At 41.4% G+C, this 144,179-nt stretch overlaps 1 protein-coding gene and 1 long non-coding RNA gene across 6 annotated transcripts; one reads left to right on the forward strand and one right to left on the reverse strand.

The window, feature by feature from the left end:
- Positions 1-1,265: 1,265 nt before the first annotated feature.
- On the forward strand, positions 1,266-119,701 carry map7d1a (MAP7 domain containing 1a). 5 transcript variants are annotated; one of them, XM_061915120.1, is made up of 19 exons: positions 1,291-1,541; positions 53,503-53,679; positions 65,471-65,539; positions 65,817-65,837; positions 77,346-77,509; positions 82,969-83,068; positions 83,716-83,820; positions 88,166-88,288; positions 88,349-88,485; positions 88,555-88,685; positions 94,945-95,183; positions 95,261-95,504; positions 98,161-98,341; positions 101,541-101,645; positions 109,483-109,533; positions 109,607-109,661; positions 115,525-115,606; positions 115,672-115,895; positions 119,235-119,701. In XM_061915120.1, exons 1-19 carry the CDS (start codon positions 1,511-1,513, stop codon positions 119,243-119,245), a joined length of 2,250 nt encoding a protein of 749 aa, XP_061771104.1. In that variant the 5' UTR covers positions 1,291-1,510; the 3' UTR covers positions 119,246-119,701. The 5 variants fall into 5 exon arrangements, 4 of the variants coding, with proteins under 4 accessions (XP_061771106.1, XP_061771103.1, XP_061771104.1 ...); XM_061915119.1 differs by having other exon boundaries at positions 1,288-1,541; positions 88,166-88,485; XM_061915121.1 differs by lacking the exon at positions 83,716-83,820 and having other exon boundaries at positions 1,294-1,541.
- LOC133561677 (uncharacterized) lies at positions 66,074-68,673 on the reverse strand. The gene is made up of 3 exons (XR_009808756.1): positions 68,526-68,673; positions 66,815-67,297; positions 66,074-66,150 (listed from the first exon to the last, which is right to left on the reverse strand). It is a non-coding gene; the product is annotated as an uncharacterized LOC133561677 (long non-coding RNA).
- Positions 119,702-144,179: the final 24,478 nt, after the last annotated feature.

The following is a 144,179-nucleotide window of genomic DNA, read 5'->3' on the forward strand; positions in this document are numbered from 1 at the left end:
TTATTGGGTGAAAATATTGCATATTTTGTGTTTTTTTTTCCTCAATAAAAAAGCATGGTTTTTCTTTGACAAAAAAAGCATACAACTTAATTTTTTTCAAAACGTCGTATTGACAGATGGACTTAATGTTGATCTACAGATTTAAAACTTGAATAATAATAAAAATAATAATATTTAATAATTACACGTTTAACATTTTATTTTTACCAAAACCCTTTGGGGTCCCCGGGATCTTTTTTGATCGATTGATTGAAACTTTTATTAGTAGATTGCACAGTACAGTACATATTCCGTACAATTGACCACTAAATGGTAACACCCCAATAAGTTTTTCAACTTGTCCACATTAATCAATTCATGGTAAGGGGTAATGAACCCCCCTGCATTACACAAATGGTCAGTAACTTATTGTATTTTCCAGACCATAGGGCACACCGGATTATAAAGCACATTGCTGGCCCCACTATGGACTGGACTCTCACTATTATGTTAGATCCACTATGGACTGGACTCTCACTATTATGTTAGATCCACTATGGACTGGACTCTCACTATTATGTTAGATCCACTATGGACTGGACTCTCACACTATTATGTTGGATCCACTATGGACTGGACTCTCACTATTATGTTAGATCCACTATGGACTGGATTCTCACTATTATGTTAGATCCACTATGGACTGGATTCTCACTATTATGTTAGATCCACTATGGACTGGGGTCCACGTTAATCAATTCTTGGTAAATGTTCTTGTCAGAAGTGGGATCAAGCCTGAGTGGAGGCCTAAATATATATTTTTTTATACATATATTGTATTGTTATTTTTTATAATAAATGCCCCCGCTTGCTTTGATTATTCAGTGTGCGGCCCTCAGTGGAAAAAGTTTGGACACCCCCGATCTAGAAGTTAGCATCTAAAATGAGCTACTGATGCATGTTGGAGTTCAGCGATAGGAAGAAACCAACATCAAGGGGTATACTTTTTTTTAAATGACACTATAAAAACATGTTTACATGACAACGCTTTGTAAGAGCGATATAAACAGTTGTAAAAAGGACGTTACTTAAAAAAAATTATCACAAATGTGGTCTTGATTTTGTGTATAGTGAAAAATAATGGTATAATTACATGGTTTCCCCCTGCGTGACAATGGAAGAGTCCAACATTGGCAGCGAGAAGCAGCAGCGGCGCAGCATCAGTCTGCAAAGTGCACGCAAACACACAACATTCTCTCTCTCACTCTCACATTTTAGACATTTACATCCTCTTTTATTCACCTACATCTCCCCTGTCAGCACTCTTTCAACCTTCTCTGGACATTTGCGGTCTAGGCTTGTTTGTGTTGGAGACCTCCGGAGAAGCACCGCGGGAAGTGAGTCAAAGTTCCCCCGTCCTGTGTGAGGGATGAGCGGACTGTTGGAGCGCCAGGAGTCGGTGCTCGAATAAACACGAGGACCGACCGCCAGGAAGTTTTTTTGATTTTTTTTTTTATAAATCGCCGCCGAAATGGAGCAAACGGATGTCCCAGCCCCTGCGTGTAAGTCTTTTGCTTTACTTTGTCGGGTCTTCTTCGTGAGATGGTGGCTTTTTAAAATGCTGCTGGACTTCTGCATTGTGCACCTGCTTACTGCAGGGTTGTTGCATGTAGTAGGACACACAACTTGTTGTGTTCTTTAAAATGCTGCTGGACTTCTGCACTTACTGCAGGGTTGTTGCATGTAGTAGGACACACATCTTGTTGTGTTCTTTAAAATGCTGCTGGACTTCTGCATTTTGCACCTACTTACTGCAGGGTTGTTGCATGTAGTAGGACACACAACTTGTTGTGTTCTTTAAAATGCTGCTGGACTTCTGCACTTACTGCAGGGTTGTTGCATGTAGTAGGACACACATCTTGTTGTGTTCTTTAAAATGCTGCTGGACTTCTGCATTGTGCACCTACTTACTGCAGGGTTGTTGCATGTAGTAGGACACACATCTTGTTGTGTTGTTTAAAATGCTGCTGGACTTCTGCACTTACTGGTTTGTTGCATGTAGTAGGACACACATCTTGTTGTGTTGTTTAAAATGCTGCTGGACTTCTGCACTTACTGCAGGGTTGTTGCATGTAGTAGGACACACAACTTGTTGTGTTCTTTAAAATGCTGCTGGACTTCTGCATTGTGCACCTACTTACTGCAGGGTTGTTGCATGTAGTAGGACACACATCTTGTTGTGTTCTTTAAAATGCATCTTGTTGTGTTGTTTAAAATGCTGCTGGACTTCTGCACTTACTGGCTTGTTGCATGTAGTAGGATACACATCTTGTGGTGTTCTTTAAAATGAATCTTGTTGTGTTGTTTAAAATGCTACTGGACTTCTGCATTGTGCACCTACTTACTGCAGGGTTGTTGCATGTAGTAGGACACACAACTTGTTGTGGTCTTTAAAATGCTGCTGGACTTCTGCACTTACTGGCTTGTTGCATGTAGTAGGACACACATCTTGTGGTGTTCTTTAAAATGAATCTTGTTGTGTTGTTTAAAATGCTACTGGACTTCTGCATTGTGCACCTACTTACTGCAGGGTTGTTGCATGTAGTAGGACACACATCTTGTGGTGTTCTTTAAAATGAATCTTGTTGTGTTGTTTAAAATGCTACTGGACTTCTGCATTGTGCACCTACTTACTGCAGGGTTGTTGCATGTAGTAGGACACACATCTTGTTGTGTTGTTTAAAATGCTGCTGGACTTCTGCACTTACTGGCTTGTTGCATGTAGTAGGACACACAACCTGTTGTGGTCTTTAAAATGCTGCTGGACTTCTGCACTTACTGCAGGGTTGTTGCATGTAGTAGGATACACATCTTGTTGTGTTCTTTAAAATGCTGCTGGACTTCTGCACTTACTGGCTTGTTACATGTAGTAGGACACACAACTTGTTGTGTTCTTTAAAATGCTGCTGGACTTCTGCATTGTGCACCTACTTACTGCAGGGTTGTTGCATGTAGTAGGACACACATCTTGTTGTGTTCTTTAAAATGCATCTTGTTGTGTTGTTTAAAATGCTGCTGGACTTCTGCACTTACTGGCTTGTTGCATGTAGTAGGACACACATCTTGTTGTGTTCTTTAAAATGCATCTTGTTGTGTTGTTTAAAATGCTGCTGGACTTCTGCACTTACTGGCTTGTTGCATGTAGTAGGATACACATCTTGTGGTGTTCTTTAAAATGAATCTTGTTGTGTTGTTTAAAATGCTACTGGACTTCTGCATTGTGCACCTACTTACTGCAGGGTTGTTGCATGTAGTAGGACACACATCTTGTTGTGTTGTTTAAAATGCTGCTGGACTTCTGCACTTACTGGCTTGTTGCATGTAGTAGGACACACAACCTGTTGTGGTCTTTAAAATGCTGCTGGACTTCTGCACTTACTGGCTTGTTGCATGTAGTAGGACACACAACCTGTTGTGTTCTTTAAAATGCTGCTGGACTTCTGCACTTACTCAGGGTTGTTGCATGTAGTAGGACACACAACCTGTTGTGGTCTTTAAAATGCTGCTGGACTTCTGCACTTACTGCAGGGTTGTTGCATGTAGTAGGATACACATCTTGTTGTGTTCTTTAAAATGCTGCTGGACTTCTGCACTTACTGGCTTGTTACATGTAGTAGGACACACAACTTGTTGTGTTCTTTAAAATGCTGCTGGACTTCTGCATTGTGCACCTACTTACTGCAGGGTTGTTGCATGTAGTAGGACACACATCTTGTTGTGTTCTTTAAAATGCATCTTGTTGTGTTGTTTAAAATGCTGCTGGACTTCTGCACTTACTGGCTTGTTGCATGTAGTAGGACACACATCTTGTGGTGTTCTTTAAAATGAATCTTGTTGTGTTGTTTAAAATGCTACTGGACTTCTGCATTGTGCACCTACTTACTGCAGGGTTGTTGCATGTAGTAGGACACACATCTTGTTGTGTTGTTTAAAATGCTGCTGGACTTCTGCACTTACTGGCTTGTTGCATGTAGTAGGACACACAACTTGTTGTGGTCTTTAAAATGCTGCTGGACTTCTGCACTTACTGCAGGGTTGTTGCATGTAGTAGGACACACAACTTGTTGTGGTCTTTAAAATGCTGCTGGACTTCTGCACTTACTGCAGGGTTGTTGCATGAAGTAGGACACACATCTTGTTGTGTTCTTTAAAATGCTGCTGGACTTCTGCACTTACTGCAGGGTTGTTGCATGAAGTAGGACACACATCTTGTTGTGTTGGAGAACTTTTAACATTCCACCTTCAAATTTCTCTCCAAATCAATTTGCACTATGAGGTCTAATCTGTCTGTCCCATCCCCCTTCCTTATATTGTGTTGGGCTCCCAACTCCCAGTCTGCTCAAACACATCTTGGCTCCTTGTGCTACCAGAGGACATTTTTGCCCAAATGTGCATAGATTGGAAGCCAACGATGCATCTTATCAGCAGCCAGTGTAGGAGATGCACAGTAAAAAAAAAAATCCCATTTATGCCATCTTTAATGTTGCAAATACAAATTGGACATCTGCTACTAGTAAATATGTATGGAAAGACTCATTTGATTGATTGATTGAAACTTGTATTATTAGATTGCACAGTACAGTACATATTCTGTACAATTGACCACTAAATGGTAACACCCCAATAAGTTTTCAACTTGTTTAAGTCGGGGTCCACGTTAATCAATTCATAAAAAAATAATTTACCATGAATTGTTTAATATGGACCCCAACTTAAACAAGTTGAAAAACTTATTGGGGTGTTACCATTTAGTGGTCAATTGTAGGGAATATGTACTGTACTGTGCAATGTACTAATAAAAGTCTCAATCAATCAATGGTGATCAGAGGTGGGTAGTAACGCGCTACATTTACTCTGTTACATTTACTTGAGTAACTTTTGGGATAAATTGTACTTCTACGAGTAGTTTTTATGCAACATACTTTTACTTGAGTATATTTATAGAGAAGAAACGCTACTTTTACTCCGTTCCATTTATCTACAATCAGCTCGCTACTCGCTACTTTTTTTTTTTTATCGATCTATTAATGTTTGTTTTGGTTTATGACGGAGATTCAAAGTAGAATCTACGCATGCCTGCTTTTCACCAATCACGTGCAGTCACTGGTGACGTTGGACCAATCAAACGGAGCCAGGCGGTCACATGACCCGACTTAAACAAGTTGGAAAACTTATTGGGGTGTTACCATTTAGTGGTCAATTGTACGGAATATGTACTGTACTGTGCAATCTAATAATAAAAGTTTCAATCAATCAATCAAAAGTGTAAAGAAAAAAAGACAGTTTTTATTTCAAACGTACTTCCCGTCAAAAGCCTAAAGACTGATCGCACAGTTCCTGTCTTCACAATAAAAGCGCTGCTCCATCGCGCCTGCGCTAACAAAATAAGAGTCTCCGAAAGCCAGCGCAAACAAGCTAGCAAGCTACGGAGTTTGCCGCCAATTGTATTTCTTGTAAAGTGTATGAAAACGAATATGGAAGCTGGACAAATAAGATGCCAAAAACCAACGACTTTCATGAAGAACTTTTTTTTTCCTTCCATTTGAGAACGTGGACGTTATCAGCACTATACTGTCTGATTCCAATCAATGCAAGTCATCAGAATCAGGTAATACACCAACTTATATTCTTGTCTTCATGAAAGATAGGAATTTATGTGTTAAAAATGCATGTATATTCATTAAAACACCTTTAACATGTCAACAAAAACGGCAAAATAAATAAATATACATTATATACTGTATATATAAATGTATGTATATATATATATATATATATATATATATATATATATGATATGTGTGTGAATATATGATATGTGTGTGTATATATATGTATGTATGAGGTAGATCACCTCGACTTGGTCATTTATTAAGTAATTGATAAACAATGAAAAACTTATTGGGGTGTTACCATTTAGTGGGCAATTGTACAGAATATGTACTGTACTGTACAATCTACTAATACAAGTTTCAATCAATCAATCAATCAATCAATCAATCAAATCAATGAATGCCTACTGAGGTTATGGTGCTGTTAAGTTATTGTGACTCAATGTGCCATTTTTTTATTTTATTTTAATGTACTATTATTTAATATATATTATTGTTTTAGTTGCTTAAGAGATATTCCTGGCTTTGAATTTGCTCATTGCTATTTTTATGTTTTTGTGCATTATTTGTTGCCGTAATAATTAAACAAACAGTTTACTCATCAGTTACTCAGTACTTGAGTAGTTTTTTCACAACATACTTTTTACTTTTACTCAACTAAATATTTGGGTGACTACTCCTTACTTTTACTTGAGTAATAAATCTCTAAAGTAACAGTACTCTTACTTGAGTACAATTTCTGGCTACTCTACCCACCTCTGATGGTGACTCATGATGTGCTTCTCAATTATTGTTCGCCACGCTCCCCTCTTGGATAAAACAAATCATGCTCCACCTAAACTGAAGTACAATGGACACCCTGATATGTATTTATTTAGTTATTAACCAGCGAATTTTCAAACTTTTTATACCAAGTTCCACCTCAGAAAACGTTTGGCTCTCCATGTTAAGTTAAAGTTGAAGTACAAAATGATTGTCACACACACACACGAGGTGTGGCGAAATTATTCTCTGCATTTGACCCCTTGGTGGTGAGGGGAGCAGTGAGCAGCAGCGGCGACCGCGCCCGGGAATCATTTTTGATGATTTAACCCCCAATTCCAACCCTTGATGCTGAGTGCCAAGCAGGGAGGTAACGGGTGATTTGGTATGACTCGGCCGGGGTTTGAACTAACAACCTACCGATCTCAGGGCAGACATTCTAACCACAAGGTCACTGAGTAGCAACATAATGACAAACATTTCAATACCGTAGGGCAGGGGTCGGGAACCTTTTTGGCTGAGAGAGCCAAGAAGCCAAATATTTTCAAATGTATTTCCGTAAGAGCCGTAAAATATTTTTTTTAACCCTGAACACAACTAAACGCGTGCATTTATAAGTAAAACTAACATTTTTAGAGTATAATAGGTCTCTTATTCTTTGTAATAACATTGTTATTCTGAAGCTAACTGTGGAGGGGGCGTGGTGTTGCCAGGACCGGCCTCGAAATCAGCGACAGGTGCGTAGACGGCCCACCTGGGCCTTTTTACCTACTCACCTGTCGCTATGTTATAAGCAGCAGCCAGGAAGAGAGACGGGGTTGGTGCTGGAGCCAGAGCGCGAGCCAGAACGAAAGAGAAAAAGACAATTGCTGGAAAGCAACTGAGAGACTTATTGAAAAATGAAACAATACTGTAACCCTGAAACAGGGTCTCATGTCGGTTCTTGGTGGTCTGAAGAACCCCCAGGAGGGCAAGCCCCACACTAACCAATAATAAATAAATAACTTCTTACCATCAACGCACGATGATGTTTTATATTTTGAACATCATTTTTAACACTGATTACAAGTGGAATCATTCATTATTTATCGTGTTAAGCAAACTCAGCTCAAATTTACCTGAGAGCCGGATGCAGTCATCAAAAGAGCCACATCTGGCTCCTGAGCCATAGGTTCCCTACCCCTGCCGTAGCGTAATAGGCCTAAGTACTCACAAAACACGGGGGAGGTTTTATTTCACTGGTACAGTATGTTTCCGACTATAAGGCGTACTTAAAATCCTTTCATTTTCTCAAAAATCGACATTGAAATAATAACACGTATCTTTAATGTGTGACTGCCATCTACTGTTCACACGTATCATTTCACCATGTGCGAAAATAAAATAGCTCCGAGGTCGGCAAGCGCACCCAAAATGATTCCGCACATTAGGCGCACCGGGTTCTAAGGCCGACTGTCGAGTTTTGTAGTCTTGTCGGCCATGTTTTTAACCATCAATCAATCAATGTTTATTTATATAGCCCCAAATCACAAATGTCTCAAAGGACTGCACAAACCATTACGACTACAACATCCTCGGAAGAACCCACAAAAGGGCAAGGAAAACTCACACCCAGTGGGCAGGGAGAATTCACATCCAGTGGGACGCCAGTGATAATGCGGACTATGAAAAACCTTGGAGAGGACCTCAGATCTTGCCCCAAATTTCACAGGTGTTTGTCAGTCCCTTAAGGCTGCATAACAACATGTGGTGATTCGGCAAAAACAACTAAAAGTTACAGTAGGTTGTTGGTAGAAAGTGTGAGAAATGTTGGGAGATAATATTTGTTTGGAAAAATGTTGACTATTCAGGGTGTTTTTTTTTCCCAGTTCATGACTATGTCTTGACGATGTGCATGTCATTAAAAACTCAGAAAAAACAAACATGGACTGTGGCTTCATTGATCGCCTCTTCTGGGCTAACAAACAGGTTTGCACGGTCCGAGATGAGAACTGCTTGATGGGAAGGTTTTGTGCTGCCCGAAAACCTGCACAGAAAAACCAAAGTTCTGTTTCCTGTGTCCTTTATCGTCGGTTTATGTACAATATATCCGGCGGGTATTTTTTCCCAGGCTATTTTGTCAAGAATTACACATTTTATTAATAAAAAAACTGCCCCGTTATGTAAAAAACTAATTTCTATTGCATTCCATGTCAGGTGGTTCTAATGTAGAGACGTTGATGTTTTGGTGCTGGTGGAGGAACCAAATGTGCAGGAAAAGTTGGCACAAACTGGCTTTTGATAAGAAACATTGTTCTCAGCCTCAAAGATTCTCACCATCAGGGTGGAGTCCGACGCTTCTCTCGCTTGATCTAACGCCAAAACACGCTGACTAAACCCTCCCTTTCCAAACAGGAAGGACGTTTTCCGTTGTCACAGAGCAGTGCTTCTCGGGTCCCCTGGGGATGGGGGCCTGAGAATTTAGGGATGTCCAGTATTAGAGTCTCAGTGTTTAGGGACAGGTGGACGGAGAGGGAAAGGGGCTAGGTGGGTGTAAGGAACGGTGCAATTTGGCCTGTCGCCAATCATCACGACTCCCATCTCACCACAGCCTGGGGGGGGCAATAGACTACAGACTGTGGTGAAGTAGGCCGGCTTCGTCGCGTGAAGAAGCCTACAATTTTTGGTTGTGTTTCCCGGTCCGTATGCAGAGTGGCAATGTCTAATATGTATCTCAATATTGTTTCCGTAAAGTAAAAACACAACAGTCGTAGTTACCTGAGATACTAGGTAAGTCATTATTTTGTCTTAGTAAGTCAATATTTACTTAGTATATATATATATACTATATAATATTTACTTAGTATATATATATATTAGGGCTGGGCAACGATTAAAAATTTTAATCAAAGTTAATCGCACTATTTGTCCGATTAATCGCGATTAACTGCATTGTATACGCAAAGCCCAATAATGAATTCAAAAGTAGTGTGTAGTGCACCTTTATTGGAATATTCTCCCACATGAACAAAAGCGCCAAAACATTTGTTGTGCAAACACAATTTAAATCAGTCCTTGTTAAACAGTAGCAGTTAAATAGCATATTTTATGAAAATCAACTCAAAAAATGTAAATACAAACATTTAAGCTTATTGCCACTGCCAGGGTATTTAAGTTATCCTGTTTTTTATGGAAAATAAATATAATCTACATACAAATCTCTGAGCCACAATCATAACATCTGAACAGGCAATTTCTGAGGTAACAGCAGAATTTTTTTTTTATCAAGGATTTTATGTTTAAAAAAACTATATTATAGGTAGTGGGCTGTTTTAGGGAATTTTTGATCAAATGATCCGTAGTAGCAATATTAATAATGTTGTGTTTATTCTGCGTAGTGCACTTAAAATAATTATGACCATATCTAGGAATTGATATGATGGGAATTTTCCGATTGTTTGCTTGGTGCTGTGATAAACTGAACACATCATATACATGGTACTATATTGTGATGTTATGAGCCAGGGAAAAAAAGAACTACCCTACCCAGCATGCAACAGGAGTGACGAGCATGCGCGGTAGCCCGGTATAGGTTGTGTCGCCATGACGGCATCTTGTATGTTGTGATATGTACGCTCTGAAAGTAAACGTTAAGAACTCAGCCAACACTCCTCGTCTGCATTATTCATAAATAGACAGACAACACATATACTCCGCTGCTTCACAGGCCGCTGGATGTAGCCGGCAAAGTATTCCCATGCTAGCTAGCCGGTCTAGCAAGCACGCGTCATTCAGTCCAAAACGGCCTGATCGATCCACATTCAGAATTGTCTGGCGGTCGTAAGTGATCCCGGAGTGACCACGCTGTAAGCCAGCCATGAAAGTTGCAGAATTGTCCGGTATTTTTTGCCAAATCTTGCATCTTTACCAAGAGCCCCTCGACGCCGGGCGACGCCATCTTGTTAAGAAAAGGCGTTAACAAAATAAAAGCATGTAAACAACATACGCAAATGTGCGATAAAATAATTGTCGGCGTTAATAGATTGATGAGTTAACTCATAATTAATGCATTAATTTGCCCACCCCTAATATATATATATATATATATTTTAGTGTGTGAATGTGAGTGTGAATGTTGTCTGTCTATCTGTGTTGGCCCTGCGATGAGGTGGCGACTTGTCCAGGGTGTACCCTGCCTTCCGCCCGATTGTAGCTGAGATAGGCGCCAGCGCCCTCCGCGACCCCAAAAGGGAATAAGCGGCAGAAAATGGATGGATGTTAAGCATGATGAGTTGAGCATATGTCAGCATGTGGCCCCAATTTTAACTCTTTTTCAAACGCTTATTGCAAACACCTATTTACAGTAAGTCACTAATTTGACTTAGTAAATATTGACTTACTAAGACAAAATAAAGACTAAGGCCCCTCCCACCTCCAAAGACATGCACCTGGGGATAGGCCCCTCCCACCTCCAAAAACATGCACCTGGGGATAGGCCCCTCCCACCTCCAAAGACATGCACCTGGGGATAGGCCCCTCCCACCTCCAAAGACATGCACCTGGGGATAGGTTGATTGGCAACACTAAATGGTCCCTAGTGTGTGAATGTGAGTGTGAATGTTGTCTGTCTATCTGTGTTGGCCCTGTGATGAGGTGGCGACTTGTCCAGGGTGTACCCCGCCTTCCGCCCGATTGTAGGTGGGATAGGCACCAGCGCCCCCCGCCACCCCAAAGGGAATACGCGGTAGAAAAATGGATGGATGGATGGACATGGTGAAATGATAAGTCTGACCAGAAGATGGCAGTCAAACATAAGAGATATGTGTAGACTGCAATACGACTCATGTGAACAACACAAAAATGGTCATGTAGAACATTACACACGGCGCTCAAAAATATATCAAAAGGTTTTAGTACATCTTTGGTAAACTTTGAAGCCACACCGCTTGATGGATTGTACCGCGCTTCAACATAGGAATATTATTATGGTGTGTGTATAAGGTAAGACTTATTACCTGGCGTTTTGTTTTGCAATGTTATGCAAAAGCAACTTTTCTTACATTCTTGTACCTGCTGATCTGTATTTGGGATCTGCATAAGTCCTGAAAATTTGCAGGAATCCGCCTTTGTAGTCCCTGCCTAAGCTTTTTCTTTTTCTCTATCTTCTTGTTATGAGACATTCATCCTCCACTGTTGCCATTTCTAATATAAAGTAGTGTAAAGTTCAAACTTATATATGTCAGTAAACTCGCCATGAAAGCGCTAAAACAAACCGCTGTAGTGAGTTTACATTATTCACCCAAGGAACTTTTGATATTAGAGAGTTCCGGTCGGAAGGTTTTTCACGGGACACATTTGTTGTTGTTTCTGGATGCTGCGCCGTTATTTATTGAAGTAAAGTCTGAATGTTATTAAAACAGTTAGTGCCATCTTTTGACACTTCTTCCACTCCCGTCCTTGCATGCTACACCGCTACAACCAAGATGACGGGGACAAGGTGAGCCACGTAAATAAGACCGCCCACAAAACCGCGCATCCTGAAAAGACTGTCAGAAAGCGACTTAAAGATGATGTGTAAAACATCATCTATGCAACATTTTGACCAAAGAACCACCGTTACATGTTATGTAGGACAGTGTTTTTCAACCTTTTTGAGCCAAGGCACATTTTTTTCATTGAAAAAACGCAGAGGCTCACTACCAGCAGATATTAAAAATTAAACTCAGTTGACAGTAAAAAGTTGTTGTCGCAATTGTTAAATATGACTTTAAAGCATAAGCAAGCGTGCATCACTATAGCTCTTGTCTCAAAGTAGGTGTACTGTCATCACCTGTCACATCACACCCTGACTTATTTGGACTTTTTTGCTGTTTTCTTGTGTGTAGTGTTTTACTTCTTATGTTGCGCTCTCATTTTGGTGGCTTTTCCTGTTTTGTCGGTAATTTCCTGGAGCAATTTCATGTCTTCCTTACACGCTATTCCGCAAATCTGCTTTGTTTTAGCAATCAAGACTATTTAAGTTGTTTTAATCCTTCTTTGTGTGGACATTGTTGATTGTCATGTCATGTTCGGATGTACATTGTCTTTGCTCCACAGTAAGTCTTTGCTGTCGTCCAGCATTCTGATTTTGTTTACTTTGTAGCCAGTTCAGTTTTGGTATCGTTCTGCATAGCCTTCCCCTTTTCTTAAGGGCACTCACCTTTTGTTTATTTTTGGTTTAAGCATTAGATACCTTTTTACCTGCACTTTGCCTCCTGCTGTCGTCTGCATATTGTGATCAGGACAAACCATCGTCACCTTACGAGACGGGTTCCCAACATCTACAAAGCGATAAGCTACCGCCTGCCACCTACTGACATGGAAGAGTATTACACGGTTACACTGCCGAGCTCTAGACAGCACCGACACTCAACAACAACACATCATTTGCAGACTATAATTACTGGTTTGCAAAAAATATTTTTTACCCTAAAAGGTGAAACTACATAATCTTCCACGACACACCAGACTGTATCTCACGGCACAGTGGTTGTAAAACACTGATGTGGACCACATGGAAGTGTTTTACATTTAGAAGAAAAATAAAATATAAACTCCTTAAATGCGCCCTATACTCCGGTGGCAATCAATCAATGTTTATTCATACAACCCTAAATCACAAGTGTCTCAAAGGGCTGCACAAGCCCCAACGACATTCTCGGTTCAGAGCCCACATAAGGTCTCCCCCTCTAGGGGACACCAGATGCAATGGACATTAAGTGGGTCTAACATAACATTGTGAAGGTCCAGTCCATAGTGGATCTAACATAAAAGTGAGAGTCCAGTCCATAGTGGATCTAACATAATAGTGTGCGAGTCGAGTCCATAATGGATCTAACATAATAGTGAGAGTCCAGTCCATAGTGGATCTAACATAATAGTGTGAGTCCAGTCCATAGTGGATCTAACATAATAGTGAGAGTCCAGTCCATAGTGGATCTAACATAATAGTGTGAGTCCAGTCCATAGTGGATCTAACATAATAGTGTGAGAGTCGAGTCCATAGTGGATCTAACATAATAGTGTGAGAGTCCAGTCCATAGTGGATCTAACATAATAGTGAGAGTCCAGTCCATAGTGGATCTAACATAAAAGTGAGAGTCCAGTCCATAGTGGATCTAACATAATAGTGAGAGTCCAGTCCATAGTGGAGCTAACATAATAGTGTGAGAGTCCAGTCCATAGTGGATCAAACATAATAGTGATAGTCCAGTCCATAGTGGATCTAACATAATAGTGTGAGAGTCGAGTCCATAGTGGATCTAACATAATAGTGAGAGTCCAGTCAATCGTGGATCTAACATAATAGTGTGAGTCCAGTCCATAGTGGATCTAACATAATAGTGAGAGTCCAGTCCATAGTGGATCTAACCTAATAGTGAGAGTCCAGTCCATAGTGGATCTAACATAATAGTGTGAGTCCAGTCCATAGTGGATCTGACATAATAGTGTGAGAGTCGAGTCCATAGTGGATCTAACATAATAGTGTGAGAGTCCAGTCCATAGTGGATTTAACATAATAGTGTGAGTCCAGTCCATAGTGGATCTAACATACTAGTGTGAGTCCAGTCCATAGTGGATCTAACATAATAGTGAGAGTCCAGTCCATAGTGGATCTAGCATAATAGTGAGGGTTCAGTCCATAGTGGATCCAACATAATAGTGAGAATCCAATCCATAGTGGATCTAACATAATAGTGAGAGTCCAGTCCATAGTGGATCTAACATAATAGTGTGAGAGTCCAGTCCATAGTGGATTTAACATAATAGTGTGAGAGTCCAGTCCATAGTGGATCCAACATAATAGTGAGAGTCCAGTCCATAGTGGATCTAACATACTAGTGAGAGTCCAGTCCATAGTGGATCTAACATAATATTGTGAAGGTCCAGTGCATAGTGGATCTAACATAATAGTGTGAGAGTCCAGTCCATAGTGGATCTAACATAAGAGTGAGAGTCCAGTCCATAGTGGATCTAACATAATAGTGTGAGAGTCCAGTCCATAGTGGATCTAACATAATAGTGAGAGTCCAGTCCATAGTGGATCTAACATAATAGTGTGAGAGTCCTTTCCATAGTGGATTTAACATAATAGTGTGAGAGTCCAGTCCATAGTGGATCTAACATAATAGTGAGAGTCCAGTCCATAGTGGATCTAGCATAATAGTGTGAGAGTCCAGTCCATAGTGGATCTAACATAAGAGTGAGAGTCCAGTCCATAGTGGATCTAACATAATAGTGTGAGAGTCCAGTCCATAGTGGATCTAACATAATAGTGAGAATCCAGCCCATAGTGGATCTAACATAATAGTGAGAGTCCAGTCCATAGTGGATCTAACATAATAGTGAGAGTCCAGTCCATAGTGGGGCCAGCAATGTGCTTTATAATCCAGTGTGCCCTATGGTCTGGAAAATACAATAAGTTACTGACCATTTGTGTAATGCAGGGGGGTTCATTACCCCTTACCATGAATTGATTAATGTGGACCCCGACTTAAACAAGTTGAAAAACTTATTGGGTTGTTACCATTTAGTGGTCAATTGTACAGAATATGTACTGTACTGTGCAATCTACTAATACAAGTTTCAATCAATCAATCAATTGCTGCTCTAGCTCCCTGGGTAGCTGATATTAAATATCACATTACAGCACAACTAACACACATTTGGCAACACAAAAATAGCAACTTCCCTTAAGCAAGCAGAATGTTTCTGACCTTCTTCTGAAGAACTCAACAGTTTGAAAGCATACAATTCGGACATTCAATTGTACAATCATGACGACGCAGTCACGACTACACCTGCTGGTAGAAGTACAAACCCCGGTTCCATATGAGTTGGGAAATTGTGTTAGATGTAAATATAAACAGAATACAATGATTTGCAAATCCTTTTCAACCCATATTCAGTTGAATATGCTACAAAGACAACATATTTGATGTTCAAACTCATAAACATTTTTTGTTGTTGCAAATAATCATTAACTTTAGATTTTGATGCCAGCAACACGTGACAAAGAAGTTGGGAAAGGTGGCAATTAATACTGATAAAGTTGAGGAATGCTCATCAAACACTTATTTGGAACATCCCACAGGTGTGCAGGCTAATTGGGAACAGGTGGGTGCCATGATTGGGTATAAAAACAGCTTCTCAAAAAATGCTTAGTCTTTCACAAGAAAGGATGGGGCGAGGTACACCCCTTTGTCCACAACTGCGTGAGCAAATAGTCAAAAACAGTTTAAGAACAACGTTTCTCAAAGTACAATTGCAAGAAATTTAGGGATTTCAACATCTACGCTTCATAATATCATCAAAAGGTTGAGAGAATCTTGAGAAATCACTCCACGTAAGCGGCATGGCCGGAAACCAACATTGAATGACCGGGACCTTCTATCCCTCAGACGCCACTGTATCAAAAACCGACATCAATCTCTAAATGATATCACCACACGGGCTCAGAAACACTTCAGAAAACCACTGTCACTAAATACAGTTGGTCGCTACATCTGTAAGTGCAAGTTAAAGCTCTACTAAGCAAAGTGAAAGCCATTTATCAACAACATCCAGAAACGTCGCCGGCTTCTCTGGGCCCGAAATCATCTAAGATGGACTGATGCAAAGTGGAAAAGTGTTCTGTGGTCTGATGAGTCCACATTTCAAATTGTTTTTGGAAATATTCGACATCGTGTCATCCGGACCAAAGGGGAAGCGAACCATCCAGACTGTTATCGACGTGAAGTTGAAAAGCCAGCATGTGTGATGGTATGGGGGTGCATTAGTGCCCAAGGCATGGGTAACTTACACATCTGTGAAGGCACCATTAATGCTGAAAGGTACATACAGGTTTTGGAACAACATATGCTGCCATCTAAGCGTCATCTTTTTCATGTACGCCCCTGCTTATTACAGCAAGACAATGCCAAGCCACATTCAGCACGTGTTACAACAGCGTGGCTTCGTAGTAGAAGAGTGCCGGTACTTTCCTGGCCCGCCTGCAGTCCAGACCTGTCTCCCATGGAAAATGTGTGGCGCATTATGAAGCGTAAAATACGACAGCGGAGACCCCGGACTGTTGAACGACTGAAGCTCTACATAAAACAAGAATGGGAAAGAATTCCACTTTCAAAGCTTCAACAATTAGTTTCCTCAGTTCCCAAACGTTTAATGAGTGTTGTTAAAAGAAAAGATGATGTAACACAGTGGTGAACATGCCCTTTCCCAACTACTTTGGCACGTTTTGCAGCCATGAAATTCTAAGTTAATTATTATTTGCAAAAAAAATAAATAAAGTTTATGAGTTTGAACATCAAATATGTTGTCTTTGTAGCATATTCAACTGAATATGGGTTGAAGATTATTTGCAAATCATTGTATTCTGTTTATATTTACATCTAACACAATTTTCCAACTCATATGGAAACGGGGTTTGTAGTTGACAGATTCAATTTGAAGCTACATTGAGACTACCTCCCATATGAAGTGAGTTTGAGATCCCTGGTGTGACGTTAAGAAACATTGTAGAACAGGGGTGCCCACACTTTTTCTGCAGGCGAGCTACTTTTCAATTGACCAACTCGAGGGGATCTACCTCATTTATATATATCATTTATATTTATTTATTTATGAAAGAGACATTTTTGTAAACAAGTTAAATGTGTTTAATGATAATACAAGCATGTGTAACACATATAGATGTCTTTCTTTCACAAAGACAATAATATAAGTTGGTGTATTACCTGATTCTGATGACTTGCATTGATTGGAATCAGACAGTAATGATGATAACGCCCACATTTTCAAATGGAGGAGAAAAAAAGTTGTCCTTTCTGTACAATACCACATGAAAGTGCTTGGTTTTTGGCATCTAATTCATCCAGCTTCCATACACTTTACAAGAAAAACATTGGCGGCAAATTCCGTAGCTTGCTTGATTGACATTCACGGCACCCGAGGGTCTTGTGAGATGACGCTGGCTGCTGCCAGTTCATTATTATGAAAAAATGACAGAGAGGAGGGCGAGAAACACTTTTTATTTCAACAGACTTTCGCGCCGTCCCTTCCGTCAAAACTCTACAGGCCGACTGCACATTTCCTATCTTCACAATAAAAGCCCTGCTTCATGCTGCCTGCGCTAACAAAATAAGAGTCTCGGAAAGCTGGCGTGCACAAGTGATGTGCACGCCAGCTTTCTGAGGGATCGCTTGTGCACGCCAGTTTTCCGAGACTCTGTATTTAGTTAGCGCAGGCAGCATGAAGCAGGGCTTTTATTGTGAAGATAGGAAATGTGCAGTCGGCCTTTAGAGTTTTGACGGAAGGTACGGCGCGAGAGTCTGTTGAAATTAAAAAGTGTTTCTCGCCTTCCTCTCGGTCATATTTTAATAATAATGATCTTGCAGCAGCCAGCGTCATCTCACAAGACCCTCCGGTACCGTGAATGTCATTTAAGTGACGTCTTGGTGAAGATTGATGATCACTAATTTTTAGGTCTATTTTTTTTAAAAGCCTGGCTGGAGATCGACTGACACACCCCCCGCGGTCGACTGGTAGCTCGCGATCGACGTAATGGGCACCCCTGTTCTAGAAGATATGTACTTTGAATTGTTAATGAGACCTCATAAGCAAGTCCAACATCTACTTTGCCATGCCTCCGGGCGCACATCCCATGAGTTATTAGTCACACTTATTAAACATGTTTGGGAGATAGTCTTCATAATAGTAGCCTGGATGTGAATTAGAACACCACATTAAACAAATGATCTTCTCCTGAGCACTTTTAGTCTTGTTTTCTCTGATAGCTTACAGCAGGGGTGTCAAATCAAATACAGAGTGGGCCAAAATTTAAAAACTGAACAAAGCCGCGGGCCAAAGTTGAAAAAATTAACCTTTGAATATTGAACAAGCAAGGCTTATATAACTTTATAGTGACATGCAAAATCGAGTTTCAAATAATGATAATAATAATAATAATTCAAAAAATAGCAATGGCATATCAAATAAAATATAAATACAAATGTAATGCCTCTTTTCTATTTGCCGCCTTCTGAGGTAAATATCAAAATAAACTTTTTCCACATAATACATTTAAAAATAAAATCACAATAATGAATGCATCAAACGCCTTGTGATGAGGTGGCGACTTGTCCAGTGTGTACAAGCTGAGACGGGCTCCAGCGACCCCGAATGGGACAAGCGGTAGGAAAAACGGATGGATGGATGGAATGAATCGAACATGCTGGCCTTGAAGTAGCCAGAGAAAGTGCATGAATAAAAACGTTAATTATTGCTCAGTTTGCTACACCGAATATGGAACAAGCAACGCTTTTATAACTTAATAGTGCAAAATCAACTTTCAAAAAACAAACGAAAAAACATCAACGGCATATTAAATAAAATGAAAACAAAAACATTTGGTGGTAATGGGGGGATGTATAGTATAGCGTCCCAGAAGAGTTAGTGCTGCAAGGGGTTCTGGGTATTTCTTCTGTTGCGTTTATGTTGCGAATGTTCTCCCGAAATGTGTTTGCCATTCTTGTTTGGTGTGGGTCCACAGTGTGGCGCGTATTTGTAACAGTGTTAAAGTTGTTTATACGGCCACCTTCAGTATGGGTGTTGACCAAGTATGCCTTGCATTCATTTCTGGGCGTAAAAGCCGCATATATTATGTTTGTAGCCGCATATATTATGTAGTACGATAAAGGCAGGGTCCTCAATATTGTAGTCTGGGTGGAAATCAGGAGAAAGGGCTTCACGGTGGCAGAGGGGTTAGTGCGTCTGCCTCACAATACGAAGGTCCTGCAGTCCTGGGTTCAAATCCAGGCTCGGGATCTTTCTGTGTGGAGTTTGCATGTTCTCCCCGTGAATGCGTGGGTTCCCTCCGGGTACTCCGGCTTCCTCCCACTTCCAAAGACATGCACCTGGGGATAGGTTGATTGTCAACACTAAATGGTCCCTAGTGTGTGAATGTTGTCTGTCTATCTGTGTTGGCCCTGCGATGAGGTGGCGACTTGTCCAGGGTGTACCCCGCCTTCCGCCCGATTGTAGCTGAGATAGGCGCCAGCGCCCGCCGCGACCCCGAAAGGGAATAAGCGGTAGGAAATGGATGGATGGATGGAAATCAGGAGAAATTCGGGAGAATGGTTGCCCCTGGGAGATTTTCAGCAGGGGCACTGAAATTCGGGAGTCTTCTGGGAAAATCGGTTCTAATGTTAATTTGATATTGCCTCAAGGGCCAAATTAAATTACACGGCGGGCCAAATTTGGCCCACGGGCCAGAGTTTGACACCCTTGGCTCACAGGCTATGTAATTCTGACCTTTCAATGGCCAACATCTTCTGATTGAACAGATATGAAAGAGGACCCAGAAGGATCTCGGTCATGGATCCATTATGGATTGAACTTTCACAGTATCATGTTAGACCCGCTCGACATCCATTGCTTTCCTCCTCTCCAAGGTTCTCATAGTCATCATTGTCACCGACGTCCCACTGGGTGTGAGTTTTCCTTGCCCTTATGTGGGCCTACCGAGGATGTCGTAGTGGTTTGTGCAGCCCTTTGAGACACTAGTGATTTAGGGCTATATAAGTAAACATTGATTGATTGATTGATGTCGCAGCAACATCTGGTTGGCAGTGCTCTGCTGTCATGATGGAACAACTCTCACGTTGCGACTATGGAATCTTTTTGGAGCAGAATTATACAAATCGCTTGGCGGGTTCAAGTTAAAACAAGATTCCCTCATTTAGTGATTCTTTTGTCAACGTAAACAACACTCAGAACCATCCATCCATCCAAGGTTTTACTTAAATGCACATTTATCCGCACAAAACTTGGCAACCATCTTATTTAAAGTTCTTTAAACCCCCCCACTTGACAGGGTCGCGGGTGGTGCTGGAACCTATCCCAGCTGCACTTACTTCTTTACTGATAATTTACCAAAACAAAGCATATTCAAGTGTTGTTTACATCTAGAGCTGGGCGATGTATTGAATATACTCAATAGACCGTAATATGTCAAGTATGCGGCAAAAGCATTGCTACAAAAAGTAGCAGCACTGTGATGTGAATTATATTTATATAGCACTTTTCTCTAGTGACTCAAAGCGCTTTACATAGTGAAACCCAATATCTAATTTACATATGAGTTGGGAAATTGTGTTAGATGTAAATATAAACAGAATACATCCATCCATCCATCCATCATCTTCCGCTTATCCGAGGTCGGGTCGCGGGGGCAACAGCCTAAGCAGGGAAACCCAGACTTCCTTCTCCCCAGCCACTTCGTCTAGCTCTTCCCGGGGGATCCCGAGGCGTTCCCAGGCCAGCCGGGAGACATAGTCTTCCCAACGTGTCCTGGGTCTTCCCCGTGGCCTCCTACCGGTTGGACGTGCCCTAAACACCTCCCTAGGGAGGCGTTCGGGTGGCATCCTGACCAGATGCCCGAACCACCTTATCTGGCTCCTCTCGATGTGGAGGAGCAGCGGCTTTACTTTGAGTCCCTCCCGGATGGCAGAGCTTCTCACCCTATCTCTAAGGGAGAGACCCACCACACGGCGGAGGAAACTCATTTCGGCCGCTTGTACCCGTGATCTTATCCTTTCGGTCATGACCCAAAGCTCATGACCATAGGTGAGGATGGGAACGTAGATCGACCGGTAAATTGAGAGCCTTGCCTTCCGGCTCAGCTCCTTCTTCACCACAACGGATCGGTACAACGTCCGCATTACTGAAGACGCCGCACCGATCCGCCTGTCGATCTCACGATCCACTCTTCCCCCACTCGTGAACAAGACTCCTAGGTACTTGAACTCCTCCACTTGGGGCAGGGTCTCCTCCCCAACCCGGAGATGGCACTCCACCCTTTTCCGGGCGAGAACCATGGACTCGGACTTGGAGGTGCTGATTCTCATTCCGGTCGCTTCACACTCGGCTGTGAACCGATCCAACGAGAGCTGAAGATCCCGGCCAGATGAAGCCATCAGGACCACATCATCTGCAAAAAGCAGACACCTAATCCTGCGGTTACCAAATCGGATCCCCTCAACGCCTTGACTGCGCCTAGAAATTCTGTCCATAAAAGTTATGAACAGAATCGGTGACAAAGGACAGCCTTGGCGGAGTCAAACCCTCACTGGAAATGTGTTCGACTTACTGCCGGCAATGCGGACCAAGCTCTGGCACTGATCGTACAGAATACAATGATTTGCAAATCCTTTTTCAACCCATATTCAGTTGAATATGCCACAAAGACAACATATTTGATGTTCAAGATGATTAAAAAAATATTAACTTTAGAATTTGATACCAGCAACACGTGACAAAGAAGTTGGGAAAGGTGGCAATAAATACTGATAAAGTTGAGGATGGCTCAACCTCGCCCCATCCTTGGGGCGGCATGGCGTAGTGGGTAGAGCTTTGCCTGAGGGTTGCAGGTTCGCTTCCCACCTATTGACATCCAAAATCGCTGCCGTTGTGTCCTTGGGCAGGACACTTCACCCTTTGCCCCCCGGTGCCGCTCACACTGGTGAATGAATGATTGGTGGTGGTCGGAGGGGCCGTAGGCGCAAACTGGCAGCCACGCTTCCCGTCAGTCTACCCCAGGGCAGCTGTGGCTACTAATGTAGCTTACCACCACCAGGTGTGAATCAATCAATCAATCAATCAATGTTTATTTATATCACCCCAAATCACAAATGTCTCAAAGGACTGCACAAATCATTACGACTACGACATCCTCGGAAGAACCCACAAAAGGGCAAGGAAAACTCACACCCAGTGGGCAGGGAGAATTCACATCCAGTGGGACGCCAGTGACAATGCTGACTATGAGAAACCTTGGAGAGGACCTCAGATGTGGGCAACCCCTCCCCCCCCTCTAGGGGAGCAAAAGCAATGGATGTCGAGCGGGTCCAACATGATACTATGAAAGTTCAATCCATAGTGGCTCCAACACAGCCGCGAGAGTTCAGTTCAAAGCGGATCCAAGACAGCAGCAAGCGTCCCGTCCACAGGAAACCATCCCAAGCGGAGGCGGATCAGCAGCGTAGAGATGTCCCCAATCGATACACAGGCGAGCGGTCCATCCTGGGTCCCGACGAGCGGTCCATCCTGGGTTTCGACTCTGGAAAGCCAGGAGTTCATCCATGGTCATCGGACCGGACCCCCTCCACAAGGGAGGGGGGGACAGAGGAGAAAAAGAAAAGAAGCGGCAGATCAACTGGTCTAAAAAGGAGGTCTATTTAAAGGCTAGAGTATACAGATGAGTTTTAAGGTGAGACTTAAAAGGTAAATATCAAAATAAACTTTTCCCACAGGCTAATAATACATTATTATATTGTAGCGTCCAGGAAGCGTTAGTGCCGCAAGGGGTTCTGTGTATTTGTTCTGTTGTGTTTATGTTGTGTTACAGTGTGGATGTTCTCCCGAAAGGTGCTTGTCATTCTCGTTTAGTGTTGGTTCACAGTGTGGCGCATTTGTAACAGTCTTAAAGTTGTTTATACGGCCACCCTCAGTGTGACCTGTATGGCTGTTGACCAAGCTTGCATTGCATCTCGACTCTGGAAAGCCAGGAGTTCATCCATGGTCATCGGAACAGAGGAGAAGAAGAAAAGACGCGGCAGATCAACTGGTCTAAAAAGGAGGTCTATTTAAAGGCTAGAGTATACAGATGAGTTTTAAGGTGAGATAAATATCAAAATAAACTTTTCCCACAGGCTAATAATACATTATTATATTGTAGCGTCCAGGAAGAGTTAGTGCCGCAAGGGGTTCTGTGTATTTGTTCTGTTGTGTTTATGTTGTGTTACAGTGTGGATGTTCTCCCGAAAGGTGCTTGTCATTCTCGTTTAGTGTTGGTTCACAGTGTGGCGCATATTTGTAACAGTCTTAAAGTTGTTTATATGGCCACCCTCAGTGTGACCTGTATGGCTGTTGACCAAGCTTGCATTGCATCTCGACTCCGGAAAGCCAGGAGTTCATCCATGGTCATCGGACCGGATCCCCCTCCACAAGGGAGGGGGGGACAGAGGAGAAAAAGAAAAGAAGCGGCAGATCAACTGGTCTAAAAAGGAGGTCTATTTAAAGGCTAGAGCATACAGATGGGTTCCCACTTCTCTGTGAGCGCTTTGAGTATCCAACAATAGAAAAGCGCGATTTAAATCTAATCCATTATTATTATTATTATTATTATCCTTTCTTGTGAAAGACTGAACATTTTTTGGGAAGCTGCTTTTATACCCAATCATGGCACCCACCTGTTCCCAATTAGCCTGCACACCTGTGGGATGTTCCAAATAAGTGTTTGATGAGCATTCCTCAACTATATCAGTAGTTATTGCCACCTTTCCCAACTTCTTTGTCATCTGTTGCTGGCATCAAATTCTAAAGTTAATGATTATTTGCAACAACAAAAAATGTTTATGAGTTTGAACATCAAATATGTTGTCTTTGTAGCATATTCAACTGAATATGGGTTGAAAATCATTTTCATTGTATTCTGTTTATATTTACATCTAACACAATTTCCCAACTCATATGGAAACGGAAGTGAAGTGAATTTTATTTATATAGTGCCTTTTTCGAGTGACTCAAAGCGCTTTACATAGTGTCGTGGAAATTTCTTAAAGACGATCCTTTAGTGACAAATAGCTTTAAAATGGTCACTCAGGAAAGGGGAACAATTTACCTCTGTTGGGGGTCAGGAATAGATGACACATATGCCCAGGATTGTAAAAGTGCTTTGAGTCACTAGAGAAATGCGCTATATAAATATAAATCACTTCACTACATGTTTATGTTAAGGTTTAAAATAGATAATTTTGTTGGTTTGGTCCCCATTGATGCCCCAACTGGGTTAGTCTTTCCGGAACTGCAACATCATTTCTGCTTCCCTCAGTCAAAGTGGTAACTCATGCAGGGATTGTGCAGCTTTCACACGGCCATGTGGCGTCTGCACCTATTGAACACTCAGCTACTCTGGACCTTTAAACAAACCAGCAGGCCCCCGGTCTGGCGCGGAGTCAATGCCTGCTGTTTACTCTGTGCTTCCTTCGTGTCTAGGCCCCTTTGTGGCCCTTACGTCACCCTTTTGGGGGCCAGAGGGACATGGCAGGGGAGAGACGTGTTAGGAAGTTCATTAGTCTTGCCGGGTTTCATCCCAAATGAGATCTTTCCACCTTTCTTTCCTTTATTTGCAGTTTTTATGTCTACTTTATCTACTGCTATTACCATATTTCCTTGAATTGCCGCCGGGGGCGCTAATTATTTTAAAACCTCTTCTCACTCCGGCGCTTACCAAAGGCATGCGGTAAATTTAGGCCTGCACTTATAAATTTGAGTGTGATGTAAGGATACCATCATGAAAAGCACATTTAGTAAAAAAAAAAACGTTATTATGGTCTTACTTTTACTTATAAATGAAGTCCATGCGCAGCTCCTTCTGATCAAAAGTTTGTAGAAGTCTTCCTTATCTTTCTTCAGTTTTAAAAGTCTCTCCGTCTCGATGGAGATTTTCCTTTATTACCTCCTGCTTCGATTGAAAGTCCAGTTTAGAAAACGGTTTTATTTTAGATATGTAATCCTCCATGTTAAAAGTGCAAGCGAGAGAAAAAAATTAACTCTTGCTGCTTGTTGTCACTTCTTCTGCAGCCGAGTAGTCTCAAGAAGGACCACTAGCGCCCTCTACCACCAGGAGGCGGGAGTCATTTAATGACTCATATTTGACACACGCAGCTACGGTATATTAATAAAACATAGCTGCTTACTGTTCTTTTTAGCATATTCAATAGCTTGGACCTTAAATCCTACTGAATAGCTCTTAATCTTCTTCCCTTTATGCAATTTCAAATGATTGAAATCAGCCTCCTCCATTTTGAAAATGATGACAGGTGAAGTGTCACTCGTGACGTGACGAATTTGACCCGGTGGAAATTCTAGGCATTTGCTAATTATTTTGCAAAAACGAGTTTGACCCGGCGGAATTTCTACACGCGCTAATGAAAATAATATTTTGCGAAACCAGTTTGACTCGGAGTTAATCCTGAGCCGGCGGTAATGCTAAGCATGCGCTAATTATTTAGCGAAACAAGTTTGACCCGGCAATTCAAAGAAATACGGTATATATTTCCTAAAATGTAATATTGTTGGTAGTCTTTTCTGTTATCTTCTCTTGGCTTTGTGAATATGACTTGTCCACTAGCTACAATGCTAACGTGGGATGGGTACCATTGACATACATAAGCTCAGGGGTAGGGAACCTATGGCTCGATGGCTTGATGACTGCATCTGGCTCTCGGCTAAATCTGACCGGATTTTGCTTAAAACGATAAGTAATTAATAAATTCACTTGTAATCACAGTGTTAAAAATAATGTTCAAAATATAAAACATTCTCATGCTAATCCATCCATCCATTCAAGAAGTTATGTTAATGGTAAGAAGTTATTTAGTTATTATTGGTTAGTGTGGGGCTTGCCCTCCTGGGGGTTCTTCAGACCCCCAAGCACCGACATTCAGGGTTACAATATTGTTTTATTTTTCAATACGTCTCTCATTTGTTTTCCAGCAATTGTACTTCCAGCCCCAAACTCTCCTCCTGGCTGCTGCTTATAACAGAGCAACAGGTGATTAGATAACAAGGCCCAGGTGTGCCTTCTACGCACCTGTCGATGCAGGCCTGCAGGCCACGCCCCCCTCCACAGTTAGCTTCAGAATAACAATGTTATTACAAAGAATAAGAGACCTATTATACTCTAGAAATGTTGGTCTTACTTAAAAAATGCACGCGTTTAGTTGTGTTCAGTGTTAAAAAAAAATATTATATGGCTCTTACGGAAATACATTTTAAAATATTTGGCTTTTCAGCTCTCTCAGCTGTTTGGCCACAATACCCAGCGATATCTTTTGAGGAGAAAAGGTTAGGCCTTTAATCCCAGGAACACCATGACTACCGTCAAGCATGGTGGTGGTAGTATTATGCTGCGGGCCTGTTTTGCGGCCATGGAACTGATGCTTTACAGAGAGTAAATGGGATGATGAAAAAGGAGAATTAAATGGTAACTGGGTTGTACTCTGTATAGCGCTTTTCTACCTTTTTGAGGAACTCAAAGCCATTCCTTTACCACTTGTGACACGTGTTTGGAGTCATTGTCCTGTTGGAACACCCAACTGTGCCCACGACCCAACCTCTGGGCTGATGATTTTAGCTTGTCCTGAAGAATTTGGAGGCGTATGAGGTGACAGTATGTGACGTATGAGGTGACAGTATGTGACGTATGAGGTGACAGTATGTGACGTATGAGGTGACAGTATGTGACGTATGAGGTGACAGTATGTGATGTATGAGGTGACAGTATGTGACGTATGAAGTGACAGTATGTGACGTATGAGGTGACAGTATGCGGCGTATGAGGTGACAGTATGTGGCGTATGAGGTGACAGTATGTGACGTATGAGGTGACGGTATGTGATGTATGAGGTGACAGTATGTGACGTATGAAGTGACAGTATGTGACGTATGAGGTGACAGTATGCGGCGTATGAGGTGACAGTATGTGACGTATGAGGTGACAAAATGTGGCGTATGAGGTGACAGTATGTGAGGTATGAGGTGACAGTATGTGACTTATGAGGTGACAGTATGTGGCGTATGAGGTGACAGTATGTGACGTATGAGGTGACAGTATGTGACGTATGAGGTGACAGTATGTGGCGTATGAGGTGACAGTATGTGACGTATGAGGTGACAGTATGCGGCGTATGAGGTGACAGTATGTGGCGTATGAGGTGACAGTATGTGACGTATGAGGTGACGGTATGTGATGTATGAGGTGACAGTATGTGACGTATGAAGTGACAGTATGTGACGTATGAGGTGACAGTATGCGGCGTATGAGGTGACAGTATGTGACGTATGAGGTGACAAAATGTGGCGTATGAGGTGACAGTATGTGAGGTATGAGGTGACAGTATGTGACTTATGAGGTGACAGTATGTGGCGTATGAGGTGACAGTATGTGACGTATGAGGTGACAGTATGTGACGTATGAGGTGACAGTATGTGGCGTATGAGGTGACAGTATGTGGCGTATGAGGTGACAGTATGTGACGCATGAGGTGACAGTATGTGGCGTATGAGGTGACAGTATGTGACGTATGAGGTGACAGTATGTGACGTATGAGGTGACAGTATGTGACGTATGAGGTGACAGTATGTGACGTATGAGGTGACAGTATGTGAGGTCTGAGGTGACAGTATGTGAGGTATGAGGTGACAGCATGTGGCGTATGAGGTGACAGTATGTGAGGTATGAGGTGACAGTATGTGGCGTATGAGGTGACAGTGGTGTATGAGGTGACAGTATGTGACGTATGAGGTGACAGTATGTGACGTATGAGGTGACAGTATGTGGCGTATGAGGTGACAGTATGTGACGTATGAAGTGACAGTATGTGGCGTATGAGGTGACAGTATGTGGCGTATGAGGCGACAGTATGTGACGTATGAGGTGACAGTATGTGAGGTATGAGGCGACAGTATGTGGCGTATGAGGTGACAGTATGTGACGTATGAGGTGACAGTATGCGACGTATGAGGTGACAGTATGCGACGTATGAGGTGACAGTATGCGACGTATGAGGTGACAGTATGCGACGTATGAGGTGACAGTATGTGGCGTATGAGGTGACAGTATGTGAGGTATGAGGTGACAGTATGTGACTTATGAGGTGACAGTATGTGGCGTATGAGGTGACAGTATGTGACGTATAAGGTGACAGTATGTGACGTATGAGGTGACAGTATGTGGCGTATGAGGTGACAGTATGTGGCGTATGAGGTGACAGTATGTGACGCATGAGGTGACAGTATGTGGCGTATGAGGTGACAGTATGTGACGTATGAGGTGACAGTATGTGACGTATGAGGTGACAGTATGTGACGTATGAGGTGACAGTATGTGACGTATGAGGTGACAGTATGTGACGTATGAGGTGACAGTATGTGAGGTCTGAGGTGACAGTATGTGAGGTATGAGGTGACAGTATGTGGCGTATGAGGTGACAGTATGTGAGGTATGAGGTGACAGTATGTGGCGTATGAGGTGACAGTGGTGTATGAGGTGACAGTATGTGACGTATGAGGTGACAGTATGTGACGTATGAGGTGACAGTATGTGGCGTATGAGGTGACAGTATGTGACGTATGAGGTGACAGTATGTGGCGTATGAGGTGACAGTATGTGGCGTATGAGGCGACAGTATGTGACGTATGAGGCGACAGTATGTGGCGTATGAGGCGACAGTATGTGACGTATGAGGTGACAGTATGCGACGTATGAGGTGACAGTATGCGACGTATGAGGTGACAGTATGCGACGTATGAGGTGACAGTATGCGACGTATGAGGTGACAGTATGCGACGTATGAGGTGACAGTATGTGACGTATGAGGTGACAGTATGTGACGTATGAGGTGACAGTATGTGACGTATGAGGTGACAGTATGTGGCGTATCAGGTGACAGTATGTGACGTGTGAGGTGACAGTATGTGACGTATGAGGTGACAGTATGTGACGTGTGAGGTGACAGTATGTGACGTATGAGGTGACAGTATGTGGCGTATGAGGTGACAGTATGTGACGTATGAGGTGACAGTATGTGACGTATGAGGTGACAGTATGTGACGTATGAGGGGACAGTATGTGACGTATGAGGTGACAGTATGTGACGTATGAGGTGACAGTATGTGACGTATGAGGTGACAGTATGTGGCGTATGAGGTGAAAGTATGTGGCGTATGAGGTGACAGTATGTGACGTATGAGGTGACAGTATGTGACATATAAGGTGACAGTCTGTGGCGTATGAGGTGACAGTATGTGGCGTATGAGGTGACAGTATGTGACGTATGAGGTGACAGTATGTGACGTATGAGGTGACAGTATGTGACGTATGAGGTGACAGTATGTGGCGTAGGAGGTGACAGTATGTGACGTATGACGTGACAGTATGTGACGTATGAGGTGACAGTATGTGACGTATGAGGTGACAGTATGTGACGTATGAGGTGACACTATGTGACGTATGAAGTGACAGTATGTGAGGTATGAGGTGACAGTATGTGAGGTCTGAGGTGACAGTATGTGAGGTATGAGGTGACAGTATGTGGCGTATGAGGTGACAGTATGTGAGGTATGAGGTGACAGTATGTGGCGTATGAGGTGACAGTGGTGTATGAGGTGACAGTATGTGACGTATGAGGTGACAGTATGTGGCGTATGAGGTGACAGTATGTGACGTATGAGGTGACAGTATGTGACGTATGAGGTGACAGTATGTGAGGTATGAGGTGACAGCATGTGACGTATGAGGTGACAGTATGTGACGTATGAGGTGACAGTATGTGACGTATGAGGTGACAGTATGTGACGTATGAGGTGACAGTATGTGGCGTATGAGGTGACAGTATGTGACGTATGAGGTGACAGAATGTGACATATGAGGTGACAGTATGTGACGTATGAGGTGACAGTATGTGACATATGAGGTGACAGTATGTGACATATGAGGTGACAGTATGTGACGTATGAGGTGACAGTATGTGACGTATGAGGTGACAGTATGCGACGTATGAGGTGACAGTATGTGACGTATGAGGTGACAGTATGTGACGTATGAGGTGACAGTATGTGACGTATGAGGTGACAGTATGTGACGTATGAGGTGACAGTATGTGACGTATGAGGTGACAGTATGTGACGTGTGGAAACACTGATCATCTTAGTGATTTCTCAAAATAAATATATATAGAAACAGATAAAAATCCATACGCAACATTTTCTCTAAGTGCACATTTTTCAAATTGAACATTTTGAAACACACGCAGGATTCCTTTCACAGTTGTTAAAAACGCCACCTCCCCTTCATCTTGAAAATGATATGTTTTCTTTCTTTTTTTCTGACATTTTTTCGGGTAACTCTTCTCCTCGTATTCGCTGCGTCCGCTAACGTTAGCTTTTTTTTGTAAGAGCGCAACAAATGCTACATTTTGGTCATGTGCACAATACTGACCTTTGAACTATACCGAGTTCATTTTTATTATACACAAAAAACACTTTACATTTTAAGTGTTTATATGTATATGTATATATATATATATATATATACATATATATATATATTGTCAATTGTAAGTTACATGTAAGTGTGATTTAAACAAGAATAGCTAAATGAATATATATATATATATATATATATATATATATATATATATATATATATATATATATAAAAATGGGTATTTCTATCTTCATTCCGTCGTACATTTTCTTTCCTTTTACGGAAGTTTTTTTTTGTAGAGAATAAATGAAGAAAAAACAGTTAATTGAACGGTTTAAAAGAGGAGAAAACACGAAAGAGAAGACAATTAAATTTTGAAACATAGTTCATCTTCAATTTCGACTCATTAAAATTCAAACTTCAACCGAAAAAAAGAAGAGAAAAACTAGACCATTCAAATCTTTTTGAGAAAATTTTAACAAAGAATTTATGGAACATCATTAGTAATTTTTCCTGATTTAGATTAACTTTTGAATTTTGATGACATGTTTTAAATAGGTTAAAATCAAACCTGCACTTTGTTAGAATATATAACAAATTGGACCAAGCTATATTTCTAACAAAGACAAATACTATATCTTCTAGATTTTCCAGAACCAAAATTTTAAAAGAAATTCAAAAGACTTTGAAGTCAGATATACATTTTATTTTCTGGATTTTTTTAAAAATTGTAATCATAATAAGCTTGAAGAAATACAATTTCACAAATATTCTTCGTCAAAAAAACTGAAGCTAAAATGAAGAATTCAATCAAAATGTATTTATTATTCTTTACAAAACAAATACATTTACTTTAACATTAAATCGTCAGGAAAGAAGAGGAAGGAATTTTAAAGGTAAAAATGTGTTTAAAAATCCTAAAATCATTTTTAAGGTTGTATTTTTTTCTCTAAAATTGTCTTTCTTAAAGTTATAAGAAGCAAAGTAAAAAAATAAATGAATTTATTTAAACAAGTGAAGACCAAGTCTTTCAAATATTTTCTTGGATTTTCTAATTCTATTTGAGTTTTGTCTCTCTTAGAATTAGTGAAGTGAAGTGAAGTGAATTATATTTATATAGCGCTTTTTCTCTAGTGACTCAAAGCGCTTTACATAGTGAAACCCAATATCTAAGTTACATTTAAACCAGTGTGGGTGGCACTGGGAGCAGGTGGGTAAAGTATCTTGCCCAAGGACACAACGGCAGTGACTAGGATGGCGGAAGCAGGGAAAATAAAAAATGTCGAGCAAAGCGAGACCAGCTTGCTAGTAAATAAATACAATTAAAAAAAATAGAGGCAGCTCACTGGTAAGTGCTGCTATTCGAGCTATTTTTTAGAACAGGCCAGCGGGCGACTCATCTGGTCCTTATGGGCGACCTGGTGTTGGTGACCCCTGCTTTAGATGATACTTCTTATACTCTTGGACTCCCTTTTAACTAGTTTGCAGGGACATTTCTATTGCTTATTCATTAATTTGCTGCTTGTACTGAGTTTTGGAGGAGTGAGACGTGGCTGTGAGAGAACGACATGACACAGTTGGTATTTATAGCCCACCCAGGGAAAATAATAGGCTGTGAAATTGGATTTGAGCAAAAAATCACAGCCCGTGTGGCAGTGTTAGTTCCAGTTTTAACATTCACTCCTAATAACGTGCACTTTGTGTTGCCCAAACCAAGGTGACCTTCAGAAATGCTTTCTGGGTTTTTTTCCCACTGATGAACCTGCTGGTGTGCAGACTGGGTGCATGCATGCAAGTGCACATCCTCTACATTCTGTCTCTGCACTCTGAAACCTGAAACAAGTGCATCAGAGAGTGTACACATAGGGCTGGGCCTTGTTTTAATATCTCCATCTTTTTAGGCCATGTGACGATACACCATATATATCTCCATATGTTGCCTTAGTCTTGAATGAACACTTGACACATATAATCACAGCAGTATGATGATTCTATGTGTCTACATTCAAACATTCTTCTTCATACTGCATTCATATATGCTACTTTTAAACTTTCACGCAGAGAGGGAAATCACAACTAAAAGTGTATTTATTAAACAGTTATTAAGCAGTGGCACAAACATTCATGTCATTTCCAAAACAGAACGTGCAAGATTGTCAGAGACATTTTAAAACAAGCTATGAGTGCACTTTTGTGCATGATGTCACTAAGATGACATATCAAAACAACACTAAATTAAAGTGCACTTTTTGTACAGAACGCCACTACAACGGTTTAAAACAAATAAAGTGCACTTTTGTGCATGATGTCACTAAGATGACGTATCAAAACAACACTAAATTGAAGTGCACTTTTTGTACAGAACGCCACTACAACGGTTTAAAACAAATAAAGTGCACTTTTGTGCATGATGTCACTAAGATGACATATCAAAACAACACTAAATTAAAGTGCACTTTTTGTACAGAACGCCACTACAACGGTTTAAAACAAATAGTGCACTTTTGTGCATGATGTCACTAAGATGACGTATCAAAACAACACTAAATTAAAGTGCACTTTTTGTACAGAACGCCACTACAACAGTTTAAAACAAATAAAGTGCACTTTTGTGCATGATGTCACTAAGATGACATATCAAAACAACACTAAATTAAAGTGCACTTTTTGTACAGAACGCCACTACAACGGTTTAAAACAAATAAAGTGCACTTTTGTGCATAATGTCACTAAGGTGACATATCAAAACAACACTAAATTAAAGTGCACTTTTTGTACAGAACGCCATTACAACGGTTTAAAACAAATAAAGTGCACTACTGTGCATGATGTCACTAAGATGACGTATCAAACCAACACTAAATTAAAGTGCACTTTTTGTACAGAACGCCACTACAACGGTTTAAAACAAATAAAGTGCACTTTTGTGCATGATGTCACTAAGATGACATATCAAAACAACACTAAATTAAAGTGCACTTTTTGTACAGAACGCCACTACAACGGTTTAAAACAAATAAAGTGCACTTTTGTGCATGATGTCACTAAGATGACATATCAAAACAACACTAAATTAAAGTGCACTTTTTGTACAGAACGCCACTACAACGGGTTAAAACAAATAAAGTGCACTTTTGTGCATGATGTCACTAAGATGACATATCAAAACAACACTAAATTAAAGTTCACTTTTTGTACAGAACGCCACTACAACGGTTTAAAACAAATAAAGTGCATTTTTGTGCATGATGTCACTAAGATGACATATCAAAACAACACTAAATTAAAGTGCACTTTTTGTACAGAACGCCACTACAACGGTTTAAAACAAATAAAGTGCACTTTTGTGCATGATGTCACTAAGATGACGTATCAAAACAACACTAAATTGAAGTGCACTTTTTGTACAGAACGCCACTACAACGGTTTAAAACAAATAAAGTGCACTTTTGTGCATGATGTCACTAAGATGACATATCAAAACAACACTAAATTAAAGTGCACTTTTTGTACAGAACGCCACTACAACGGTTTAAAACAAATAGTGCACTTTTGTGCATGATGTCACTAAGATGACGTATCAAAACAACACTAAATTAAAGTGCACTTTTTGTACAGAACGCCACTACAACAGTTTAAAACAAATAAAGTGCACTTTTGTGCATGATGTCACTAAGATGACATATCAAAACAACACTAAATTAAAGTGCACTTTTTGTACAGAACGCCACTGCAACGGTTTAAAACAAATAAAGTGCACTTTTGTGCATAATGTCACTAAGGTGACATATCAAAACAACACTAAATTAAAGTGCACTTTTTGTACAGAACGCCATTACAACGGTTTAAAACAAATAAAGTGCACTACTGTGCATGATGTCACTAAGATGACGTATCAAACCAACACTAAATTAAAGTGCACTTTTTGTACAGAACGCCACTACAACGGTTTAAAACAAATAAAGTGCACTTTTGTGCATGATGTCACTAAGATGACATATCAAAACAACACTAAATTAAAGTGCACTTTTTGTACAGAACGCCACTACAACGGTTTAAAACAAATAAAGTGCACTTTTGTGCATGATGTCACTAAGATGACATATCAAAACAACACTAAATTAAAGTGCACTTTTTGTACAGAACGCCACTACAACGGGTTAAAACAAATAAAGTGCACTTTTGTGCATGATGTCACTAAGATGACATATCAAAACAACACTAAATTAAAGTTCACTTTTTGTACAGAACGCCACTACAACGGTTTAAAACAAATAAAGTGCATTTTTGTGCATGATGTCACTAAGATGACATATCAAAACAACACTAAATTAAAGTGCACTTTTTGTACAGAACGCCACTACAATAGTTTAAAACAAATAAAGTGCACTTTTGTGCATGATGTCACTAAGATGACATATCAAAACAACACTAAATTAAAGTGCACTTTTTGTACAGAACGCCACTACAACGGTTTGAAACAAATAAAGTGCACTTTTGTGCATGATGTCACTAAGATGACATATCAAAACAACACTAAATTAAAGTGCACTTTTTGTACAGAACGCCACTGCAACGGTTTAAAACAAATAAAGTGCACTTTTGTGCATGATGTCACTAAGATGACATATCAAAACAACACTAAATTAAAGTGCACTTTTTGTACAGAACGCCACTACAACGGTTTAAAACAAATAAAGTGCACTTTTGTGCATGATGTCACTAAGATGACATATCAAAACAACACTAAATTAAAGTGCACTTTTTGTACAGAACGCCACTACAACGGTTTAAAACAAATAAAGTTCACTTTTGTGCATGATGTCACTAAGATGACATATCAAAACAACACTAAATTAAAGTGCACTTTTTGTACAGAACGCCACTACAACGGTTTAAAACAAATAAAGTGCACTTTTGTGCATGATGTCACTAAGATGACATATCAAAACAACACTAAATTAAAGTGCACTTTTTGTACAGAACGCCACTACAACGGTTTAAAACAAATAAAGTGCACTTTTGTGCATGATGTCACTAAGATGACGTATCAAAACAACACTAAATTAAAGTTCACTTTGCGTACAGAACGCCACTACAACGGTTTAAAACAAATAAAGTGCACTTTTGTGCATGATGTCACTAAGATGACGTATCAAAACAACACTAAATTAAAGTGCACTTTTTGTACAGAACGCCACTACAACGGTTTAAAACAAATAAAGTGCACTTTTGTGCATGATGTCACTAAGATGACATATCAAAACAACACTAAATTAAAGTGCACTTTTTGTACAGAACGCCACTGCAACGGTTTAAAACAAATAAAGTGCACTTTTGTGCATGATGTCACTAAGATGACATATCAAAACAACACTAAATTAAAGTGCACTTTTTGTACAGAACGCCACTACAACGGTTTAAAACAAATAAAGTGCACTTTTGTGCATGATGTCACTAAGATGACATATCAAAACAACACTAAATTAAAGTGCACTTTTTGTACAGAACGCCACTACAACGGTTTAAAACAAATAAAGTGCACTTTTGTGCATGATGTCACTAAGATGACATATGTGGGGCGGAATAGCTCGGTTGGTAGAGCGGCCGTGCCAGCAACTTGAGGGTTGCAGGTTCGATTCCCGCTTCCGCCATCCTGGTCACTGCCGTTGTGTCCTTGGGCAAGACACTTTACCCACCTGCTCCCAGTGCCACCCACACTGGTTTAAATGTAACTTAGATATTGGGTTTCACGATGTAAAGCGCTTTGAGTCACTAGAGAAAAGCGCTATATAAATATAATTCACTTCACATCAAAACAACACTAAATTAAAGTGCACTTTTTGTACAGAACGCCACTACAACGGTTTAAAACAAATAAAGTGCACTTTTGTGCATGTCACTAAGATGACGTATCAAAACAACACTAAATTAAAGTGCACTTTGCGTACAGAACGCCACTACAACGGTTTAAAACAAATAAAGTGCACTTTTGTGCATGATGTCACTAAGATGACATATCAAAACAACACTAAATTAAAGTTCACTTTTTGTACAGAACGCCACTACAACGGTTTAAAACAAATAAAGTGCACTTTTGTGCATGATGTCACTAAGGTGACGTATCAAAACAACACTAAATTAAAGTGCACTTTTTGTACAGAACGCCACTACAACGGTTTAAAACAAATAAAGTGCACTTTTGTGCATGATGTCACTAAGATGACGTATCAAAACAACACTAAATTAAAGTGCACTTTGCGTACAGAACGCCACTACAACGGTTTAAAACAAAGTGCACTTTTGTGCATGATGTCACTAAGATGACATATCAAAACAACACTAAATTAAAGTGCACTTTTTGTACAGAACGCCACTACAACGGTTTAAAACAAATAAAGTGCACTTTTGTGCATGATGTCACTAAGATGACGTATCAAAACAACACTAAATTAAAGTGCACTTTGCGTACAGAACGCCACTACAACGGTTTAAAACAAATAAAGTGCACTTTTGTGCATGATGTCACTAAGATGACGTATCAAAACAACACTAAATTAAAGTGCACTTTTTGTACAGAACGCCACTACAACGGTTTAAAACAAATAAAGTGCACTTTTGTGCATGATGTCACTAAGATGACGTATCAAAACAACACTAAATTAAAGTGCACTTTGCGTACAGAACGCCACTACAATAGTTTAAAACAAATAAAGTGCACTTTTGTGCATGATGTCACTAAGATGACATATCAAAACAACACTAAATTAAAGTGCACTTTTTGTACAGAATGCCACTACAACGGTTTAAAACAAATAAAGTGCACTTTTGTGCATGATGTCACTAAGATGACATATCAAAACAACACTAAATTAAAGTGCACTTTTTGTACAGAACGCCACTACAACGGTTTAAAACAAAAAGTGCACTTTTGTGCATGATGTCACTAAGATGACGTATCAAAACAACACTAAATTAAAGTGCACCTTTTGTACAGAACGCCACTACAATAGTTTAAAACAAATAAAGTGCACTTTTGTGCATGATGTCACACAAGATATTTAATAAGAGTGTCAAATAAAAATGAGCTGCATAATAATGTCCTTCGCTATGTGGTAGGTTCCTGCGGACGTGATCTCCTTCTGTTGTTGACTATTTTTTTCATACGGTGTTGATGTGGAAATGGCTGCCTCGGCATTTTGTTGGTGTGGCACTGAACAGAGACGTTGACATGCGGAGTTTCAAGCACTCCCAATTCTGTAGCCGGTGACTTTTCAAAAGATGCTACATATTAGCAGTAATGCTACTTTTTGTAGCAACGCTTTTGCCGTACACTTGACAAATTACGGTTGTCTGTTCGACATCTTCCCGCTTGAAGCCAAACCACCGCCAGACTGCTGTTTTTCTTGGGAATTAATTCTTCTTTCATTTGTTACCAGATTCGCACCTTCTTTCTCTCGCACCACAGCTAACGTTACCCATGCTGCTACCTCTCTGCTCCGCGAGGGCGTATACGTATGAGACGTATGTATGAAGGTGCGCTTGTTTTACGTCTCTGTGAGAAACAGAGACAAGAAAGAGTGAGAAACGCATGCAGTGTAATGCCTGCAGCTAAAAGCAACTGCGTGAGAAGGTATACTGCGATATCACCATATAGTCATTTTCTATATCGCACCCGCGATATATCGATATATTGCTCAGCCCTAGTACAAAGTATAAGGTCCTTTGTGAGGTACCTTCAGGGATCCTGGGGTGCAGGTACCTCACCCCAGCAGACACAAACGCAGGGCTTTTTGCTTTCAGTGCACCAAAGGTTTTTTTTTGCATGTCCAGCGTTCTGGACTGAGGAAATGTGCAAGTATTTGTGAGGATGCGTCATGAGAAAGTCAGCATCACAGGAGGTGGAATGGCTGCCGGCTGTGGTGGTTTCCCCCAGGAGTGAAGTCCGTCTGCACGCTGGAGTGTAAATAAGGCGGGCGTGCGACTAAACAGGACATGCAGTTCATGGGCTGTTGACTTCATCGTCCCGTGTAGTACACCTGAGCACATGATAGTAGTCTTGTCTTCAAAGCACCGCTCGCATTTGTGCCAGCCTCTTAAATAATTTTTAGCTTATGGAAATATACTGGAAATATACTGGAATGTACTGGAAATATATTGGAATATACTGGAATATACTGGAAATATACTGGAATATACTGGAAATATACTGGAATATACTGAAATATACTGGAAATATACTGGAATATACTGGAAAATACTGGAATATACTGGAAATATACTGGAATACACTGGAATATACTGAAATATACTGGAAATATACTAGAATATACTGGAAATATACTGGAAATATACTGGAATACACTGGAATATACTGAAATATACTGGAAATATACTGGAATACACTGGAATATACTGGAAATATACTGGAAATATACTGGAATGTACTGGAAATATACTAGAGTATACTGGAAATATACTGGAATATACTGGAAATATACTGGAATATACTGGAAATATACTGGAATACACTGGAATATACTGAAATATACTGGAAATATACTGGAATATACTGGAATGTACTGGAAATATACTGGAATATACTGGAATGTACTGGAAATATACTGGAATGTACTGGAAATATACTGGAATGTACTGGAAATATACTAGAATATACTGGAAATATACTGGAATATACTGGAAATATACTGGAAATATACTGGAATATACTGGAAATATACTGGAATATACTGAAATATACTGGAATGTACTGGAAATATACTAGAATATACTGGAAATATACTGGAATATACTGGAAATATACTGGAATATACTGAAATATACTGGAAATATACTGGAATACACTGGAATATACTGAAATATACTGGAATGTACTGGAAATATACTAGAATATACTGGAAATATACTGGAATATACTGGAATATACTGAAATATACTGGAAATATACTGGAATGTACTGGAAATATACTAGAATATACCGGAAATATACTGGAATGTACTGGAAATATACTAGAATATACTGGAAATATACTGGAAATATACTGGAATGTACTGGAAATATACTAGAATATACTGGAAATATACTGGAATATACTGGAAATATACTGGAATACACTGGAATATACTGAAATATACTGGAAATATACTGGAATATACTGGAATGTACTGGAAATATACTAGAATATACTGGAAATATACTGGAATATACTGGAAAATACTGGAAATATACTGGAATATACTGGAAATATACTGGAATACACTGGAATATACTGAAATATACTGGAAATATACTGGAATACACTGGAATATACTGAAATATACTGGAATACACTGGAATGTACTGAAATATACTGGAAATATACTGGAATGTACTGGAAATATACTAGAATATACTGGAAATATACTGGAATGTACTGGAAATATACTAGAATGTACTGGAAATATACTGGAATGTACTGGAAGTATACTAGAATATACTGGAAATATACTGGAATATACTGGAAATATACTGGAATATACTGGAAATATACTAGAATATACTGGAAATATACTGGAATATACTGGAAATATACTGGAATATACTGGAAATATACTGGAATATACTGGAAATATACTGGAATATACTGGAAATATACTGGAATATACTGGAAATATACTGGAATACACTGGAATATACTGGAAATACACTGGAATATACTGGGATGGCCACACAGTTTCTGCAGGCGAGCTACTTTTCTATTGACCAAGTGGAGGGGATCTACCTCATCATTTTTCAGAACTTATGCAGATCACAAATACAGATCAGCAGGTACGACAAGTTGACGTTGCATAATATTGCGAAACAAACACGCTTGTGCGGTCCTTTGAGACACTCCTGGTTTAGGACTATATAATTAAACATTGAAGCGACTGGGATGAGAATCAGCACCGCCCGGGAAAGGGTGGAGTGCCATCTCCGGGTTGGGGAGGAGACCCTGCCCCAAGGGGAGGAGTTCAGGTACCTGGGAGTCTTGTTCACCAGTGAGGGAAGAGTGGATGGTGAGATCGGTGCGGCGTCTTCAGTAATGCGGACGCTGTACCGATCTGTTGTGGTGAAGAAGGAGCTGAGCCGGAAGGCAAAGCTCTCAATTTACCGGTCGAGCTACGTTCCCATCCTCACCTATGGTCATGAGCTTTGGGTTATGACCGAAAGGACAAGATCACGGGTACAAGCAGGCAATATGAGTTTCGACCGCCGGGTGGCGGGTCTCTCCCTTAGAGGTAGGGTGAGAACCTCTGTCATCCGGGAGGAACTCAAAGTAAAGCTGCTGCTCCTCCACATGGAGAGGAGCCAGATGAGGTGGTTCGGGCATCTGGTCAGGATGTCACCTTAGGGCATGTCCGACCGGTAGACCCAGGACACGTTGGGAAGACCCAGGACACAATGGGGAAGACTATGTCTCCCAGCTGGCCTGGGAACGCCTCGGGATCCCTCAGGAAGAGCTGGACGAAGTGGCTGGGGAGAGGGGAAGTCTGGGCTTCCCTGCTTAGGCTGCTGCCCCCGCAACCCGACCTCGGATAAGCGGAAGAGAATGGATGGACAAACGATTGATTGATATGTCTTACACACACCATAACAATACTCCTATATTGAAGCACAGTACAATCCATCAAGCGGTGCGGCCTCATAGTTTACCAAAGTCATACTAAAAAAATTTTAAGAGATTTTTGAGCGCCCTGCGTAATGTTCTATATTTTCAATGGAACATGTAAAATGTTGGTGTTGTTTACTTGAGTCATATTGCCATCATATTGCAGTCTACACATATCTCTTATGTGTGACTGCCATCTACTGGTTACACTTATCATTACACCATGTTGGTGTACCAAATAAAATTGCTTCGAGGTCGGTAAGCAAAACCAGAAATTATTCCATACATTATGTGCACTTTCGAGTTTTGAGGGAAAAAAAATGACTTTAAGAGCGCCTTATAGTCCGGAACATACGTATTTCAAAGCTTTTATGGGCCATAAAAAAAATAATGTGGCAGGCCAGGTCGCGAGTCTTGAGTTTGACACCTTTGTCTTATACAGACACTTGTTCAGCACTATCAGTACTTGGCACATAAAAGTTTATGTAAAGTGTATTTTATGCTCTTTGTATTGCTTTTTAAAATCTGAACTTGGGCTGGGCGATATGTCGATATACTCGATATATCGCGGGTTTGTCGATATAGAAAATGACTATATGGTGATATTGGAGTATACCTTCTCACGCAGTTGCTTTTAGCTGCGGGCATTACATTACAGGCTCTTCCCACTCTTTCTTGTCTCTCCTTCTCACAGAGACGTAAAACAAGCGCACCTTCTTACATACGTCACATACGTATACGCCCTCGCGGAGCAGAGAGGTAGCAGCATAGGTAACATTAGCTGTTGTGCGAGTGGTAATACGAGAGAAAGAAGGTGCCAATCTGGTAACAAATGAAGGATAAATTAATTCCCAAGAAAAACAGCAGGGGGTCCATCGTCTGGCGGTGGTTTGGCTTCAAGTGGGAATGTCGAACAGACAACCGTGATTTGTCAAGTGCGGGGCAAAAGTGGTGCTACAAAAAGTAGCACCACTGCTAATTTGTAGCATCATTTGAAAAGGGTCCCGCTAGGGAAGGAAGAGTGCTTGAAACTCCGCATGTCAACATCTTCATTCGGTGCCACACCAACAAGTGATGCTGACTTTCTCATGACGCATCCTCACAAATCCTTCCTCAGTCCAGAACGCTGGACATGCAAAAAAACCTTTGGTGCACTGAAAGCAAAAAGCCCTGCGTTTGTGTCTGCTGGTGTGAGGTACCTGCACCCCAGGATCCCTGAAGGTACCTCACAAAGGACCTTATACTTTGTACTAGGGCTGAGCAATATATCGATATATCGCGGGTGCGATATAGACAATGACTATATGGTGATATTGCAGTATACCTTCTCACGCAGTTGCTTTTAGCTGCGGGCATTACACTACAGGCTCTTCTCACTCTTTCTTGTCTCTCCTTCTCACAGAGACATAAAACAAGCGCACCTTCTTAGAAACGTCACATACGTATACGCCCTCGCGGAGCGGAGAGGTAGCAGCATGGGTAACGTTAGCTGTGATGCAAGTGGTAATACAAGAGAAAGAAGGTGCCAATCTGGTCACAAATGAAGGATAAATAAATTCCCAAGAAAAACAGCATGGGGTCCATCGTCTGGCGGTGGTTTGGCTTCAAGTTGGAATGTCGAACAGACAACCGTGATTTGTCAAGTATGCGGCAAAAGTGGTGCTACAATGTGTAGCACCACTGCTAATTTGTAGCATCATTTGAAAAGTATCCCGCTAGGGAAGGAAGAGTGCTTGAAACTCTGCATGTCAACGTCTCTGTTCGGTGCCACACTAACAAAATGTCGAAGCAACCATTTCCACATCAACACTGTATGAAAAAAATAGTCAACAACAGAAGGAGATAACGTCCGCAGGAACCTACCACATAGCGAAGGACATACACTATTTGATTTCCTATTATGTAGCTCATTTTTATTTGACACTTACTGAAATATCTTGTGTGACATCATGCACAAAAGTGCACTTTATTTGTTTTAAACTTGTTGCGATCTGCTGCTCAGATCTACACTATTTATCTTTCTATTTTGTATATTTCTCCGACTCCTTATTTCCTGTTTGCTTTGTCACCATGGTCACTCATCAGTTCACCTGCTGCTCACGCCCCGCACACCTGCTACAGATAATCACCGTCACTTTATAAGCCGTCCTCTTTTGTTTGTTCAGCCTGGGTTCATAATTTGCTTTCACGCAACAAGTTACGCCTGCACTCTACATCGTATGTATATTCTCGCTAGCTTTTCACGCTCAGCCATTTGTTTATTTCAGCTCTCATGCTGTATGTTTTGTTTTTCTCTTTAATGTGTCTATGTGCCAGTTTAGTTCTCATTTTTGTATATCCTAGCTTTTATGCTGGCGTCTTTGGTTTGCCTTTTTGTTTCATAGATCATTTTCCTTAAATAAATTGTTTATATTCTTACCTTTGCTGTGTTCACTTGACGCATCCTCGAGGGAATCGAACCCGGCATCACAATGCCGAACAGACGTAACAAAACTATTGTAGTGGCATTCTGTACAAAAAGTGCACTTTAATTTAGTGTTGTTTTGATATGTCATCTTAGTGACATCATGCACAAAAGTGCACTTTTAAAATGTATCTGGCAATCTTGCACTTTCTGTTTTGGAAATGACATGAATGTTTGTGCCACTGCTTAATAACTGTTTAATAAATACACTTTTAGTTGTGCTTTCCCTCTCTGCATGAAAGTTTAAAAGTAGCATATATTAATGCAGTATGAAGAAGAATGTTTGAATGTAGACACATAGAATCATCATACTGCTGTGATTATATGCATCAAGTGTTCATTCAAGGCTAAGGCAACATATGGAGATATATATGGTGTATCGTGACATGGCCTAAAAAGATGGAGATATTAAATAAAGATCATGTCGTCCAGCCCTAGTCTGAACTTGAAATGCATTGCACATTGTTTTACTGTCACCATGTTGTAGTTTGAAAATAATCAGGCCTTCTTTCAGTGTCCTCTGCCTGCCTCGTCTTCTTCTGAGTTTCATTGGTAGTCCTAGCAGGACCCGACTCAGCAGCAGCAGGAAGTGCTGCTCCAAACCTGACATTCTCTCCATGTAAATCAGCCTCCATTATTCATTGCTTACACTCTCTGTGTCTCTGCGGTGTTTAAGCTGTGTGATGTCGCCAAGCGGAGACCACACAACACAACACCACACAACACTACACCACACCCCTCAACACTACAGAACACCACACCACTACACAACACTACACCACACAACTTAACACCACACGACACCACAGTAAACCACACACCACACAACACTTCCCCACACTACACCACACCACACAACACAACACAACACCACACTTCCCCACACTACACTACACCACACTACATTACACAACACTACACCACACCCCTCAACACTACAGAACACCACACAACACCACACCACTACACAACAGCACACTACACCACACAACACTACACCACACAACACAACTCAACACCACACAACACCCCACAACACTTCCCCACACTACACCACACCACACCACACCACACAACACAACACCACACCACTACAGTAAACCACACAACACAACACCCCACAACACTACACAACACCACACCACACTTCCCCACACCACACCACACAACACACCACACAACACCACACCACACCACACCACACAACACAACACCACACCACACTACACCACACCACACAACACAACACCACACAGGCCAGCCTGAGTAATGCTTGCTTAGTATCATCTCATCTCCCAGCTGATGTCTCTGATGCAGCATCTGCCTGATGAAGAACAAGCGATGACATCACTTTCACTCTCGCCTCAATGAGCTCAGACGACGTTTTTCTCTTCAGGCCTTTGGAACCTCTCAGTAAATTGCTGTAATCACACGGCATTAAAAGATGCTGTGATGTTTATTTCTGTGCTTCTACAATCTGAGGGAGTCTGGTTGGTCCCAAGATAACACTTTGGAAGTAGACTATCTGGCCAAAAGTATTTGGCCACCTGTCCAAATGATGAAAAGCAGGTGTTTTAATGACTTCTACCAACCTCTTCTGACACTTTCATGTAATCAATCAATCAATCAATGTTTACTTATATAGCCCTAAATCACAAGTGTCTCAAAGGGCTGCACAAGCCAAAACCACATCCGCCGATCAGTGCCCAAATAAGGGCAAGGAATGAGAATGACTAGGAGAAACCTTGGAGAGGACTGCAAATGGGGTTGTCCATCCCCCCTCTCCCACGGGAGACCGGAAGCAATGGACGTCAAGTGGGTCTAACATAATAGTGTGAGAGTCCAATCCAAAGTGGGTCTAACACAATAGTGTGAGAGTCCAGTCCATAGTGGATTTAACATAGTAGTGAGAGTCCAGTCCATAGTGGATCTAACATAATAGTGAGAGTCCAGTCCCTAGTGGATCTAACATAATAGTGTGAGAGACCAGTCCCTAGTGGGTCTAACATAATAGTGTGAAAGTCCAATCCATAGTGGATCTAACATAATAGTGAGAGTCCAGTCCATAGTGGATCTAACATAATAGTGAGAGTCCAGTCCATAGTGGATCTAACATAATAGTGAGAGTCCAGTCCATAGTGGATCTAACATAATAGTGTGAGACTCCAGTCCCTAGTGGGTCTAACATAATAGTGTGAGAGTCCAATCCATAGTGGATCTAACATAATATCAATCAATCAATCAATGTTTATTTATATAGCCCCAAATCACAAATGTCTCAAAGGACTGCACAAATCATTACGACTACAACATCCTCGGAAGAACCCACAAAAGGGCAAGGAAAACTCACACCCAGTGGGCAGGGAGAATTCACATTCAGTGGGACGCCAGCGACAATGCTGACTATGAGAAACCTTGGAGAGGACCTCAGATGTGGGCAACCCCCCCCCTCTAGGGGACCGAAAGCAATGGATGTCGAGCGGGTCTAACATGATACTGTGAAAGTTCAATCCATAGTGGCTCCAAGACAGCAGTGAGAGTCCCGTCCACAGGAAACCATCTCAAGCGGATCAGCAGCGTAGAGATGTCCCCAACCGATACAGGCGAGCGGTCCATCCTGGGTCCCGACGAGCGGTTCATCCTGGGTCTCGACTCTGGACAGTCAGTACTTCATCCATGGTCATCGGACCGGACCCCCTCCACAAGGGAGGGGGGGACATAGGAGAAAGAAAAGAAGCGGCAGATCAACTGGTCTAAAAAGGAGGTCTATTTAAAGGCTAGAGTATACAGATGAGTTTTAAGATGAGACTTAAATGCTTCTACTGAGGTAGCATCTCGAACTGTTACCGGGAGGGCATTCCAGAGTACTGGAGCCCGAACGGAAAACGCTCTATAGCCCGCAGACTTTTTTTGAGCTCTAGGAATCACTAATAAGTCGGAGTCTTTTGAACGCAGATTTCTTGCCGGGACATATGGTACAATACAATCGGCAAGATAGGCTGGAGCTAGACCGTGTAGTATTTTATACGTAAGTAGTAAAACCTTAAAGTCACATCTTAAGTGCACAGGAAGCCAGTGCAGGTGAGCCAGTACAGGCGTAATGTGATCAAACTTTCTTGTTCTTGTCAAAAGTCTAGCAGCCGCATTTTGTACCAACTGTAATCTTTTAATGCTAGACATTGGGAGACCCGAAAATAATACGTTACAGTAATCGAGACGAGACGTAACAAACGCATGGATAATGATCTCGGCGTCTTTAGTGGACAAAATGGAGCGAATTTTAGCGATATTACGGAGATGGAAGAAGGCCGTTTTAGTAACGCTTTTAATGTGTGACTCAAAGGAGAGAGTTGGGTCGAAGATAATACCCAGATTTTTTACAGAGTCACCTTGTTTTATTATTTGGTTGTCAAATGTTAAAGTTGTATTATTAAATAGAGTTCGGTGTCTAGCAGGACCGATAATCAGCATTTCCGTTTTTTTGGCATTAAGTTGCAAAAAGTTAGCGGACATCCATTGTTTAATTTCATTAAGACACGCTTCCAACTGACTACAGTCCGGCGTGTTGGTCAGCTTTAGGGGCATGTAGAGTTGGGTGTCATCAGCATAACAGTGAAAGCTAATACCGTATTTGCGTATGACGTCACCTAGCGGCAGCATGTAGATGCTGAAGAGTACAGGGCCAAGGACCGAACCCTGGGGAACTCCACACGTTACCTTAACATAGTCCGAGGTCACACTGTTATAGGAGACGCACTGCATCCTATCAGTAAGATAAGAGTTAAACCATGACAGGGCTGAGTCTGAAATACCAATTGCTCTAATAAAATATTATGATCGACGGTATCGAAAGCAGCGCTAAGATCGAGGAGCAGCAACATAGATGACGCATCAGAGTCCATCGTTAGCAATAGATCATTAGTCAGTTTTGCGAGGGCTGTCTCAGTCGAGTGATTTGCCCTGAAACCGGATTGAAAGGTTTCACATAGATTGTTAAACGCTAAGTGCTCATTTAGCTGCTCTGCAACAATTTTTTCGAGGATTTTCGAAATAAAGGGAAGGTGAGACACCGGTCGGTAGTTTACCATGAGGTCTGGATCAAGGTTAGGTCTTTTAAGGAGAGGATGAATAACCGCTTTTTTGAATGCAACGGGAACAGTGCCCGAGGAAAGTGATAAGTTTATAATATTTAGCACTGATGGACCTAATAATACAAAAAGCTCCTTGATAAGTTTCCCAGGAAGTGGGTAAAGTAAACATGTTGTTTGTTTTATTCCATTTACACGTTGTAACAATCCTTCTAATGTTATTTCATCAAAACGAGAGAAACTATTTTGGAGGGCAGTATCCGCCGTATATACAATCGTATCTGTGTTACTATAACCCCGTTGTAGCTGGGACGCATTGTCTTTAATCTCCTTTCTAATAAGTTCAATTTTCTTATTAAAGAACTTCATAAAGTCATCTGCCGAATGGGTGGAGCTACTGGAAGGAGTCCCTTGTTGGGTTAGCGATGCTACTGTACTAAACAAAAATTTTGGATCGTTTTTATTAATGCGGATGAGATTTGAGTAATAATTAGTTTTAGCTAAGGTAAGCATGCGTTTATAAGTTATTAAACTATCACTCCATGCTTGATGGTGCACCTCAAGTTTAGTGAGAGTCCAGTCCATAGTGGATCTAACATGATAGTGAGAGTCCAGTCCATAGTGGATCCAACATAACAGTGAGAGTCCAGTCCATAGTAGATCTAACATAATAGTGAGAGTCCAGTCCATAGTGGATCTAACATAATAGTGTGAGAGTCCAGTCCATAGTGGATCTAACATAATAGTGTGAGAGTCCAGTCCATAGTGGATCCAACATAATAGTGTGAGAGTCCAGTCCATAGTGGATCTAACATAATAGTGAAAGTCCAGTCCATAGTGGATCTAACATACTAGTAAGAGTCCAAGCCATAGTGGATCTAACATAATAGTGAAAGTCCAGTCCATAGTGGATCTAACATAATAGTAAGAGTCCAGTCCATAGTGGATCTAACATAATAGTGAGAGAGTCCAGTCCATAGTGGATCTAACATAATAGTGTGAGAGTCCAGACCATAGTAGATCTAACATAATAGTGAGAGTCCAGTCCATAGTGGATCTAACATAATAGTGTGAGAGTCCAGTCCATAGTGGATCTAACATAATAGTGAGAGTCCAGTCCATAGTGGAGCTAACATAATAGTGAGAGTCGAGTCCATAGTGGATCTAACATAATAGTGTGAGAGTCCAGACCATAGTAGATCTAACATAATAGTGAGAGTCCAGTCCATAGTGGATCTAACATAATAGTGTGAGAGTCCAGTCCATAGTGGATCCAACATAATAGTGAGAGTCCAGTCCATAGTGGATCTAACATAATAGTGAGAGTCCAGTCCATAGTGGATCTAACATAATAGTGAAAGTCCAGTCCATAGTGGATCTAACATACTAGTAAGAGTCCAGGCCATAGTGGATCTAACATAATAGTGAAAGTCCAGTCCATAGTGGATCTAACATAATAGTAAGAGTCCAGTCCATAGTGGATCTAACATAATAGTGAGAGAGTCCAGTCCATAGTGGATCTAACATAATAGTGTGAGAGTCCAGACCATAGTGGATCTAACATAATAGTGAGAGAGTCCAGTCCATAGTGGATCTAACATAATAGTGAGGGAGTCCAGTCCATAGCGGATCTAACATAATAGTGAGAGTCCAGTCCATAGTGGATCTAACATAATAGTGAGAGAGTCCAGTCCATAGTGGATCTATCATAATAGTGTGAGAGTCCAGACCATAGTGCAGGGGTGGCCAACTAGTCAGAGACTAAGAGCCATTTTTTTTTCGGTGTTACTGCAAAGAGCCACATCATACACATGGGTACACATGAACATCATATTTTAATCATGTATGCACGCATACACAGACCTGTGCTCAGCCAGATCTAATGAAAATAACCACACCAACATGATAATATCAGTAATTTTCAACAGTTAACATTGTGTGTCTCACACACACATACTCTCAGTTCAAGCAAGTCCACAAACAATAATAGAATAATTTTCAACAACATCTTTCTCTTACTATGCTGCTTAGTGAGACTTCTGGCATTCCTTATCTTGAACAATCCTCTTCAAATCTGGCTTGTATTTTGTTGTTGCCACTCTAAGCAATTCTTTCAAATGAGTGTCAGTCAGAACAGATCAATGCTTTGATTTCACATGTTTCAGGGTAGAAAACACAGACTCGCAGACGTACGTTGACCCAAACATGGACAGTATCTTAAGCGCAGCTCGTTTGATGTTGGGGTATTTTTCAATTGGCACACTTTTCCAGAACTCAACGGTCCCTTCCCTTAAAACAGCTTTCAATTGATCTTCCTCACAAAGGTCGATCATCTCCAACTCAGCCGCAGCCTCATCTGTGACGAGCGGGGCTTTCAAACAGTCTGTCTCCGCATTAAATGGGTCGACGAGGAACGTAATCTGTGGTCTTTTCAGTTGTAGATCACAGAACCCGGTCACAAAGATTTCGTGCAGGTTTGCAAGCAGTGTTGCATATCTGTCTCTTTTCTTTTTCAGGGCGGCGCTGGTGACTTGCTCACTGGCTTTTAGCAGAGTATGAAAATGTGTTAAATCTCCCTTTTGAATATGCGCCTCGAACAGCTTTAGTTTGTTGACAAACGCAAACACACTTTGCACCATGTCAGGCAGCATTTTTAACTGACCCTGCAGGGTCAGGTTCAGTCTGTCCAAGTGACACAGCATGTCGACTGAAAATGCCACATCCATAATCCACTCGAGGTCTGAGAGCTCAGGATAGACCTTGTCCTTCTCTTCCATGAACAGTTTCACAGCATCCAAAAGCTCAAAGAAGCGAGAGAATACCTTGCTTTTTGACAGCCACCTCACAGTGCAGTGCAGCGGCAGGTCACCTGGAAGCCCGTGGTCCAGCTCAGCACTGAGATTCCCGAATTGCCTGTGGTTAAGCGCATGTGTGCGGATGTAGTTGACGATTTCCATCACTGGCTTCATGACGTTGTTTAAATTCAATGATTTAGACACGAGTTGCTCCCTGTGGATGATGCAGTGGAAATTCCAAAAGTCGGGAAATGTTTGATCAGCTTTGCACAGCCCCACAAGCCCGTTCACGGATCCGATCATGGCTGGCGCTCCATCCGTGGCTATTGCAGTTAGTTTTGGTATGGGCAGATTTGCTTTTGCAAACACAGCCATCATTGCTTCTTTCACATCTATGCCACGGGTTCTGTCTTTTAATGTCACAATATCAAGGAGTTCTTCTTTGATCATACATTCATTTGACACAGACCGTGCAAATATTGCCAACTGAGTCTTGTCTTGTATGTCACAACTCTCATCCAATGCCACACTAAAATACTCATATGCTTGAAGGTCAGAGTGCAACTGTGATTCAACAGCTGTATTAATATCCGATATTCTGTGTTTAACACTGGCGGGAAAGTTAAACGTCTGATACGCTCCGTTTTAGTTTGTCGTCTCCAGGAGCCAAGATTTCAAAGGCGTCATCAATGAGGCTTTTTTTAATGAAGTCCCCTTCGTTGTATGGCTTTTTAGCCCGTGCTATGTTCCAAGCCAGCTGATATGATGCAAGCGTTACGGTCTTCGAGTGTTTTGTAAATTTTTGGAAAAACTGCACCTGCTTTTCTGCCTGGCTTTTCAAAGCGACAAACTTGTTCTGGGTGGAGTGAGCTGAAGTGACGCTGAAGATTTGAAGCTTTGAAATGCGCTAATGCTCCGTGACATATAAGGCATATCGGCTTGCCATTACGTTTAACAAAAAAATATAAACCCTCCCACTCTGGCAAAAACGTCCTTTGTTCTTCACATTTTCGTTTGACTGGTCTTTTTTTCCCTGCCATTTCAAGAGGTAACTTGACGGGAATTGTTTACAACACAAATGATGTCACACCAAAGATTCTCTCGGCGCTCGTTTGACGTCACTCAAACAGGCTTACATGGTCAGTGTGCCATCTAGCTGTAGGAGGAGTTAATGACAGCGCCAGCCAAAAATTTTTGACGCATGTCATGTGACAGCTCATGAAGAGCCGCATGGAACTAGTTAAAGAGCCGCATGAGGCTCGCGAGCCGCGGGTTGGCCAGGCCTGCCATAGTGGATCTAACATAATAGTGAGAGAGTCCAGTCCATAGTGGATCTAACATAAAAGTGAGGGAGTCCAGTCCATAGCGGATCTAACATAATATTGAGAGTCCAGTCCATAGTGGATCTAACATAATAGTGAGAGAGTCCAGTCCATAGTGGATCTAACATAATAGTGAGAGAGTCCAGTCGTAAGTAGATCTAACATAATAGTGAGAGAGTCCAGTCCATAGTGGATCTAACATAATATTGTGACAGTCCAGTCCATAGTGGATCTAACATAATAGTGTGAAAGTCCAGTCCATAGTGGATCTAACATAATAGTGAGAGTCCAGCCCATAGTGGATCTAACATAATAGTGAGAGTCCAGTTCATAGTGGATCTAACATAATAGTAATTTGTCCAGGTCTGCACTAGGCCATTATAGGAGTTATGATGAGTATTTGACATGAAAACTGATCTTTTATCACATTTCCTATAGTGGGAAGTCACAAGGTCCACTATGAACACTCACAGCTCCTTGAGTGTGTGTTGCAAAAGTGTGTAGTCGGCACAAAACCACAACAGAGTTGCACAGCGGCCTCCTTGCAAGTTGCTGAATAGCACAGTGACGGAGTAGTAAATCTCCCGTGTGCCTGACTGTCAGCCTCCTACTGTCCGTGCCCGCAATAATTTACAGCACGTTGCCGCAGTGTTGATCCTGCAAGACTATGCGGGCCCCAGAATGAGAGCGCGGGGGCCAGACAGTGCAGAGGGAACAAAGCCCAGTGTCCCTTCCCCCCAGGGGACTTTGTCGGGGCCGTCAGAATCGGGCCAAACTAATGTTGGAGTTGGACATTGAAGTGTGAGCAGCCTGCCCAGCAGAGAGTCCAGTCCATAGTGGATCTAACATAATAGTGAGAGTCAAGTCCATAGTGGATCTAACATAATAGTGAGAGTCCAGTCCATAGTGGATCTAACATAATAGTGAGAGTCCAGTCCATAGTGGATCTAACATAATAGTGAGAGTCCAGTCCATAGTGGATCTAACATAATAGTGAGAGTCCAGTCCATAGTGGATCTAACATAATAGTGAAAGTCCAGTCCATAGTGGATCTAACATAATAGTGAAAGTCCAGTCCATAGTGGATCTAACATACTAGTAAGAGTCCAGTCCATAGTGGATCTAACATAATAGTGAGAGTCCAGTCCATAGTGGATCTAACATAATAGTGTGAGAGTCCAGTCCATAGTGGATCTAACATAATAGTGAGAGTCCAGTCCATAGTGGATCTAACATAATAGTGAAAGTCCAGTCCATTGTGGATCTAACATACTAGTAAGAGTCCAGTCCATAGTGGATCTAACATACTAGTAAGAGTCCAGTCCATAGTGGATCTAACATAATAGTGAGAGTCCAGTCCATAGTGGATCTAACATAATAGTGAAAGTCCAGTCCATAGTGGATCTAACATAATAGTGAAAGTCCAGTCCATAGTGGATCTAACATAATAGTGTGAGAGTCCAGTCCATAGTGGATCTAACATGCTGGTCCTGACTGACAAGCGAGCCCCGTGAAGTCTGGTGTTAAAAATGTGATGACACAAAGATAGCCAGCATTCTTCTCCTCACGCTCGTCGCACGGAGTTTCTCCCGGAGCTGATGTCATCCTCAGCTGGAGTGGAATGAGGCCTGACTGGTTGACTTTTCTGTCCGCGCTTTCGTTTACTTGATGTTTTTCTTCCGTGCCGTTCTGTCCGACCAGCTCCCCAGGAAGTGCTGAAGCGGGAGAGGAGCAGGCCGGAGCCGGAGGGGGCCAGCAGTCCCCAGGAGAGCCTCCGGAGGATGGAGTCGCCGGCCAGGAAAGAGGCGGAGCGGAGACTGACCAGAGCTGACGTGATCCCGGGATCGCCGGCCTCGCCCGGCTTGAGATCGAAAAGAGGTAAAGTTCATCCGGTTCTCTGAAACTCGTAATGGGACTGTGCCGAGGTTTAATGATGCAGGCTATTAACTCTGCACTTTGCTGGACTCCAGGCTAAGGTAGTCCTCTGGTCGGGGAATAGATAAGTGACCGCATGGGCTTTCAGACCTGCAGCCAAAACTGAGAGCTGGAACAGAAAGCATCTTGACATAAGAGATGCCTGGCAAATACACAAAACCCCAAAAGCGGTGAAGTTGTCACGTTGTGTAAATGGTAAATAAAAACAGAATACAAGGATTTGCAAATATATTCAATTGAATGGACTGCAAAGACAAGATATTTAATGTTGGAACTGGAAAACGTTGTTATTTTTTGCAATTATTAGCTCATTTGGAATTTGATGCCTGCAACATGTTATAAAAAAGCTGACGTAAGTGGCAAAAAAGACAGAGAAAGTCGAGGAATGCTCATCCATCCATCCATCCATCATCTTCCGCTTATCCGAGGTCGGGTCGCGGGGGCAACAGCCTAAGCAGGGAAACCCAGACTTCCCTCTCCCCAGCCACTTCATTTGGAATTTGATGCCTGCAACATGTTATAAAAAAGCTGACGTAAGTGGCAAAAAAGACAGAGAAAGCTGAGGAATGCTCATCCATCCATCCATCATCTTCCGCTTATCCGAGGTCGGGTCGCGGGGGCAGCAGCCTAAGCAGGGAAACCCAGACTTCCCTCTCCCCAGCCACTTCATTTGGAATTTGATGCCTGCAACATGTTATAAAAAAAAGCTGACTTAAGTGGCAAAAAAGACAGAGAAAGTTGAGGAATGCTCATCCATCCATCCATCCATCATTTTCCGCTTATCCGAGGTCGGGTCGCGGGGGCAACAGCCTAAGCAGGGAAACCCAGACTTCCCTCTCCCCAGCCACTTCGTGTAGCTCTTCCCGGGGGATCCCAAGGCGTTCCCAGGCCAGCCGGGAGACATAGTCTTCCCAACGTGTCCTGGGTCTTCCCCGTGGCCTCCTACCGGTTGGACGTGCCCTAAACACCTCCCTAGGGAGGCGTTCGGGTGGCATCCTGACCAGATGCCCGAACCACCTCATCTGGCTCCTCTCGATGTGGAGGAGCAGCGGCTTTACTTTGAGTTCCTCCCGGATGGCAGAGCTTCTCACCCTATCTGTCCAGAGTCGAGACCCATGATGGACTGCTCGTCGGGACCCAGGATGGACCGCTCGCCTGTGTATCGATTGGGGACATCTCTACGCTGCTGACCCGCCTCCGCTTGAGATGGTCTCCTGTGGACGGGACTCTCGCTGCTGTCTTGGATCCGCTTTGAACTGAACTCTCGCGGCTGTGTTGGAGCCACTATGGATTGAACTTTCACAGCATCATGTTAGACCCGCTCGACATCCATTGCTTTCGGTCCCCTAGAGGGGGGGGGGTTGCCCACATCTGAGGTCCTCTCCAAGGTTTCTCATAGTCAGCATTGTCAGTGGCGTCCCACTGGATGTGAATTCTCCCTGCCCACTGGGTGTGAGTTTTCCTTGCCCTTTTGTGGGTTCTTCCGAGGATGTTGTAGTCGTAATGATTTGTGCAGTCCTTTGAGACATTTGTGATTTGGGGCTATATAATTAAACATTGATTGATTGATTGATCTCTAAGGGAGAGACCCACCACCCGGCGGAGGAAACTAATTTCGGCCGCTTGTACCCGGGATCTTATCCTTTCGGTCATGACCCAAAGCTCATGACCATAGGTGAGGATGGGAACGTAGATCGACCGGTAAATTGAGAGCTTTGCCTTCCGGCTCAGCTCCTTCTTCACCACAACGGATCGTTACAACGTCCGCATTACTGAAGACGCCGCACCGATCTCACCATCCACTCTTCCCTCACTCGTGAACAAGACTCTCCGGGTTGGGGAGGAGACCCTGCCCCAAGTGGAGGAGTTCAAGTACCTAGGAGTCTTGTTCACGAGTGAGGAATGCTCATCAGACACTTATTTGGAACATCCCACAGGTGAACAGGCTGATTGGGAACAGGTGGGTGCCATGATTGGCTATAAAAGCATCACAAACAAGGAGATGGCGAGGTTCACCACTTTGTCAACAAATGTGGGAGCAAATTGTGAAGTTAATTATATTTATATAGCGCTTTTTCTCCAGTGACTCAATGCACTTTACATAGCGAAACCCAATATCTAATTTTTACATTTAAATCAGTGTGGGTGGCACTGGGAGCAGGTGGGTAAAGTGTCTGGCCCAAGGAAACAACGGCAGTGACTAGGATGGCGGAAGCGGGGATCGAACCTGGAACCCTCAAGTTGCTGGCACCGCCGCTCTACCAACCTCCCCCGAAAAACTGTTTAAGAACATTTCTCACCAGACTGTTGAACAACTTAAGCGGCACATCAACCAAGAATTGGAATGACATCCACCAGAAAAGCTTCAAAAATGTTTCTTCCTCAGTTCTCAAACCTTTACTGAGTGTTGTTAAAAGGAAAGGTCATGTAACACGCTGGTAAAAATGCAAACTTTTTTGCAATGTGTTGCTGCCGTTAAATTCTAAGTTAATGATTATTTGGAAAAAACAAAACAAAACATTAAGTATCTTGTCTTTGCAGTCCATTCAACTGAATATAAGTTGAAAAGGATTTGCAAATCATTGTATTCTGTTTTTATTTACAAATTATGCCTCCAACACGTTTCAAAAAAGCTGGCACAAGTGGCAAAAAAGACAGAGAAAGTTGAGGAATGCTCATCAAACACTTATTTGGAACATCCCACAGGTGTGCAGGCTAATTGGGAACAGGTGGGTGCCATGATTGGGTATAAAAAGCACCTTCCATGAAATGCTCAATCATTCACAAACAAGGATGGGGCGAGAATCACCACTTTGTCAACAAATACCAGAGCAAATTCTCCAACAGTTTTAGAACAACATTTCTCAACCAATTTAGGGATTTCAACATCTACGCTCCATAACATCAACAAAACGTTCATAGAATCTTAAGAAATCACTGCATGTAAGCCATGATATTACAGACCTTCCATCCTTCAGGCGGTACAGGGGCGGTATAGCAACTTGAGGGTTCGGGGTTCGATCCACGCTTCCGCCATCCTAGTCACTGCCGTTGTTTCCTTGGGCAAGACACTTTACCCACCTGCTCCCGGTGCCACCCACACTGCTTTAAATGTAACTTAGATATTGTGTTTCACTATGTAAAAGTGCTTCGAGTCACTAGAGAAACGTGTTAAATAAATATAATTCACTTCACTACTGCATCAAAAAGCGACACCAGTGTGTAAAGGATATCACCACATAACTTCAGAAAACCACTGTCAGTAACTACAGTTGGTCGCTACATCTGTAAGTGCAAGTTAAAACTATACTATGCAAAGCCAATGCTATTTATCAACAACACCCAGAAACGCTGCTGGCTTCGCTGGCCCCGACCTCATCTACGATGGACTGATGCAAAGTGGAAAAGTGTTCTGTGGTCTGACGAGTCCACATTTCAAATTGCTTTTGGAAACTGTGGACGTTGTGTCCTCCGGAACAAAGAGGAAAAGAACCATCCGGATTGTTGTAGGAGCAAAGTTGAAAAAACCAGCATGTGTGATGGTATGGAGGTGTATTAGTGCCCAAGGCATGTGTAACTTACACATCTGTGAAGGCACCATTAATGCTGAAAGGTACTTAAAGGTTTTGGAGCAACATTTTCTGTTATCCAAGCAACGTTATCAGGGAGGTGTTTCGGGCACGGGGAAGACCCAAGGCACGGTGGGAAGACTAGATTAGATTAGATTAGATAGTACTTTATTCATTCCGTCAGGAAAATTACAATTTTCAGCACAATCCCATTCAAGATCAGACAAACATTACAGGGAGACAGAACAGGATCGCTGACGGGTCTGCCGGCTTCCAGCGCCCCTTACAAAAAGATGAGATACAGGTAAACGGGGGGGGGAATAGAAGATTAAAATAAAATAAAAAAATCGGTTTTAGCCTGGGGCCTGGAGAGGGGGTGCAGACTGAGGCCAAGGGGAAAAAAACCCAAAAACAACAACAACTATGAGACTATGTCTCCCGGCTGGCCTGGGAACGCCTCGGGATTCCCCGGGAGGAGCTGGACGAAGTAGCTGGGGAGGGGGAAGTCTGGGCTTTCCTGCTTAGGCTGCTGCCCCCGCGACCCAACCTCGGGATAGATGTTGTTCATCAGTACATCTACTTTGAGACGGGTGCATGCATGTCCGTGCCAGTGCAACACAAGTCAGGCAACTTCAAGAATAGGCCTTGCAGTCTGGGAGATTGCCTGTGCTTTTTTAGCTCAGTAGTTAGGACGCTGGCATCCCACGCCAAGGACCAAGGTTTGCGCCCTACTCGAAGCAGAAGGAAAAAAAGGAGAGGGAGAGAGAGTACAACCGCTGTCTAGCGTTGTCTGTGATTGACAGCTATGGACATCAATGATTGCATTCTGCCTGCAAAAGGGGGGAGTCCAGGTAAAGAACCAGGACCTGGAACCCCTTTAGGAACTACTAGACTTGAATAATCATGTATGAGAGTTTGGGGAATGTCAGTTGCTTTTCTTCTCTGCAGCCTTGTTGTCCTCTAATCCATTTGTCCTGGTCTTGGACTGCCTCCAGGTGCTTTCTCGCCCTTTTTTGGGAGAAATAAACTAGTGGAATTCTCCTAATGCATCCTAAAATGACCTCCTTGTCCCGGTTAATTGTGGGCTTTTGCGGTCTCCAGAGGAGTTTGGAGGGGGAGCACTCTGTAGCCCCCTTAATTAGGCCCAGTGAATAGTCCGACTATTAGCAGGAAGAGATTGTTTTTGTGGTCTGATTACTCGTCGTGCTCGGTCATTCTGCTCCTCTCTATGGAAAACATTACTGAGGGGAAGTAATTATTCTATTCACATAACCTCTCATTGTTTTCTCAAGATTTAAGACTCTTTTTTGTCCAATAGAATGTCTCGATTTTTTTTTGCCTTAGCCTTGAATGAACACTTGACACATATAATGACAGCAGTATGATGATTCTATGTGTCTACATTCAAACATTCTTCTTCATACTGCATTAATATATGCTACTTTTAAACTTTCACGCAGAGAGGGAAATCACAACTAAAAGTGTATTTATTAAACAGTTATTAAGCAGTGGCACAAACATTCGTGTCATTTCCAAACAGAAAGTGCAAGATTGTCAGAGACATTTTAAAACAAGCTATTAGTGCACTTTTGTGCATGATGTCACTAAGATGACATATCAAAACAACACTAAATTAAAGTGCACTTTTTGTACAGAACGCCACTACAACAGTTTAAAACAAATAAAGTGCACTTTTGTGCATGATGTCACTAAGATGACATATCAAAACAACACTAAATTAAAGTGCACTTTTTGTACAAAACGCCACTACAACAGTTTAAAACAAATAAAGTGCACTTTTGTGCATGATGTCACTAAGATGACGTATCAAAACAACACTAAATTAAAGTGCACTTTGCGTACAGAACGCCACTACAACAGTTTAAAACAAATAAAGTGCACTTTTGTGCATGATGTCACTAAGATGACGTATCAAAACAACACTAAATTAAAGTGCACTTTGCGTACAGAACGCCACTACAACAGTTTAAAACAAATAAAGTGCACTTTTGTGCATGATGTCACTAAGATGACATATCAAAACAACACTAAATTAAAGTGCACTTTTTGTACAGAACGCCACTACAACAGTTTAAAACAAATAAAGTGCACTTTTGTGCATGATGTCACTAAGATGACGTATCAAAACAACACTAAATTAAAGTGCACTTTTTGTACAGAACGCCACTACAACAGTTTCAAACAAATAAAGTGCACTTTCGTGCATGATGTCACTAAGATGACGTATCAAAACAACACTAAATTAAAGTGCACTTTTTGTACAGAACGCCACTACAACTGTTTAAAACAAATAAAGTGCACTTTTGTGCATGATGTCACTAAGATGACATATCAAAACAACACTAAATTAAAGTGCACTTTTTGTACAGAACGCCACTACAACAGTGTAAAACAAAGTGCACTTTTGTGCATGATGTCACTAAGATGACGTATCAAAACAACACTAAATTAAAGTGCACTTTTTGTACAGAACGCCACTACAACAGTTTAAAACAAATAAAGTGCACTTTTGTGCATGATGTCACTAAGATGACGTATCAAAACAACACTAAATTAAAGTGCACTTTTTGTACAGAACGCCACTACAACAGTTTCAAACAAATAAAGTGCACTTTTGTGCATGATGTCACTAAGATGACGTATCAAAACAACACTAAATTAAAGTGCACTTTTTGTACAGAACGCCACTACAACTGTTTAAAACAAATAAAGTGCACTTTTGTGCATGATGTCACTAAGATGACATATCAAAACAACACTAAATTAAAGTGCACTTTTTGTACAGAACGCCACTACAACAGTGTAAAACAAAGTGCACTTTTGTGCATGATGTCACTAAGATGACGTATCAAAACAACACTAAATTAAAGTGCACTTTTTGTACAGAACGCCACTACAACAGTTTAAAACAAATAAAGTGCACTTTTGTGCATGATGTCACTAAGATGACGTATCAAAACAACAATAAATTAAAGTGCACTTTTTGTACAGAACGCCACTACAACAGTTTCAAACAAATAAAGTGCACTTTTGTGCATGATGTCACACAAGATATTTCAACAACCGTCAAATAAAAATGAGCTGCATAATAGGAAACCAAATAGTGTATGTCCTTCGCTATGTGGTAGGTTCCTACGGACGTTATCTCCTTTTGTTGTTGACTATTTTTTGCATACGGTGTTGATCTGGAAATGTTTGCCTCGGCATTTTGTTTGTGTGGCACCGAATGGAGATGTTGATATGCAGAGTTATCACTCTTCATTCTCTAGCAGGTGACTTTTCCAATAATGCTACATATTAGCAGTAATGCTACTGTGACAGTCTCGTCATGTCGTGCGGGTTCCACGGACCGTCAAGGAAGGACATTGTTAAATGATAAATGGGTTGTACTTGTATAGCGCTTTTCTACCTTCAAGGTACTCAAAGCGGTTTGACACTACTTCCACATTCACCCATTCACACACACATTCACACACTGATGGAGGGAGCTGCCATGCAAGGCGCCAACCAGCACCCATCAGGAGCAAGGGTGAAGTGTCTTGCTCAGGACACAACGGACGTGACGAGGTTGGTACTAGGTGGGATTTGAACCAGGGACCCTCGGGTTGCGCACGGCCACTCTCCCACTGCGCCACGCCGTGTTGCGAGCGGGTTAAACTTCTTTCATTTTTGCAAATAAATAAAAGTCTCTACCGGGTTGCTTTTCAGCCTTGCCGTGTCCTGCTTTCCTCGCTCCTCCGCTCCAGCTTTCCAGCTACGTGCACCGTCGTCTTCCGGGTGCTCTTTTCTGCTCTCGCTCGGCATCCACCTCTCTCCGCCTCGCTCCCTGACGTTTCTGGCTGCCGGCCTTTTTACCCAGTTGGAGATGATTATTAAATTGTGCCCAGCTGGGCGCTCTGCGCACCTGATGATAATTGCGGCGTTGATCTCTGCCTCTCTCCTTGCTCGCAATCCGCACCTACTCGCCGCCATCTTGGGGCGGGCTCCGGTGTACCCTGCCTCGCCGTCGGACTGCCGGCCTCCCCTCTCCACAACTACTTTTTGTAGCAACGCTTTTGCCCCACACTTGACAAATTACGGTTGTCTGTTCGACATATTTCCGCTTGAAACCAAACCAGGGCCAGACGATGGACCCCCTGCTGTTTTTCTTGGGAATTAATTCTTCCTTCTTTTGTTACCAGATCCGCACCTTCTTTCTCTCGTATTACCACTCGCACGGCTCCGCTCGCATCGCAGCTAACGTTACCCTTGCTGCTACCTCTCTGTTGGGCGAGGGCGTATACGTATGTGACCTATGAGGTGACAGTATGTGACGTATGTAAGAAGGTGCGCTTGTTGGGCAGGGGTGCCCATTACGTCGATCGCGAGCTACCAGTCGACCGCGGGGGGTGTGTCAGTCGATCTCCAGCCAGGCTTTTAAAAAAAATAGACCTAAAAATTAGTGTTCATCAATCTTCACCAAGACGTCACTTAAATGACATTCACGGTACCGGAGGGTCTTGTGAGATGACGCTGGCTGCTGCAAGATCATTATTATGAAAATATGACCGAGAGGAAGGCGAGAAACACTTTTTATTTCAACAGACTCTCGCGCCGTACCTTCCGTCAAAACTCTAAAGGCAGACTGCACATTTCCTATCTTCACAATAAAAGCCCTGCTTCATGCTGCCTGCGCTAACTAAATACAGAGTCTCGGAAAACTGGCGTGCACAAGCGATCCCTCAGAAAACTGGCGTGCACATCACTTGTGCACGCCAGTTTTCCGAGACTCTGTATTTAGTTAACGCAGGCAGCATGAAGCAGGGCTTTTATTGTGAAGATAGGAAATGTGCAGTCGGCCTTTAGAGTTTTGACGGAAGGGACGGCGCGAAAGTCTGTTGAAATAAAAAGTGTTTCTCGCCTTCCTCTCGGTCATTTTTTCATAATAATGAACTGGCAGCAGCCAGCGTCATCTCACAAGACCCTCGGGTGCCGTGAATGTCAATCAAGCAAGCTACGGAATTTGCCGCCAATGTTTTTCTTGTAAAGTGTATGGAAGCTGGATGAATTAGATGCCAAAAACCAACCACTTTCATGTGGTATTGTACAGAAAGGACAACTTTTTTTCCTCCTCCATTTGAAAATGCGGGCGTTATCATCATTACTGTCTGATTCCAATCAATGCAAGTCATCAGAATCAGGTAATACACCAACTTATATTCTTGTCTTCGTGAAAGAAAGACATCTATATGTGTTACACATGCTTGTATTATCATTAAACACATTTAACTTGTTTACAAAAATGTCTCTTTCATAAATAAATAAATATAAATGATATATATAAATGAGGTAGATCCCCTCGAGTTGGTCAATTGAAAAGTAGCTCGCCTGCAGAAAAAGTGTGGGCACCCCTGCTGTAGTGTAATGCCCGCAGCCAAAAACAACTGTGTGAGAAGGTATACTCCAATATCACCATATAGTCATTTTCTATATCGCACAGAGACAAACCTGTGGTATATCGATACATCACCTAGCCCTATGTTAAATAACCCCAAACAAAGCACAAAGTCGTCCTACTTCCTAACAGAGAAGTGCTCCAACAAAACTATGACATGAACCAGACTGATACCTCCAGAGTGTTGTGCACGTGAGGTCATGATGTCGCTGGGAACAAGATGGCGCACGTGCAGTTTTCCACAGTCCTATAAATATCAAAGTGGGTCAGGGCTATTTTTTTTTTTTTCTTTTCTTATCTCAGGACGGCTGCGTGGCATATTGCTTACAGTTCACACCTCCCCCTGGTAGATCGAGGGTGCAGATGTTTTTAGATGTGAAGCATCTGGCCAAAGACGACTGAGATATGGGCGGGGCTAATCCCAGCAAGGGAGAAACAGCCCCGGGTATTCTAATAAAGCACTAAACTGCACGTGAATCATGCTGGCTTGGGTATAGTTTATATTTTATTATGTCGTCAACTGATAGAGAATAAGCACATTACAGGAGCACCCTTTGAGGAAAAAAATGTAAAAATTGGGAAAAAGAGGAACATTATGTATATTAGATTTGATATTTATCAGTAAAGCTGAAAAACACACGTTGAGGCGCGCGTTACTTAATTAGTCATCATGCTTCACACCAGTGTTTTTCAACCAATGTGCCGTGAGATACAGTCTGGTGTGCCGTTGGATGTGATCTAATTTGACCTATTTGTGTTGAAAATATTTTTTGCAAACTAGTAATTATAGTCTGCAAATGATGTGTTGTTGTTGCGTGTCGGTGCCGTCTAGAGCTCAGCAGAGTAACCGTGTAATACTCCTCCATATCAGTAGGTGGCAGCCAGTAGCTTATTGCTTTATAGATGTCGGAAACAGCGGGAGGCAGTGTGCAGGTAAAAAGGTGTCTGATGCTTAAACCAAAAATAAACAAAAGGTGAGTGCCCCTAAGAAAAGGCATTGAAGCTTAGGGAAGGCTAGGCAGAACAAAACCAGAACTGAACTGGCTACAAAGTAAACAAAAACAGAATGCTGGACGACAGCAAAGACTTACTGTGGAGCAAAGACAATGTACATCCCAACATGACATGACAATCAACAATGTCCACACAAAGAAGGATAAAAAACAACTGAAATATTCTTGATGGCTAAAACAAAGTAGATGTGGAAAATATCGCTCAAAGGAAGACATGCCTCGATTACTGTAACGTATTATTTTCGGGTCTCCCCATGTCTAGCATTAAAAGATTACAGTTGGTACAAAATGCGGCTGCTAGACTTTTGACAAGAACAAGGAAGTTTGATCACATTACGCCTGTACTGGCTCACCAGCACTGGCTTCCTGTGCACTTAAGATGTGACTTTAAGGTTTTACTACTTACGTATAAAATACTACACGGTCTAGCTCCAGCCTATCTTGCCGGTTGTATTGTACCATATGTCCCGGCAAGAAATCTGCGTTCAAAGGACTCCGGCTTATTAGTGATTCCCAAAGCCCAAAAAAAGTCTGCGGGCTATAGAGCGTTTTCATTTCGGACTCCAGTACTCTGGAATGCCCTCCCGGTAACAGTTCGAGATGCCACCTCAGTAGAAGCATTTAAGTCTCACCTTAAAACTCATTTGTATACTCTAGCCTTTAAATAGACTCCCTTTTTAGACCAGTTGATCTGCCGTTTCTTTTCTTTTTCTCCTATGTCCCACTCTCCCTTGTGGAGGGGGTCCGGTCCGATCCGGTGGCCATGTACTGCTTGCCTGTGTGTCGGCTGGGGACATCTCTGCGCTGCTGATCCGCCTCCGCTTGGGATGGTTTCCAGCTGGCTCCGCTGTGAACGGGACTCTTGCTGCTGTGTTGGATCAGCTTTGGACTGGACTCTCGCGACTGTGTTGGATCCATTATGGATTGAACTTTCACAGTATCATGTTAGACCCGCTCGACATCCATTGCTTTCCTCCTCTCCAAGGTTCTCATAGTCATCATTGTCACCGACGTCCCACTGGGTGTGAGTTTTCCTTGCCCTTATGTGGGCCTACCGAGGATGTCGTAGTGGTCTGTGCAGCCCTTTGAGACACTAGTGATTTAGGGCTATATAAGTAAACATTGATTGATTGATTGATTGATTGATGAAACTGCTACAGGAAAATACCAAAAAAAGAGAAAAAGCCACCAAAATAAGAGCGCAACATAAAAACTAAAACATGACACACAAGAAAACAGCAAAAAAGTCCAAATAAGTCAGGGTGTGATGTGACAGGGGGTGACAGTACACCTACTTTGAGACAAGAGCTATAGTCCTGCATGCTTGCTTATGCTTTAAAGTCATATCCAACAATAGCGACAACAACTTTTTACTGTCAACTGAGTTTAATTTTCTAATGATTTCTGCATTTTTTCAATGCAATAAATGTGCCTTGGCTCAAAAAAAGGTTGCAAAACACTGCTTTAGACAACACCAGTTGTAGATTTAAACAGTTATGTCATCAAATTATTCAGACAAATGTAATACTTACAAATAAAGTGTACCTTACGAATATTGTAAGCATGCAAATAAAGTAAATAGTCCCGTTTTGGCTGAATAAACATCAAGCACCTCCCATAGAATGTAAATGAACTTCAACAAGATTTGGGCTCCTACTCCAGTGCTTCATTAAGATGTCCTGTGCTTGTCATGGCAGACATGGGCAAGTCAGAGGAGAGGCAGCAGCTGGCGAAGGAGCGCAGAGAGGAGAAAGCCAAATATCTGGGTGAGTGGAAGGAGGAGCGTTGAAGAGATAAGTGGGGATGGAAGTGGCAAACTACTTGATATCATACACACCAGTATTCAATGTCTGCAGGCATGCTCACATTATTTGGTGCTTCTTTGCACGTATTCTCATTTTGTGTCCTTAAAAAGATCAGCCTATATCATTTCGGGCAAGTGTTGTTGTTATTTTTTTTACACGCTGCAACATCCCGCTGCACTGCTTTGCATGATTGACACTTGCCTGTCTTCTCTCTCGCCTCCCCCTGCACCAACTGCAGAAGAGCTCAGCAAGCTACAAGGTAAGCCACTCACCTTGTGTTCATTTGTACGTGCTGGTGGTGCTGGTCCTGAGTCGTCCTTGGTCATCCCGTTCATTTGGGTCCAGTTCCGTAGATAACACGGAGGCTTGCTGGGCAACAACCCAACACTGAGAATGGAACTCTAGGAAACGAAGAAAGAAAAAGTCATAGCATTTTTACACTATTTAAAAACTGTGAGACATCTCCCCTTAATTCTAACATGTTTACACTCTCGCCAGATCGCTAGTACAGAGTTCCCTCCATTATCGCGAGAGTTAGGTTCCACAGTGTCAGGTTCAAACACTGATGACATCTATTAATCAGACAAGAAGCAAGGAATCATGCAGAGACAGAGCTCAGTTGAAATAAGTTGAAAAACTTATTCGGGTGTCACCATTTAGTGGTCAATTGTACGGAATATGTACTGAACTGTGCAATCTACTAATAAAAGTATCAATCAATCAATCAATTCAATTTAGCTCATGAGACGACGTGTTTTGGCTGTACTCTAGTTACAGATCCAAACTACGTTCTAAAAAATGGAGCCCGCGTGCCTCCTCTATTTATCAGGAAAGTCCCTATTACATCCCTGTCGTTGAGGGAAGGGTGTAGACTCGAGAACTCCACTTAGACACAATATATGATGATACAAAAATGCAAATATTTTGACACTAAGTGCTATCCCCCAGTCTCTGCTTTGTCTGGTCCCAGAACTCAACTTTCGGCCTTGGTAGTCAGCAGGCAGAGTATTGGTGCCATCACCCGGTCTCGGTTTTGTCTGGTCCCGGTACCCAATGTTCGGCCTTGGCAGTCAGCAGGCCGAATCTAAACAAAACACTGATAAAAAGAGGCTAGCAATCGCTCGGATTGCTAGCTCAGCACAAATACAGAAATACCTATTCAGCCCAAATTGACAATACTTTATAGTAATGGCCCTTAAGCATAAAGTTATGATGATAATATATACTACAACCAACCTCGTCATGTCCGTTGTGTCCTGAGCAAGACACTTCACCCTTGCTCCTGATGGGTGCTGGTTAGCGCTTTGCATGGCAGCTCCCTCCATCAGTGTGTGAATGGGTAAATGTGGAAGTAGTGTCAAAGCGCTTTGAGTACCTTGAAGGTAGAAAAGCGCTATACAAGTACAACCCATTTATTATTTATTATAGTTATTAGAACATTTCCCTCCTGTTTATCACATAACTTCCCCAGACTCTCTTTATCCCCAATAACTTCTTCTTGCGATTTTCAGTGAATAGTTCATTTCTTTAGGGCCAAGTTATGTTTACACTCAGAGTTCAACATCATCATATTTTTATATATTTTTTCTATACATATAGTCACCAGGGTCTGAAAACAGATCAGGAACACCGTCCAGGCAGGTATCCTCGTCATCAGATTCATCTTCTTTGATAACACGGAGTCTTGCTGGGCAACACACCAACACTGAGAAAGGAACTCTAGGAAATGAAGAAGAAAAATGGACCTCATCTTAAAAACACAACATTTTTACACTATTTAAAACTTTAAAGACATCTCCCTTAATTCTAACATGGTTACACTCTCACCAGATTGCTACTACAGTGTTCCCTCCATTATCGCGGGAGTTAGCTTCCACAGTGTCAAGTTCAAACACTGATGACATCTATTAATCAGACAAGAAGCAAGGAATCATGCAGAGACAGAGTTCAGTTGAAATAAGTTGAAAAACTTATTGGAGTATTACCATTTAGTGGTCAATTGTACGGAATATGTACTGAACTGTGCAATCTACTAATAAAAGTATCAATCAATCAATCAATTCAATTTAGCTCATGAGACGACGTGTTTTGGCTGTAGTCTAGTTACAGATCCAAACTACGTTCTAAAAAATGAAGCCCGCGTGCCTCCTCTATTTATCAGGAAAGTCCCTATTACATCCCTGTAGTTGAGGGAAGGGTGTAGACTTGAGAACTCCACTTAGACACAATATATGATGATACAAAAATGCAAATATGTTGACACTAAGTGCTATCCCCCAGTCTCTGCTTTGTCTGGTCCCGGAACCCAACTTTCGGCCTTGGTAGTCAGCAGGCCGAGTATTGGTGCCATCACCCGGTCTCGGTTTTGTCTGGTCCCGGTACCCAATGTTCGGCCTTGGTAGTCAGCAGGCCGAGTCTAAACAAAACACTGATAAAAAGAGGCTAGCAATCACTTGGATTGCTAGCTCAGCACAAATACAGAAATACCTCTTCAGCCCAAATTGACAATACTTTATAGTAATGGCCCTTGAGCATAAAGTTATGATGATAATATATACTAGAATCAACCTCGTCATGTCCGTTGTGTCCTGAGCAAGACACTTCACCCTTGCTCCTGATGGGTGCTGGTTAGCGCCTTGCATGGCAGCTCCCTCCATAAGTGTGTGAATGTGTGTGTGAATGGGTAAATGTGGAAGTAGTGTCAAAGCGCTTTGAGTACCTTGAAGGTAGAAAAGCGCTATACAAGTACAACCCATTTATTATTTATTATAATTATTAGAACATTTCCCTCCTGTTTATCACATAACTTCCCCAGACTCTCTTTATCCCCAATAACTTCTTCTTGCGATTTTCAGTGAATAGTTAATTTCTTTAGGGCCAAGTTATGTTTACACTCAGAGTTCAACATCATCATATTTTTATATATTTTTTCTATACATATAGTCACCAGGGTCTGAAAACAGATCAGGAACACCGTCCAGGCAGGTATCCTCGTCATCAGATTCATCTTCTTTGATAACACGGAGGCTTGCTGGGCAACACACCAACACTGAGAAAGGAACTCTAGGAAATGAAGAAGAAAAATGGACCTCATCTTAAAAACACAACATTTTTACACTATTTAAAACTTTAAAGATGGTTACACTCTCACCAGATCGCTAGTAGTGTTCCCTCCATTATCGCGGGAGTTAGCTTCCACAGACCCCTTGGTAAATGAGTATCCGCAAGGTAGAGAGGCCATTATGACAATAAAGTTCCTTGAACCATTGATTGCATGATTTCTATAAATATTTTATGCATTTTATGTCTTTATAAACCCTCCAAACGCTGTTATTAACCTTTCAAACACACCCATGAACACTTAGTAGGCTCTTTTCTGCACTCTCATGTAATTGCAATATATACAATATTGCTCCTCATGACGGTGCATGTGAAACACAAAGTGATGGACAGTTGTTGTCTTTTTAAGAGACTCCATATATCTTTTCCCTTCTTTATGTCTGAACCAAAGATGAATTGATCGTCTAATGGCATCTAATAATAGTTTGTAGCTTAGCTAATTTCATTTCGGGTTCAGCTTCTCGTAAGCAGCTTCCTCTGTGGCTTTTCCGAAGCCTTAGAAGGCACAAAAGCTTTAAAACAAATGTTCTGTGAAAAAGCAGCAGAGACAACATGGAGGTCGACTCCATCAGATGCTGTAATAGACAGGTGTCAAACTCAAGGCCCGGCGGTCCAAGTCTGGCCCACCACGTTATTTTAAGTGGCCCGCAAAAGCCTGGAAATAATATGCGCTAATAAAATACTTCATCCTTTCTTACTTAATATATTTGTTCCTTCCCTTTTGACACAAAAAAATCATGCACTGCATGCAATTGCATTTCTTTAAAAATTCAGTATTATCAAAATCTAAATATTATATTATCATTAGGGATGTCCGTTAATATCGGACTGCCGATATTATCGGCCGATAAATGCTTTAAAATGTAACACCGGAAATTATCGGTTTCAAAAAGTACAATTCATGAGTTTTTAAAACGCCGCTGTGTACACGGACGTAGGGAGAAGTACAGAGCGCCAATAAACCTTAAAGGCACCGCCTTCGCATGCCGACCCAGTCACACAATATCTACGGCTTTTCACAGACACACACAAGTGAATGCAAGGCATACTTGGTCAACAGCCATACAGGTCACACTGAGGGTGGCCGAATAAACCACTTAAACACTGTTACAAATATGTGAACCCACACCAAACAAGAATGACGAACACATTTCGGGAGAACATCCGCACCGTAACACAATATAAACACAGCAAAACAAACACCCAGAACCCCTTGCAGCACTAACTCTTCCGGGACGCTACAATATACAGGGCTGCACAAGCCACAACGACATCCTCAGTTCAGAGCCCCACATAAGGGCAAGGAAAAACTCAAAACCCAGTGGGATGTCAATTTGAATGTCTATGAGAAACCTTGGAGAGGACCGCAGATGTGGGAAGAGGTGGGCAGGGCAGAAAATAAAATACATTGCAGATCAACTGGTCTAAAAAGGGGGTCTATTTAAAGGCCAGAGTATACAAATGAGTTTTAAGATGGGACTTAAATGCTTTTCCTAAAGTAAAATCCCAATCCTGGGATTGAACCCAGGACTACTCAGGACTTTCATATTGTGAAGCACTTGCACTAACCCCTGGTCCACAGTGCTGACCAAATGTGAAATTGCATTCCCTTTTTTAAGGTGGTCTGTCATAACATTTTTAGTATTGGATCTGACACTATTTCGAGGTTTTGTATCAGTGTTCCTATAAATAGATATACTGGCCCCCAGAGACATTTTTTTCTGTAAATTTGGCCCCCGAATCAAAATAATTGCCCCGGCCTGCTGTAAATAGTTGTCTACATGTGCCCTGTATTCGACTGAAATAGGCTACAGACACAGTGTGACGACCGGGTCGCATCGTGGTGCGGGGTTTGTTCTCCCAGGAACAAACCCCAGGAACAAATGATTTATTTATAAATAAATCGGACGGTAACAAAGAAAAACGTGCTCATAGCACTTAGGGCAAGAACAAAAGGAGCTAGCGTGGGAGCTAGAATGTATAATAAAGCAGGGGCCACCAACCTTTTTGAAACCAAGAGCTACTTCTTGGGTACTGATTAATGCGAAGGGCTACCAGTTTGATACATACTTAAATAAATTGTATTTCTGTCTGTCATTCCGTTGTACATTTTTTTTTCCTTTTACGGAAGGTTTTTTGTAGAGAATGAATGATGGAAAAAAAACACTTAATTGAACTTTTAAAAGAGGAGAAATCACGGAAAAAAATGAAAATTCAATTTTGAAACATAGTTTATCTTTAATTTCAACTCTTTTGAATTCAAAATTCAACCGAACAAAAGAAGAGAAAAAACTAGCTAATTCGAATCTTTATGAAAAAATAAAAAAAATATTTTATGGAACATCATTAGTCATTTTTCCTGATTAAGATTCCATTCCATTTTCTACCGCTTATTCCCTTTTGGGGTCACGGGGGGCGCTGGCGCCTATCTCAGCTACAATCGGGCGGAAGGCGGGGTACACCCTGGACAAGTTGCCACCTCATCGCAGCCTGATTAAGATTAATTTTAGAATTTTGATGACATGTTTTAAATAGGTTAAAATCCAATATGCAATTTGTTAGAATATATAACAAATTGGACCAAGTTATATTTCTAACAAAGACAAATCATTATTTCTTCTAGATTTTCCAGAAACAAAAATTTTAAAAGAAATCCAAAACAATTTGAAATAAGATTTAAATTGGATTCTACTAATTTTTTAGATTTGCCAAAATATTTTTTGGGAATTTTAATCATAAATTTGAAGAAATATTTCACAAATATTATTCGTTTAAAAAAACAGAAGCTAAAATGAAGAATTAAATTTAAATGTGTTTATTATTCTTTACAATAAAAAAAAAAAATACCTGAACGTTGATTTAAATTGTCAGGAAAGAATAGGAAAGAATTTAAAAGGTAAAAAGGTATATGTGTTTAAAAATCCTAAAATCATTTTTAAGGTTGTATTTTTTCTCTAAAATTGTCTTTCTGAAAGTTATAAGAAGCAAAGTAAAAAAATGAATGAAATGATTTAAACAAGTGAAGACCAAGTCTTAAAAATATTTTCTTGGATTTTCAAATTCTATTTGAGTTTTGTCTCTCTTAGAATTAAAAATGTCGAGCAAAGCGGGACCAGCTTGCTAGTAAATAAATAAAATGTAAAAAAATAGAGGCAGCTCACTGGTAAGTGCTGCTATTTGAGCTATTTTTAGAACAGGCCAGCGGGTGACACATCTGGTCCTTACGGGCGACCTGGTGTTGGTGACCCCTGGTATAAAAACCCTAGCGTGGAAGCTAACAGGTACAGAGCAGGAAATAAACGTCGTCATATGTTGTACGAAACAAACTAGGAAGCCAGATAGTCCTCTGATTAAGTGCCCGGGCAACAGGTGCGTGTCCTGAACACTAACCAGAGGCAGGTGAATGTAATTTGCCGTCATGGCAACCGAGACACACAAACTCAAAAGGTGCTGAAAACACAAGTCAACTATGATCCGGGCGGCGGATCATAAGACAGTCCAGAAAACCAATGGTCTTAAAATAAGTAATAAAGTCAGTATGTTTCAGAGCATCGTTAGGATTCCGTGCTTTGTCGTGCAATCCAGCTGTGTTGTTGTGGAGATAACGCCACGTGGATGGATGTCATCGAGCAGACATGGTGCGCCAGATGGGACAATTCTAATACCCTCGGTCAAGACTCGGATGAAAGAAGCTTGTGTTTACGATATCAGCTTAAAGGAAGACTTATCTGACCCAGTCGACATAAGAATCGGGCATAGAAAGTACTTCACTAGTCTTATCTGGCTTTTGTGCATCACTCATTCATGTTGGACACTTACAGTCGCCTGCTGTTTATGACTATTACAAAACACAAAAGCAGTGAAGTTGTCACCTTGTCCATCCATCCATCCATCTTCTTCCGCTTATCCGAGGTCGGGTCGCGGGGGCAACAGCCTAAGCAGGGAAACCCAGACTTCCCTCTCCCCAGCCACTTCGTCTAGCTCTTCCCGGGGGATCCCGAGGCGTTTCCAGGCCAGCCGGGAGACATAGTCTTCCCAACGTGTCCTGGGTCTTCCCCGTGGCCTCCTACCGGTTGGACGTGCCCTAAACACCTCCCTAGGGAGGCGTTCGGGTGGCATCCTGACCAGATGCCCGAACCACCTCATCTGGCTCCTCTCGATGTGAAGGAGCAGCGGCTTTACTTTGAGTTCCTCCCGGATGGCAGAGCTTCTCACCCTATCTCTAAGGGAGAACCCCGCCACACGGCGGAGGAAACTCATTTCGGCATCTAGTACCCATGATCTTGTCCTTTCGATCATAACCCACAGCTCATGACCATAGGTGAGGATGGGAACGTAGATCGACCGGTAAATTGAGAGCTTTGCCTTCCGGCTCAGCTCCTTCTTCACCACAACGGATCGGTACAACGTCCGCATTACTGAAGACGCCGCACCGATCCGCCTGTCGATCTCACGATCCACTCTTCCCCCACTCGTGAACAAGACTCCTCGGTACTTGAACTCCTCCACTTGGGGCAGGGTCTCCTCCCCAACCCGGAGATGACACCCCACCCTTTTCCGGGCGAGAACCATGGACTCGGACTTGGAGGTGCTGATTCTCATTCCGGTCGCTTCACACTCGGCTGCAAACCGATCCAGTGAGAGCTGAAGATCCCGGTCAGATGAAGCCATCAGGACCACATCATCTGCAAAAAGCAGAGACCTAATCCTGCAGCCACCAAACCGGAACCCCTCAACGCCTTGACTACGCCTAGAAATTCTGTCCATAAAAGTTCTGAACAGAATCGGTGACAAAGGACAGCCTTGGCGGAGTCCAACCCTCACTGGAAATGTGTTCGACTTACCGCCGGCAACGCGGACCAAGCTCTGGCACTGATCGTACAGGGAACGGACCGCCACAATAAGACAGTCCGATACCCCATACTCTCTGAGCACTCCCCACAGGACTTCCCGAGGGACACGGTCGAATGCCTTCTCCAAGTCCACAAAGCACATGTAGACTGGTTGGGCAAACTCCCATGCACCCTCAAGAACCCTGCGGAGAGTATAGAGCTGGTCCACAGTTCCACGACCAGGATGAAAACCACACTGTTCCTCCTGAATCTGAGGTTCGACTATCCAGAGTAGCCTCCTCTCCAGTACACCTGAATAAACCTTACCGGGAAGGCTGAGGAGTGTGATCCCAGGATAGTTGGAACACACCCTCCGGTCCCCCTTCTTAAAGAGAGGAACCACCACCCCGGTCTGCCAATCCAGAGGTAGCCGCCCCCGATGTCCACGCGATGCTGCACCTTGTGTAAATGGTAAATAAAAACAGAATATTTGCAAATCCTTTTTAACCTATATTCAATTGAATGGACTGCAAAGAAAAAAATATTTAATTGTGGAGGGGGGCGTGGCCTGTGGGTTTTCCTCGGAACAGGGTTTGTTAGGACCGGCTTTATTGGGAGCAGCCGTGATAAAACGAGTACCGTATTTTTCGGTTTATAAGTCGCACCGGCCGAAAATGCGTAATAAAGAAGGAAAAAAAACATATAAGTCGCATTTTGGGGGGAAATTTATTTGATAAAACCCAACCACCAAGAATAGACATTTGAAAGGCAATTTAAAATAAATAAAGAATAGTGAACAACAGTCTGAATAAGTGTAGGTTATATGAGGCATAAATAACCAACTGCTATGTTAACCTAACATATTATGGTAAGTCATTCAAATAACTATAACATATCGAACATGCTATACCTTTACCAAACTATCTCTCACTCCTAATCCATAAATCCCATGAAATCTTCTTCCTTGATGTTGCTTCTAAACAACTCTGCCAACTCCAAAGGTATGCGTTGTTTCCTCTTGTCCTTTTCTGCTGCATATTTCACTACGTCCAGCTTGTAATCTGCACTACATGATTTCCTTTTCAACGCCATTTTTGTTCAGCCCTTCACAGTTTTTATAAGTTACCGCCGACGAAAAAAATGATCACTTTTAATAGCTATGGCAGTAGCATATAGCATATAGCATTTATAAACTTCATCTTTTTATTCTGTAGAAACTGCATGAATGTTTTATTCTTCATTAACTGCATGAATGTTCGTATTCTTCATAAACTGTACGAATGTCTTTATTCTTCATTAACTGCATGAATGTATTTATTCTTCATTAACTGCATGAATGTATTTATTCTTCATTAACTGCATGAATGTATTTATTCTTCATTAACTGCATGAATGTATTTATTCTTCATTAACTGCATGAATGTATTTATTCTTTATAAACTGCATGAATGTATTTATTCTTCATTAACTGCATGAATGTATTTATTCTTAACTGCATGAATGTATTTATTCTTTATAAACTGCATGAATGTATTTATTCTTTATGAACTGCATGAATGTATTTATTCTTAACTCCATGAATGTATTTATTCTTCATAAACTGCGTGAATGTATTTATTCTTCAATATGTGGACGTAGTGTCAAAGCGCTTTGAGTACCTTGAAGGTAGAAAAGCGCTATACAAGTACAACCCATTTATCATTTATCATTTATAGCAGTTAGCATCCCATGACCCACAATGCACTTCTGCCATGACCCTCCTCCGCCGAATTCTTATTGGTTGATGTGAGTGTGACGATTGCTGACATTTTCTTCGTCTTTTCCGCGAATGAGACAAATAATAATATTTGATATTTTACGGTAATGTGTTAATAATTTCACACATAAGTCGCTCCTGAGTATAAGTCGCACTATGAAAAAAACTGCGACTTATAGTCCGAAAAATACAGAGGTGCTGCTGAGAGACACCGGGCCAAAAAGCAAAAGACTTTGGACCATTGGAACAATAAAACAGTGTTATTACCCGAATTCCGGGCAGACTGAGAATCTACCTTTTTTTTTTTTTGCAAATAATCATTCATTTAGAATTTAATGGCAGCAAAAATGTTGGCATTTTTACCAGTGTGTTACATGGCCTTTCCTTTTAACAACACTCAGTTGTTTTCTACCCATATTCAGTTGAATGCACTACAAAGACAACATATTTGATGTTCAAACTCATAAACTTTATTTTTTATTGCAAATAATAATTAACTTAGAATTTCCTGGCTGCAACACGTACCAAAGTAGTTGGGAAAGGGCATGTTCACCACTGTGTTACATCACCTTTTTCCTTTAACTCAATAAACGTTTGGGAACTGAGGAGACACATTTTTGAAGCTTTTCAGGTGGAACTCTTTCCCATTCTTGCTTGATGTACAGCTTAAGTTGTTCAACAGCCCGGGGTCTCCGTTGTGGTATTTTAGGCTTCATAATGCACCACACATTTTCAGTGGGAGACAGGTCTGGATTACAGGCAGGCCAGTCTAGTACCTGCACTATTTTTTTTTAAGAAAAAAAAGAGTGCAGGCTTCTTTTTCTAAGAAGCCACGCTGTTGTAACACGTGGCTTAGCGTTGTCTTGCTGAAATAAGCACTTAACAGCACAGAGCAGCTGGCATTTATTAGACACAAAAAAAAAAACTAAACAAAGTTTCTCAGTTCCAATAGTGAATTATATTTATATAGCGCTTTTCTCAAGTGACTCAAAGCGCTTTACATAGTGAAACCCATCCATTTTCTACCGCGTATTCCCTTTTGGGGCCGCAGGGGGGGCTGGCGCCTATCTCAGCTACAATCGGGCGGAAGACGGGGTACACCCTGGACAAGTCGCAGGACCAACACAGATAGACAAACAACATTCACATAGTGAAACCCAATATCTAATTTACATTTTCTTTTTAAACCAGTGTGGGTGGCACTGGGAGCAGGTGGGTAAAGTGTCTTGCCCAAGGACACAACGGCAGTGACCAGGATGGCTGAAGCGGGAATCGAACCTGCAACCCTCAAGTTGCTGGCACGGCCACTCTACCAACCGAGCTATACCGCCCGGTTGAAAATCGGTTGAAAAGGATTTGCAAATCATTGTATTCTGTTTTTATACTGGGAGCAGGTGGGTAAAGTGTCTTGCCCAAGGACACAACGGCAGTGACTAGGATGGCTGAAGCGGGAATCGAACCTGCAACCCTCAAGTTGCTGGCACGGCCGCTCTACCAACCGAGCTATACCGCCTGGTTGAAAATCGGTTGAAAAGGATTTGCAAATCATTGTATTCTGTTTTTATTTAGCATTTACACAACCTGCCAACTTCACTGGTTTTTGGGTTTGTATTTCAGCAAAAAATTTGGACTAATCACTGTCAGGAAAACCACAGAAAAGCATGATTTTGAAAAAAAAGTTTCCCATTGAAGGATGCATTCATCCTGGACCAGTTGCTGTGGTTTCATCAAGTGTTTGAGAGCGGGACTTAAGTCTCTTTGGACTTTGTAGCGGCAAAGAAAACCACCGGGTTGCCTTAGAATGGCTCAGCGGTCCAGGAGATGATTTCCATATCAAAGCAAGAGTAGTTTTATTGCCTAATGCGATTATGTCGGAAATGTTTTAAGTGAGCCTTTTTTAGATGTGAGAAACCGAGAGGCTTGACTTCTAACGGTCTTACACTGGAGTTTTAAGGGAGCCCCGCTGGTGCTTCAAAACAGATTTCATGTCTCTATGCAGTTTAAAAAAAAAAAAAAAAAAAAGAGGATCTCACCTGGCTTCCCTTTTCTGTGGTCCTAGCGGCGAAGAAGAGTCAGTGGGTGGAGAAGGAGGAGAAGGCCCGGCAGCAGAGGGAGAAGCAGCTGGAGGAGCGGCGCAGGAGGTTGGAGGAGCAGCGAGTCATGGCCGAGAAGCGCCGGGCCGCCTTGGAGGAGAGACAGAAGCAGAAGCTTGAGAAGAACAAAGTATGTACTGCAACTACAAACAGGGGTGTCCAAACTTTTTCCACGGAAAAATGTAAACATGCGGGGGCCGTTTTGATATTTTTCATTTTCAAACCGTAACAAAATATATGCGTAGAGGGTCTTAGTCACTAAAATGTTAAAAATAAGTCAAATTATTATTATTGCATTTTATGTAATGCTTACAGTAAATCTCTATATCAGGGGCAGAGGTGGGTAGAGTAGCCAGAAATTGTACTCAAGTAAGAGTACTGTTACTTTAGAGAGTAAAAGTAGGGAGTAGTCACTCAAATATTTACTTGAGTCAAAGTAAAAAGTATGTTGGGAAAAAAACTACTCAAGTACTGAGTAACTGATGAGTAACCTGTTTGTTTAACGATTACGGCAACAAATAATGCACAAAAACATTAAAATAGCAACGAGCAAATTCATAGCCGGGAATATCTCTTAAGCAACTAAAACAATAATATATATTAAATAATAATACATGAAAATAAAAAAAATGAAGGCAAATTGAGCCACAATAACTTAACAGCACCATAGGCTCAGTAGGCATTCATCGATTGATTGATTGATTGATTGAAACTTGTATTAGTAGATTGCACAGTACAGTACATATTCCCTACAATTGACCACTAAATGGTAACACCCCAATAAGTTTTTCAACGTTAATCAATTACTTAATAAATGACCAAGTCGAGGTGATCTACCTTATATATATATATATATATATATATATATATATATATATATATATATATATATATATATATATATATATACACAGTATATAATTTATAGTTATTTATTTTGCCGTTGTTGTTGACATGTTAAAGGTGTTTTAATGAATATGCATGCATGTTTAACACATAGATTCCTATCTTTCATGAAGACAAGAATATAAGTTGGTGTATTACCTGATTCTGATGACTTGCATTGATTGGAATCAGACAGTATTGCTGATAATGTCCACGTTTTCAAATGGAGGAGAAAAAAAGTTCCTCCTTCCTGTCTAATACCACATGAAAGTCGTTGGTTTTTGGCATCTTATCCGTCCAGCTTACGTATTCGTTTTTATACACTTTACAAGAAATACAATTGGCGGCAAACTCCGTAGCTTGCTAGCTTTTATGCTCTGGCTTTCGGAGACTCTTATTTTGTTAGCGCAGGCGCGATGGAGCAGCGCTTTTATTGTGAAGACAGGAACTGTGCGATCAGTCTTTAGGCTTTTGACGGGAAGTACGGTTGAAATAAAGTGTCTTTTTTCCTTGACACTTTTGATTAATTGATTGAAACTTGTATTAGTAGATTGCACAGTACAGTACATATTCCGTACAATTGACCACTAAATGGTAACACCCCAATAAGTTTTTTGGTCTGATTCGACCTGTGACTTTCACGTGACCGCCTGGTTTTGTTTGATTGGTCCAACGTCACCAGTGACTGCATGTGATTGGTGAAACAAGGCATGCGTAGATTCTACTTTGAAGCTCTGTCATTAACCAAAACAAACATTAATAGATCGATTAAAAAAAAGTAGCGAGTAGCGAGCTAAATGTAGATAAATGGAATGGAGTAAAAGTAGCGTTTCTTCTCTATAAATATACTCAAGTAAAAGTAAAAGTATGTTGCATAAAAACTACTCTTAGAAGTGCAATTTATCCCAAAAATTACTCAAGTAAATGTAACGGAGTAAATGTAGCGCGTTACTACCCACCTCTGATCAAGGGGTAGGGAACCTATGGCTCTAGAGCCAGATGTGGTTCTTATGATGACTGCATCTGGCTCTCAGAATAATCTTATCTTACATGGTTTAACACAATAAGTAATGAATAATTCCACAGGTAATCAGTGCTAGAAATAACGTTCAAAATGTAAAAAAAATTCTCATGCATTTTCATCCCTTCATCCGTTTTCTACCGCAGTGTTTTTCAACCTTTTTTGAGCCGAGGCACATTTTTTTGCTTTTAAAAAAATCCGGAGGCACACCACCAGCAGAAATGCATTAAAAACGTAACTCGGTTGACGGTAAAAAGTCGTTGTCACAATTGTTGGATACGACTTTAAAGCATAACCAAGCATGCATCAATATAGCTCTTGTCTCAAAGTAGGTGTACTGTCACCACCTGTCACATCACACCCTGACTTATTTTGAGTTGTTTGCTGTTTTCCTGTGTGTAGTGTTTTAGTTCTTGTGTTGTGCTCCTATTTTGGTTGCTTTTTCTCTTTTTTTGGTATTTTCCTGTAGCAGCCTTCCCGCATCTACTTTGTTTTAGCAATCAAAAATATTTCCATCGTTTTCATCCTTCTTTGTGGGGACATTGTCGATTGTCATGTCATGTTCGGATGTACATTGTCTTTGCACCACAGTAAGTCTTTGCTGTCGTCCAGCATTCTGGTTTTTTTGTTTACTTTGTAGCCAGTAAATTTTAAGTTTTGCTCTGCATAGCCTTCCCTAAGCTTTAATGCCTTTTCTTAGAGAAATTAACCTTTTGTTTATTTATGTTTTAAGCATTAGACATCTTTTTTTTTTTACCTGCACCCTGCCTCCCGCTGTTTCCGACATCTACAATGCAATTAGCTCTAGACAGCAGCGACCACTCAACAACACCACATCATTTTCAGACTGTAATTACTGGTTTGCAAAAAATATTTTTAACCCATATAGGTGAAATTAGATCATCTCCCACGGCACACCAGACTGTATCTCACGGCACAGTGGTTGAAAAAGACTGTTCTACCGCACCTGTTTTACATAAAATGCGCACATTTAGTTGTATTCAATATGTAAAAAACATTTTATGGCTCTCACGGAAATACATTTTAAAATATTTGGCTTCTATGGCTCTCTCAGCCAAAAAGGTTCCCGACATCTGCTCTATATCAACTTGAGGTTGATATAAAGTAAAACAAATAAGGTTTTATGCCTTTTCTGTCAAAGACAACTTTGTTTTTTTATAGTAAAACCGAAATATGCAGTATTTAGATAGATAGTTAGTACTTTATTGAATCCTTCAGGAGAGTTCCTTTATTTAGCAAGTAAAGCCCTCAAAGATCAATAATGCAGGACACCATTGATTTAAATTATTTAATATTTTTGAGTAATCAAAGTGAAAAGTTAAATAAAATCCTACTAAATATATTTGAGATCCAAAAGGTTCCCCACTCATAAAGTGATGCATTTTTATTAGTTTTTTTGTACCACTTAAATTTCAAGATCAACTTCCGATATATCTGTCGATTTTAAGTGTGAACTATTATTTTGTTTGCTTTATGCTCTTTTGTCAAAATGTTGATGTTTTTATATGGCAACCACACAACATGTGCAATATTTTTTCCACATAACACATTTTAAAGTGATAATTTTTAAGTAATAATTCATTATAACATAGATTTTTGTTGTCCTTTTTTTTTGAGCAATGGAAAAAAAAGAAATAAATACAAAAGGAAAAAAACATTGCCACGTTTTCTCATTAGATTTCACCTCATTCCACTTTTTTTAAATGTTTTTTTTTAATTTTTTGCAATACGATCAATTTTTCAATTTTTGCAGAATGTGTGGCGGGCCGCAAATGGCCCCCGGGGCCGCACTTTGGACACCCCTGAACTACAACATCTATTCAAATATATTCCCTGCTTGGGACTCAGCGGCAAGGGTGGGAATTGGGGGTTAAATCACCGAAAATTATCCCCGGGCGCGGCCAGTGCTGCTGCTCACTGCTCCCCTCACCTCCCAGGGAGTGACCAAGGGTGATGGGTCAAATGCAGAGAATAATTTCGCCACACCTAGTGTGTGTGTGACTATCATTGGCACTTTAACTTTATGCAGTATATAGTAGGGGTGTAACGGTACATATTGAACTGTTTTGGTCCGGTTTGGAGGTGTATCGAACGAGTTACCACACGGACATATTAAGTAGCGTACCGCACGCTGTGTAAACAATGCACACCAAGGCACAACACACGGCATGCTAACAGAGACCGGGCTAGGATAGACTGACCCTACCTCCTCTTTTCACCGTATATGTCCTCCTTTGCGGGGCTGTCCGGGTGGAGTTTCTTAAAAGCCTCAAATGTCCGGCATTTTAAGTTTGGGTTGCGTGTATTTTCAATGTACGTTCGGGGTTAAAAACAAAAATTGTGCACGCAGCAGCATTCATGAGGGAGGGGCAGAGGCAGAGATCGAGAGAGTTATGATAAACGCGCATGCGTCGCCAGGCTCTGCTTTTTATGCATAGATTTATCATATTATTAGCTATAGCAGGGGTGTCAAAAGTGTGACTCGGAGGCCATTTGCGGCCCACAGCTAATGTTTGAAAGGCCCACGGCACATTCTAAAAATACTATAAGTATATATATTTAATTTCCCAGCTGAGCACAAGTGGCTATAAATATATATATATATATATATATATATATATCAATATATATATATATATATACATATATACGTATATACATACATATATACATATATACGTATATACATATATACATATATATGTATATACATATATGTATATACATATACGTATATATATATACGTATATGTATATATGTATATACATACACGTATATATATATATACGTATATATGTATATACATATATATGTATGTATACGTATATATATATATATATATATGTATGTATATATGTATATATATATATATATATATATATATATATATATGTATGTATATATGTATATATATATATATATATACGTATATATATATATATACAATGGACCCCTATGGCCATTACACAACTTTAACACTGTTACAAATATGCGCCACACTGTGAACCCACACCAAACAAGAATGACAAACACATTTCGGGAGAACATCCGCACCGTAACACAACATAAACACAACAGAACAAATGCCCAGAATCCCTTGCAGCACAATATGTTACTGCATACGTCAGCAGACTTATTAGGAGCCTTTGTTTGTTTACTTAATACTAAAAGACAAGTTGTCTAATATGTTCACTATTTTATTTAAGGACAACATTGCAATAATAAACATATGTTTAAAGTACCATAACATTTTTTTTGTTAAAATAAAGCCAACAATGCTATTTTTGTGGTCCCCTTTATCTAGAAAAGTATCGAAATACATTTTGGTACCGGTACCAAAACATTGGTATTGGGACAACACACACACACACACACACACACACACACACACACACACACACACACACACACACACACACACACACACACACACACACACATTTCAATACATTCCTTCTAACACTATCACAATACTGAAAATAAAACAAATATAAAGTACATTTTAAGGCTTCCTCTTGAGTTAATCCTCTACAGTACCTTGAATGACTACCACTTACTCTCTGCAGCTGAATAAACGCCGTTTTACGAGCTGGGGAAATTGTTGTTTTTTTCCCAGTACGCAAGTCATCTGCTAGTTAAAATTTGCGACCGTGCCTTCCAGGAACGCTACGAGGCCGCCATCCACCGCTCCACCAAGAAGACGTGGGCTGAGATCCGCCAGCAGAGATGGTCCTGGGCTGGGAATCAGAACCAGAAGGAAAGTGAGTATCCAACATGCAGAACCTGTGCCTTTGTAGACGAGGATGTCCTGATTTTGTGGAAGGAAGAGGACTGTTGAAGGACTGAAGCTCTACATAAAACAAGAATGGGAAAGAATTCCACTTTCATAGCTTCAACAATTAGTTTCCTCAGTTCCCAAACGTTTATTGAGAGTTGTTAAAAGAAAAGGTGATGTAACACAGTGGTGAACATGCCCTTTCCCAACTACTTTGGCACATGTTGTAGCCATGACATTCTAAGTTAATTATTATTACAAATAAGAGTTTGAACATCAAATATGTTGTCTTTGTAGCATATTCAACTGAATATGGGTTGAAAAGGATTTGCAAAATCGTTGTATTCTGTTTATATTTACATCTAACACAATTTTCCAACTCATATGGAAACGGGGTTTGTAATTCCCCGGGCCATAAGCCAGGGGAATTTAACACGACCAATCTCGCCCTTTCGTGCTTGCTCAACGACGACGACTGTAAACGACCTTGAAGCGGCCATGTTGGGTTCGCCGAGAGCCATCAAGGTGGACGCAGAGGACCGCTTAGTCGCGTCTTCACCACTTCTTTGCTTCCCTCGCCCTCGCCAAGTGTGTGCGTGTGTCAACGTGTGTGGCGCTCTCTCGGCTTCTCAGGCAGAGGCTGCGTCTCCACCGTCAACCTGCCCAAACACGTGGACTCGGTCATAAACAAGCGGCTCTCCAAGTCCTCCGCCACGCTCTGGAACTCCCCCGGCAGAAGTAAGACTCCAAAGTGGAATGACCAACCCCATCCTCCCGTTTAATTGAAGATGTGTCCATGACCCCCCTCCAACACCTCAACCATCATTGTCCTTGTTTCCTTGTCCTTCCACCGTGCTTCTGAGACCCTTTTTTCTTTGACCAGGTTCTTGGTGCACGGCTTCTGCATTTTGAGTTTTGTATTGTGCTCATTTGTTGTTGTGCCGTCTCGTGGTCGCTTCATATCCCCGTGGAGATTTCATTCCTGGTGTTTTCTTGCTTTGAGTTTGTGGAGAGGCGGAGCCGAGGGTCCGACGGCGGGGCAGGGCACGCTGGAACCCTGCCCAAGATGGTGTCAAGGAGGCGGAGAACGCGGCTGAGCGGAGAGGCGGGGCGTGCCGGGAGCAACACTACGAGCAAGAAGGAGTAGGAGAGCCGGCAGCAGCGACTAAGAAGCAAGAGCGGCCAAAAAGCAGACGACGACGGCAGCTGAAAAGCAGACCGGGAACGAGCAGTGGAGGAAGGAGCTGAAAAGCGATCCGAACTGCAGCCAAGCTTTATTTTAAAAAAAATAAGAGTCAAACCTGCTCAAAAGCATGTCCTTCCTGGGTGGTCAATTGAACCCGCACACTGACGGCAAGAGTCTGTCACATTTGGCACCCAACGGGGCTGGACCACCAGAGGCGGGAGAGGACGACAGAATTGCCGACTCCTGCAAGCGCTAGCGGCTGCTTGCTGCCAGCTGCGTGAGCGCGCCGACCCGGGCCCACAGTGGATCGTCCTCCCCCCGCCTCCGATGATCCAGCCACATTGGGTGCCAAATGTGACATACACTCTCTGTCGTTATGCGGGTTCAATGGACCACCCAGAAAGGGCATGCTTTTGAGCAGGTTTGAGTGTTTTATTTTTTCGAATAAAGCTTGGCTGCAGTTCAGATCGCTTTCCAACTCCTTCTTCCACTGCTCGTTCCCGGTCTGCTTTTCAGCTGCCGTTGTTGTCGTCCTCGTCTGCCTTTTGGCTGCTCTTGCTTACTAGTCGCTGCTGCCGGCTCTCTTACTCTTTCTGCCCCGATCTCTCCTCCTTCTCCCCTTTTACACAGCGTGAGGAGATGAGTTAATTGTGTGCTGGTGTGCGACCCACGCACCTGACCTTGCTCGTAGCCTCGCCTCTCCGCTCAGCCGCATTCTCCGCCTCCTTGCCGCCATCTTGGGCAGGGTTCCAGCGTGCCCTGCCCCGCCGTCGGACCGTTGGTTCTGCCTCTCCACAGAGTTGTTGCAACATTTTTGAGTTCTTCACGCTTCAGTTGAAAACATCCTTTTTCTTATCAAGGCTCGTCCGGAAGAACGGTCGAAGCCTCAGGAAAGTGAAGTTAGAGAGTGAGTCAGCACTTTGGAGCAGGTAGATAATGTATTCCGAGGGGGAAGAAGAGTAAAAATAGACGTGACCTGTCACAGCGGAGCACGAGTGCTGCTTACTTCACAGAAAGTTGTTTTTTTAATCAAAATAAATGTCCATCCTTAGAGTAAGCCCAAAGCCACGGCCCAAAGTGTGCTGACTCACAGTCTATACCAGGGGTGTCCAAAGTGAGGCCTACAGCCAGATTTAAAAAAAAGACTATTACAAAACATTATAACTGGACTTAAATAGCAAACAAGTGTAAAGTAATGAAAAAAAATGTTGCAATATTGACACTAATAACACAAAGATGTCATGCAGGCAGTTTTTTGTTTTAACTTTTTAACTCTCACTGCTGAAAAAAATAATAAGAACTTCCATACATCCATTTACTACCGCTTGTCCCATTTAGGGTCGCTGGAGCCTATCTCAGCTGCATTCAGGTCGAAGGCAGCGTACACCCTGGACAAGTCGCCGCCTCATCGCAGGGCCAACACAGATAGACGGACAACATTCACACTCACATTCACACACTAGGGACCATTTAGTGTTGCCAATCAACCTATCCCCAGGTGCATGTCTTTGCACGTGGGGATAGGCCCCTCCCACCTCCAAAAACATGCACCTGGGGATAGGCCCCTCCCACCTCCAAAGTCATACACCTGGGGATAGGCCCCTCCCACCTCCAAAGACATGCACCTGGGGATAAGCCCCTCCCACCTCCAAAGACATGCACCTGGGGATAAGCCCCTCCCACCTCCAAAGACATGCACCTGGGGATAGGTTGATTGGCAACACTAAATGGTCCCTAGTGTGTGAATGTGAGTGTGAATGTTGTCTGTCTATCTGTGTTGGCCCTGCGATGAGGTGGCGACTTGTCCAGGATGTACGCCGCCTTCCGCCTGATTGTAGCTGAGATAGGCACCAGCGCCACCCGCCACCCCAAAGGGAATAAGCGGTAGAAAATGGATGGATGGGATGGATGTGTGTATACATATATATATATATGTATATACATATATGTACATATATACGTATATATGTATATATACATATATGACGGAGTGGGGCAGTGGGAGAGTGTCCGTGCGCAACCCGAGGGTCCCTGGTTCAATCCCCACCTAGTACCAACCTCGTCACGTCCGTTGTGTCCTGAGCAAGACACTTCACCCTTGCTCCTGATGGGTGCTGGTTAGCGCCTTGCATGGCAGCTCCCTCCATCAGTGTGTGAATGTGGAAATAGTGTCAAAGCAGTTTGAGTACCTTGAAGGTAGAAAAGCGCTATACAAGTACAACCCATTTATTTATCTATTTATGTAAATAAATTATTTATTCATTTTTTACTTTCAACTAGGGCTGGGGAACGATTAAAATTTTTAATCGAAGTTAATCGCACAATTTCTCCGATTAATCGCGATTAACTGCATTGTATACGCAAAGCCCAATAATGAATTCAAAAGTAGTGTGTAGTGCACCTTTATTGGAATATTCTCCCACATGAACAAAAGCGCCAAAACATTTGTTGTGCAAACACAATTTAAATCAGTCCTTGTTAAACAGTAGCAGTTAAATAGCATATTTTATGAAAATCAACTCCAAAAATGTAAATACAAACATTTAAGCTTATTGCCACTGCCAGGGTATTTAAGTTATCCTGTTTGTTATGGAAAATAAATATAATCTACATACAAATCTCTGAGCCACAATCATAACATCTGAACAGGCAATTTCTGAGGTAACAGCAGAAACATTTTTTTTATCAGGGATCTTATGTTTAAAAAACCTATATTATAGGTAGTGGGCTGTTTTAGTGAATTTTTGATCAAATTATCCGTAGTAGCAATATTAATAATGTTGTGTTTATTCTGCGTAGTGCACTTAAAATAATTATGACCATATCTAGGAATTGATGTGATGGGAATTTTCCGATTGTTTGCTTGGTGCTTTGATAAACTGAACGCATCATATACATGGTATTATATTGTGATGTTATGAGCCAGGGAAAAAAAGAACTACCCTACCCAGCATGCAACAGGAGTGACGAGCATGCGCGGTAGCCCGGTATAGGTTGTGTCGCCATGACAGCATCTTGTATGTTGTGATATGCACGCTCTGAAAGTAAACGTTAAGAACTCAGCCAACACTCCTGGTCTGCATTATTCATAAATAGACAGACAACACATATACTCCGCTGCTTCACAGGCCGCTGGATGTAGCCGGCAAAGTATTCCCATGCTAGCTAGCCGGTCTAGCAAGCACGCGTCATTCAGTCCAAAACGGCCCGATCTATCCACATTCAGAATTGTCTGGCGGTCGTAAGTGATCCCGGAGTGACCACGCTGTAAGCCAGCCATGAAATTTGCAGAATTGTCCGGTATTTTTGCCAAATGTTCCATTTTTACCAAGAGCCCCTCGACGCCGAAGTACATCCGGGAGATGCCATCTTGTTAAGAAAAGGCGTTAACAAAATAAAAGCATACGCAAATGTGCGATAAAATAATTGTCGGCGTTAACAGATTGACGATTTAACGCGTAATTAACGCATTAATTTGCCCACCCCTACTTTCAACACTTAAATATCTATAGATCAATAATTCTATAGATCTATTTGTTGCCACAAAGGTTTTTTTTGTTTGTTTATTTTATGCTCTTCTCCCCCCCACAGAAAACCCAGTTTTTTTCCCCCCAACTAGATTTTTTGATGTGAACTAATTAAAGCCGTTAGTGACTGAGACCCTTTTGGGTCCCTGAGAACTTTAATTGAACATTCACCAAATTGAAGAGGAGCTCCAATGGTTTTGAAAATGACCCCCCCGTGCTGTCATTGGAAGAAGTTGGACACTCCTGGTCTAGACAGACTTTTTCCATTTCGCCTGACAAACACCATCAGTGTGTTTTTGCTACTCCAGTTCCTTATAAGTTAAAGCCACAGTTGTTTATTTTCTCGTTTTTTTTCCCTCCAACCTGGCAGCCCGCAACCTGACACTGAGCCCCTGGGAAAGCAGCATCGTGGACCGCCTGATGACGCCCACCTTGTCCTTCCTGGCCCGCAGCCGCAGCGCCGCCAGCGTGCTTCCCAACGGAAAAGACGGCCGTGAGTCTTCGTCATGGTCCGGAAGCGCATTACCTCTTTGTAACGAAAGACCCTCCTCAGAGTCTCCGCTGTGCCCCCGCTCGTCCTCCGCCAGCCCGCTGACACTGTGCACCCACCAGCCCCGCCACCGCTGCTCCGAGCGCTGGAGGGTGACGTCCAGCACGCCCGACATCACTCACCGACGCAGCTCCACACCCGTAAGTTGCCGCCGAGTCGCCTCCCGTCACTGCGTCGTCCTCCTGATGTCTGACGCCGTGTCGCACCAGATGGACAGGACCAAAAAAGAGAAGCGAGACAAGGAGCGGGAGAATGAAAAGGAGAAAAATGCACTGGCAAAAGAGAAGTTTCTCAAGAAGAAGCAGTCTCTTCCCGGCATGAGACACAGATCAGAGCTCAGGTAAACACACACCTGTCCAGTACGACTCTGCATCTTTGGCCAACTGATGATTCGAACTAGAGATGTCCGATAATATCGGCTTTAAAACGTAATGTCAGAAATGATCGGGTTGAAAAAGTAAAATGTGTGTCTTTTTAAAACGCCGCTGTACGGAGCGATACACGGACGTAGGAGCAGTTGCGTCGCCCCTCCCCTCTCCCTCTCCCACACAAAACATTGGAGTTGCAGCACCACTGCAGCATGAGAGGTTTACTGGCGACTTGGGGTGTAACGCTACACAAAAATGTTGCTTCTGTACGTACCTCGGTTTCTTGCCATGCCACGAAAGATTATTTTTTTTCGTGTCACAGTTAACGAGTTTTGCTTCACGGTCATATTTTCTGCCTTGTGCAAGTTTTTGTTTCATTAGCCAAGTTTTTGTACTTCCGCCTTGTGCGCGCCTTTTGTTACTTTATTATAGTACCATATTTTTTGACTATAAGGCGTACCTTCAATGAATGGCCTATTTTAAAACTTTGTTCATATATAAGGTGCAGCGCATTATAAGGCGCATAGAATAGATGCTACAGTAGAGGCTGGGGTTACGTTATGCATTCTTTAGATGGCGCTGCGCTAAAGGAAATGTTAACAAAACAATCAGGTCAGTCAAACTTTATTAATCAATCAATCAATGTTTATTTATATAGCCCCAAATCACAAATGTCTCAAAGGACTGCACAGATCATTACGACTACAACATCCTCGGAAGAACCCACAAAAGGGCAAGGAAAACTCACACCCAGTGGGCAGGGCGAATTCACATCCAGTGGGACGCCAGTGACAATGCTGACTATGAGAAACCTTGGAGAGGACCTCAGATGTGGGCAACCCCCCCCTCTAGGGGACCGAAAGCAATGGATGTCGAGCGGGTCTAACATGATACTGTGAAAGTTCAATCCATAGTGGCTCCAACACAGCCGCGAGAGTTCAGTTCAAGCGGATCCAAGACAGCAGCGAGAGTCCCGTCCACAGGAAACCATCTCAAGCGGAGGCGGATCAGCAGCGTAGGGATGTCCCCAACCGATACACAGGCGAGCGGTCCATCCTGGGTCTCTACTCTGGACAGCCAGTACTTCATGCATAGTCATCGGACCGGACCCCCTCCACAAGGGAGGGGGGGGACATTGGAGAAAAAAGAAAAGAAGCGGCAGATCAACTGGTCTAAAAAGGAGGTCTATTTAAAGGCCAGAGTATACAAATGAGTTTTAAGGTGAGACTTAAATGCTTCTTAAAAGCGCATTTCTTTGTCTACGGGGGAAAATGAAGTCGGCGGCTGCTTTCCGTAGTTGTGGCTCAAGATTGGTCCATATATAAGGCACACTGTCACATTTTGAGAAAATTTGAGGTTTTTAGGTGCGCCTTATGGTGCGGAAAATTCGGCAATAAATAAATATGTCCTCGCCTTCATGCCTAGCCCGCTCCAACTTTCCTTTGCATTCCGGGAAAACAAACCCCAAAGTCCACGTATTGACAATTGGGGTGTTAGCATTTAGTGCTCAATTGTACAGAATATGTACTGTACTGTGCAATCTACTAAGACAAGTCTCAATCAATCAATCAAACAACTCTGAGGGCAGCCGTAACTGAGGTGGCCCTCAGTAAAAAGTAGTTTGACACCCCCGTGCTAAAACAAAGAAAATAGTGCCATCTGGTGGCGAACTTGCCCTTTCACAGCCACACTGGAGAGAGTAGTCACTGGGCTGCATTATAACCAGTTTGACTCAACATGAGCATATTATTCATATTGTTGACCTCATATTCCCTCTTATTCCACTTGTGTGCCCGGGTTGTGAAGTGGAGGCAACGAGAGGAAAGCCCTTCAATGGAGGGCCACACAATAGATCAGGGGTGCCCACACTTTTTCTGCAGGCGAGCTACTTTTCAATTGACCAACTCGAGGGGATCTACCTCATTTATATATATCATTTATATTTATTTATTTATGAAAGAGACATTTTTGTAAACAAGTTAAATGTGTTTAATGATAATACAAGCATGTGTAACACATATAGATGTCTTTCTTTCACAAAGACAAGAATATAAGTTGGTGTATTACCTGATTCTGATGACTTGCATTGATTGGAATCAGACAGTAATGATGATAACGCCCACATTTTCAAATGGAGGAGAAAAAAGTTGTCCTTTCTGTACAATACCACATGAAAGTGGTTGGTTTTTGGCATCTAATTCATCCAGCTTCCATACACTTTACAAGAAAAACACTGGCGGCAAATTCCGTAGCTTGCTTGATTGACATTCACGGCACCCGAGGGTCTTGTGAGATGACGCTGGCTGCTGCCAGTTCATTATTATGAAAAAATGACAGAGAGGAAGGCGAGAAACACTTTTTATTTCAACAGACTCTCGCGCCGTCCCTTCCGTCAAAACTCTAAAGGCCGACTGCACATTTCCTATCTTCACAATAAAAGCCCTGCTTCATGCTGCCTGCGCTAACGAAATAAGAGTCTCGGAAAGCTGGCGTGCACAAGTGATGTGCACGCCAGCTTTCTGAGGGATCGCTTGTGCACTCCAGTTTTCTGAGACTCTGTATTTAGTTAGCGCAGGCAGCATGGAGCAGGGCTTTTATTGTGAAGATAGGAAATGTGCAGTCGGCCTTTAGAGTTTTGACGGAAGGTACGGCGCGAGAGTCTGTTGAAATAAAAAGTGTTTCTCGCCTTCCTCTCGGTCATATTTTAATAATAATGATCTTGCAGCAGCCAGCGTCATCTCACAAGACCCTCCGGTACCGTGAATGTCATTTAAGTGACGTCTTGGTGAAGATTGATGATCACTAATTTTTAGGTCTATTTTTTTTAAAAGCCTGGCTGGAGATCGACTGACACACCCCCCGCGGTCGACTGGTAGCTCGCGATCGACGTAATGGGCACCCCTGCAATAGATGGACAGGAGTAGAGAACCTATGGCTCTAGAACCAGATGTGGCTCTTATGTCGACTGCATCTGGCTCTCATAAATCTTAGCTGACATTGCTTAACACGATAAGTAGTGAATAATCACAGTGTTAAAAATAACGTTCAAAATATAAAACATTTTCATACATCCGTCTGTTATCTACCGCACCTGTTCAAGAAGTCGCATTAATGGCAGGAAGTATTTTATTTATCATCGGTGAGCTTTCGAATAAAAATGTTATTAAAAAGAATAAGAGACTTATTATGTGAAGATCTGTCACTTCATTTCTGTTTGTGCTTCTTTGTTTTGTATTCACTTCCCATCAGTGCTCTTATTTTTGTTTCCATTTCCTGCTTGTCCCGCTGAGCGGTGTGTTTTTTTCCCCTCGCCTGCTGTTGATTGGCAGCCGGTCCACACCTGCTGCCAATCAGCATGTTTCTATTTATGCTTGTCTTGCGCGTTCCACAGGGCTCAAAGATTGACTATTGTTTAGAATTGTACATGCAAGACTGCTTCATTCTCTTCTGTTGGTGATATTACAAACCCCGTTTCCATATGAGTCGGGAAATTGTGTTAGATGTAAATATAAACAGAATACAATGATTTGCAAATCATTTTCAACCCATATTCAATCAATCAATCAATGTTTACTTATATAGCCCTAAATCACTAGTGTCTCAAAGGGCTGCACAAACCACCACGACATCCTCGGTAGGCCCACATAAGGGCAAGGAAAACTCACACCCAGTGGGACGTCGGTGACAATAATGACTATGAGAACCTTGGAGAGGAGGAAAGCAATGGATGTCGAGCGGGTCTAACATGATACTGTGAAAGTTCAATCCACAATGGATCCAACACAGTCGTGAGAGTCCAGTCCAAAGCGGATCCAACACAGCAGCGAGAGTCCCGTCCACAGCGGAGCCAGCAGGAAACCATCCCAAGCGGAGGCGGATCAGCATCGCAGGGATGTCCCCAGCCGATACACAGGCAAGCAGTACATGGCCACCGGATCGGACCGGACCCCCTCCACAAGGGAGAGTGGGACATAGAAGAAAAAGAAAAGAAACGGCAGATCAACTGGTCTAAAAAGGGAGTCTATTTAAAGGCTAGAGTATACAAATGAGTTTTAAGGTGAGACTTAAATGCTTCTACTGAGGTGGCATCTCGAACTGTTACCGGGAGGGCATTCCAGAGTACTGGAGCCCGAACGGAAAACGCTCTATAGCCCGCAGACTTTTTTTGGGCTTTGGGAATCAATCAATCAATCAATGTTTACTTATATAGCCCTAAATCACTAGTGTCTCAAAGGGCTGCACAAACCACCACGACATCCTCGGTAGGCCCACATAAGGGCAAGGAAAACTCACACCCAGTGGGACATCGGTGACGATAATGATCCAGTGGGACGTCTGTGACAATAATGATTATGAGAACCTTAGAGAGGAGGAAAGCAATGGATGTCGAGCGGGTCTAACATGATACTGTGAAAGTTCAATCCACAATGGATCCAACACAGTCGCGAGAGTCCAGTCCAAAGCGGTTCCAACTCAGTTGAATATGCTACAAAGACGAATAATCATTAACTTTAGAATTTGATGCCAGCAACACGTGACAAAGAAGTTGGGAAAGGTGGCAATAAATACTGATAAAGTTGAGGAATGCTCATCAAACACTTATTTGGTACATCCCACGGGTGTGCAGGATAATTGGGAACAGGTGGGTGCCATGATTGGGTATAAAAGCAGCTTCCATGAAATGCTAAGTAATTCACAAACAAGGACGGGGCGAGGGTCACCACTTTGTAAGCAAATTGTCGAACAGTTTTAGAACATTTCTCAACGAGAAGGAATTTAGGGATTTTACCATCTATGGTCCGTAAAATTATCAAAAGGTTCAGGGAATCTGGAGAAATCACTGCACGTAAGCAGTAAGCGATAATATTACGCCCCTTTGATCCGTCATGCGATACTGTATCAAAAACCGACATCAGTGTGTAAATGATATCACCGCATGGGTTCAGGAACACTTCATAAAACCACTGTCAGTAACTACAGTTGGCTGCTACATCTGTAAGTGCAAGGTAAAACTGTAATACGCAAAGCAAAACCCATTTATCAACAACATCCAGAAACGCCGCCGGCTTCTCTGGGCCCGAGATCATCTAAGATGGACTGATGCAAAGTGGAAAAGTGTTCTGTGGTCTGACGAGTCCACATTCTAAATTATATTTGGAAACTGTGGACGTGGTGTCCGGCGGAACAAAGAGGAAAATAACCATCTGGATTGTTATAGGCGCGACGTTCAAAAGCCAGCATCTGTGATGGTATGGGGGTGTATTAGTGCCCAAGGCACGGGTAACTTACACAAATGTGAAGGCACCATTAGTGCTGAATGGTCCATACAGGTTTTGGAGCAACATATGTTGTCATCCAAGCAACGTTACCAGCTTATTTCAGCAAGACAATGCCAAGCCACGTGTTACAACAGCGTGGCTTCGTAGTAAAAGAGTGCCGGTACTTTCCTGGCCCGCCTGCAGTCCAGACCTGTCTCCCATGGAAAATGTGTGGCAGATTATGAAGCGTAAAATACGACAGCGGAGACCCCGGACTGTTGAACGACTGAAGCTCTACATAAAACAAGAATGAGAAAGAATTCCACTTTCAAGGCTTCAACAATTAGTTTCCTCAGTTCCCGAACGTTTATTGAGTGTTGTTAAAAGAAAAGGTGATGTAACACAGTGGTGAACATGCCCTTTCCCAACTACTTTGGCACGTGTTGCAGCCATGAAATTCTAAGTTAATTATTATTTGCAATAAAAAATAAAGTGTATGAGTTTGAACATCAAATACGTTGTCTTTGTAGTGCATTCAACTGAATATGGGTAGAAAAGGATTTGCAAATCATTGTATTCTGTTTATATTTACATCTAACACAATTTCCAAACTCAAATGGAAACGGGGTTTGTAGTTAAAAATACAGACATTTAGTTGGATATAGTGTTAAAAAAATGATATGGCTCTCACGGAAATACATTTTTAAAATATTTGGCTTCAATGGTTCTCTCTCAGCTAAAAAGGTTCCCGACCCTTGCAATAGGAGGACGCAAAAATGCACTTTCTTTGAGTCTGCAAACAGAACAAAGTGCATGAGTGCCGCAGGCCGAGAGAGAGAGAGCGAGTAATGATGTAATCGGAATGGTGCATGTGAGGGATAATGCACTTCCATGGATGATGTAATGACAAAGTGCTTTGGCTCACTTCATTCAGGACTAGTCTACCAAAACAATGTCCACTTGTGTCCTTCAGCCCCAGCCCGCTATCGAGGCCCCGGACGTCCTCGCCTGCCACGGCGAAGGTCAGGCCCGCCTCCCCTAGCCCCGCCTCCTCACCGAAGCCTCTGTCGGCGCGCGGCAGCCCGTCGACCCCAAAAGGGCGGCCCAGGAGGGCGAGGACCCCCGCCAGGGTGGACCACCGCACCTCCTCGCCCGTCCCCCTGGAGAGAGTGAGGGAGCCCCGCAGGCCGCTCACGCCGGACAACAGTCGCCGTCAGTCCAACATTTCCTTTTTAAACCCAAAAAAAAAAAAAGGTTCCTAAAGAGCGTCAACCTTTGTGGTGTCCCAGGTTCTCCTGTGGTTCCTGCAGGCCGAGCGGCGTCCAACATCTCCGGCTCTCTGGCCGCCTCCCCGTCACCCGAGCTGCTCAGGAGAGACGGCGGTCCGGTGCAGGCGGCGTCCCCGTCCAAGCCCACGGCGGGCACCAACGACCCCGAGGAGGCGGCACGCATCCTGGCCGAGAAGCGGCGGCAGGCTCGCGAGCAAAGAGAGCGGGAGGAGCAGGGGCGACGCCAGCAGGAGGAGACAGAGAGGTCAGCTTTCTCACTCCCTGTAGAACCTTCTAGTTTCTAGTGGTGTGAGCTGCACCACTGAAGGTCTCGTGTTGGACTCTTTTCAACACAATCTGTTTTCCTTTGGAAACTCAGGTAATATGTCCGTGGACACGAGGACTTCAATTATGACCAATGTATGATCCTGTAACTACTTGGTATCGGATCGATACCTAAATGTGTGGAATCATCCAAAACTAATGCCAAGTATCAAAGAAGAGAATAATAAGTGATTATTACTTTTTAACAGAGGTGTAGATAGAAAATGTTAAAACAGAATATAAACAGATTAGATTAATAATACATTTTTACAGTTTGTCCTTTATAATGTTGACAAAATAATAGGTGTATAAATGACACAATATCTTACTGCAGACTAATTAGTAGCCTTTGTTTGTTCACTTACTACTAAAAGGCAAGTTGTCTTGTATGTTCAGTATTTTATTTAAGGACAAACTTGGTTTTTAAATACAACAACAAACATATGTACCTGTGGAGGGGGGGGGGTGGGGGGGTGGCCTGCTGGCCTCGAAGTCAGCGGCAGTTGAGTAGATTGCCCAGCTGGGACCTGTTATCTAGTTAGGAGTCTTTGTTTGTTTAATTACTACTAAAAGAAAAGTTGTCTAGTATGTTCACAATTTTAATTAAGGTCTAAATTACTATAATAAACATATGTTTAATGCACCTTAAGATTTTTTTGTTAAAATAAAGCCAATAATGCACATTTTTGTGGTCCTCCTTATTTAGAAACGTATCAAATTACATTTTGGTACCGGTACCTAGATATTGGGATCGAGACAACCCAAGTTGGAACCTTCCAGATTTTCTGAAGAATATTTTTGGGGTGTTTTCTATTCATTCCAGATTCTGTTTATAAGCATTTTAGGTTGCTTTTCAGGTTTGTAATATGTTTTTTTCCCTTTATTTTTCTCAAGCTGATGCACTTCTCACGAGGTCTTCTGGTATTACGAATGTTTTTATTTTTGCTGACATCTCGCCCGAACAACCCCTCGACAGGAATGTCTTCCTTGGGACATCTTGGACTTTTGCTGCCGACCTTTCTTAGTCTGCTACATTCTTGTAGAGGGGGAGACTTGAGAACTTAAATTTTGACCAATGTATGATCCTGTAACTACTTGGTATCAGATCAATGTGCGGTATCATCCACAACTAATGTAAAGTATCAAAAAAGAGAAGAATAAGTGATTATTACATTTGAACAGAAGTGTAGATAGAACATGTTAAAACAGAAAATAAGCAGATATCATTGGTAAATGAACAATTAAATAAGTAATGCATTTTTACAGTTTGTCCTTTAAAATGTTGACTAAATAATAGGTGTATAAATGACACAATATGTTACTGCATACATCAGCAGACTAATTAGGAGTCTTTATTTGTTTACTTACTACTAAAAGACAAGTTGTCTCCTATGTTCACTATTTTTTAGTGTATGTTTGAGGTCCTAGAGCAGGGGTGCCCATTACGTCGATCGCGAGCTAGCAGTCGACCGCGGGGGGTGTGTCAGTCGATTTCCAGCCAGGCTTTTAAAAAAAATAGACCTAAAAATTAGTGATCATCAATCTTCACCAAGACGTCACTTAAATGACATTCACGGTACCGGAGGGTCTTGTGAGATGACGCTGGCTGCTGCAAGATCATTATTATGAAAATATGACCGAGAGGAAGGCGAGAAACACTTTTTATTTCAACAGACTCTCGCGCCGTACCTTCCGTCAAAACTCTAAAGGCCGACTGAACATTTCCTATCTTCACGATAAAAGCCCTGCTTCATGCTGCCTGCGCTAACTAAATACAGAGTCTCGGAAAACTGGCGTGCACAAGCGATCCCTCAGAAAGCTGGCGTGCACATCACTTATGCACGCCAGCTTTCTGAGACTCTTATTTTGTTAGCGCAGGCAGCACGAAGCAGGGCTTTTATTGTGAAGATAGGAAATGTGCAGTCGGCCTTTAGAGTTTTGACGGAAGGGGCGGCGCGAAAGTCTGTTGAAATAAAAAGTGTTTCTCGCCTTCCTCTCTGTCATTTTTTCATAATAATGAACTGGCAGCAGCCAGCGTCATCTCACAAGACCCTCGGGTGCCGTGAATGTCAATCAAGCAAGCTACGGAATTTGCCGCCAATGTTTTTCTTGTAAAGTGTATGGAAGCTGGATGAATTAGATGCCAAAAACCAACCACTTTCATGTGGTATTGTACAGAAAGGACAACTTTTTTTCTCCTCCATTTGAAAATGTGGGCGTTATCATCATTACTGTCTGATTCCAATCAATGCAAGTCATCAGAATCAGGTAATACACCAACTTCTATTCTTGTCTTTGTGAAAGAAAGACATCTATATGTGTTACACATGCTTGTATTATCATTAAACACATTTAACTTGTTTACAAAAATGTCTCTTTCATAAATAAATAAATATAAATGATATATAAATGAGGTAGATCCCCTCGAGTTGGTCAATTGAAAAGTAGCTCGCCTGCAGAAAAAGTGTGGCCACCCCTGTCCTAGAGACATACGGCACTGTTAAAACATCATTAAAAAAACATTTTAAGAATGCTAAGTCACAGCTTTGCCGGTCGCATCCATCACGTTTTGTTCCTAATTCCCGTGACTCCTCCAGGATCCTGAGAGAGGAGCGACTGGCGAGGGAGGCGGAGGACCAGCGTCGCCGCGAGGAGGAGGCCCTCGCCATGGCCCAGGAGCAGCAGAGGAGGGACCAAGCCCGGCGGCTGCAGGAGGAAAAGGAGGCCGAGGAGCGAGCCAGGGCCGAGCACCAGGAGAACCTTCGCTTGCAGAAACAGGTACGGCCACCACGAATAGATTCTTTTTTTCTTCCCGGCTTCCATCGCCAAAGTGCCGGCTCATGTGAGTTTCAGTTGAGTTTTCTTCACTATGTGAGGACTTGCTCCGTGTGTTGGACTTCTACACTCATACTTGCCAACCCTCCCGAATTTTCCGGGAGACTCCCGAATTTCTGTCTGATTCCGATCAATGCAAGTCCTCACAATCAGGTCATACACCAACTTATATTCTTGTCTTCATGAAAGAAAGGAGTGTTAAACATGCTTGTATTATTGTTAAAAACATTTAAGTTGTTGACAAAAATGATTCTTTCATAAATAAATAAATACAAATGAGGTAGATCCCCTCCACTTGGTCATTTAAAAAGTAGCTCGCCTGCAGAAAAAATGTGGCCACCCCTCACCTACATTAATAAAGCCGACTCACTTCAGTGAGGGCAGCGCGGTGGTACAGGGGTTAGAGCATGTGCTTCCCAATAGGATAGAGTGTCCGCCCTGAGATCAGGTAGGTTGTGAGTTCAAACCCCGGCCGAGTCATACCAAAGTATGTAAAAATGGGAGCCATTCCCCCACTGCTTGGCACTCAGCATCAAAGGTTGGAATTGGGGGTTAAATCACCAAAAATGATTCCTGGGCGCGGCCACCGCTGCTGCCCACTGCTCCCCTCACCTCCCAGGGGGTGATCAAGGGTGATGGGTCAAATGCAGAGGACAAATTTCACCACACCTAGTGTGTGTGTGTGACAATCATTGGTACTTTTACTTTAACTTTTAACTAAACACAAAGGTCCTGAGTTCAATACCGGGCTCGGGGTCTTTCTGTGTGGAGTTTGCATGTTCTCCCGGTGTCTGCGTGGGTAACTACTCCGGCTTCCTCCCACCTCCAAAGACATGCACCTGGGGATAGGTTGATTGGCAACACTAAATGGTCCCTAGTGTGTGAATGTGGTCTGTTTATCTGTGTTGAGGTGGCGACTTGTCCAGGGTGTACCACGCCTTCCGCCCGAATGCGGCTGAGATAGGCTCCAGCACCCCCCGCCACCTTGAAAGGGACAGGCGGTAGAAAATGGATGGATCACCAGCCTTGGCGTCACTATAGACAGCCATTTTAAACTAGACAAACAAGTCAATGGCGTTTTAAAATCGTGTTTTTATCACCTTCGTCTTTTAGTAAAGGTTAAACCGTTTTTATCTTTTAACCTTTTTGAACAAGTCGTGCATGCTTTTATTTCAAGTGGCCTGGACTACTGCAATGCACTTTATGCTGGCATTAGCCAAAAAGCTCTCTCCCGGTTGCAGTTAGTCCAGAACGCGGCAGCAGGACTTTTAACCGGGGCCAGGAAAGGCCAGCATATAACCCCAATTCTTCAGAGTTTGCACTGGCTCCCTGTTCATTTTAGAATTGATTTGAAAACATTGCTGTTTGTTTTTAAATCTTTACATGGACTGGCACCTCAATATATCTTGGACCTCATCCAAATTTACATTCCTGCGCGCGCTCTGAGGTCCGAGAGCCAGTTCCAGCTCGTGGTGCCCAAGACCAGGGGAGACAGGGCCTTCTAGTGGATCTAACATAATAGTGAGAGTCCAGTCCATAGTGGATCTAACATAATAGTGCGAGTCCAGTCCATAGTGGATCTAACATAATAGTAAGAGTCCAGTCCATAGTGGATCTAACATAATAGTGAGAGTCCAGTCCATAGTGGATCTAACATAATAGTAAGAGTCCAGTCCATAGTGGATCTAACATAATAGTGAGAGTCCAGTCCATAGTGGATCTAACATAATAGTAAGAGTCCAGTCCATAGTGGATCTAACATAATAGTGAGATTCCAGTCCATAGTGGATCTAACATAATAGTGAGAGTCCAGTCCATAGTGGATCTAACATAATAGTGTGAGAGTCCAGTCCATAGTGGATCTAACATAATAGTGCGAGTCCAGTCCATAGTGGATCTAACATAATAGTGAGAGTCCAGTCCATAGTGGATCTAACATAATAGTGAGAGTCCAGTCCATATTGGATCTAACATAATAGTGAGAGTCCAGTCCATAGTGGATCTAACATAATAGTGAGAGTCCAGTCCATAGTGGATCTAACATAATAGTGAGAGTCCAGTCCATAGTGGATCTAATATCCACTTCTCTGTGGTCGGCCCTAAGCTCTGGAACACTCTGCCCCTCCATGTTCAAACTGCTTCCACAGTGGAGTGTTTTAAGTCTCGTCTTAAGACCCACTTTTATTCTTTGGCTTTTAACACTATGTGAGTTGTGAAGTGAAGTGAAGTGAATTATATTTATATAGCGCTTTTTCTCTAGTGACTCAAAGCGCTTTACATAGTGAAACCCAATATCTAAGTTACACTTAAAACAGTGTGGGTGGCACTGGGAGCAGGTGGGTAAAGTGTCTTGCCCAAGGACACAACGGCAGTGACTAGGATGGCACAAGTGGGAATCGAACCTGCAACCCTCAAGTTGCTGGCACGGCCACTCTACCAACCGAGCTATGCCGCCCCAGTTGTGTGGTCCTCTGTCATCTGTTGTCCTGTGTTTTTTATACACTTTGATTTCTATTTTACTGTTTTAATTGATTTTACCCTTTAAAATAGTTTCAATCATATTTGTTTTTATATTGTATTTATTGGTTTTATATTTATTTATTTTTTTGTTTTTATTCAGTCATTGGTGGAGCATAATATATATATATATATATATATATATACTTTTTTAAATTTAATTTAATTTATTTTTTTACAATTGTTTTTAACATGGCTGTGCAGCACTTTGGAAACGTTATTGTTGTTTAAATGTGCTACATAAATAAAGTGGATTGGATTGGATTGGATCAATTTAGTGACTGTTAACTGAAGAATCCAGCCATGGACTCTATTCCTTGAATGCAGAACTTTGCCTCCCTCTTGTGGCCACTTGCAGCAGTGACATTTCTGCTTTATTCTATGTGGATCCAGAATGTTGTGTTGCATGGCCATGAGACTTCAAATGAGTTGTTTTTCCGCACAAAAATATCGTCTCTGTGGTCGGCTGGAGAGCGATAATTGCAGGGAGCAGCCACACCCGCCGTGCAGTGGCCCCACTTGGCCCCGGTTTGAAGAAGCGTTGGCTCCTTTTTTTTTGCTGCCGTTTCTGACTAACAAAAAAACAACAACAACAAAAAAAAGCTGTGGTCGTGATTTTTTTCAGAAGGAAGAAGCCGAGGCCAAAGCTCGTGAGGAGGCGGAGAAGCAGCGAGTGGAGAGGGACAGACACTTCCAGAAGGAGGAGCAGGAGAGGCTGGAGAGGAAGAAGGTAGGATGTCTTCGTTAACCCTCGCACTGCTGAAGCTGACGCTGCAGATCTTTTCCAAAAACGTGTACTGGGTTCGAAACAACTCTCGGTGGTGGGTTTTACATTCCTGCGATCCCTCTGCCGAGTCCGTGGAACTTTGATGAATGATGTCCCGGGTTTATCTGGCATGGGCTTTCTGCATGCCATGATTGAATAGACCTTCATTTGAGTGTGTGGAGTTAAATATAAAACACAGTAGCAGGGGCAAGTGTGGTCATATAAGGTTGTTTACTCGCAGTTTTCTCACTTCGTGCTAAAAGCAGCGATGCATGCAACAATGCCAGATTGACAGTCTGTCAACAGAATCATGGCTCTGGACTAACATGAGCTTAAACTACATATCACTGCCTGATGGTCATGTTTTGAGCAGGGATTCTTAAGCTTTTTACTCAAATATTAACACACAAAATAGTCATCTTAGTATACATCTAATCTACTGACAGTTTAAATGGAAAACTTTGTCAAATGATCACAAAGATTAAAATCCAGGCTTAGGTCAGACTGATTACACAAGTAAGTGCTAATCAAAAGAATGCCATTTTGAAATAAACACATTTTAATGAAATGTAAAATAAAATAGAATTAAAAATAAAAAATATAGCTTGACCACGTCAGTCATAATTATTGCGTTCAAGAAATTTCTCTATGACTTTAGCTCCAGATTAGAGTATTTTCCTCTTCGTCACCAGACGTTGTTGACATCGCCATCTTGGATCCGTGCGACTACCTGATTGGTCGAATGTAAAGCCTGTGACTAAAAACGCCTTCTCTTGGGACAAAAATATCGTTACGCCGAGCAAAAAAATAGTCCCGACTTAAAACACTAATTAAAAAAAATACTCCTGGATGTCAAGTGGAGAACTTATATATATATATATATATATATATATATATATATATATATGTAGGTGTGGGAAAAATCACAAGACTACTTCATCTCAGAAACGTGCGAACTCGTTGGGAGTTTCCTCCTCTCCCAGCTTGCTAGCCTCAACCTGAACCTTGGTATTTACCGTGATGACGGACTGGCAGTGTGCCGCGCCTCGCCAAGGAGCAGCGAGAACACCAAGAAGCGCATATCCCAAATCTTCACAGAAAACGGCCTACGGATCACGATTGAAGCCAACAAGCAAACCGTCAACTTCCTCGACGTCACTTTCAACCTGAGAAATAACAGCTACCAACCATTCACGAAACCCAACACAACACTCCAATACGTGCACCATGACAGCAACCACCCACCCACCACCACGAAAAGAATACCTACCGGAATTAATAAAAGGCTATCGATGCTGTCATCTAGCAAAGCTGAATTCGACCAAGCAACCCCCCCGTACCAGAAAGCACTTGATGAAAGCGGATACAACTTCACCCTCACCTATGAACTCACTCCAGGAAACCAACCAAAAAAGAACAGAAAACGAAACATCATCATCTGGTACAATCCGCCATTCAGTAAAAACGTCTCAACCAACATCGGCCGCAAGTTCCTCACTCTGATCGACAAACACTTCCCCAAAGGCAACACCCTAAGAAAAATATTCAACAAGAACAACATTAAATTGAGCTACAGCTGTATGAATAACATACAACAAATCATTTCAAACCACAACAAAGCAATTGCAAAAGGACTGCCTACCCCCAGACTAAACGACTCTGAAACCAATAAGGAATGTAACTGTCGCAAGAAACCTGATTGCCCTCTCAACGGAGGGTGCTTACAGGCATCAGTCGTTTACCAAGCAAAGGTAACACGCAAGGACATTAACACATCCGACACGTACGTAGGATTAACCGAAGGAGCGTTCAAAACAAAATGGAATAATCACAACGCCTCCTTTAGAAACCAGACTTTGCGGAATTCTACAGAACTCAGCAAACACATTTGGAACCTCAAAGACAATAATGTTGAATATTCAATAACATGGCAAATTCTTGCATCCAGCAGACCTTACAACAGTGGTAATAAAAGATGCAACCTATGCTTAAAAGAGAAACTGTTTATTATATATCATCCAGATCTATCATCCCTCAACAAGCGCAGTGAAATCATTTCAACATGCCGCCACAGACGGAAACACCTCCTAGGTAACACATGAGCCAATCACCACACCCTACGCCTGCCTGTACCCACCCACTCTGTGCCCTATATAAACCATTGTATGTGAATGCTTCCATTAAAATCTCCTGATGATTGAGGGAACCCCTCATGAAACAGTTCTGTAGAGATGAAGTAGTCTTGTGATTTTTTCCCACACCTACACATTGCGCTCTACCACGGTATCGAGCACTATTCTCTGGATAATCCAATCAAGACATATATATATATATATATATTTATATATATATATATATATATATATATACATACACACTAGGGGTGTAACGGTACACAAAAATTTTGGTTCGGTATGTACCTCGGTTTAGAGGTCACGGTTCGGTTCATTTTCGGTACAGTAAGAAAACAACAAAATATAATTTTTGGGGTTGTTTATTTACCAAATTTGTAAACAATGGCTTTATCCTTTTAACATTGGAAACACTATAAAAATTCTGCCCAAGCTAATCCACATTAAACTGCCTCAAGTTGTTGCTTTGATTAAATAAAATTACAAAACCTTTCTTCTACATAAAAAAAGTGCAATATTAAACAGTTTCAAGTCAACTCATCATACTTAATTTATTACAGCATTTGGGAAGCCTGTAGTTATATATGTTATATGTTTGTCAACATGTGATAACAGGGACCCTGCCATTCAAAACTAGGCCTCTACATTACTAATGATTAATAGAACTATAGCTGAAAAAATAGTACAATAGCAATAGGACAGACAATTCATCCCTGAACACCATGGAGTTCATGTGAAATAACAGACAGACAGGGCTTTGCTGCCCCTAACACACGCACACAGCAAAATGAGCTAACGTTATGCTAAAAGCTATTTAGCCTTCACCTCAAGCCAGAACTGCGAGCAAGCTGAGCTGCAGTTTAAGTTTCTAAAAGGTCAACGGGCTCATCGTGATGTTAGTAGTAGTTGTGACTGGGAGGTGTTTTTTTATAATTTAGGGAGAGTACGCTGTCCGCTGCTCACATGCTAAACACATATCTGCTCGACGTTGAAGCATTGACTACATGCGCTCTGAATACGCACTGCTGACTGGCTTGGTATGTAACCAATCAGATGGTTGTGTGGGTGGGACAATGCTGGGTGCTCAGACAGAGGCAGAAAGCAGAGCAGCTTGTTAAGACTTCAGCTTACAAACTTGTTCGGTACACCTCCGAACTGGACCGAAAACCCCCGTACCAAACCGTTTAATACAAATACACGTACCGTTACACCCCTAATGTACACACATATATGCATATACACATACTGTATACATAATGCACATTTTTACACATATATATGTATGTGTGTGTGTGTTTATATAGATATATAAACACACACACATATATATATATGTATGTATATATATATATATGTGTGGGAAAAATCACAAGACTACTTCATCTCTATAGAACTGTTTCATGAGGGGTTCCCTCAATTGTCAGATTTTCATTCCTTTATATATATATATATATATATATGTAGGTGTGGGAAAAATCACACAAATCAAATCAATCTTTGAGGGAACCCCTCATGAAACAGTTCTGTAGAGATGAAGTAGTCTTGTGATTTTTCCCACACCTACATATTGCGCTCTACCACGGTATCGAGCACTATTCTCTGGATAATCCAATAAAGATATATATATATATATATATATATATATATATATATATATATATATATATATATATATATATATATGTATATATATATATAAATATATATGTATATATATATATATATATGTATATATATATGTATATATATATATATATATATATATATATATATATATATATATATATATATATGTATATATATAGCACACACACACACACACACACACACACACACATACACACACACACACACACACACACACACACACACACACACACACACACACACACACAGTTACTTGGCCCGGCCAAATGTTCCAAGCCCAAAGTGGCCACCCAGTCAAAAAGTTTGGACAACGCTGACAAATAGGCAGCGAATTATTTGGATTGGCAGACTAAGCATCGAACATAGAAATCAATGTTTAAAAATGAGGATCATTCCATTCGAATCAGAATGGAAGACCTGGATCCCATCATGCTGAATGATAGATGAGAGTTACAACTACTGCTCTATATGTTGGACCAAGTGTTGGGGGAAAGGAAACATTAAAAGTTTTTGTAAGAGGTCACCCTAAAAAAGATATGAAAATCTAATATATATATATATATATATATATATATATATATATATATATATATATATATATATATATATATATATATATATATATATATATAAAAGAACGCACAAAATGTGGGGTTTGATACTAAATTACAGTAAAGAGGAGACAAAATGACAAGAAAAAATAACAACCCAAATTAACCATTTGAGGCTTGCTGAGTCGACATCTTCTCATGTAATAAAAAGCATGTAAGTGTTGTGTGGCAGGCAGGACTTCTCTTAAATGTTGCATAACACAGCCGCCACAGAACTAATATTGTAAAAGCTGCAAAAGGCAAACTGCCGAGTCAGCATGAAGGCGCACCGCTGAGTTCATTGTAGACCTTGTGGCAACTTTTTAACACGCACTACTTTCACACTAAACCACTTGCAGACCTTCTTGGCCTTTGGAGGTTCCACTCAAGCATTAAAGCCGAGGAAGTCATGTGACCACTCATTCTGACAGTCCCTTCTGCTGCGGCCAGAGCGGAATCATAATAACAAAGGTGTTTTATTAAGCGTAATAATAATAAAGGTGTTTTATTAAGCGTAATAATAATAATTAAAGCTGCAAGCAGCGATGGACGGGACCGAGTATATAAGGAAATGGCCGAGGAAAGGGAAGTCTGGGCTTCCCAGATATAAGTTAGAACAACACACTACTTTGTATTATATTGTAGTTTTTACCTCCCATAACGTGCCTACTGACAGATGTAAGTTAGAACTATACACTACTAAAACCCGATGCTAACCGCCCGTTGAAAATACATGGGTACGGCTAGTAGCTACTATTAGCAAACAGATAGACTTAGCAACTCGGAGTAATATCTTAACATCGACACACTCTCTCGTCGCAACTCGGACCTGATGGTCGGCGCCTATAAGTTTACGATTAGTTGTAAAATGTTGGGACGGTTGTTTTTACGAAATGCAGGCAAACGACAACGTTAAAACATACCGGCTCGGCTACGGCACCTGGCAGCCATCTTGGTATAGACGATCACAGCCCCTCCCTCACAAATGTTGGTGCGTGTGCACCAGCAGCAGACGGTACGGGGGAAAAAAAAAAAAAAGTCTCCCTCACTGTGTCTGCGCACGGCGGCCATCTTTGAAATGGTTTTCAGCGCAGCGGTTCTTTGAAGGCTGATACAATCAAAACCATAGCAGTAATTAAAACTCTTTCATCAATTTTTAATCAAAAGGGTTCAATCTCTCTCCTGTGGTAGTTTGAAGCCGACACGACAAACGCACTCAGAGGAGATAATGTTTGAAAAAAGGTGACCGGTTTTTACAAAACTTTTGTTTTGAAGGGGGAATTGCAAACTTCCTGTTGGTTTTTGCTGTGAGTTGTCTATATATGAAATGTAGGTCTAAGTGAGACCTACATAGAGGTTTTTGTTTCATGTCTCTACGACACTCCTACCATAAGTTACAGGAAGTTTTGTCTGTTTTCTTCCTAGGAGCAGTTTTGGCTGTGTTTTATTCCTAGGGGACGCTAGAGCGCAATTTTTAGTTTTGGGGTTAGGTTTTTTGATTAAATCGCAATTTTCGCCAGTCCTAATGTGTGTGTTCAGTTTGGTGAGTTTTGAAGCATGTTAAAGGGATCAAATTACAGCTTCAAGAGGCAAAGTTGAATGTTTATACAAAACTTTTGCTTTGAATGGGGAATTGCAAACTTCCTGTTGATTTTTGCTGAAGGATGTCATTGTATGAAATCTAGGTCTAAGTGAGACCTACATAGAGATTTTTGTTTCATGTCGCTACAACATTCCTACTGGAAGTTACAGGCAGTTGTGTCTCTGTTTTCTTCCTAGGGGGCGCCAGAGTGCAATTTTTAGTTTTGGAGTTAGGTTTTTTTGATTAAATCGCAATGTTCGCCAGTCACTATGTGTGTGTCACATTTGGTGAGTTTCAGAGTATGTCAAGGGGGTCGAATTACAGCTCAAAGCTGCGGAATAATAATAAAGAAAAAATAAAACGCTGAAAATTCAACAGGGTCCTCTGTCTCAAAGGGACATTCGGTCCCTAATAATAATGTTTTATTAAGCGGATCCCAGTCCATGTATTCCATCAACAAGCAGAGAGCCCTGCACGCTCTTGCATGATGTCATATGTATTACTTTTGCATGATGTCATATGCATTACTTTTGCATGATGTCATATGTATTACTTTTGCATGATGTCATATGTATTACTTATGCATGATGTCATATGTATTACTTTTGCATGATGTCATATGTATTACTTATGCATGATGTCATATGTATTAGTTTCGCATGATGTCATATGTATTACTTTTGCATGATGTCATATGTATTACTTTTGCATGATGTCATATGTATTACTTTTGCATGATGTCATATGTATTACTTTCACATGATGTCATATGTATTACTTATGCATGATGTCATATGTATTACTTTTGCATGATGTCATATGTATTACTTTCACATGATGTCATATGTATTACTTATGCATGATGTCATATGTATTACTTTTGCATGATGTCATATGTATTACTTTCACATGATGTCATATGTATTACTTATGCATGATGTCATATGTATTACTTTTGCATGATGTCATATGTATTACTTTCGCATGATGTCATATGTATTACTTTTGCATGATGTCGTATGTATTACTTTTGCATGATGTCATATGTATTACTTTTGCATGATGTCATATGTAATACTTTTGCATGATGTCATATGTATTACTTTAGCATTATGTCATATGTAATACTTTTGCATGATGTCATATGTAATACTTTTGCATGATGTCATATGTAATACTTTTGCATGATGTCATATGTAATACTTTTGCATGATGTCATATGTATTACTTTTGCATGATGTCATATGTAGTGTGTATTACTTTCGCCCGATTGTAGCTGAGATAGGCGCCAGCGCCCCCCGCGACCCCGAAAGGGAATAAGCGGTAGAAACTGGATGGATGTCATATGTATTACTTTTGCATGATGTCATATGTATTACTTTCGCATGTCATATGTATTACTTTCGCATGATGTCATATGTATTACTTTTGCATGATGTCATATGTAGTGTGTGAAGTGAATTATATTTATATAGCGCTTTTCTCTAGTGACTCAAAGCGCTTTACATAGTGAAACCCAATATCTAAGTTACATTTAAACTTGGGTGGCACTGGGAGCAGGTGGGTAAAGTGTCTTGCTCAAGGACACAACGGCAGTGACTAGGATGGCGGAAGCAGGAATTGAACCTGCAACCCTCAAGTTGCTGGCACGGCCGCTCTACCAACCGAGCTATGCAATGACATCATGCAAAAGTAATACATATGAGATCATGTATTACTTTTACATGATGTCATATGTATTACTTTTGCATGATGTCATATGTATTACTTTTGCATGATGTCATATGTATTACTTTTGCATGATGTCATATGTATTACTTTTGCATGATATATGTATAACTTTTCTGCAGCGCCTGGAGGAGATCATGAAGAGGACGCGCAAGACGGACGCAGGCGAAAAGGTACCTTTGGATTTTTCTGAAATATTGACCGACTGCAGTATTTGCAATACAAACTTCACAATTTACTCCACAGAAAGAGACTAAATCCCCATCGCCCCCTCCTGTCAGCAAGGCAGAATGCAGCCAAGGTGAGTCTGGAAGTAAACAATGATTTATAATGCAAATCAGTGAAGTTGGCGCGTTGTGTAAATAGTAAAATAAAAACAGAATACAATGATCTGCTAATCCTTTTCAACTTATATTCAATTGAATAGACTGCAAAGACAATATATTTATTGTTCGAACTGAGAAACTTTTTTTTGTTGTTGTTGCAAATAATCATTAACTTAGAATTTAATGGCAGCAACACATTGCAAACAAGTTGTCACAGGGGCATTTTTACCAGTGTGTTACATGGCCTTTCCTTTTAACAAAACTCAGAAAACGTTTGGGAACTAAGGAGACACATTTTTGAAGCTTTTCAGGTGGAATTCTTTCCCATTTTTGCTTGATGTACAGCTTAAGTTGTTCAACAGCCCCATGTGGTATTTTATGTTTCATAATGCACCACACATTTTTAACGGGAGACAGGTCTGGATTGCAGGCAGGCCAGTCTAGTTCCTGCACTCTTTTACTACAAAGCCACGCTGTTTTAACACGTGGCTTGGCATTGTCTTGCTGAAATAAGCAGGGGCGTCAATGAAAAAGACGTTGCTTTGATGACAACATATGTTGCTCCAAAACCTGTATGTACCTTTCAGCATTAATGGTGCCTTCACAGATGTGTAAGTTACCCATGCTTTGAGCACTAATGCACCGCCATATCATCACAGATGCTGGCTTTTGAACTTCGTGCCTATAACCGTCCGGATGGTTCTTTTCTTCTTTGGTCCGGAGAAAACCACATCCACAGTTTCCAAAAACAAATTGAAATGATGACTGGTCAGACCACAGAATACTTTTCCATTTTGCATCAGTTCATTTTTGATGAGCTTGGGCCCAGCAAAGCCGGCGGCGTTTCTGGGTGTTGTTGATAAATGGCTTTCGCTTTGCATAGTAGAGTTTTAACTTGCACTTACAGATGTAGCGACCGACTGTAGTTACTGACAGTGGTTTTATGACGTGTTCCTGAGCCCAGGTGGTGATTTCCTTTAAACACTGATGTCGCTTTTTGATGCAATACCGCCTGAGGGATCGAAGGTCGCGGGCATTCAATGTTGGTTTTTGCCCATGCCGCTTACATTCAGTGATTTCTCCAGATTCTTTGAACTTTTTGATGATATTACGGAGCGTAGATGGTGAAATCCCTAAATTCCTTGCGATAGCCGGTTGAGAAATGTTGTTCTTTAACACTTGGATCACGCATTTGTTGACAAAGTGGTGACATGGTGTTTGTGAAAGACTGAGCATTTCATGGAAGCTGCTTTCATACCCAATCATGGCACACACCTGTTCCAAATAAGTGTTTGATGAGCATTCCTCAACTTCCTCAGTCTTTTTTGCCACTTGTGCCAGCTTTTTTGAAACATGTTGCAGGCATCAAATTCCAAATGAGCTAACATTTCCAAAAAATAACAAAGTTGCCCAGTTCCAACGTTAAGTATCTTGTCTTTGCAGTCTATTCAATTGAATATAAGTAGAAAAGGATCAGCAAATCATTGTGTTCTGTTTTTATTTACACAATGTGCCAACTTTACTGCTTTTTGAGGTTTGTGAATGATTTTTATCCAGGAAGCTACTTAACCGTACACTCTTACCCCGTCCATCATGTAGAACACAGGACATAGAACATAATGAGCTGCAATGCGATTAAAAACATTCTTATTTTGCGTGTAAATCATATCCCCTCCATCATCTGATGTTTGTCAAGCTTGCAGTTTTTCTTCTCGCTTTCATGAATTCACATCAGAGTGAGCGCTTTTTAAAAAATATTATTATATGTGTGCCTCCCATATCCTGCACAGCTGTGCTTTGTGTTCTTCTCCTCCGCACAATGGGACCCATGTGTGCGCTTTTGTTGTCCGCACTGCAGGGACTGTGGGCCGACCTTAGGAAACATTCAATGAGGAGGACACACCAAATGTTGTGTTGCTTTTATAAATCGCACACATTACACAGCTGCCGGCAATTACACGGAACATCACTTGTGGAAGCAAAATAGCAGCATTCAGCCCATCGATAAAAAGCTACTTTTTAAATATATACTTCATATTTATGCTTTACACCCTCCTTACATGAATGTCTATGTGCTTGTCTCTTTAAGAAATGCCTTACCTCAAATTTAGACTTAGACTTCCTTTTATTGCAGGGTTTCTTGCAGCGCTTTGTTGCTATGGCCGCCTTAACAACAAAGAGCCGCCGCCGAAGTTAAAGTCTTAACAAGCTGATCCGCTTTGTTCTGCCTCTGCCTCTGTCAGTATGTCTCTGCAGCACCCAGCATTGTCCCACCCACACAACCATCTGATTGGTTACACGCAGAGCGGTAACAGCCAATCAGCAGCGTGTATTCAGAGCGCATTTAACAGCCAATCAGCAGTGTGTATTCAGAGCGCATGTAACAGCCAATCAGCAGTGCGCATTCAGAGCGGTAACAGCCAATCAGCAGTGCGCATTCAGAGCGGTAACAGCCAATCAGCAGTGCGCATTCAGAGCAGTAACAGCCAATCAGGAGTGCGCATTCAGAGCAGTAACAGCCAATCAGGAGTGCGCATTCAGAGCAGTAACAGCCAATCAGGAGTGCGCATTCAGAGCAGTAACAGCCAATCAGGAGTGCGCATTCAGAGCGGTAACAGCCAATCAGCAGTGCGCATTCAGAGCGGTAACAGCCAATCAGCAGTGCGCATTCAGAGCAGTAACAGCCAATCAGCAGTGAGTATTCAGAGCGCATGTAGTCTGTGCGCCAGCATCTTGACGAGCAGATATGGGTTTAGCAGGTAAGAATAAGGCAGCGGACTCTCCCCGAATAATAATAAACACTTCCCAGTCAGCTACTAGTAACATCAATGTGAGCCCATTTACGTTCTAGAAACATAAGCGGCAGCTCAGCTCGCTCACAGTCCTTGAGGTGACGGCTAATTAGCTTTTGGCGTAATGTTAGCTCATTTTGCGGTGTGTGTGACGGACATCAAAGCTATGTCTGTCTGAGAGAAAGACAAGCAATATTGACTTACAGCTAAAAACTAAGTTATTTCACTTTACCTTTTTCTGTGTTGATTGAGCTGTGTTGAAGCAGCAAAAAAGGAGATTACGTTAAATGAAGAGTTTCTGTCTGTGATAGTGTATATAACAATGTAAGTGCATCATTAAGCCTACATGAACTCCATGGATGCATAGTCTCTACTATTGCTATTGTACTCTTTTTTTCAGCCATAGTTACATGAATCATTAGTAATGTAGCATCTTAGTTTTGAATGGCAGGGTCCCTGCTATCACATGTTTATACAAATATAACATTTACATAATAAAAATCAACTACAGGCTTCCCAAATGTTGTAATAAATTAAGCATGATGAGTTGAACATATGTCAGCATGTGGCATAATAATGACATACTTAGGGTCTCAGGTAACTAGGACTGTTTTTTTTTTTTTACTTTATGGAAAAAATATCGAGATATATATCGTATATTGCCATACAGTAAATGGAGCGTAAAACACAACCAAAAATTTTAGGCTTCTTCACGCGACGAAGCCGGCCTACTTCACCACAGCCTGTAGTCCATTGCCCCCCAGGCTGTGGTGGCAGCGACGAGGTGGAGACGTAATGGCGAAAGGCTGAGTTACACCGATCCTTACACCCACCCACCCCCTTCCCCGGTCAGAGAGACAACACCTTAACCAACACATTTTCTGGCGGAAACACTGTATTGTCAATCAAATTTGAACTTTGCAGCACAAATAAGAACACAATTTTGTTGCATTAGCTCATGGAAGTGCAGGATAAAATGTATTATAAATTCATTATTTAAAAAAATATACCTTTAAACCAGAGGTCACCAACCTTTTTGAAACCAAGAGCTACTTATTGGGTACTAATTAATGCGGAGGGCTACCAACCAGTTTGATACACACTTAAATAAATTGCCAGAAATAGCCAAAACATACTTGGTCAACAGCCATACAGGTCACACTGAGGGTGGCCGCATAAACAACTTTAACACTGTTACAAATGTGCGCCACACTTTGAACCCACACCAAACAAGAATGACAAACATTTCGGGAAAACATCCGCACCGTAACACAACAGAACAAATACCCAGAACCCCCTTGCAGCACTAACTCTTCCTGGACACTACAATATACACCCCCTGCTGCCCCCCAACCCCGCCCACCTCAACCTCCTCATGCTCTGTCAGGGAGAGGGTGTCCCAAATTCCAAGCTGCTGTTTTGAGGCATGTTAAAAAAAAAATAATGCACTTTGGGACTTCAATAATAAATATGGCAGTGCCATGTTGGCATTTTTTTCCATAACTTGAGTCGATTTATTTTTGGAAAACCTTCTTACATTGTTTAATGCAGGGATGCCCACACTTTTTCTGCAGGCGAGCTACTTTTCAATTGACCAACTCGAGGGGATCTACCTCATTTATATATATCATTTATATTTATTTATTTATGAAAGAGACATTTTTGTAAACAAGTTAAATGTGTTTAATGATAATACAAGCATGTGTAACACATATAGATGTCTTTCTTTCATGAAGACAAGAATATAAGTTGGTGTATTACCTGATTCTGATGACTTGCATTGATTGGAATCAGACAGTAATGATGATAACGCCCACATTTTCAAATGGAGGAGAAAAAAAGTTGTCCTTTCTGTACAATACCACATGAAAGTGCTTGGTTTTTGGCATCTAATTCATCCAGCTTCCATACACTTTACAAGAAAAACATTGGCGGCAAATTCCGTAGCTTGCTTGATTGACATTCACGGCACCCGAGGGTCTTGTGAGATGACGCTGGCTGCTGCCAGTTCATTATTATGAAAAAATTACCGAGAGGAAGGCGAGAAACACTTTTATTGTGAAGATAGGAAATGTGCAGTCGGCCTTTAGAGTTTTGACGGAAGGTACGGCGCGAGAGTCTGTTGAAATAAAAAGTGTTTCTCGCCTTCCTCTCGGTCATATTTTAATAATAATGATCTTGCAGCAGCCAGCGTCATCTCACAAGACCCTCCGGTACCGTGAATGTCATTTAAGTGACGTCTTGGTGAAGATTGATGATCACTAATTTTTAGGTCTATTTTTTTTAAAAGCCTGGCTCGAGATCGACTGACACACCCCCCGCGGTCGACTGGTAGCTCGCGATCGACGTAATGGGCACCCCTGGTTTAATGCATCCAGCGGGGCATCACAACAAAATTAGGCATAATAATGTCTTCATTCCACCACTGTATATATATATCGATATCGGTTGATATCAGAATCGGTAATTAAGAGTTGGACAATATCGAATAATCGGCAAAAAACCCATTATCGGACATCTCTACTCAAAATAGGTCATCAAATCTGAGCAACAAGCTGTAATATCTTACTGAGATCATTTAGGACCAAAACCCCTTAAAACAAGTAAAAGACTAACATAAAATATGATTAGTTAGAAGAATGATCTTATCAGACAGAAAATAAGCAAATATCAGCCTTATTTGAGATATTTCATCTTAGATTTCAGTTTTTGCAGTGCATGTATAGAGGTTATTTTGTGCCTTTATTATGAAAGATTTTCATTGTATTGCACATCTGGCGCCCTGCGATGAGATGGCGACTTGTCCAGGGTGTACCCCGCCTTCCGCCCGATTGTAGCTGAGATAGGCACCAGCGCCCCCCGCGACCCCAAAAGGGAATAAGCGGTAGAAAATGGATGGATGCATATCTGGCTCTTAATAACATGTTGGTGAAAGTGCTCAAGTAAAATCAATGTCAATCTGCATCTATTTTCAAGCGTAAAAAGAAGTTAACCGGAGGAAGTGGCCAATTGATTCTATGCATTGTGGGTCTTCTTCTTGTTCCAGAATCTGCCCAACAACAACAACAACAACAACCCGCCAACAACAACAACAAAACGGAGCATGGCCAGAGCGGCGTGAGACAAAGGTGAAAGTCAAAGACTTAAGTCCTACAGTAAAACTCCAAGTGAAGTTCTAATACCTTCCTCCCAGCCCCCAGACCCAGACCCTGAACGGGGTCCAGCTGGGCGTGAGACACGAGAACGGCCTGTCCGGCAAAGGAGAGGCCGCCAGCTTTGAGGAGATCATCATTAACGCCGCCAACGGGGCGAAGGGCAGGTCCGAGACCGGCATGGCCCCTGAGGACATCCTGGGTTTTGAGAGCGAGGACAGCTTCGTGAAGAAGGCGGGGCCATTGAAACCGCAACATGTTGCAGGTAATGGCACTCGCTGATACACCACGGGGTTCAAGTCTGGGCCAGTTTTGATGGACAGCATCTAGAAGCTTGAGAAAAGCTGATAATCACCCAAAAAGATTCCCGGGCGTATGTTGGAGTTCGGGTTTTGATGGAGGGAACACTTTATCTCAAATAATTAGTGTTAACTCTAAAGGCCTTAGTGGCCACATGCGTGGACAGCACCTTTTAGCTCTTATTTCCAAAATTGTGTACACTCCTGAATTGGGGTCTTATGGCCACTTATGTGGACACTTATACTGCTATCTGGTGGTGTCAGAAGAGCATAACATACAATGGAATTTCAGGAAAAAAAAAGTGTAAAAATAAGAAATAGCATGTCACTAAACATGAAGTACACATTTGTGTACTTATGGACTAAGTACATCATCAAAAGATGATTCTTAGTTCTTATTCTAATTAGGGTCCAATAAGCCCAAATAGCAAAGATTGTCAAGACTTGGACTATGGATGAGCTTCATGCGAGGATTTTACAGCTCGCTGCGATGAATGTTCTCCCGGGGTGCAAATCGACTTGACTGAACACGACGTGAAGTACCAAAAAGTACCAAACAAAAGGCACGCACAAGGCGGAGGCAGAAGCAACTTAGGACATGAATTATGAACTAAAAAAAAAATTAACTAAACTGTGGCTTGAATAAACAAAAACGTACGTGGCAAGGCCTGGAACGAGCACGGAATGAGCACAAACAGAGTATCATAAAGAGTAGAGCATGAATAATGTCAGGGGTATCAGGAGTGATGTCGCCAGGCTGACTACCTGGCAACTACAGGCTTAAATAATGGTGACATGATTAATACAGATGCGTGAGTCCTAAACAAATCAGGTGTGATGTTTATTGGGATAAAGTAAACATCTGTTCAGTAATTTAACATAAAAGTGTTTGATTGTGAGGCATTAAAAGCCACAAAATGCAAGGGGTCCATCAGACCCACAAACGCTGGCTGAATAACAACAATATGAACTTTGCACAAGGGTTCAAAAGACTTACAAAATGAGACAACTGGAATTATATCAAATTGAGTTTTGATTTGGATTGGACGTGTCGTTGTGAAAATGCTTAAACGAAAATTAAAAAGTATGTTGGAGTTCGGGTTTTGATGGAGGGACCACTTTATCTAAAATAATTAGTGTTAACTCTAAAGGCCTTAGTGGCCACATGCGTGGACAGCACTTTTTAGCTCTTATTTCCAAAATTGTGTACACTCCTGAATTGGGGTCTTATGGCCACTTATGTGGACACTATATCAAATTGAGTTTTGATTTGGATTGGACGTGTCATTGGGAAAATGCTTAACCTTCGTCTTGTGTTAGGGTCGGCACCGACCCGTTTTAGTTTTTAAATGCATAAAAACACTACATACATTTATTTTTTTGCATCAAAGCTTTTTGACTTTGTCAGGAACCTCTTTGTCAACAAAATAAAACATTTTTATTTTTTTTCACTAAATTATAAAATGCTCTGGTAGAAATTATGCCCTTGGTGTTGTTAGGGTCGGTTTCGACCCGGTTATAAAAATAAGATGGTAAAGCAATGATAAGAGCCAAAACTGAACACACTGACAGCCAGGTCCTCTCCCAATCATGTGAGATTTAGTGGATTCTCATTTTACCTTGTTATCCTGTACAAAAACAAACAAAAGACGGACACTAAAAGTGTCACTTTTTGCCACTCTGATTTTGTTTTTTTATTAGTTTTGGTACTAGTAATCTATTTCTCTTGGTTTCATTTGCTTGATTGGTTGTTTGTTTGATGTTGGATTTCTGTTGCTGAAGAAAATACTTTTTAGCCTTTTTCTTGAAGTAAATATATGTGGGTCGAAATTGACCCGTAACACCATATATGTTACTATAGTTAAAATTCTTAAAATGAAAAAATAAACAAAACTTATTTATTTAAGAGATGTGTTCTAATACCCCTTAGTAATAAGTAAAAAGTTCTTTGATGTTTGATGTTTCCCTCTTACACACATGGAAGAGGGATGTGCACTATGGCTATGAGTTGTTTTTTTCCCTTGGTCTCAGTCTGCACCCCAGGCTAAGACTGATTTTTTAATTTTATTTTAATTTTCTATTTTTTTTCTCCCATTCCCCCCCCTTGTTTACCTGTATCTCATCTTTTTTGTAAGGGGCGCTGGAAGCCGGCAGACCCGTCAGCGATCCTGTTCTGTCTCCCTGTAACGTTTGTCTGATCTTGAATGGGATTGTGCTGAAAATTTCAATTTTCCTGAAGGAACTCTCCTGACGGAATAAATAAAGTACTATCTAATCTAATCTATCTAATAGTTAGGTAACACAACAACCTTTTTTTTTATTTATATGATTCTCTTGAGGTTCGTTTTACCATTTTTAAAAATTGAAATCGAGGGGTATACTGACAAAATAAGGCCCAATGGCTCAAACCAAAAATATTAAAACCAATATTTTCAAGGATAAGGAAGCCTAACAAGGTAACCAAGAGATGAGAAACAAATTGGATGATAGGTAATTGTTTTTAGTGTATTTTACAGCTGATTTAAAACATGGGTCAAAACCGACCCGTTAACATAAGAGATGGTAACAGAAAGCTAACACAAGAGGAAGGTTAAACGAAAATTTAAAAAGTATGTTGGAGTTCTAGGGCTTCACGGTGGCAGAGGGGTTAGTGCGTCTGCCTCACAATATGAAGCTCTTGCAGTCCTGGGTTCAAATCCAGGCTCGGGATCTTTCTGTGTGGAGTTTGCATGTCCTCCCCGTGACTGCGTGGGTTCCCTCCGGGTACTCCGGCTTCCTCCCACTTCCAAAGACATGCACCTGGGGATAGGCCCCTCCCACCTCCAAAGACATGCACCTGGGGATAGGCCCCTCCCACCTCCAAAGACATGCACCTGGGGATAGGTTGATTGGCAACACTAAATGGTCCCTAGTGTGTGAATGTGAGTGTGAATGTTGTCTGTCTATCTGTGTTGGCCCTGCGATGAGGTGGCGACTTGTCCAGGGTGTACCCCGCCTTCCGCCCGATTATAGCTGAGATAGGCGCCAGCGCCTCCCGTGACCCCGAAAGGGAATAAGCGGTAGAAAATGGATGGATGGATGGGTTGGAGTTCCATCTGTCTTTGGCTAAAATCCTATTTCATTTGGTATCTGCTCGTCTCGCCAGCGGATCTTCACTCGTCCAATAAAATCCAAACTCTGCCTCTTCTTGTTTTCCCACTCGCAGAAGTGCACGTACGCGTGGGACGGCTTCGACCGGAGAGATATTTCTTAGAGGCGCTTCTCTGGCACTAATTCAAACCACTTCCTGCCGTCTTGTCTTACAGAGGTGCTGTGACGACGCGGTAGTCCCGCGTCAAGGCATTGGGCCTCACACTGGAAGACGGCACGTTCTGAACCCCTCAATAAAGGTCTCTGAAGATGAAAGGACGGGAGGGCGCGAGCACCGGACAGGATGTGAGGTGTTGCCGCAGGAAAGGAGTCCGTGCACCTTATTCCAGGTATCATCATCCTCTGTACAGGACAAATATGTCTTCAACTTGCACGTGAACAGAAGAAGGTAGAAAACACACTGAAGAGAATTGCTGTGTAAAAAATGCTGATTGTTCATAACTGCTATGAATGATGGGAGGCGTTAATATTAAGGATCTAATCTACATAAATGGAGATTTCTATTTAAAAGCTGTTTCTCTTACTGGTGACAAATGTGCAGGACTTGGCTTCAGGACTGATCGGGATGTGTACATGCTATGGGAAATATTTCAAGTCTTATTAAAAGACAAACTGTCCAGTCTGTGGTGGTACTTTTTTTTTTTCTGGTGTGAGAGGAGTGGTCCGGGGCACGGTTCTTGTGAATTACACATTTGCTAGCAGGTCACACAGAAGCATTATTTACTGACGAGCACACCAACAAGCTTCTTCATAGATTCGTATTGATAAACAATAATCCATCCGTCCATCCATTTGCTACCGCTTATTCCCCTTCGGGCAGGGGTGTCCAAACTTTTTCCATATTTTTTCTTTTAAAAACCACTACGATATATGTATGAAAATATACATTTAGGCCTCCACTCAGGCTTGATCCCAAGGACACCAAAGGGGTTTGGTCAAAAGAAAATTAAAAATGTGTCATTATTCAGTATTATTATTATTATTATTATTCAAGGCTTAAATCTCTAGTTCAACGTAAGTTTTATGCTCTTTTTGTCGAAGAAAATAATTTTTTTTATGGGAAAAAAACTAAATATGCAATATTTTCACCCAAGTGGAATATTTCATATTAAATAATAATTGGAGCTCTAAAATGGTCAATAAGTCAGAAAAACATTGATTTTAATTCATTATTATTTTTTGAGCAATGGCAAAAAAAAAAAAAAAAAAAAAATCACACTAAAATGATTGGGGATTCAAAACGGTGCTATTCATTAAAATGTTAAAAAATACATTATAATTATTTTTGTTTACTTTTAACACAATAATCTTGACATCAACTTCAGATCTATCCGTCAATTATAAGTTTTATTGTTGTTTATGTTTTAGTTTGTTCGTTCTAAAACAGAAATGTGTGGCAAACACAAAATATGCAATATTTTACGCAAAAAATATCTCAAAGTGAAATATCAAACGTGATGTAATTGGAGCCTCTAATAGGTCAATAATTTATAATGACATTGATTTTAATTCATTATTATTTTTTGAGCAATGGCACAAAAAAAAAAAAAAAATCACACAAAAATTATTGGGGATTCAAAACGGTGCTATTCATTAAAATGTTAAAAAATAAATTATAATTATTTTGTTTACTTTTAATACAATAATCTTGACATCAACTTCAGATCTATCCGTCAATTAGAAGTTTTATTGTTGTTTATGTTTTTGTTTGTTCGTTTTAAAACAAAAATGTGAGGCAAACACAAAATATGCAACATTTTACACAAAAAATATCTCAAAGTGAAATATTAAACGTGACGTAATTGGAGCCTCTAATAGGTCAATAATTCATAATGACATTGATTCATTATTATTTTTTGAGCAATGGCAAAAAAAAAAAAAAAAAAATCACACTAAAATTATTGGGGATTCAAAACGGTCCTATTCATTAAAATGTAAAAAAATAAACTATAATCATTTTGTTTACTTTTAATACAATAATCTTGACATCAACTTCAGATCTATCCGTCAATTATAAGTTTTATTGTTGTTTATGTTTTTGTTTGAGGGAATAAGCGGTAGAAAATGGATGGATGGATGGATGTTTTTGTTTGTTTGTTTTAAAACAAAAATGTGTGGCAAACACAAAATATGCAACATTTTACACCAAAAAATATCTCAAAGTGAAATATTTAATGTGACGTAATTGGAGCCTCTAATTCAGGGGTGGCCACACTTTTTCTGCAGGCGAGCTACTTTTCAATTGACCAACTCGAGGGGATCTACCTCATTTATATATATCATTTATATTTATTTATGAAAGAGACATTTTTGTAAACAAGTTAAATGTGTTTAATGATAATACAAGCATGTGTAACACATATAGATGTCTTTCTTTCACAAAAACAAGAATATAAGTTGGTGTATTACCTGATTCTGATGACTTGCATTGATTGGAATCAGACAGTAATGATGATAACGCCCACATTTTCAAATGGAGGAGAAAAAAAGTTGTCCTTTCTGTACAATACCACATGAAAGTGCTTGGTTTTTGGCATCTAATTCATCCAGCTTCCATACACTTTACAAGAAAAACATTGGCGGCAAATTCCGTAGCTTGCTTGATTGACATTCACGGCACCCGAGGGTCTTGTGAGATGACGCTGGCTGCTGCCAGTTCATTATTATGAAAAAATGACAGAGAAGAAGGCGAGAAACACTTTTTATTTCAACAGACTTTCGCGCCGTCCCTTCCGTCAAAACTCTAAAGGCCGACTGCACATTTCCTATCTTCACAATAAAAGCCCTGCTTCATGCTGCCTGCGCTAACAAAATAAGAGTCTCGGAAAGCTGGCGTGCACATCACTTGTGCACGCCAGCTTTCTGAGGGATCGCTTGTGCACGCCAGTTTTCCGAGACTCTGTATTTAGTTAGCGCAGGCAGCATGAAGCAGGGCTTTTATTGTGAAGATAGGAAATGTGCAGTCGGCCTTTAGAGTTTTGACGGAAGGTACGGCGCGAGAGTCTGTTGAAATAAAAAGTGTTTCTCGCCTTCCTCTCGGTCATATTTTAATAATAATGATCTTGCAGCAGCCAGCGTCATCTCACAAGACCCTCCGGTACCGTGAATGTCATTTAAGTGACGTCTTGGTGAAGATTGATGATCACTAATTTTTAGGTCTATTTTTTTTAAAAGCCTGGCTGGAGATCGACTGACACACCCCCCGCGGTCGACTGGTAGCTCGCGATCGACGTAATGGGCACCCCTGTTCTAATTTGTCAATAATTCATAATGACATTGATTTTGATTCATTATTATTTTTTAAAGAAAGAAACAGCCTTCATGGCAGCTTTGTGTTATTAGAGTCAACATTGTAACATTTTCTTGTTACATTTCACCTGTTTGCTCTTTTAACCCACTTTTTATGTTTTGTATTTTCTTAATCGTATTTTTAGAATGTGCCGTTCGGCCATTAAAAAAATTCCCTGCGGGCCACAAATGGCCCCCGAGCCGCACTTTGAGGTTGCGGGGGGGGCACTGGAGCCTATCTCAGCTACAATCGAGCGGAAGGCGGTGTACACCCTGGACAAGTCGCCACCTCCTCGCAGGGCCAACACAGATAGACAACATTCACCCACTAGGGCGGAGAACATGCAAACTCCACACAGAAAGATCCCGAGCGCAGGATCGAACCCAGGACCTTGGTATTGTGAGGCAGACGCACTAACCCCTCCTCCACTGTGCTGTTATATTACAAGTTCCATCCATCCATCCATCCATTTTCTACCGCTTATTCCCTTTTGGGGTTGCTATCTCAGCTACAATCGGGCGGAAGGCGGTGTACACCCTGGACAAGTCGCCACTTCATCGCAGGGCCAACACAGATAGACAACATTCACCCACTAGGGCGGAGAACATGCAAACTCCACACAGAAAGATCCCGAGCGCAGAATCGAACCCAAGACCTTGGTATTGTGAGGCAGACGCACTAACCCTTCCTCCACTGTGCTGTTATATTACAAGTTCCATCCATCCATTTTCTACCGCTTATTCCCTTTTGGGGTTGCTATCTCAGCTACAATCGGGCGGAAGGCGGTGCACACCCTGGACAAGTCGCCACCTCATCGCAGGGCCAACACAGATAGACAACATTCACCCACTAGGGCGGAGAACATGCAAACTCCACACAGAAAGATCCCGAGCGCAGGATCGAACCCAGGACCTTGGTATTGTGAGGCAGACGCACTAACCCCTCCCCCACTGTGCTGTTATATTACAAGTTCCATCCATCCATCCATCCATCCATTTTCTACCGCTTATTCCCTTTTGGGGTTGCTATCTCAGCTACAATCGGGCGGAAGGCGGTGTACACCCTGGACAATTCGCCACCTCATCGCAGGGCCAACACAGATAGACAACATTCACCCATTAGGGCGGAGAACATGCAAACTCCACACAGAAAGATCCCGAGCGCAGAATCGAACCCAGGACCTTGGTATTGTGAGGCAGACGCACTAACCCTTCCTCCACTGTGCTGTTATATTACAAGTTCCATCCATCCATTTCTACCGCTTATTCCCTTTTGGGGTTGCTATCCCAGCTACAATCGGGCGGAAGGCGGTGCACACCCTGGACAAGTCGCCACCTCATCGCAGGGCCAACACAGATAGACAACATTCACCCACTAGGGCGGAGAACATGCAAACTCCACACAGAAAGATCCCGAGCGCAGGATCGAACCCAGGACCTTGGTATTGTGAGGCAGACGCACTAACCCCTCCGCCACTGTGCTCTTATATTACAAGTTCCATCCATCCATCCATCCATTTCTACCACTTATTCCCTTTTGGGCTTGCTATCTCAGCTACAATCGGGCGGAAGGCGGTGCACACCCTGGACAAGTCGCCACCTCATCGCAGGGCCAACACAGATAGACAACATTCACCCACTAGGGCGGAGAACATGCAAACTCCACACAGAAAGATCCCGAGCGCAGGATTAGAGGTTAGAGCAGTGTAATTTCGTAACTTTAGATGTTGCGGACACATCTGCTAGCGTTAGCTGTAGCGAGCTAACTAGCCCAGCTTGTAGCAGCCCTAATCGGCCTACAAGCTACGGTGTACCGGTTGAGACGCATAATAGATTTAGCCCTTTAGCTAGTCCTACACCCCAGTCTACCGGGCACCACACTTTAGTCATAGGGGACTCCATCACCCGAAACATAAAGCTTAGCAAACCAGCCACAATTAAGTGTATTCCCGGGGGCAGAGCACCTGACATTGAAGCTAATCTTAGGGAGCTAACTCGCAACAGGTCTAGTAAACACGTACGGCAGGCTAACCGCACCACTAGTTATGCGAATATAGTAATACACGTTGGCTCCAATGACGTTAGGATGAGACAATCAGAGATTACAAAGAGAAACATAGCCAGGGCTTGTAATCTCGCCAGAAAGATGTCCAGGCATCGAGTAATTGTCTCTGGCCCCCTGCCTGGGAGAGGCAATGATGAGAGATATAGCAGATTAGTCTCTCTTAACAAGTGGCTGGATAGCTTCTGCAGACAACAGGGATTTACGTTTATTGATAATTGGCCCTCTTTCTGGGGCAAACCTGGCTTGCTGAGGAGAGACGGCCTTCACCCTAACCAGGAAGGCGCTATCCTCTTGTCTCGGAACATAGACTTCGCATTGAGCCACATTTGACTAACTGCACTAGAGCAAGCCCGGTCACAGGCAATTACAGAGCCTGCTAGCCTGGGTATGGAGTCAGTTAAGTTAGAACTAGCCAGCGCCAGGCTGGATGATCCCTGTACACATAGCAATTTTCGTAGAATAATACACAACTCACAAAATGTTTTTTCTACTGTGTCTATGACTACGTCAGAGTTAGACATGCACTCTACTGAGGTGGCAAATTATGATGCGTTCAGTTTATCGCAGCGCCAAGTAGACAATCTGAAAATTCCCGTCATATCAATTCCTAGATATGGTCGTAATTATTTTAAGTACACTGCGCATAATAAACGTAACATTATTAATATTGCTACGACGGATAATTTAATCAACAACTCCTTAAAACAGCCCACTACCTATAATATGGGCTTTCTAAACATCAGATCTTTGTCTCCCAAAGCGTTATTAGTCAATGAGGTCATTAGAGACAACAACCTTAACGTCATCGGTCTTAGCGAAACCTGGCTTAAACCAGACGACTTTTTTGCGATAAATGAGGCATCCCCTCCTAACTATACGAATGCGCATATTGCCCGTCACCTCAAAAGGGGAGGGGGTGTCGCACTAATATACAACGAAAACTTTAACTTTAGTCCTAACTTAAATAATAAATATAAATCGTTTGAGGTGCTTTCTATGAAGTCTGCCACACCTCTGCCTCTGTGCCTGGCCGTTATCTACCGCCCCCCAGGGCCCTATTCGGACTTTATTAGTGAATTCTCAGAGTTTGTTGCTGATCTAGTGACGCACGCCGATAATATAATTATAATGGGGGACTTTAATATCCATATGAATACCCCATTGGACCCACCGTGCGTGGCGCTCCAGACTATAATTGATAGCTGTGGTCTTACACAAATAATAAATGAACCGACGCATCGCAGCGGCAATACGATAGACCTAGTGCTTGTCAGAGGTATCACCGTCTCCAAAGTTATGATACTCCCGTATACTAAAGTAATGTCCGATCATTACCTTATAAAATTCGAAGTTCAGACTCATGTTCGGCAAGCTAATAAGAATAATAACTGCTATAGCAGCCGCAACATTAATGCTGCCACAACGACGACTCTTGCGGACCTACTGCCCTCGGTAATGGCACCGTTCCCAAAGTATGTGGGCTCTATTGATAACCTCACTAACAACTTTAACAACGCCCTGCGCGAAACCATTGATAGTATAGCACCGCTGAAGTTAAAAAAGGCTCCAAAAAGGCGTACGCCATGGTTTACTGAAGAAACTAGAGCTCAGAAATTATTATGTAGAAAGCTGGAACGCAAATGGCGCACGACTAAACTTGAGGTGCACCATCAAGCATGGAGTGATAGTTTAATAACTTATAAACGCATGCTTACCTTAGCTAAAACTAATTATTACTCAAATCTCATCCGCATTAATAAAAACGATCCAAAATTTTTGTTTAGTACTGTAGCATCGCTAACCCAACAAGGGACTCCTTCCAGTAGCTCCACCCATTCGGCAGATGACTTTATGAAGTTCTTTAATAAGAAAATTGAACTTATTAGAAAGGAGATTAAAGACAATGCGTCCCAGCTACAACGGGGTTATAGTAACACAGATACGATTGTATATACGGCGGATACTGCAAATATCCAAAATAGTTTCTCTCGTTTTGATGAAATAACATTAGAAGGATTGTTACAACGTGTAAATGGAATGAAACAAACAACATGTTTACTTGACCCACTTCCTGGGAAACTTATCAAGGAGCTTTTTGTATTATTAGGTCCATCAGTGCTAAATATTATAAACTTATCACTTTCCTCGGGCACTGTTCCCGTTGCATTCAAAAAAGCGGTTATTCATCCTCTCCTTAAAAGACCTAACCTCGATCCTGACCTCATGGTAAACTACCGACCGGTGTCTCACCTTCCCTTTATTTCGAAAATCCTCGAAAAAATTGTTGCGGAGCAGCTAAATGAGCACTTAGCGTTTAACAATCTATGTGAAACCTTTCAATCCGGTTTCAGGGCAAATCACTCGACTGAGACAGCCCTCGCAAAACTGACTAATGATCTATTGCTAACGATGGACTCTGATGCGTCATCTATGTTGCTGCTCCTCGATCTTAGCGCTGCTTTCGATACCGTCGATCATAATATTTTATTAGAGCGTATCAAAATACGAATTGGTATGTCAGACTCAGCCCTGTCATGGTTTAACTCTTATCTTACTGATAGGATGCAGTGCGTCTCCTATAACAGTGTGACCTCGGACTATGTTAAGGTAACGTGTGGAGTTCCCCAGGGTTCGGTCCTTGGCCCTGTACTCTTCAGCATCTACATGCTGCCGCTAGGTGACGTCATACGCAAATACGGTATTAGCTTTCACTGTTATGCTGATGACACCCAACTTTACATGCCCCTAAAGCTGACCAACACGCCGGACTGTAGTCAGTTGGAAGCGTGTCTTAATGAAATTAAACAATGGATGTCCGCTAACTTTTTGCAACTTAATGCCAAAAAAACGGAAATGCTGATTATCGGTCCTGCTAGACACCGACCTCTATTTAATAATACAACTTTAACATTTGACAACCAAATAATAAAACAAGGTGACTCTGTAAAAAATCTGGGTATTATCTTCGACCCAACTCTCTCCTTTGAGTCACACATTAAAAGCGTTACTAAAACGGCCTTCTTTCATCTCCGTAATATCGCTAAAATTCGCTCCATTTTGTCCACTAAAGACGCCGAGATCATTATCCATGCGTTTGTTACGTCTCGTCTCGATTACTGTAACGTATTATTTTCGGGTCTCCCCATGTCTAGCATTAAAAGATTACAGTTGGTACAAAATGCGGCTGCTAGACTTTTGACAAGAACAAGAAAGTTTGATCATATTACGCCTGTACTGGCTCACCTGCACTGGCTTCCTGTGCACTTAAGATGTGACTTTAAGGTTTTATTACTTACGTATAAAATACTACACGGTCTAGCTCCAGCCTATCTTGCCGATTGTATTGTACCATATGTCCCGGCAAGAAATCTGCGTTCAAAAGACTCCGGCTTGTTAGTGATTCCTAGAGCTCAAAAAAAGTCTGCGGGCTATAGAGCGTTTTCCGTTCGGGCTCCAGTACTCTGGAATGCCCTCCCGGTAACAGTTCGAGATGCTACCTCAGTAGAAGCATTTAAGTCTCATCTTAAAACTCATTTGTATACTCTAGCCTTTAAATAGACCTCCTTTTTAGACCAGTTGATCTGCCGCTTCTTTTCTTTCTCCTATGTCCCCCCCTCCCTTGTGGAGGGGGTCCGGTCCGATGACCATGGATGAAGTACTGACTGTCCAGAGTCGAGACCCAGGATGGACCGCTCGTCGGGACCCAGGATGGACCGCTCGCCTGTATCGGTTGGGGACACCTCTACGCTGCTGATCCGCTTCAGATGGTTTCCTGTGGACGGGACTCTCGCTGCTGTCTTGGAGCCACTATGGATTGAACTTTCACAGTATCATGTTGGACCCGCTCGACATCCATTGCTTTCGGTCCCCTAGAGGGGGGGGGTTGCCCACATCTGAGGTCCTCTCCAAGGTTTCTCATAGTCAGCATTGTCGCTGGCGTCCCACTGAATGTGAATTCTCCCTGCCCACTGGGTGTGAGTTTTCCTTGCCCTTTTGTGGGTTCTTCCGAGGATGTTGTAGTCGTAATGATTTGTGCAGTCCTTTGAGACATTTGTGATTTGGGGCTATATAAATAAACATTGATTGATTGATTGATTGATCGAACCCAGGACCTTGGTATTGTGAGGCAGACGCATTAACCCCTCCTCCACTGTGCTGTTATATTACAAGTTCCATCCATCCATCCATCCATTTTCTACCGCTTATTCCCTTTTGGGCTTGCTATCTCAGCTACAATCGGGCGGAAGGCGGTGTACACCCTGGACAAGTCGCCACCTCATCGCAGGGCCAACACAGATAGACAACATTCACCCACTAGGGCGGAGAACATGCAAACTCCACACAGAAAGATCCCGAGCGCAGAATCGAACCCAGGACCTTGGTATTGTGAGGCAGACGCACTAACCCCTCCTCCACTGTGCTGTTATATTACAAGTTCCATCCATCCATCCATCCATTTCCTACCGCTTATTCCCTTTTGGGGTTGCTATCTCAGCTACAATCGGGCGGAAGGCGGTGTACACCCTGGACAAGTCGCCACTTCATCGCAGGGCCAACACAGATAGACAACATTCACCCACTAGGGCGGAGAACATGCAAACTCCACACAAAAAGATCCCGAGCGCAGGATCGAACCCAGGACCTTGGTATTGTGAGGCAGACGCACTAACCCCTCCCCCACTGTGCTGTTATATTACAAGTTCCATCCATCCATCCATCCATTTCCTACCGCTTATTCCCTTTTGGGGTTGCTATCTCAGCTACAATCGGGCGGAAGGCGGTGTACACCCTGGACAAGTCGCCACTTCATCGCAGGGCCAACACAGATAGACAACATTCACCCACTAGGGCGGAGAACATGCAAACTCCACACAGAAAGATCCCGAGCGCAGAATCGAACCCAAGACCTTGGTATTGTGAGGCAGACGAACTAACCCTTCCTCCACTGTGCTGTTATATTACAAGTTCCATCCATCCATCCATTTTCTACCGCTTATTCCCTTTTGGGGTTGCTATCTCAGCTACAATCGGGCGGAAGGCGGTGCACACCCTGGACAAGTCGCCACCTCATCGCAGGGCCAACACAGATAGACAACATTCACCCACTAGGGCGGAGAACATGCAAACTCCACACAGAAAGATCCCGAGCGCAGGATCGAACCCAGGACCTTGGTATTGTGAGGCAGACGCACTAACCCCTCCCCCACTGTGCTGTTATATTACAAGTTCCATCCATCCATCCATTTTCTACCGCTTATTCCCTTTTGGGGTTGCTATCTCAGCTACAATCGGGCGGAAGGCGGTGTACACCCTGGACAAGTCGCCACCTCATCGCAGGGCCAACACAGATAGACAACATTCACCCACTAGGGCGGAGAACATGCAAACTCCACACAGAAAGATCCCGAGCGCAGAATCGAACCCAGGACCTTGGTATTGTGAGGCAGACGCACTAACCCCTCCTCCACTGTGCTGTTATATTACAAGTTCCATCCATCCATTTTTCTACCGCTTATTCCCTTTTGGGGTTGCTATCTCCGCTACAATCGGGCGGAAGGCGGTGTACGCCCTGGACAAGTCGCCACCTCATCGCAGGGCCAACACAGATAGACAACATTCACACACTAGTTTGGCTCGTTGTTCACAAGCTATCCATACACTTAGGTCAAACAGAATCCATCCTATTTGGGTCTCACATCAACATTGATAAAGTCAGTGACTTCACTATAAAAGTGGTTGACATTGTTATCACCTACCTAGATTCCATTCTAGAGGCTAATCTTTCCTGTGATAAAATGGCAACCAAGGTAATCAAAAAGGTCAACCAATGAACAATATTTCTCTACAGAATCTCCTCTCTGATCAACAAAAGCACCTTGAAGATTCTAGCGGGAACTCTCATTCAACCCTTTTTTGATGACTTATGCACCTCCTGGTACCCCGGCACCTCCAAAACCCTCAAATCTAGACTCCAAACATCCTGGTCAGGTTACTTCTAGACCTCCACCCCAGATCACACCTCACTCCTACCCACTTCTCCAAAGTGGGCTGACTCAGGGTGGAGGACAGAGTCAAACAACTTGCACTGAGCCTGGTCTATAAAATCCGCTACACCTCCCTGATACCCAAGTACATGTCAAATTACTTCCTTAACGTAAATGACCACCATAACCACAACACCAGGGGGAGCTCCACAAACCACGTTAAACCCAGATTCCCATCTGACAAAGGTCTTAACTCATTCTCTTTCTATGCCACATCAATGTGGAATGCACTCCCAACCGGTGGAAAAGTAAGTGCATCTCTATCCTCCTTCAAAACCGCACTAAAAGAACACCTCCAGGCAACTACAACCCTAGACTAACACCCTCCCCCCTCCACGGATTGTAAATAATCAAATGTCTATACTTGTTCTTATGCTTTCTGAACTCACTATGTTCACTGCTGGCTGTACATATCCTACCAAGTCAGACCTAGACTGCTTCAATGTCCATTTCTCAGATGATATAATTGTTGATGCTGATATCAACCAAACCTAACCCCCTCCCCCCTCAGATTGTAAACAATGTAAATAATTCAATGTATGTATTTAACCGGTGGTCTTTTCCTCCGCGTTGTGTGGATTTTATGGAACACGACCGACTGATAATAAACACAATACAATTGTCGTGAATAACTTTTTGCCATCGTCGAGCCCATCTCCCGTTATCGTAGGCAAAAGGGCGGAGTTACATACAACAGTGAAATAAAAACATACCTGATGATACCCAGAATACAATTGTCGGGAATAACTTTTTGCCATCGTCGAGCCCCCACACAAATATAATAACAAACAAGAAAGTAAACTTAAATGCTTAACAAGAAAATACATTTTCTGTCGTCGTTTTTTCCCGTTATCATAGAAAAAAGGGAAGCTGGAAGGCGTGTCCAACACATACTTAAAGACAGGTGTCACAGTAACTATTGCAGTAGGAGGGACAACGAGACAATGGTTCCACATTGACAAAACATCAAACAATATTCAGGTATTTACATGCAACTTACACATTTTGTGTAATTATAACAACATTATAAAATAATAGAGGTGTAACGGTACATAAAAATTTCGGTTCGGTACGTACCTAAGGTTTAGAGGTCACGGTTCGGTTCATTTTCGGTACAGTAAGAAAACAACAAAATATACATTTTTGGGTTATTTACCAAATTTGTAAACAATGGCATAACATACATATTCACACAGGGTCCATTGCCAGGGTTAATGTGGTCAACATATATAAAATAACAACTAAATAAGATAAGGCTTAGGATAGTTTCTTAACAAAACCTTTCTACATATAAAGGGCTTTTTTTGATTGATTGATTGAGACTTTTATTAGTAGATTGCACAGTACAGTACATGTTTCGCACAATTCAATCAATCAATCAATGTTTACTTATATAGCCCTAAATCACTAGTGTCTCAAAGGGCTGCACAAACCACCACGACATCCTCGGTAGGCCCACATAAGGGCAAGGAAAACTCACACCCAGTGGGACGTCGGTGACAATGATGACTATGAGAACCTTGGAGAGGAGGAAAGCAACGGATGTCGAGCGGGTCTAACATGACCCTGTGAAAGTTCAATCCACAATGGATCCAACACAGTCGCGAGAGTCCAGTCCAAAGCGGATCCAACACAGCAGCGAGCGTCCCGTTCACAGCGGAGCCAGCAGGAAACCATCCCAAGCGGAGGCGGATCAGCAGCGCAGAGATGTCCCCAGCCGATACACAGGCAAGCAGTACATGGCCACTGGATCGGACCGGACCCCCTCCACAAGGGAGAGTGGGACATAGAAGAAAAAGAAAAGAAACGGCAGATCAACTGGTCTAAAAAGGGAGTCTATTTAAAGGCTAGAGTATACAAATGAGTTTTAAGGTGAGACTTAAATGCTTCTACTGAGGTGGCATCTCGAACTGTTACCGGGAGGGCATTCCAGAGTACTGGAGCCCGAACGGAAAACGCTCTATAGCCCGCAGACTTTTTTTGGGCTTTGGGAATCACTAATAAGCCGGAGTCCTTTGAATGCAGATTTCTTGCCGGGACATATGGTACAATACAATCGGCAAAATAGGCTGGAGCTAGACCGTGTAGTATTTTATACGTAATTAGTAAAACCTTAAAGTCACATCTTAAGTGCACAGGAAGCCAGTGCAGGTGAGCCAGTACAGGCGTAATGTGATCAAACTTTCTTGTTCTTGTCAAAAGTCTAGCAGCCGCATTTTGTACCAACTGTAATCTTTTAATGCTAGACATGGGGAGAACCGAAAATAATACGTTACAGTAGTCGAGACGAGGCGTAACAAACGCATGGATAATGATCTCGGCGTCTTTAGTGGACAAAATGGAGCAAATTTTAGCGATATTACGGAGATGAAAGAAGGCCGTTTTAGTAACGCTTTTAATGTGTGCCTCAAAGGAGAGAGTTGGGTCGAAGATAATACCCAGATTCTTTACCGTGTTTAATTGTCAAATGTTAGAGTTGTATTATTAAATAGAGTTCAGTGTCTAGCAGGACCGATAATCAGCATTTCCGTTTTTTTGGCGTTGAGTTGCAAAAAGTTAGCGGACATCCATTGTTTAATTTCATTAAGACACGCCTCCAGCTGACTACAGTCCGGCGTGTTGGTAAGCTTAAGGGGCATGTAGAGTTGGGTGTCATCAGCATAACAGTGAAAGCTAATACCGTATGTGCGTATGATGTCACCTAGCGGCAGCATGTAGATGCTGAAGAGTGCAGGGCCAAGGACCGAACCCTGGGGAACTCCACACGTTACCTTAACGTAGTCCGAGGTCACATTGTTATGGGAGACACACTGCATCCTATCAGTAAGATAAGAGTTAAACCAAGACAGGGCTAAGTCTGACATACCAATTCGTGTTTTGATACGTTCTAATAAAATATTATGATCGACGGTATTGAAAGCAGCGCTAAGATCGAGGAGCAGCAACATAGATGACGCATCAGAATCCATCGTTAGCAATAGATCATTAGTCATTTTTGCGAGGGCTGTCTCCGTGGAGTGATTTGCCCTGAAACCACTAAATAGTAACAGCCCAATAAGTTTTTCAACTTGTTTAAGTCGGGGTCCACGTTCATCAACACCGCCACCTTGGCAGTAAGAGGAGATATGGGCTCATTGTTCTTCCACCTTAGAAGTGGGTCAAAATCTAGTTTATAATGCAACTTGGACTTAAATCTGCTGCTATAAAAACATTTGTTATTGCTTTAGCCCTGCCTGACTCGCCGAGGAGAGCCTGCTTGGATGCGGTGGTGACGCTTCAAATGGGTTAGCATGTGTAATGAGAGTAGCGTATGTGGCCTTTTAATATGTCACAGCATGTGAGGTGAGTGTGTGGGCGAGCGAGGTGAGGGAGCGGTAGAGGCTAGTGTTTTGTTGGATTGGCTGTGTGCAAGACATCAATAAAGCCACGATTTGCAACTAATCGCCGGACTCTTCATTTACCCTGGAGTCCGGAGCTGTGGAGACCCACTGCCGGGTAGAGTGAAGGGTGTTGCCCCTGAGTATACATAAGCCCTGGAGGAGTGTCTCCCCTGCGCTCCTCGACTACGGTTGGGGAGCCGGAAGCAGGAAAGGTGCAACACATGTTTGACGTGTTGTCAAAAGCAGCTGCTGAACAATGTCGGCAAACCTCCGTCCTCCATTGTTGTATCGCGCAGCCATAGTGTTCCCAAATGGGAGATCTTAACGAGGCAGGAGGGTCTCCCAGCTCTGGCTTTTACATGTTGTCCTAGCCCGGTCGCTGCAAGCATGTGAACTCATTTGGTACACCTCCAAACCGAACCAAAGCGGTTCAATACAAATACACGTACCGTTACACCCCTATAAAATACATTATTCACAAGACGTAATTGACCCTGTTACATATAAATGGGTTAAAGAAATGGGTTGTACTTGTATAGCGCTTTTCTACCTTCAAGGTACTCAAAGCGCTTTGACACTACTTCCACATTTACCCATTCACACACACATTCACACACTGATGGAGGGAGCTGCCATGCAAGGCGCCAACCAGCACCCATCAGGAGCAAGGGTGAAGTGTCTTGCTCAGGACACAACGGACGTGACGAGGTTGGTACTAGGTGGGGATTGAACCAGGGACCCTCGGGTTGCGCACGACCACTCTTCCACTGCGCCACGCAAAAGTACTTTTGTAAAAGTAGATTCTGCTTCTTCAAGGTACTTTTTTTTTTTTTTTTCCCCCAAAAGTAGATTATGCTTGTTCAAGGTCCTTTTAAAAAAAGTAGATTATGCTTGTTCAAGGTACTTTTTTAAGTAGATTGTGCTCGTTCAAGGTACTTAAAAAAAAAAATAGACTATGCTGGTTCAAGGTACTTTATTTATTTATTTATTTTTTTTAAGATTATGTTATTTCAAGGTACTTAAAAAGAGTAGATTATGCTTGTTCAAAGTACTTTTTTTTTTTAAGTACATTATGCCTGTTCAAGGTACTTAAGAGAATAGATTATGCTTGTTTAAGGTACTTTATTATTTTTTTAAAGTAGATTATGCCTGTTAAAAGTACTTTTCGTAAGTACATTATGCTTGTTCAAAGTACTTTTTTTAAGTAGATCATGCTTGTTCGAGGTACTTTAAAAAAAAGAATAGACTATGCTGGTTCAAGGTACTTTATTTTCAATTTTTTTTTAAATAGATTATGCTTATTCAAGATATTTAAAAACAAGTAGATTATATATTTTTTAAAGTAAATTATGCCTGTTCAAGGTACTTAAGAAAATGGATTATGCTTGTTTAAGGTACTTTTTTCTTTTTTTTAAGTAGATTATGCTTGTTCAAGGTACTTTATTATTATTTTTAAGTAGATAATGCTTGTTAAAAGTAGTTTTTGTAAGTACATTATGCTTGTTCAAAGTACTTTTTTAAGTAGATTATGCTTGTTCGAGGTACTTTTAAAAAAAGAATAGACTATGCTGGTTCAAGGTACTTTATTTTTATTTTTTTTAAATAGATTATGCTTATTCAAGATATTTAAAAAAAAGTAGATTATATATTTTTTAAAGTAAATTATGCCTGTTCAAGGTACTTAAGAAAATGGATTATGCTTTTTTAAGGTACTTTTTTCTTTTTTTTAAGTAGATTATGCTTGTTCAAGGTACTTTATTTTTTTTTTTAAGTAGATTATGCTTGTTAAAAGTAGTTTTTGTAAGTACATTATGCTTGTTCAAAGTACTTTTTTTAAGTAGATTATGCTTGTTCAAGGTACTTTTCTGTAGAGTAGATTACGCTTGTTCATGGGTACTTTTTTAAGTAAATGATGCTTGTTTAAGGTACTTTTTTCTTTAAAAAAAAATTTATTATACTTGTTCAAGGTACTTTAAAAAAAATGTAGATTATGCTTGTTCAAGGTGCTTTTTTAAAGTAGATAATGCTTGTTCAAGGTGATTTTTTAAAGTAGATAATGCTTGTTCAAGGTACTACATTTTTTGTTTAGTTTTTTAGTAAATTATGCTTGTTTAAGGTACCTTTTTTTTAAGGAGATTATACTTGTTCAAGGTACTTTTTTAACTAGAGATTATGCTTGTTCAAGGTACTTTTTTAAGTAGATTATGGTTGTTGAAAGTACTTTTGTAAAAGTAGATCATGCTTCTTCAAGGTACTTTTTTTTTTTTTCCCAAAGTAGATTATGCTTTTTCAAGGTCCTTTAAAAAAAAAAAAAAGTAGATTATGCTTGTTCAAGGTAGTTTTTTTAAGTAGATTGTGCTTATTCAAGGTACTTAAAAAATAATAATACACTATGCTGGTTCAAGGTACTTTATTTTTAATTTTTTAAATAGATTATGCTTATTCAAGATACTTAAAAAAAGTAGATTATGCTTGTTCAAAGTACTTTTTTTTTTTTTTTAAGTAAATTATGCCTGTTCAAGGTACTTAAGAAAATAGATTATGCTTGTTTAAGGTACTTTTTTTCTCTTTTTAAGTAGATTATGCTTGTTCAAGGTACTTTATTATTTTTTTAAGTAGATTATGCTTGTTAAAAGTACTTTTTGTAAGTACATTATGCTTGTTCAAAGTACTTTTTTAAAATAGATTATGCTTGTTCGAGGTACTCTTCTGAAGTGTAGATTATGCTTGTTCAAGGTACTTTAAAAAAAAAAGTAGATCATGCTTGTTCAAGGGTACCTTTTTAAGTAAATAATGCTTGTTTAAGGTACTTTTTTTCTTCTTTTTTTTTTAAATAGATTATGCTTGCTTAAGGTACTTTAAAAAAAAAGTAGATCATGCTTGTTCAAGGGTACCTTTTTAAGTAAATAATGCTTGCTTAAGGTACTTTTAAAAAAAAGTAGATCATGCTTGTTCAAGGGTACCTTTTTAAGTAAATAATGCTTGTTTAAGGTACTTTTTTTCTTCTTTTTTTTTTAAATAGATTATGCTTGCTTAAGGTACTTTAAAAAAAAAGTAGATCATGCTTGTTCAAGGGTACCTTTTTAAGTAAATAATGCTTGTTTAAGGTACTTTTTTTCTTCTTTTTTTTTTAAATAGATTATGCTTGCTTAAGGTACTTTAAAAAAAAAGTAGATCATGCTTGTTCAAGGGTACCTTTTTAAGTAAATAATGCTTGCTTAAGGTACTTTAAAAAAAAAAGTAGATCATGCTTGTTCAAGGGTACCTTTTTAAGTAAATAATGCTTGTTTAAGGTACTTTTTTTCTTCTTTTTCTTTTAAATAGATTATGCTTGTTTAAGGTACTTTTAAAAAAAAATGTAGATTGTGCTTGTTCAAGGTACTTTTTTAAAGTAGATTATGCTTGTTCAACGTACTTTATTTTTTAAGTAGATAATGCTTGTACAAGGTCCTTTTTAAAAAAAAAAAGTACATTATGCTTGTTCAAGGTACTTTATTTTTTTGTTTTGTATACTATGATGATTAACTTGTGTGATGACTGTATTATGCTGATAATATATATTTGTACCATGAATTGATTAACGTGGACCCCGACTTAAACAAGTTGAAAAACTTATTGGGGTGTTACCATTTAGTGGTCAATTGTACGGAATATGTACTGTACTGTACTATCTAATAATAAAAGTTTCAATGGTGAATTTTCTTATTCTATTGGCAGATAATTTTGCTTAGTTCAAGTAAAATACACCTAATTTTTTGTATTTTTTTCCCTTGTTTTTGAACACTGACTTATTGCAGTGTGGGATGTTGTCGTGCTAGCAGTTGCTAGTGTCTGCATACATGCCGAGACAGCTGACTTGCATTAGAGTTGTTCCAGATGATGTCCCCTCCTAGTAAGTGTCAGTCTGGGCTATTTTGGACATGATTGACAAGACTTATCGGGTCTCCTGTGTCCATTATGATGCATGCAGGCGAGGAGCAGACATACACACTGCAAAAACTCAACTCTAAGTAAGATGAAATATCTCAAATAAGGGCGATATTTGCTTATTTTCTGTCTGATAAGATCAGTCTTCTCTATAAGCAGATTTTATGTTAGTTTTTTACAAGTTTTCCTTGCCCTTTTGTGGGTTCTTCCGAGGATGTTGGAGTCGTAATGATTTGTGCAGTCCTTTGAAACATTTGTGATTTGGGGCTATATAAATAAACATTGATTGATTGATGTTTTAAGGGTATGGTCCTAAATGATCTCAGTAAGATATTACAGGTTGTTGCTGAGATTTGATGAGCTATATTGAGTAAAACATGCTTGAAACTAGAATATCAACTGTGTCATCAACACTCACAAGTAGAAAACTCCTCTTTTAAAGTAATCTTCTCTTACTTCAAGCATGAAAAACAAAATCATGATGTATGCATATCATTATGTCAAGATAATGGCCCCAGCATTTACTTCATCAAAATACAACAAGCCACTGGGAACTGATTTTTATTGTTTTCAACCCTTTTGAAATTGGGATAATGTTCCCCTTTAAGGTAGTGCTTAAGAAATAAATCAATACATGGTCAATGTTTAACTATTGTTAAATACGATTCGTTCAGGGACGGCGTGGCGCAGTGGGAGAGTGGCCGTGCCTGACCCGAGGGTCCCTGGTTCAAATCCCCACCTAGTACCAACCTCGTCACGTCCGTTGTGTCCTGAGCAAGACACTTCACCCTTGCTCCTGATGGGTGCTGGTTGGCGCCTTGCATGGCAGCTCCCTCCATCAGTGTGTGAATGTGTGTGTGAATGGGTAAATGTGGAAGTAAATAATAAATAAATGGGTTGTACTTGTATAGCGCCTTTCTACCTTCAAAGTACTCAAAGCGCTTTGACACTACTTCCACATTTACCCATTCACACACTGATGGAGGGAGCTGCCATGCAAGGCGCCAACCAGCACCCATCAGGAGCAAGGGTGAAGTGTCTTGCTCAGGACACAACGGACGTGACGAGGTTGGTTCTAGGTGGGATTTGAACCAGGGACCCTCGGGTTGCGCACGGCAACTCTTCCACTGCACCACGCCGTAGTGTCAAAGCGCTTTGAGTACCTTGAAGGTAGAAAAAGCGCTATACAAGTACAACCCATTTATCATTTATTTAAGAATATTTCTATTTTTTTTTCTACCAAGAAAAAAACCACTTATTAGTGAGAATATACTTTTTTCATGCTATTTTTGGGTTCATTGATGTTAGCTCATTTTACTTGTTTTACTGAGTCCTGACAAGCCATTTTTTCTTGTTCTATTGGCGGATAATTTTGGATAGTTCAAATAAAATACCCATCATTTTTGTATTTTGTTTTCTTGTTTTTGAACACGGACTTTTTGCAGTGCAGGAACGTCTCATTCATCTGATGCATAAAACCGGCTTATTCCACTTCGAACCACAACAGAGCTATAAACAAAATGCGGCTGCTAGACTTTTGACAAGAACAAGAAAGTTTGATCACATTACGCCTGTACTGGCTCACCTGCACTGGCTTCCTGTGCACTTAAGATGTGACTTTAAGGTTTTACTACTTACGTATAAAATACTACACGGTCTAGCTCCATCCTATCTTGCCGATTGTATTGTACCATATGTCCCGGCAAGAAATCTGCCTTCAAAAGACTCCGGCTTATTAGTGATTCCTAGAGCCCAAAAAAAGTCTGCGGGCTATAGAGCGTTTTCCGTTCGGGCTCCAGTACTCTGGAATGCCCTCCCGGTAACAGTTCGAGATGCTACCTCAGTAGAAGCATTTAAGTCTCACCTTAAAACTCATCTGTATACTCTAGCCTTTAAATAGACCTCCTTTTTAGACCAGTTGATCTGCCGCTTCTTTTCTTTCTCCTATGTCCCCCCCTCCCTTGTGGAGGGGGTCCGGTCCAATGACCATGGATGAAGTACTGGCTGTCCAGAGTCGAGACCCAGGATGGACCGCTCGCCTGTATCGGTTGGGGACATCTCTACGCTGCTGATCCGCCTCCGCTTGAGATGGTTTCCTGTGGACGGGACTCTCGCTGCTGTCTTGGATCCGCTTGAACTGAACTCTCGCGGCTGTGTTGGAGCCACTATGGATTGAACTTTCACAGTATCATGTTGGACCCGCTCGACATCCATTGCATTCGGTCCCCTAGAGGGGGGGGGGATTGCCCACATCTGAGGTCCTCTCCAAGGTTTCTCATAGTCAGCATTGTCACTGGCGTCCCACTGTGTGTGAGTTTTCCTTGTCCTTTTGTGGGTTCTTCCGAGGATGTTGTAGTCGTAATGATTTGTGCAGTCCTTTGAGACATTTGTGATTTGGGGCTATATAAATAAACATTGATTGATTGATAAACTGTTTTTTTGCTGTGTTTTTTTTTTTTTTTTTTTTTTACACACATTTCCCTCAACAAGATGTAAAGCAGCGTCCACTACTTTGTGCAACGTGACCTCGCTGCTGCAATGTTGGCAGCCCCGGCCGGAGGGTGCAGCTGACGTATCCTGTTCCTGGTTCGATGCCACCATGCGTCAACAAATCTACACAGCCAATTGATTTATTTTTAAATGCATAATCTTCTGGGTTTCTGGGCGTGGGGTCCATGGAGCTAACGCACTTCTCAGAGGTGTGTGTGTGTGTGTGTGTGTGTGGGGGGGGGGATTATAGGATGCTATTTTTAGGGAGGTGTCAGTGAAGGCAGTGTTGAGGTTTCAGGAATACGTTAATGCAGAATGAAGGCCGGGACAATATTAAAATAGTGGAATTTCTGGATGTGAGAATAATTACATGTCAACTTTTATGCTTGAAAGGCCATTCAGTGCTGTAGTTATTATCTATTGTTTCCAGGCTGTGCTTTTATTTCCGCACACAACTTGTATTTAAAAAAAAAAAAAAAATGTAAACATACCATAGACCTGCTAATCTGTGTTCTCAGCTGTTGTTTGCCAGTGACAGTCACAGGTTAGACCTAAGAGGTGTGCTCTCACCAGTCTTAAAACCGAAGCTGATGTTTTGAAAGAGACTGTTATGTATTGGGCGATCACTTACTGGAGTCCACTTCTACAATATCTGGTATCAATCACCAGCAGAGTGGGTTTTAAGAATAGACTAAGAGCAGAAGTATCGCGGAGAGAGATTATTCTAGATCAGACCTGGCCAGTTAAGCTTTTCAATCTGGCCCGCCGGACACTCTGAACTATTTTTTTTTAGATCTTTAAGATGGAAAGTGTAGCTGCCATTATGATGTGTAGTCATGTTTTATAATGAACGTAAGTCTTCAACTGTACTAAGTATTTCAATGGTTGGAATCTGCGCTTTTGCATGATATACTACTTACCATGGTAATATAATTAGTTACTATGGTCATCTAATTAGTTAGTATGGTCTCTAATGAGTTACTATCGTCATCTAATGAGTTACTATGCTCATCTACTTAGTTACTATGGTCATCTAATTAGTTACTATGGGTATCTAATGAGTTACTATGGTCAACTCATGAGTTACTATGGTCATCTACTTAGTTACTATGCTCATCTACTTAGTTACTATGGTCATCTTATTAGTTACCATGGTAATATATTTAGTTACTATGGTCATCTAATTAGTTACTATGCTCCTCTACTTAGTTACTATGGTCATCTAATGAGTTACTATGGTCATGTAATGAGTTACTATGGTCATCTACTTAGTTACTATGGTCATCTAATTAGTTACTATGGTCATCTAATGAGTTACTATGGTCATGTAATGAGTTACTATGGTCATCTACTTAGTTACTATGGTCATCTAATTAGTTACTATGCTCATCTACTTAGTTACTATGGTCATCTAATTAGTTACTATGCTCATCTACTTAATTACTATGGTCATCTAATTAGTTACTATGCTCATCTACTTAGTTACTATGGTCATCTAATTAGTTACTATGCTCATCTACTTAGTTACTATGGTCATCTAATTAGTTACTATGGTCATCTAATGAGTTACTATGGTCATGTAATGAGTTACTATGGTCATCTACTTAGTTACTATGGTCATCTAATTAGTTACTATGCTCATCTACTTAGTTACTATGGTCATCTAATTAGTTACTATACTCATCTACTTAGTTACTATGGTCATCTAATTAGTTACTAAGCTCATCTAATTAGTTACTATGCTCATCTACTTAGTTACTATGGTCATCTAATTAGTTACTAAGCTCATCTAATTAGTTACTATGCTCATCTACTTAGTTACTATGGTCATCTAATTAGTTACTATGCTCCTCTACTTAGTTACTATGGTCATCTAATGAGTTACTATGCTCATCTACTTAGTTACTATGGTCATCTAATGAGTTACTATGGTCATGTAATGAGTTACTATGGTCATCTACTTAGTTACTATGGTCATCTAATTAGTTACTATGCTCATCTACTTAGTTACTATGGTCATCTAATTAGTTACTATGCTCATCTACTTAGTTACTATGGTCATCTAATGAGTTACTAAGCTCATCTAATTAGTTACTATGCTCATCTACTTAGTTACTATGGTCATCTAATTAGTTACTAAGCTCATCTAATTAGTTACTATGCTCATCTACTTAGTTACTATGGTCATCTAATTAGTTACTATGCTCCTCTACTTAGTTACTATGGTCATCTAATGAGTTACTATGCTCATCTACTTAGTTACTATGGTCATCTAATTAGTTACTATGGTCATCTAATTAGTTACTATGGTCATGTAATGAGTTACTATGGTCATCTAATGAGTTACTATGGTCATCTACTTAGTTACTATGGTCATCTACTTAGTTACTATGCTCATCTAATTAGTTACTACGCTCATCTAATTAGTTACTATGGTCATCTCATGAGTTACTATGCTCATCTAATTAGTTACTATGGTCATCTAATGAGTTACTAAGCTCATCTAATTAGTTACTATGCTCATCTACTTAGTTACTATGGTCACCTAATGAGTTACTATGGTCATCTAATGAGTTACTATGGTCATCTAATGAGTTACTATGGTCATCTACTTAGTTACTATGCTCATCTAATTAGTTACTATGCTCATCTAATTAGTTACTATGCTCATCTAATGAGTTACTATGCTCATCTACTTAGTTAATATGCTCATCTAATTAGTTACTATGCTCATCTAATTAGTTACTATGGTCATCTAATTAGTTACTATGCTCATCTACTTAGTTACTATGGTCATCTAATTAGTTACTATGGTTATCTAATGAGTTACTATGGTCATCTAATGAGTTACTATGGTCATCTAATTAGTTACTATGGTCATCTAATTAGTTACTATGGTTATCTAATGAGCTACTATGGTCATCTAATGAGTTACTATGGTCATATAATGAGTTACTATGGTCATCTAATGAGTTACTATGGTCACCTAATGAGTTACTATGGTCATATAATGAGTTACTATGGTCATCTAATGAGTTACTATGGTCATCTAATGAGTTACTATGGTCATCTAATGAGTTACTATGGTCATCTAATGAGTTACTGTGGTCATCTAATGAGTTACTATGGTCATCTAATGAGTTACTATGGTCATCTAATGAGTTACTATGGTCATCTAATGAGTTACTATGGTCATCTAATGAGTTACTATGGTCATCTAATGAGTTACTATGGTCATCTAATGAGTTACTATGGTCATCTAATGAGCTACTATGGTCATCTAATGAGTTACTATGGTCATCTAATGAGTTACTATGGTCATCTAATGAGTTACTATGGTCATCTAATGAGTTACTATGGTCATCTACGTCACAGCAGCTCAGACGAGGCACCAAGCAGTGTGGGCGGGAAGCGTTTCCACAGAGGCGGAAGGAGACTTTCACAACAAAGTTCTAAATCTTAGTGATGTATCAGATTGTAGGTGGCTTTGTTTGTTGCGTTTCACTCGATTGTAAAATATGTCGCTCGAAAGTGGGTGTGATGTTCATATTTTGTCAATATTTAGTGTTTTATCCTTAATAGAAAACATGTAAAATTCCATTATGTTTTGTAAGGCTGTCTATCGTAACGTTTTTAGCATTCAATCTGACATTATTGTGAGGTTTTGTATTATTGTGTTTTATTAAATAGATACATTTTGTTCTTTAAATGTGGCCCTCGAGTCAAAATAATTGCCCAGGCCCGCCCTAATGGGTTGTAAAAAGAACTTATGCACAGTTTTGGTGCAAAGAATGACATGTTAGGTCGAAGGAAGTGTTTCAAATGTAGAAAGAGGTCCTAATATGACCCCTTTAAGGTCACAGTTCTACATAGTGCTTCTTTAACAGGCATGACACTTGACTTTCA

Source organism: Nerophis ophidion, linkage group LG11 (assembly GCF_033978795.1).
Source record: "Nerophis ophidion isolate RoL-2023_Sa linkage group LG11, RoL_Noph_v1.0, whole genome shotgun sequence".
Classification (NCBI taxonomy): Eukaryota; Metazoa; Chordata; class Actinopteri; order Syngnathiformes; family Syngnathidae; genus Nerophis; species Nerophis ophidion.

Excerpts from the sequence above, each read along its gene's own strand:
- map7d1a (XM_061915119.1), top strand. The coding sequence starts at position 1,511 with ATGGAGCAAACGGATGTCCCAGCCCCTGCGT. Across the intron at positions 77,510-82,968 it reads AGAAGCTTGAGAAGAACAAA|GAACGCTACGAGGCCGCCAT; the intron begins GTATGTACTGCA and ends CGTGCCTTCCAG. Across the intron at positions 109,534-109,606 it reads AGACGGACGCAGGCGAAAAG|AAAGAGACTAAATCCCCATC; the intron begins GTACCTTTGGAT and ends TTTACTCCACAG.